We start from the raw sequence: 129,146 nt of genomic DNA on the forward strand, positions 1-129,146 counted from the left end.
GTGAAAGTAGTGTAGTGCCGAAGTGTAAAAAGTGCTCTGGTCATGAAGGGGGTTTCACCTAGCGGGGCTGAAGTGGTTAACTATAATCATCTTCAATACAATCCATTAATCTTCACTTACTAATGTCCGTATCAGGCAGGAGGGCAGGCGGTCACTGGCAGCGTAACTCACTACGTCACGTGTCTGCTCTGCCCACTTTATGAACGAAGCAGGTGGCTTAGGCGCGTGACGTAGTGAGTTACGCTGCCAGTGCCCGCCCGCCCGCCTGCCTGATACGGACGTTAGCAAGTGAAGATTAATGGGCCTCGCTGCCATTCAAAACTAGATGCCGACCCCCACCCCCTGTATTGGGGTAATTCACACTACACAGGGACACTGTTATGGGGGGGATCTCTGGATACACATAGCATAAGATGCTATATATGCCATCCACAGATCCCCCATAACATTGCCATCCACAGATGCCCACATAACAGTGCCATCCACAGATGCCCCCATAACAGTGCCATCCACAGATGCCCCCATGACAGTGTCATCCAAAGATGTCCCCATAACAGTGCCATCCACAGATGCCCCATAACAGTGCCATCCACAGATGCCCCCATAACAGTGTCATCCACATATCCCCCATAACAGTTTCAGCCACAGATCCCCCATAACGGTGTCATCCACATATCCCCCATAACTGTGTCATCCACATATCCCCCATAACTGTGCCATCCACATATCCCCCATAATAGTGCCATCCACATATCCCCCATAACAGTGCCATCCACAGATCCCCCATAACAGTGTCAGCCACAGATCCCCCATAACAGTGTCAGCTACATATCCTCCATAACGGTGTCATCCACATATCCTCCATAACGGTGTCATCCACATATCCCCCATAACTGTGTCATCCACATATCCCCCATAACTGTGTCATCCACATATCCCCCATAATAGTGCCATCCACATATCCCCCATAACAGTGTCATCCACATATCCTCCATAACGGTGTTATCCACATATCCCCCATAACGGTGCCATCCACATATCCCCCATAACAGTGTCATCCACATATCCCCATAACAGTGTCATCCACATATCCCCCATAACAGTGTCATCCACATATCCCCCATAACAGTGTCATCCACATATCCCCCATAACAGTGTCAGCCACATATCCCCCATAACAGTGTCAGCCACAGATCCCCCATAACAGTGTCAGCCACAGATCCCCCATAACAGTGTCAGCCACAGATCCCCCATAACAGTGTCAGCCACAGATCCCCCTAACAGTGTCAGCCACAGATCCCCCTAACAGTGTCAGCCACAGATCCCCCTAACAGTGTCAGCCACAGATCCCCATAACAGTGTCAGCCACAGATCCCCATAACAGTGTCAGCCACAGATCCCCCATAACAGTGTCAGCCACAGATCCCCCATAACAGTGTCAGCCACAGATCCCCCATAACAGTGTCAGCCACAGATCCCCCATAACAGTGTCAGCCACAGATCCCCCTAACAGTGTCAGCCACAGATCCCCCTAACAGTGTCAGCCACAGATCCCCCTAACAGTGTCAGCCACAGATCCCCATAACAGTGTCAGCCACAGATCCCCATAACAGTGTCAGCCACAGATCCCCCATAACAGTGTCAGCCACAGATCCCCCATAACCACTTTACAAATCGCTACCACTTTACAAATCAGTAGTCTGACCACACATGGAGCACTGTGTACAGTTCTGGGCTCCTGTGAACAAGGCAGACATAGCAGAGCTGGAGAAGGTCCAGAGGAGGGCATCTAAAGTAATAACTGGAATGGGGCAACTACAGTACCCTGAAATATTATCAAAATTAGGGTTATTCACTTTAGAAAAAAGACGACTGAGGGGAGATCTAATTAATATGTATAAATATATCAGGGGTCAGTACAGAGATCTATCCCATCAGCTATTTATCCCCAGGACTGTGACTGTGACGAGGGGACATCCTCTGCGTCTGGAGGAAAGAAGGTTTGTACACAAACATAGAAAAGGATTCTTTACGGTAAGAGCAGTGAGACTCTGGAACTCTCTGCCTGAGGAGGTGGTAATGGTGAGTACAATAACAGGAATTCAAGAGGTGCCTGGATGTATTTCTGGAGTGTAATAATATTACAGGCTATAGCTACTAGAGAGGGGTCGTTGATCCAGGGAGTTATTCTGATTGCCTGATTGGAGTCGGGAAGGAATTTTTTATTCCCCTAAAGTGGAGAAAATTGGCTTTTACCTCACAGGGTTTTTATTTTTATTTTTTTGCCTTCCTCTGGATCAACTTGTAGGATGACAGGCCGAACTGGATGGACAAATGTCTTTTTTCGGCCTTATGTACTATGTTACTATGTAACAGTGTCAGCCACAGATTCCCTGTAATAGTGTCATCCACAGACCACTATTAGTTCAAAACGCACCAAATGCACACCTTTTAGTTCAAAATATTTTTTTATTTTCCTCCTCAAAAACCTAGGTGCATCTTATGGGCCGGTGCGTCTTATAGGGTGAAAAATACGGTAATTAGTTTCCATCCATCAGGATTTACCACAGGTATTCATTCTGTGGGATACTCCTAAATCCTAAACGGCAAGTGAGCCCTGAGGACTGGAGTTGGGGAACCCTGCTATACATTATCAAGAGTGAATTCTGGAGCATAAATTGACATGCTGAAGACCTAAAATCTGCACTGCAGGAACATTTCCAATGTGGAGTTTTTCCATTACTGGTACTATACTACAGTGTGGAATTTCCACATGTACGGTAAATCTGCAACAGAAAATACTCAACTATCCCCTACAGGTAAACATATCCCTAATGCGATTCTCCAGTGTCTAAAAAGGAAATGTGTCACCAAAAATATTATCTGCCAGTTCAAATAGTAACACATCTACTTTTTTTTAAATCTTTTATTTTCTGATTGTAGATTTTTTTATATTTTTTATTTTCTGAACATTATTATGGGGACGGCCATCTTGCCTGAGATGTTCTTAAAAGCATTTACAAAGCATAAAAAAAATGCTTTACAGCAGCTCCATGGGCCATAGACACAATGGACAGGAGGGGACTCTATTGACTTCTATGGGAGAATTTTCTAGGCATGCTCTGTGCCTGTGCAGAGGTCATTGTACAAGGAAAGAATAGATAAGATTTAGCAATCACCTATTGTGAATGGAGGATCCTGTCTATGTATACACAGAGATGCAGGGGTGGATTGGCCATAGACCCTACAGGGAAATTTCCTGGGCGCCGATGCCCAGAGGGCCACTCAAGCCCTCTTGATGGCAGCAGGCCAGGTACATAATGATCTGATGGCCACAGGTGCTCTCCTGAACTCAATTGTATTACTGTCCTCATGATGGTGATAAAGTTGAATACTGTGGTGAGGGCGGCAGTATTTTGTGCTGTCCTGTGGTATTTGGTTCTGCTGGGGTAGTATTCTGCACTGCACTACAGTATTGCAGACGCCACCTAATTCTGTTGTCCCCGCCTACTTGTTTTGGCCCGTCTTCTGTCAGTTTGAACCCACCTACAACATGTGGCCACTTTTAGGTCTTTTTCCAGGGCCACTTTAAATTTCCAATTTGCCCTGCAGAGATGATATCATTACAGGCTGGATTAGAATCATTTAACTGCAGTAAAGTTTTCTATACAAACCAAGAAGTGGCCCCAATTATTAGACATATTGGCCAGTGCAAAAACTGCAATTGTTTTTGTTTTAGTTGAAATATAAAAGGTGACATGGAAAATGAAAAATTATTTTAAAAGATGTTAAAAATAAAGCATGCTTTGACCAGTAATGTTTCTTGGGGATTGCTCCACCTGTGATACTGTTCCCTCTGCAGTAGTAATGCCACCTACACCTCCCATCTTCATGTTAGCTAGGGGGAGCAAGGACTGTGAAACATTACAGAGCAAAGCATGCTGGGTTTGGTTAGAAAAACCCAGCAGGAAGCTGATAAAACATGAAGTTCTGCATCTAAACATCTTCTCCAAATAAAATGATGCAGAAAAAAGCATAAAGAAAGTACTGACATGAAAAACTGGTATTTGGGGCAAAAAGATACAATGTTTGGGGTATTTGGGGCAGTATAAAATTGTCATTATAAATCAGAGAACTTCTTTAAGGCTCTATTCATACAGAACTCCTGGCTTTTTACAGATTTATTATGTGTTAATTAAGTGGCTCATGAGCTACAAAATATTGGGTATCGTTTTACTACCGATTTAAAGGCATCTTCAACCCCAATATGCAATGTTTGGGGTATTTTGGGATATATAAAAATGTCATAATGAAATGGGAGAACCCATTTAAGGCTCTATTCATGCAGAATTCTTGGCCTTATTTATGTTTTTTTTTTAAGTGGCTTATGAGCTATGAAATATTGAGAACCTTTTTACTATGGATTTACAGAAGCTCCACCAGGAAAGTCATTGTTAAAGGGGTTATCCAAGAGACCTTCTGGAGTGGCTGACCCACGGTGGAGATTATACTTACCTGGTCCCCGCTACTGGGTTCAGTGTCTGTCGTTCATGGGCCGACTCTTCCTCTCCCTCTTGGGTTGAAATCAACACCCATTGATGGTAGGTCATGCAACAATCACAGCCTACAGTGATGATCTGCCCCCCTGGTGTGACATGATGCAAAGGGAGCAACTGCTGTGACCTGTGATTGGCTGCAGCGGTCGTGTGTCCGCAGGTCTATGGAAGTTGATTTCAGAGTGGCAGGGAGAGAAAGAGCTGACCCAGAAGCAACAGACACCTAACCCAGTGGCGGGAACAGGTAAGTGAGATCACTGCCATGGGTCGGCTACTCTGGGAAGTCTGTCTTAGGCCTCATGCACACAACCGTTTTTCGGGTCCGCACCTGAGACCCACTTTTTGCGGTTCAGGTGCGGATCCATTCACTTCAATGGGGCCGCAAAAGATGCGGACTTCACTCCGTGTGCTATCCGCATCCGTTGCTCCGTTCCGAGGCCCCACCAAAAAATATAGCATGTCCTATTCTTGTCTGTGTTTTGCGGACCGCAAAAAACTAAACGGTCGTGTGCATGAGGCCTTACTCTTGGCTAACCCCTTTAACAATGACTTTCCTGGTGAAGGCCTTCTTTAAATCTGTAGCTATAGGCTAGCTTTCACTTAGAGCAAAGCAACAAAAATACAACTGGTAAATCCACGCTTAAAGGGGTTCTGCACCCAGGGCGAGCCCAAGCCATTCTGTGCACCCTTGCTCCTCCTGCTCCCTCTGCCAGCCACTGCTTCTCATTCTTTATTGACAGGGCCAGGTTTCTACATAGTCATCTCACCTGGAAGCAAGCACGAGTTGTTTTGGCCGTTGTTTTTGCTTTTCGTAGTGCACTTAACTGCTAATTTGCATAAGGATTAGAAGTACTTTTTTAACCAGAATAAAGCAACAGATTGCAAACTCAAAGGCATCATTGCACTCAGCTGAGCTATCCTTACGTGGCATTGTGCCTGGAATAACAGTGGATTTCCTGGTTACAGACTCAAATTGAAACATGGGGGAAAAGCTCTTTCCCGTGGCCCCAACCCCCAGAAAGGCCAGTGCCCTTTTCTATAGTGTGAAAGTACGGCCATCATTGCTGGATTGCAGTGATGGCCGTAATCCCTGGATATGAGCAGTGTACAATGTGATGAAAAAATTAATCCAGCCAGCAAAGGAGGCAATATGGACAGTCACAATACATTAGGAAGTGCATTGTATTACATTTATCTACATGATAAATGCCATTTGCTGAAGTGAGAGAACCCCTTTAAGGCCTTGTTCAGATTTCCATATACATTTTGACATCCATGAAAAAATGAGTCTGTCTTTTATCCATGAAGATATCCGTGTTTGGTCTGTGTCCGTTTTTTGTCTAACTCAGGTCTTGAGAGTAAAGGTGGATTTACACTGTACAATTGTCAGGCAGATTACTGGGGATGAAAGTTCCAACGAGTGCTCGTTCCTGATAATCTGCCCATCTAAAAGTGCCGCAGGTCTTTCAATGAATAAGCAAAATGCTTATTCATTGGGTGACACAATCATTTATGCAGACACCTAAAATATAGTTTCTGGGCAGCAGATTGTGCTGTGTTAACAGAGACAATGTCGCTGTAGGATAGCAGTAGCCATCGCTCGTCCTCATACTGCATGTAAATGCCATAGGCGTGCGCAGCCTATTACATTAGGGTGTGCACCCTAAAGCACAAACACACACGACACGCGCGCGTGTGTATGTATGTATATATATATATATATATATATATATATTATATCCACAGATCCTCCACAACAGTGTGTCAATTTTTATTGTACTAGCCTACTACTTAAAAGACAAGCTTTCAAGAGTTTTCCTTTCTTCCTCGGTACGCTGGAGTATTCAGAAACAATCTATTCCTAAGGCTGGGTTCACATCTGCGTTATGCCATTCCGTTATAGGTTCCGTTTCAAACGGAATATAACGGAATGGCCAGATGGAATGCAAAACGGAAACCTTTAAGAGGCATTCCGTTTTGCTCTGTCCTAATAGAAGTTTATGAGAAAGCATAACCAATCCGTCTGGGTCCCGTTATGCTGTTATCCTGTCGACAGGACTTTTTTTTCCATCTTGCATAATGGGAACCAGATGGATCCGTTTTGAAGCACATAGACTTTTATTAGGACGGAGAGCAAATGGGATGCCTCCTGCAGAGTCTGCACTGTACGAGAGAGAGATAGCAGTGGCTGTGAAGGGAAAAGTTCCAGAGCACACAATGACAGCCCCAGAGCCTTTCTGCTGCCTGACCAACCGTAATGCTGCCACAGCGTCAGCCCAGCCTGCAGCACATCAGAGAGGCCTGGGGTCCACATTACAGCACCAATACATTTATTTATCAAAAAGCATCATACATAGCTAAAAGCAAAACAAAAAAAAATATGTTTACTGTCCCTTTAAGCAAAAGCCAGAATATAACAAAAGACAAAAAAAAACTTTTTACTTACAAAAGAAGCTATTCAGTCGTCTGCTGCGCCATCCTCTGCTTGCTTCCACAGATTCTTTCCCCTCCTTTCTATCTCTCCTCAGTTCGCAGGTGCAATGTTATGGGGGATTTGTGGATGACACACTGTTACGAGGGATCTGTGGATGACACACTGTTATGGGGGATCTGTGAATGACACACTGTTATGAGGGATCTGTGGATGACACACTGTTATGGGGTATCTGTGAATGACACACTGTTATGGGGGACCTGTGGATGACACACTGTTATGGGGGACCTGTGGATGACACACTGTTATGGGGGACCTGTGGATGACACACTGTTATGGGGGACCTGTGGATGACACACTGTTATGGGGGATCTGCGGATGACACACTGTTATGGGGGATCTGCGGATGACACACTGTTATGGGGGATCTGCGGATAACACACTGTTATGGGGACATCTGCGGATGATGCACTGTTATGGGCATCTGTGGATAACGCACTGTTATGGGCATCAGTGGATGAAACTATCATGTGGGATCTCTGGATGACACTTTTATTAGGGGCATCTGTGGATGACGCACTGTTGTGGGGGCATCTGTTGATGACGCACTGTTATGGGGGCATCTGTGGATGACGCACTGTTATGGGGCATCTGTGGATGACGCACTGTTAAGGGGATATCGGTGGATGGCACTGTCATCCACAGATCCCCCCATAACAGTGTCATCCACAGATCCCCCCCATAACAGTGTCATCCACAGATCCCCCATAACAGTGTGATATTCCACACAGATGCCCCCATAACAGTGTCATCCACAGACCACAGATATCCCCTTAACAGTCTATTAAGAAAATACTTGTGGAAGGCACTGTTATGGGGGGTATCTGTGTGGAATCTGAACCAGATGCAGGGGGGTCTGTTATGTGGGGCAGGGGGGATCTGTGGATGACACATATATATAGCAGCATCTTGTGCTATATATGTGTCATTATCCACAGATTCCCCGCCCCCCCCCCCCCCCCTCCCTGACAGTGACCCCCAACAGGGGGTGGAGGCAAGCAAAGTATTGTAAACTTAGTGTTGTAATAAACTACTTACTGGGAGACTCCAGCTAGTATTCCACAATCACTGGGCACGCCTATGGTAAATGCATTGCTTCCTTCCCGACAATTGTGTGCTCATGTAAATGCTGCATAATTGTGAATTATAAAACCTGAATTTGGAACCACACCCATTGATTAAGTCCCGATGTGTTCAGGGTGCATTCAGGGAAAACTCGCACCATTTCGCAAGCCATTGTAGTCAGTTTTGTCTGCGATTGGGTTCAGTGGTTGTTTTTTTTTCGCGCGGGTGAAATGCGCATTGATGCTTTTTTTCACGCGCGTGATAAAAAAACGAAATGTTTACAAACAACATCTCTTAGCAACCATCTGTGAAAAATGCATCACATCTGCACTTGCTTGCGGATGTGATGCGTTTTTCACGCAGACCTATTCACTTCTATAGGGCCTGCGTTGCATGAAAAACAAAGAATATAGAACATGCTGCAATTTTCACACAACGCACAAGTGATGCGTGAAAACCAACGCTCATGTGCACAGTCCCATTGAAATTAATAGGTCCGGATTCAGTGCGTTCGCATCACGCATTGCACCTGCGCGGAAATCACGCTTTTGTGAAAGGGGCCTAAGGGTGTATCACATGTGTTCATGAAGAAGATTAAAATCTCATTGAAAATAGGGTCCTTTTACACTAACCGACTTAGTAGGCAATTATCGGGAGCAAAATTAAACGTTTATGATAATTGTTTGAGTGCATTGGAGATGAGAGCTATATTTACATGCAGCGATCATCGCTTCTCTATAAGGAAGGGCAATTGCTACAGTTTCATCATTTCTGGGCAGCAGTTTATATGAAAAGTTGCGGCACAGAAACAATGATGTTTGGTGCTGGATGAAAGACATGATAACTCGATGAATGAGCAATCATCTTTAGCACAGGCCAAATATTAGTAATGAGCGTTTTCCAACTGGCCCAATGATAAGTCTGTGTAAAAGGACCATTAGGGCCAGTATCTTGCTGTTTGGTTATCCAAAACAGAATCCTATGGTACAGTTTAACATATGGATTAGTCTATCAGAGTAAAGTGTGTCATGCCTTATGATATTCGTTTCTGTTTATTGTAATATGATAGACTCAGGAATACATCTTCAGTTTTATTTTAATTATTAATTAGAGAACTTGTCATGAATGGAGTCCCTGATGTCGGCTTAGTGTCTCTGCCTCTGACTTTAGCTTACTGCTTCTAGTGTTGATTACCTCTGCTGATGACTTTGCATGGCCTACTGCCTCTGAGTGTGGCTTAACTTACTGCCTTTGAGCTTCGCCGTCCATCTTCTACCTCTGAACCTGGCTTGGCCTAAGGCCATTACCTATGAGCTTGATTTGACCTACTGTCTCTACCTCTCTAGGTACTTGATTTATGGTCCTTTTACACTGATCGGTAATAAGGCCAGTTATCAGGGATAAGACGTTGTAGACACACTCGTTCCTGATACTGTAATTGGCCTTTGTAAAAGGTGACAGCGATCACCCGATGAACGATCAAACACATTCATTGGGTGACCTTTTTCATTGGTGTGTCTTTTTCAGCCAGCACCTAAAATCATCATTTCTCTGTGTAAACAGAGATCTTCTGCCCAGAAACAATGATTTTCTATGGGGACAAGTAATCGCTGTAGCAATTGCTCATCCCCATAAAGTGGAAATGATTACTGAATGTCTGTTCACCACACTGACCCTGAGCCCTCTAGATTGTGTCATGGATTCACACGTACTCTGCCTACCCTGACCTTTGTGTGCTTCCTGTCTACATGTATTGTCAGATCCATCAATGCTTGGCACAGGTCTCTGAACCCAGTGGGTCAGCAACCAACCACACCAGACTATTCTAAGGGCTAAGAGTTAGAGGTTTCCCCTGCAGCAAAGGCCAGATACCTGTAAAAGGGTTAAAGGGTGAAAACCAGGGGGAAAACAGGATAGTACCCTCAGGACTAGCCAAAGTCAAACAAGTTGGTTGGCACAGTGCATTCATACGCACTGCCCGGAACACTGTGCATTGACCTACTGTTTCTACTTCTGAGCTTAACTTGGCATACTATCTTTACCTCTTAACTTTGTTGACCTGCTGACTCTGGGCCTGATTCATTACCCCAGCCTTTGGGCTCGGCATGGTCGCATATGAGCTTTTCCTTATATCATGATAGCACAGAAATGCCCCTCAGATCTCAATAATACAATTCTGGACAGCCCCTTTAATGAAAGCTGAAATGTTAGACTAGCTTCTAGTTGAATAGTGGTTTGTATTATTTATAAATCTGGATTTTATTAGAAGACGAAGACTCACATTATGCTATTCTTTCTTTACTGATTTGATAGCAACAAACAAAAGGTTAATCAACAGTTAATAAGATTTTTTTTATTTTAGTCATGTATGGTTCAGTAATTGGACAATAATGGTACAGTCCAGGTGAATATAATGTCCCCTCAGGTAAAACACCTCCTCTTTCTTTGATGCTCAGTCAAGGATAAGTACTAATAATTATTTTTCTCTGTTAACTTGATAAATGTATAATATATATATATATATATATATATATATATACACTAGTTCATAACCTATTCCCCCTTATTCCCTATTCATTTCCATTCCCTTAATGATTCCATATTCCTAGTTACTGCTTGGTGTCAGTAACTGTCCTGTTTTTTCCATCTCTGTCACAGTTTGCCCTGTGTCTCTGTTTTTTTTCCCGCCCTCAGCACTTTCACCTCACCTCAGACGCATCAGCCCTCTCTCTCTGCATCGCATCATTCTGCTCCTGTCAGCCGACATTTTCCTCAGCTGTGACTCAGCTAACTATCGCATCAGATTTATCTGTGGTGCACTGGCGCCACCTTCAGCTAGTAATAATTACTAACTGTCCTGCTACAGTATCCTTTATTAATCCTCTATTGGTTAACCTCTCTCCATGCCTCCATATCAATTTCATTAATCCCTATGGTAATAACAATTAATTGATAAATATTATTAGATAAATTAATAATAAATAATTTCATATACATATCTTTATTTTCCTATATATATACTTTTGTATATACTTCTCTCATGCATGGAGAACGAAGAAGTTACCATAATGTCTGAAACTAAACAAAAATTTTAACTTATTGATGAAAATCTACTGCAATCCATGGTAGACCAATCGGTCTCTAAATCCGTGCAGACTGCGGTTCGCTCAGCAATGTCTTCCATTCATGAAGTAATTGCAAAATCAGTTACATCAGCAATGAACCACTCTACCTCCATTGAATCACCTTTGGGTTGATCCACACCCTCAGATTTTTGATTTGCAGAAGACTCAACCTCGCATATTGCGGGAGGTTTAAAACAAGGCAAAGCTAGCCAAAAAAGACGACATTTAATTATCAGTCCTCCTGTAACCATACACCAAAGTATGGAGTCACAATTAGAGGATCAGGTTTATTTGGAAGCTTTATCAAAAAGCACTAGTCAAGAAGAGGTCTCTAAGTTACCTCACAACCCCTCGGCCCCAGTATACCAAAAGCGGGTGATTAAGGCCTCTCCTAACAGAAAACCAAACTCCTTCCCTATATCACCAAGTCAATCCTCCTCTATTGAAGCTGATATTTCAGATCCTGATGACAAATCCGAATATGAGGATATAGCTGAAGAAGGAAATGATATGTTATGTGATAAACCCTCTGAACATATTATTCTGGATAGGCGGGGAATCCATACTTTGATCCGGGTCAGATCAAACATCCACGATCAGGGGAGTGGATTCCTCATCCCCAAGTTTCTAAATGTGTTAGCCTATGGGTGAAAAAATCCCTAGACAAAAATGTGAGAAGTAAAATAAAATCTGAGTACCCCAGGCCTACCTTTCCCTATAAGTTAGCCACTACTCTGGATTTGGACCCAACATTGGTCAAATATCTGGCCATGTTGGGTAAGAACCCAAAAAAGGGCGTGGAACGTTCATTCAGATCAGTCCAAGACAAATTCCTAGACCTACTAGGACCCTTAACCAGAATTATGGATTTAATGAATGAGGCAACCATGTCTGGAGATCCCATAGACTTGCCTACTCTCAGAGGATGGGCACAACAAGCCCTATGTTTATTTGGCAATGCAAATGCCTCCTTATATATGGAACGAAAATTGGATCCACAACTCATTCACTTGGCATCGTCCGATTCTACCACATCATCTGATAATTACCTTATTGGGGAATCATATATCAAATAAATCAATAAATATGTAGGCTTGTTCTCATCCCTGGACAAAGCCCAGTCTTCTCTGAAAATAGTTTTTCAGGGACGTGGTTCTGGAGCGGCTGGGAAACGAAGAGGTCGGTTTCCCAGCCGACAACATCATCAAGAGAGACAATCATACAGAGGCCTTCCACCACCCAGACCAGACAATTTTTCACTGCCACAAACCTCATATCAAGCATCACCCTTCTTTCCTATCAGAGGACGCCCATGGAGGGCTAGAGGCCATAGAGGTTTTCCACGCTCAAGACCCTTTACAGGTAAAAGTTCTTCTAACCATATTTTTCTCACATTCCCCTAGGAGGGATGATAACACATTTTTTCCACATCTGGTCTATGATAACCTCAGATGCCCGGATCCTAAACACAATTCAAGGTTATAAAATAGAATTTATATGTCTACCTGTTCAAATACAGGAACCTCATCCGTTAGTCTTTGCCAATTCAGACCGCAATCTCATTCATCTAGAAATCAAAAAACTATGTTCCAAAGGCACAATCGATCAAGTCCCTATCAATGCAGGTTTCCTGAGCAATCTATTCTTAGTAAAAAAGAAAGACGGAGGTCACAGACCTGTCATAAATTTGAAAACCTTCAACAATTTTGTACTTTATCATCATTTCAAAATTGAGGGCATACATCTCTTGAGAGATCTATTGTTACAGAACGATTGGTTGGTCAAGATAGAACTCAAAGACGCCTATCTCATGGTGCCTATGCACCCTATATCTAAAGCATACCTACAATTTTTATGGGAAGGTCAAAAATGGCAATTACCAGTTTGCCATTCGGTCTATCTTCAGACCCTTGGTGCTTCACAAAATTACTGAAACCAATAATAGCTATTCTGAGCGCTCAAGTAATTTGCCTTATAATTTACATTGAAGATATCCTCATCACGGCCGATTTGTTTTTAATCAACTCCGAAGTCAATTCTCCCCCCTTCAAAGTAAGTAGAATTTTTAGGCTCCCTAGTCAACACTCAATCAACCATATTGAGTCTTCCTTCCAGGAAACTGAAAATAATTCAGAGGGAAATTCGCTCCGTCTTGAACAAACAATTAATATCCCTACGAGCCATCGCTCATATTGTGGGATTACTTTCTGCTTCCATTCAAGCAATATTTCCCGCACCTCTTCATTACAGGGCACTTCAACTCCACAAAACCCAACACTTGAGAGATAGCGTGGGTTCATTGCACGACAATTCGCTTACCTCGGACACCAAAGAAGAACTTCTATGGTGGCTTCATCATATTCAATCATGGAATGGAAAAACTATTTTCAGTTCCGTTCCAGATCTCATCATAGAATCGGATGCTAGTCATCTCGGTTGGGAAGCTCAGTGCGGTCCCCTTTCTGCAGGAGGGAAATGGTCAGAAGTTGAAACGCTTCTTCATATCAATTGATTAGAACTTTTGGCGGGTTCTTTTGCCCTCAAGAGTTTTGCCAAAGACAAGTCTCATTGCTGTATTCTATTGCGGATGGACAACATCCCAGCAGTACAATATGTCAATCGACTAGGAGGTACCAAATCAAAAATGTTAGCCAATATCGCAAAAGATTTCTGCCATTTTTGCCTCAATCAAGATATCATATTGAAGGCAAAATATCTCCCGGGATTGTCTAATTCCGTAGCGGACTAGAATTCTTGTTTCCTGATCGACAACAGCGATTGGAAATAAGATCCTCTAGTTTTCAATCATATGGACTCTCTCTGGGGCCCTCTCTATCTGGACTTATTCGCATCCAATCTGAGCCGTCAACTTCCTTGGTTCTCCAGTTGGCGTCACAATCCGGAATCTCTCGGCACGGATGCATTACTTCAAATTTGGCCAATGAAAACCCTTTATGTGCTTCCACCGTTTGCCTTAATTCCAAGAATTCTTCTCTTGACCAGATCACAGAAATCGACAATGGTCCTGATAACCCCACAATGGCCGACTCAATCTGTGTTCCCTCAAATTCTAGGGATGTCCATAGATTTTCCACGCATCCATCCAACTAACTCATCATTCGATTCTAGTGGATCCATCAGGGAATCCTCATTCCCTAGTCTTATCAGGCCTACTATCTCTAGTAGCTTGGTTCATGTCAGGTCAACACAACCTAATAGTGAACTTTCACAATCAGCTTGAGATATCCTCTCGGGCGCATGGGCTCCAACTACCAGATCAGCTTACAGATCAGCCTGAAAAATTGGTCTGCTTGGTGCATACAACGGGATTTGGATCCCATACATCAGTGATGGCTATTCTTGGCACTCCAGCTGTGGTAAAACTACAACTCCCAAGATGCCCCCCTTGCTTGGCTGCTCTCAGAACTCTATAGAAATAAATGGAGCATGCTGGGAGTCGTAGTTTCACCACAGCTGGAGTGCCAAGGCTAGCCATCACTGCCATACATGTATCTATAACCCAAGTTATTAATTTTCTCTCTGATTCCTTTGACGCAGGTAATGCTTATCGTACCATTAATGTGTATCGTTCAGCCATATCTTTTTACCATGCACCGATTCATACTTTACCATTAGGGAAACATCCCTTAGTTTGGAAACTTATTAAAGGTATTAAATATAGCAGACCCCCTTTACCTAAATACCAATCTACTTGGGACATCACAGCAATTTTAGATTTAATTAACTCATGGGGAGACAATGATCTTCTCCCATTAAAACTATTATCCTACAAGCTTACAATGCTTTTGTGTCTCATCTCTTTTAAAAGAGTCTTAGCTGTTCGAGCTTTAGATATTTCTCAAAGGCATTTTTCTCCTCAGGAAGTTACCTTTTCTATAGTTAAACGTACCAAAACCAACATTCGCACAGTTTTCTACCCAGCTTTTCCTCATCAAGGAAATTTTTGTGTTCGTTGTTTAAAATCTTACGAACAAAAAAACTGAATCTCTCAGGAGCCGTTCGACTTCTCAATTGCTTATTTATTTTTGCAGACCTCACTTACCTGTGTCTTCTCCGACATTAGCTAGATGGATTAGACCAGGCATGCTCAACCTGCGGCCCTCCAGCTGTTGAAAAACTACAATTCCCAGCATTCCCCGACAGTCTACAGCTATCAGCCTGCAGCAGGGCATAGTGGGAGTTGTAGTTTTGCAACAGCTGGAGTGCCACAGGTTGAGCATCCCTGGATTAGACAAATCATGTCACTAGCGGGTATCGATACCTCCGTTTTTGGAGCCCACTCGACTAGAAGTGCCATGTCCACTAAAGTTAGGCAGGCAGGAGGTTCCTTGGCAGACATATTGAAATCTGCTAATTGCTCATCAGAGTCTACTTTCAAAACCTTTTATTTTAGACCTGATCCACATGTTTCTATGTCTTTGTTTTAATTTAATGCCTTTATATGTGCATTTATATGTTTTCTATTAATGTATAAGCTTTAAGCAAGCATAATGTGAGTCTCCGTCTTGTAATAAAATCCATATTTTCCATCACCAAGGGTAGGAAAATCCCCCATTCTTTTACAGGTATGGGGAATTGGATCCTGGCATCTGTGGTGTTTGTTCCATTTATGATAGGGCCCTGTTCTTGAGGTAGGACCAAGTCCCAGTACTTACCCCTGGATGCAATACTTCTAGTGATGAATAGCTCTGTAACCAAGTATTTGATGGAACATGCAAAAATGTTGTTGGATTCATACACAAAAACAGTTACAGTAGGCTCCATAGGCTTCTGTGGGTGCCATAATACAGCCATGTGGACGAGCTCCAATTGATTTATCTGTATACATATAAAGTTAAGGGCTCTCAGTCTTATATTTCGAATTTTGTGTTTCATCAGCTATAAAGGATGCAATTTATTTAATTTTGTTTTTCAATTAAACTGGATAAGTAGAAAAGACACCATTGGCAAACTTCTTCACAAGAAGTAATTAAGTCATTTATATGGATTTATGTCTAATTGTATTCCAAGAATGATATTATCTACTAACCAGACGCACATTAATTAACATAAAATCCACATACATCTATATAGTACAAAAGTAGAAGGCAGCATATTATTTAAATAAGGAACAATGCAGCCAAGGATTATCGGTAAGAAGCTTATAATAAAGATAGTGTTTTCTTGCCATCCGCAATACTCTTCTTAACAGCCAGCAGAAATAAATGACATTGCGTTCAGAAAATCTTGAGACCCCTTCACTTGAGATTCTTTTACATTTTGTTGTTTTTCTGCACTAAATACTCCATAATAAGAGAGTGAAAAAGAATGCTTTTGCTAATTGAGTATTCAGACTCTTTGTTCTCTGTAGATCTTCCCAAGCTCTGTCAAGTTGGATGGAGACCATTGGTGCACAGCCATTTTCAGGACAGAGATATTAAGGCCCCTTTCACACTGGTGAGAATTCCTTGCGGGTGCAATGCGTGAGGTGAACGCATTGCACCCTCACTGAATCCGGACCCATTAACTTCAATGGGGCTGTTCAGATGAGCAGTGATTTTCAAAATCGCAGCATGTTCTATATTTAGCGTTTTTCATGCAACGCAGGCCCCATAGAAATGAATGGGTCTGCGTGAAAATCGCAAGCATCCGCAAGCAAGTGAGGATGTGGTGTGATTTTCACACATGGTTGCTAGGAGATGATGTAAGTAAATTGATAAAAGTTAATTTACTGTATTATTTTCCGTTATAACATGGTTATAAGGGAAAATAATAGCATTCTTAATACAGAATGCTTACTAAAATGTGGCTTTAGGGGTTAAAAAATGTAACTAAATTAACTCACCTCATCCTGTTGTTCATGCAGCCGGCATCTTCTTCTTTCTTCTTCTTTCAGGACCTGCCAAAAGACCTTTGATGACATTGCTATCTTCATTCGGCAGGACCTGCGCTGACGTCACCACGTGGTGAGCGCGATTATGTCATCAAAGGTCCTTTGGCAGGTCCTGAAAGAAGAAGAAAGAAGAAGATGTCGGCTGCGTGAACAACAGGATGAGGTGAGTTAATTGAGTTTAATTTTTTTAACCCCTAAAGCCACATTTTGTATTAAATGCTATTATTTTCTCTTATAACCTTGTTATAAGGGAAAATAATAAAATATTCAGAACACCTAACCCAAACCCGAACTTCAGTGAAGAAGTCCAGGTTCCGGTCTGGGTACCACAATCGGTTTTTTTATCACGCGCGTGCAAAACGCTTTGCACCCGCACGATAAAAACTGAACATCGGAATGCAATTGCGTACCTATTCGCACGATTTTCCCTGATCGCAGACGCAACGCATCCGGACACGCTCGTCTGCAAGGGGCCTAAGGGTACTTTCACACTAGCGTTATTCTTTTCCGACATTGAGTTCCGTCCTAGGGGCTAAATACCGGAAAAGAACTGATCAGTTTTATCCTAATGCATTCTGAATGGAGATAAATCCGTTCAGGATGTCTTCAGTTCAGTCTTTTCATGCTGCGGTTTTATCTCCGTTCAAAATTCCGGAACACTTGCCGGAATGCCCGATCCAGCATTTTTTCCCATTGACATACATTAATTTTGGATACAGCCCTGAGTGTTCCGGCAAAATGGATCCGGCATTGCAGTCTGCGCATGCTCAGACCGCAAAAAAAAAAATTATAAAAAAATGCCGGATCCGTTTTTTCCGGATGACACCGGAGAGACAGATCCAGCATTTCAATGCAAGTGTGAAAGTACCCTGACTTGGGTTTAAGTCAGGACTTTGGCTGGGCTACTCAAGGACATTCAAAGTTGTCCCTAGGCCACTCCTGTGTTGTCTTGGCTGTGCGCTTAGGGTCATTGTCTTGTTTCCCTTATGTCCTAACTGGCAGCCTAATAATGGGATATTTCTGCCCCTGGGTACTAGCAGGACAGATGGAATTTTTAATTTAAACAAATTAATTAATCACTAATTAATTAGAGACCCCTGAGCATATACAGTCAGAGCCATAAATATTGGGACATCGACACAATTCTAAAATCTTTGGCTCTATACACCATCACAATGGATTTGAAATAAAACGAACAAGATGTGATTTAACTGCAGACTGTCAGCTTTAACCCCTAAAGGACACGGCCATATTTCACCTTAAAGGGGTTGGCCACTCTCCATGTATTTTCTGCAACTGTGTGGGAGGCAGGGAAAAAGGATATTTCCTAATATATGTCTTTAAGTAGATATGCCTATTTTTTCAACAATCTGAAGCCACGCCCCCTGAGCCCCGCTCTGATGTGCAGCCAGTCCGTCCATGGCTGCACGCGACATGGAGAAGCTCCGTCCATGCCTACTGTGTAAATGAGCATGCGCTGCTTTCCCACATCGCATTGCAGCGCATGCCCAGTCTGCCCCTGCCATAGCATGCCCAGCTAGCCACAGAGTACACGGAGGAAAGGTTCTGATCTCCACAGTTCGTGACTGTGGAGATCAGAACCTTCTAAAATGTAGATATTAAGGACCAGGCCATTTTTTGCAAATCTGACCAGTGTCACTTTATGTGTGAATAACTTTAAAACGCTTTTACTTATCCAGGCCATTCTGAGAATGTTTTTTCATCACATATTGTACTTCATGACACTGGTAAAATGGAGTAAAAAAAATGTCATTTTTATTTATAAAAAAATAGCAAATTTAGCAATTTTGTTTGTAAAAAATAGCAAATTTCCAAGTTTCAATTTCTCTACTTCTATAATACATAGTAATACCTCCAAAAATAGTTATTACTTTACATTCCCCATATGTCTACTTCATGTTTGGATCATTTTGGGAATGCAATTTATTTTTTGGGGATGTTACAAGGCTTAGAAGTTTAAAAGCAAATCTTGAAATTTTTCTGAATTTTTCAAAAACCCAATTTTTAGGGACCAATCCAGGTCTGAAGTCACTTTGTGAGGCTTAGGCCTGATGCATTTTTTCACAGTCCGCAAAAACAGAGTCCGTAGGTCCCTGATCCGTGACCGTTTCTTCGTCCGTGGGTCTTCCTTGATTTTTGGTGTCCGCCTGGCCGTGAGGTGCCAAACGGATCCGTCCTGAATTACACTGCAAGTCAATGGGGACGGATCCGTTTGACGTTGACACAATATGGTGCAATTGCAAACGGATCCGTCCCTATTGACTTTCAATGTAAAGTCAGGAGTCCCTTTTATACCATCGGATCAGAGTTTTCTCCAATCCGATGGTATATTTTAACTTGAAGCGTCCCCATCACCATGGGAACGCCTCTATGTTAGAATATACCATCGGATTTGAGTTACATTGTGAAAACTCATATCCGACAGTATATTCTAACACAGAGGCGCTCCCATGGTGATGGGGACGCTTCTAGTTAGAATATACTACAAACTGTGTACATGACTGCCCCCTGCTGCCTGGCAGCACCCGATCTCTTACAGGGGGCAGTGATCAGCACAATTAAGCACCTGAAGGGGTTAATTGTGCGTATCATAGCCCCCTGTAAGAGATCAGGGCTGCCAGGCAGCAGGGGGCAGACCCCCCTCCCTCCCCAGTTTGAATATCATTGGTGGCCAGTGCGGCCCCCCCTCCCTCCCTCTATTGTATTAATAACATTGGTGGCCAGTGTGCGGCCTCCCCCGGCCCCCCTCCCTCTATTGTATTAATAACATTGGTGGCCAGTGTGCGGCCTCCCCCGGCCCCCCTCCCTCTATTGTATTAATAACATTGGTGGCCAGTGTGCGCCGCCCCCCTCTATTGTATTAATAACATTGGTGGCACAATGGCCCAGAGTTCCGATCGGAGTTCCAGTTTAATCGCTGGGGCTCCGATCGGTAACCATGACGCTACTGCAGTCTTGGTTGCCATGGTTACTTAGCAATAGTAGAAGCATCATAGTTACCTGCTGGCTGCTGTGCTGTCTGTGACCGGCCGGGAGCTCCTCCTACTGGTGACAGGTCTGTGCGGCGCATTGCTTAATGATCTGTCACTTACCAGTAGGAGGAGCTCCCGACCGGTCACAGACAGCGCAGCAGCCAGCAGGTAAGTATGATGCTTCTACTATTGCTAAGTAACCATGGCAACCAGGACTGCAGTAGCGTCCTGGTTGCCATGGTTACCGATCAGAGCCCCAGCGATTAAACTGGGACTCCGATCGGAACTCCGCTGCCACCAATGATCGGGGGGAGGGGGGGAGGCCGCACACTGGCCACCAACGTATTAATACAATAGAGGGAGGAAGGGGGGGCCGGTGGAGGGCGCACACTGTGCCACCAATGTTATTAATACATTCCGTTGTTCAGTTTTTATCGCGCGGGTGCAATGTGTTTTGCACGCGCATGATAAAAAGCTGAATGTGGTACCCAGACCAGAAGTTCAGATTTGGGTTCAAGGTTGTGTAGATTGTATTATTTCCCCTTATAACATGGTTATAATAGAAAATAATAGCATTCTGAATACAGAATGCATAGAACAATAGGGCTGGAGGGGTTAAAAAAAACCAAACAATAATTTAACTCACCTTAATCCACTTGTTTGCGCAGCCGGCATCTCTTCTATCATCTTCTTTGAGGAAAAGGACCTTTGATGGCGTCACTGCGCTCATCACATGGTCCATCACACGATCTTTTACCATGGTGATGGATCATGTGACGGACCATGTGATAAGCGCAGTGACGTCATCAAATGTCCTTTTCCTGTGCACAGCAAAGAAGAAGACAGAAGAGTTGTCGGCTGTGCGATCAAGTGGATTAAGGTGAGTTATATTATTTATTTATTTAACCCCTCCAGCCCTATTGTACGATTGCATTCTGTATTAAGAATGCTATTATTTTCCCCATATAACCATGTTATAAGGGAAAATAATAATGATCGGGTCCCCATCCCGATCGTCTCCTAGAAACCGTGTGTGAAAATCGCATTGCAACGCAGAATATAGAACATGCTGCGATTTTCACGCAACCCACAAGTGATGTGTGAAAATCACCGCTCATGTGCACAGCCCCATAGAAATTAATGGGTCCGGATTCAGTGCGGGTGCAATGCGTTCACGTCACGCATTGCACCCGCGTGGAAAACTTGCTCGTGTAAAAGGGGCCTAAGAGGTTTGATATGGTGTGGGCTCAGCATGCATGTGGAACCTGCATTCCCATAATTTAATGGAGGCCATTATAGCACCAGTGGAGGTAGTATTTAGTGTAGGTTCCTGTCCTAAAGAGATCACCTTGACGCTAGCGGGCAGGCACAAATAAATTTGTACAAAATGTATTTGCCAAGAATCTCACATTTATAATGTAGTATTAGCAGATTTTCTACAATAGTGCCAGTGAGTATGGCACTATTGTATTTACTTTATTATTTGTGTTTGCAGAGCGCTGTTGCACTGTTTCTTTGGCAAATTTTGTTTGGCTGTTAACCCTTGCTGTATTACAGAAAAAAAGTTTTATTAAAATGGAAAATCTGCCCCAAAAAAAAACTTTTTAAATGTAATCTCCATTTTCCTTTAATTCTTGTGGAACACCTAAAGGGTTAACAAATTTTGTAAAATCTGTTTTAAATAACTTGAGGGGTGTAGTTTGTAAAATGTGGACATTTATGGGTGGTTTCTATTATGTAAGTCCCACAAACTAAACAGTTCCTTAAAAAAGTGGGTTTTAGAAATTCTCTTAAAAATTTTAGGAATTGCTTCTAAAATTCTAAGACTTCTAATGTCTTAAAAAATAAAATGAGATTTACAAAATAATGGCAACATAATGCAGACATATGGGGAATGTTAGTGATGCCTATATTTATTACTTATCTGTTTTAAAAGCAGAGAAATTGAAAATTTAAACAAAAGCAAACAGTGGTAGGTATACCCCCACAAAAAATGTCAGTGTCTTAATAACTTGTCAAATGGCCTTAAGCATCAATTACAGCTTGACAACGATGGCTCATGCTGTTCAGAAGTCGACTTATTGTCTGCTGAGGCCTGACATCCCACTCTTCTTGAAGGGCGGCCCTCAGGTCATTGAAGTTCTGGGGTACAGAGAAACGAGCCTCTATATGGCTAGTCAGCTAATCCCATAGGTTTTCAAGGTATTCAGATCTGGAGAAAGTGGAGGCCACTCCATTTGAGGTACCCCAGTCTCCAGCAGCCGTTCCCTAATGATGCAACCTCGATGAGCAGGCTCAGTCATCCATGAAGATGAAATTAGATCTGTGTTGTTCATGCAGAGGCACAATGACTGGATTATTCATTTTATTTAAAGGGTTTCTGTCATGAGAAAACAACATTGCTTACCGGTAATTGTTTTTCTCGATACCCATGACGGCACCCCATGCGACCAGGGACCTCCCATCCGGGACAGGAAACCTGAGAAGATAAAAGGTTCACACCCCCACCAAGCACCAGTGATAGTAATAAACAGTACTCCGGAGGTGAATACACGTAAGAAAGAGAGAGAGAGAGAGATCCAATATGGTACATTATATCTCTTCAATACTCAAGAGAGAAACTCTCAGAAACCTATAGGCAGTAGCGGGCTACTCCGCATATAACCTAATAAAGGGTAACTAAGCCCATTAGCTCCTTTTTTTTTTTTTGTGTTTTTTTTTTTTTTTTTTTTTTGTTATAGGGAAGGGAAAATTTTGGGGGTGCCGTCATGGGTATCGAGAAAAACAATTACCAGTAAGCAATGTTGTTTTCCCCTCACCCATGACGGCACCCCATGCGAGATAGACTATTAATGAGAAACTAGGGGGGGACAACCGCCTGAAGCTTCCTACCAAAGGCGGAATCCGTGTGGAGTTGGAGCCTGTAATGCTTTAAAAAAGTATGTTGAGAGCTCCAAGTTGCTGCTCTACAGATCTGGGCCAGGGAGGAATCCGCCTTCTCGACCCAGGACGTAGCTACCGCTCGGGTGGAGTGGGCTCCGAACCCCGAAGGGGGCGAGAGACCCTGCGCTAAATAGGCTTCGGAAATGGCCCTTTTAACCCATCTAGCAATAACTGCCGTGGACACTTTCCGCCCCTTATTCCTACCCCAAAACTGAATAAGGAGGTTCTCTTCCAGCCTCCAAGCCGAGGTAGACTCTAAATAAGCAAGCAGACATCTTTTGACGTCCAGGCAATGATACTCCCTTTCTAAACTATTAGAGGGATTAGGGCAAAAGGATGGAAGGACAACATCCTGACTTCTATGGAAGTCCGAAACCACCTTTGGCTGGAAGGACGGGAGAGGCCTAATAATAACCTTGTCGTCCAAGACCTGGGTATAAGGAGGAAAGGCCGAGAAAGCTTGAATCTCAGATTCTCCTAGCTGAAGTAATGGCCAGTAAAAAGGACATCTTAAAGGAGAGCATATGGGTATGTCTGACAAGGGCTCAAAAGGCTTCTGTGACAGGGCCGTCAAGACCGTGTTTAGGTCCCAAGGAGGGGACAAAGGTCTTATCGAAGGGCGGATCCTGGAGGCTGCTGACAGAAACCTTTTAACCCAAGGGTGCAGGGCCAGCTGGGAATCGAAGAAGTAACTCAAGGCTGCCACATGTACTCTTAGGGTGGAAGCCCTAAGCCCCTTATTCAAGCCAGCTTGTAAAAAGTCTAGGACCCTAGAGACATTTGGAGGAGAGAAGGGGTCCGGATTGATCCCTAAAAAGGAGGAAAAGACTTCCCAGATCTTATTATATTTTCTGGCTGTGGTGGCTTTCCTACTTCCCAACATTGTGGATACTACAGATTGGGACAGACCCCGGCCTAACCAAATCTCCCTCTCAGCCTCCATGCTGCCAGATGCAAAATTTCTGGATTGGGATGCAGGATCGGGCCTTGATATAATAGATCCTCCCGAGGGGGCAGTATCCAAGGGGGGGGCTATTGCTAGGTCTAGGAGGCAGGAGTACCAGGACCTTTTCGGCCACACTGGGGCCACTAGGGTAATTGTTGCTTTCTCCCTCTGGACTTTTTTCAGGACCTGCGGGATTAGGGAAAAAAGGAGGGAAGGCGTAACCCTCCTCCTGAGACCAGTTCTGTGCCAATCCGTCTAAAGCTGTTGGATCGTCCAGACGATTTATGGAGAAGAACCTTTCCACTTTCCTGTTCTTCCTGGAGGCAAATAGGTTGACCGTGGGGAGGCCGAATTTCTGCGTTAACTGGGAGAAGACCTCTGGGTTTAGGCACCAGTCTCCCTGTTTTAGCTGGGTGCGACTCAGAAAATCGGCTACTATATTCTCTTTCCCTTTTATGTGGACTGCCGACAGGGATAGATGTTTCTGTTCCGCTAACTGAAAGATCTGGTGACAGAGTGTTGCGAGAGAAGGTACCCTTGTTCCGCCTTGATGGTTGATGTATGCCACTGTAGTCAAGTTGTCCGAGTATAGAATTATGTTATTGAAGGATATGTCCAGAGCTAACGCTTTTAGGGCCATTTCTACTGCTTTTAATTCTTTGAAGTTTGAGGTGGCTTTCCTGGTATTCAAATCCCACCTCCCTTGCCAACCTTTGTTCTCCGAGTGGGACCCCAACCCCACGGGCTGGCGTCCGTTGTTAATACCATCGGATCCTGAAAGGACCATGGTACTCCAGCTGAGAGATTCTCTGTCACCGTCCACCAAAGGAGAGACACTCTCGCCTCTGCGGATAAGTGGAAAGTCCGGTCCAACGACTGCTTGCGGCTGTCCCATTGGCGCAGGATGCACGATTGCAGCTTCCTTGTGTGGGCCTGCGCATATAGGACTGCTGGAAAGGTTGCTGTCAGGTGGCCAAGCACCGCCAATGCCCTCCTGAACGAGCAGAGGTAGGATCTGAAAAGATCCCAAACATGCTCCCTGATGGAGAATATCTTGGCGGACGGGAGGAAGGACTTTTCTACTCGGGAGTCTAACAGGATGCCTAAAAATACACAGTTCTGAGATGGTGTTAAGCAAGACTTTACCCAATTTATCTTCCAGCCCAAGCTCTTTAACAGGGTGTAGGAAACTTCGATGTTTTGAACCAGGCCTTCCTTGGTCTGGGAAATAAACAGGAAGTCGTCTAAATATGGCAGCAACGGAACCCCCGACAACCTTAGAAAGGAGGCAACTTCTGCAATCACTTTTGTGAAGATTCTGGGGGCCTGAGAAACCCCAAAAGGCAGGGCTCTGTATTGCAGGTGCAGACATTCCCCCTGAACCCAGACTGCTGTCCTCAAATATTTTTGGGAGGACACATGAATTGGCACGTGGTAGTACGCGTCCTCTAAGTCCAGAGTCGCCATCCAGCAATCCTTTGATAGGAGATCTATGGCCGACCTTATGGTCTCCATGCGAACTTTTTTGTAGCTGAGGAATCTGTTTAATTTCTTCAGGTTTAGGATTACCCGGAAGGAGCCATTGGGCTTTTTCACAAAAAAAAAAAAAAAAAAAAAAAAAAGAGGGGAGTAAAACCCCCTGCCCTTCTCTGCCTGCGGAACCGGGACAACCACCCCTTTTTGCAGAAGCAGCAGGACCTCTGACTCTAAGGCTTGTCTCTTGACTAGATCCTTGGGGTAATCTGTCAGAATGAACGAATCTCGGGGATGGGACAGGAGCTCCAGCCGGAACCCCTCTCCAATCCCTCCCAGGATCCAGCCGTTCTTGGTTATGTTTTTCCAGGCTGGGAGAAAGAGAGACAATCTTCCCCCTACCTGGGGTTCGGCGTCATTGCTTATCTTTGGGTCTTGGATCCTGGGATTTAAAAAGGAAACCTCCGGATTTCTTAGGAAATTTATCCTTTTCCCTTCTATCATACTGCCTACCCTTTTGCCTTTTACTTTGGTATCTATGAAAAAAGGGAGGGCGTTGAGGAGCTGGAAAACCCTTCTTTTTGTCCGAGGCTTTTTCAAGTATATCGTCGAGGGAAGATCCAAAGAGCCTGTCACCCTCACAGGGGATAGAGCATAACCTAGCCTTAGAACCCTGATCAGCTTTCCAGGACTTCAGCCAAATAGCTCTTCTAGCCGCATTGGACATAGCTGATGATCTGGCTGAGAACCTAACTATATCCGTGGAGGCGTCAGCTAAAAAATCGACGGCCTTAAAAAAGGTGGGAAGGGAGGCCAAAACCTCTTCTCTTGGCTTCTTCTCACTGAGATGCTGTTCTAACTGTTCCAGCCAGATATGCAGTGACCTAGAGACCCATGATGCTGCAACCGCTGGTCTCAAGCAGGTAGAGGATGATTCCCAGGCCTTTTTTAAGTAAAAGTCCGCTTTTTTATCCAGAGGATCAGACAGGCTACCTAGATCATCAAACGGTAGCGCAGACTTCTTAGCAATCTTCCCACCGGAGCGTCAACCGTAGGGGCCTTGTCCCAACAGGCTGCTACTTTCTCATCAAAAGGATATTTCCTTTTAACGGAGCTTGGGATAAAAAACTTCCTATCAGGATTCTTCCATTCTTTTTTAATTAATGCCTGAACGTTCTCGTGAATGGTGAAAACCCTCTGCTTTCTGGGACCTAACCCCTGAAAGGCAATATCTGCTGTCGACTTAGCCTGTTTCACCTCTTCTAACTGCATAGTTGCTCTGACTGCTTTAAGGAGGTTTTGGGTATCTTCGGGTGAGAAATAGGAACCCCCTGTTTCTTCCTCTGCTGACGAAGTAGTGTCATTAGAGAGTAACTGGCCTGCTTCTCTCTCTTCCACGTCAGACTGGTCTATATCCGAATCCCTAATATCCGGAGATTTTTCCGGAGACCACGGGTGATTTTTACTCAAGGATCTTAAGGAGGCTTTCACCTCAGATCTTATTAAAGATCGCATATTCCTAGAAAGGCTCTGGGATTCCTCCACCACCAATTTATCGATACATGGGGTGCATAACGGCTTAGAATAGGAGGAAGCTAGGGGGGCCTTACATCCTGCACACTGCTTATGCTTAGTCTTAGAGGCCGCTTTTTGGGGGGTCTTTGCCACCTACACAAATCAAGCAGATAACACCCCATTAGTAAGAAAAAGGTACATCTCACCAAAGATCCTTTTCTTTTAGCCCCCACTCCTCAGGACTAGTACCGGACTCGCGGGCCTTGAGGGTTCCAGGGGTTCGGCGCGTCCATCTGCAGGCTCTGACATCCTTGCTGGAACCAAGAGCTTCTTCAGCACCACACTGTGTGCCACATCAGCCGGCTGGGTTTCCCCCCCCTCTGCCCCATTTATATTTTAAGGACGCGCCAGGGCACACATCAGCGCTGAACCCGACTTCCGGGTCAAGCCCCGCCCCCGCGTCGGGCAACCCGGAAGTAAGGAGGGAAGCCGTCTGAACACGGCCACAGCGGCTCCCTCAGGCCAGCGCCGGGATGTGGGGGAAGAAGCCCAGACTTACAGGCAGCAGCCCCGGAGAGCATAACGCCACCTGGGGGAGGCCACCCACCGGATAAGAACCTGGGCCTCCCCCCGGCTGCAGGTGAGAACCGACGTGAAGCTTCCCAGGGACTTCCTATCCGGAGGACAGGAAACCTGGACTGGTGCTTGGTGGGGGTGTGAACCTTTTATCTTCTCAGGTTTCCTGTCCCGGATGGGAGGTCCCTGGTCGCATGGGGTGCCGTCATGGGTGAGGGGAAATAACGTTATGTAGCAGACTGACATTAGCGATGTGCTTATGTCAGCAGTAAATAACAGTATGCTTTATAGCTCCCTGCCGGCCGCCGTTCTCTTAAAATAAAGACTTTTATCATATGCTAATGAGCCTCTAGGACTAGGTGCTAGTGGGGCGTTGCTGCAGTGCCTAGAGGCTTTGTCTTCTTACCCTTTGGCATGCCCAGGTACAGTTGATTGATGTCCGAGTTCTCAGTGTCCCGTAAATCCCGCACCTGCACTGTCCTGTTTAGAATTCGGCACAGGCGCTGTGAGTGAAGGACGCGCTCCTGCTGCCGGCTTCCTTCCTTTGGCGCAATGAGGAAGCCGGCAGCAGGAGCGTGTCCGTCACTCACTGCGCCTGCGCCAATACTAAACGGGACAACACAGGCGTGGGATTTATGGGACACGGAGGAGAACTTGGACGTCAATCAACTGGACCTGAGCGTGCCAAAGGGTGAGAAGACGGAGCCTCTAGGCGCTGCAGCAACGCCCCACTAGCACCTAGAGGCTCGTTAGCATATTATAAAAAGTCTTTATTTTAAGACACCGGCGGCCAGCAGGGAGTTTTAAGTCATACTGTTGTGTTCTGCTAATGTCCGTTAGCTACATAATGATTTTTCTCATGACAGAAACCCTTTAAGTAGTATAGGCTTGTCACTGTGCCATTCACAAAGTGTAGTGCAGTTCTGTATTGACTAGACACACCACCCGAGGCTCATCTGGTGGCAAAAAGTGGCTGATGCATAGCGCTATCATTGACGTCTCCAACTCCATTGGCGGCCATCATTTCTGTTCAGCGTGAACTGACTTTCATCAGTGACTAGTACATGCTGCCTGGCCCATGCAAGATTATTATTCCTGTGGTCAGGTATCCTTGCAGGTCATCTAGCACACAGAGCGCTCTGAAGTAAAGTTTCAACCTCTCCCCCTTTACCCCTCTGGCCTGCCCTAGTTTCTTCTGATTACATCCTCCTCTTAGTGAGAAATCCAGCGCCATTCAACAGATTCACTGCGCCTTCATTCCCCATTATGGGCAGAGGCACAAGAGTGTTTAATGTGCATGTGCCAGCCCGTACATCTGCCCATAACGGGAAAAGAAGGGCGCAAGCGCGGCGAATCTATTGGACGGCGCTGGATTCCTCACTCAGAGGAGGATGTAATCAGAAGAACCTAGGGCGGGCCAGAGGGGTGAAAGGGGAGGGGTTTCGTATGAAAAGCGACAAGGGGCCTAGGCAACGGCCACATGAACGCCGGACCCTGTGCACCTTCAGAAGCTAATTAACTTTTTGAATAAGTGTTTTTCTGAGAAAATTGGCAATGGACAGCAATATGGAAGGTAGCATTCTAATATGGAGATCCTGATGTCAGTGTTCTATAATGGTGATTTTAGGTAAAAGACTCCCTTTAAGGTGCATCTTAGGTTAATCCTGACATTTCACCCTCAAGCCCAATATCGCTAACTTTCTGAGTATTATATATACACACACACAGTATATATATATATATATACTTGAGAAAGGTCCCAGTAAGAGGACTGAAACGTCGCTTGGGTGAATAAAGATCCACTATTTTCACCAACGGATGTGCTGCGGTGTTTTCCATTTTATACACTATACACCTTGGTAAGGTGTTTGTTCCACTGGCACCCAGTTTTTTTTTTCTACTTGGAGTGCTGCCCTGAATTATCGTTTTAATATATATATATATATATATATATATATATATATATATATATATATATATATATATATATATATATATATATATATATATATTGACGACCCCAATCCACAGGTCAAAAGCAGTGTTGAGCAAATCGAGCTTTGGATCAGAGATCTGAAGTTGATTAGTTCAAACACTTTGGTTTTAATGCTGTCTCCGCGTACAGCATTTAAATGTATTGCCTCCATGTAGGCAGAATTTGTTTTACCAAACCCGACTTCAGATTGCCAATGAGAGCATATAGCTGGTTGTATACTGCTATACCCAATTACAGTATACTCCAGCAGGCTGTTCTTCTGCCATGCCATCCACTGCCATGTCTCCCACTCCCCCAGTGCCATCAGAACAGCCCCTCCATGCCATGTCCCCCAGTGCCATCTGACCCTCCATTGTTTCCTCCTCCCCCAGTGCCTCTATGCTATGCACCATGTCCCCCACTGCCATTAGATCAGCCCCTCCATGTCCCCCTCAGCGGCATCAGCCCTTCTATGCCATCCATGTCCCGTCCCCCCACTTCCCCAGTGCCATCAGCCCCTCCATGCCATTGCCATCCATGTCCCAAAGCGCTATCAGCCCCTTCAAATCACAGATGCCCCCCTTCAAACCCCCCGCCAACTTTATACGTCCCTTTCCTGGCCGTGCAATGACATGGAGTCTGCAGGAAACGGACCGCATCTTCTTACCAGCATGCACCGGGAGGGACCTGACGTCACACACAGCGTCAGCCAGCGCGCTGACGATTTGTGCACGCAAGGCCCTGGCCAGTACAGAGTCAGGAGGCCACAGAGCGGTGAGAGGCTTCACTTCACTCACGCTCCGTGGTCATGTGACAAATGCATAGAGGATTTTTTTTTGCTTCGAGTACATCGATTAATCAAATTCAGCCCTACTCTGATCCAAAGCTCGATTCACTCAACACTAGTTAAATGGATAAAATGAATAAGAGATAACAGCACCCCTATGGGAACAGTGAAAAAAAAATTGTGGATTTATTTTGAAGTGTCCATAAAAATGCAACAATACAGCTCCCACCTGGAGATTTTTTCAAGCATATCAGGTTTGAAAAAAAGCTCCAGGTGGGAGCTAAAATGTCGCATGTTTTATGGACATGAGAATAAATTGATTAAATCAATGATTTTTTTTTCACTATTGCTGTTATCTCTTCTTAATTTTCTACACATACCACTGGAAAATGAAAAAAGAAAACCTACATAGTGACATAGTACATAAGGCCAAAAAAAGACATTTGTCCATCCAGTTCGGCCTGTCATCCTGCCAGTTGATTCAGAGGAAGGCAAAAAAAAACTGAGGTAGAAGCCAATTTTCCTCACTTTAGGGGAATAAAAAATTCCTTCCCGACTCCAATCAGGCAATCAGAATAACTCCCTGGATCAACGACCCCTCTCTAGTAGCTATAGCCTGTAATATTATTACACTCCAGAAATACGTCCAGGCCCCTCTTGAATTCCTTTATTGTACTCACCATCACCATCTCCTCAGGCAGAGAGTTCCATAGTCTCACTGCTCTTACCAGTAAAGAATCCTCTTCTATGTTTGTGTACAAACCTTCTTTCCCCCAGACGCAGAGGATGTCCCCTCGTCACATTCCTGGGGATAAATAGATGATGAGATCTCTGTACTGTCTTGGTGTTGGAATTTCAATGTTGAGGAGCGTATGTACATGCAGGACGTATAGAAGAACAAGACGCTTGTAACTTAGTGTAATACATTTATTTACAGAATAGCAAAAGAACATCACATTTAGTGCAAATGCAACTAATGATATTAAGATTTATATATTATTTTGTAAACGTCCCATAAGCCTTTGTAAAATAAAGCTTTCAAATTCAGCACTTTAAACGCTGGACAGGTTTGCAATGTATTATGGCTGAACGCACTGCAGGCTTTTTCATCACTGAAAGTGCCAATGTCCATGATACAACCAAATACAACTTGCATGTTCATCATCCATTATTTAGACTTAGAACATTGTTTTCATACCAAGATAAGTAGCCTTTCCAAAAAAAAGTATTTAATACAAAAACACAAGACTCCTTTAAAATATTTGTCTAGATTTCTAGTTTCTGGTCATCTGCTCATTACCACGTAGGCACTTCTTCTGGATCATTCCTTGAACAGAGCTTTTTAGTGGTAAGGCAATATAGATATATATTTATATATATATTGTTATGTGCGTTGTATACAATTAAAAGCAATTAAACTATCCCACACTAAGCTTCGGGGGACAGTCCCTCCACAGCACAAAAAGCCTGCGGGTCGTTGTTTATAAAGGTTTTTTTTTGTTTTTACACTGCTCCAATTATATACATCTTTTTCCATATACTCATTGTAGCTTATAAAAATGTTAATCATTCGGCAAGTGACACCAATCTATATACTATAAATCTATTATAACAGATGCACAAGACAGATATGAATCAATGGAAACATAGGAGTCAGCTGAGATTCCCAACCATACTTGCGAAAACCGGGGCGGGGGGGGGGGGGGGTAAATATATGGTGGACGGCGACAGTGATCAAAATGAAAAACAGTGTGTGAAATTGTGGGATATAACTATATAATTGATTGTAACGATTTTCAAGGATCACACGTCTGATTTGCCAACTTTTTGAAATCAGTATCTCACATCAGAATCGGGATCTCGCATCTTGAGATCGGAATCACACATTCCCACTATATGATTTTTGAAGACTGTCTGCAGCAAGGCTCAGGAAGCAGCTCACTATGTGACAAAACTTTTTGGATAACTTATTTGAATAGGAGCCACAGTTCACAGATTTATGAAAAAGTCCATAAGAAAAACTGTTCATGCCAACCAATGACCGAGCAGCTTTCACTTTTCAAAAGCACTGCAAGAAATGAAAGTTCTCACATGATTGCTTGCTATGGACAGTTTTTCTTTCAGACCATTTCCTAAGTCTCCTCCAATCTTAAAAAAAAAACTGCCAGACTTGTGTAACCAGGCCCCTAATCAAATCCCACTGAAGATTGTCACTGAAGAGGGAGTCAAAAAACTAGAGATCTTGTGCAAAATTCACAGCTTTCCCCTTTAACTGTGCAGTGAACAAAAATAGGACTGTGGTTATTACACTCAGTAGAGGGTGGCATTGTGTTATATACATCCCAATTGGCCTAAAGAGGTTCATAAAAAATATGATAAAATATGTCACACGATATGAAATACTCAGCAACAGTTTACATAGAACAATGCTGTAATACGAAGTCTCTGGGTATTTAAAAAAAAAAAAAAAAACACTAAAGTGCCGTCCATTATTGGAATTAATAACCCCCCTGGCCTGTAGGTGGCAGCCATTCAAATGTACCTATTGCCTATACACTGATGGAGGCACGTATATCGTGATCCGAGCCAAGCCATTCATTGGGAGGCTTGAAGCACTAATGTTTCCCTCCACCAAAATGGCGGCCTCCAATGTGTCTAAGATGGATACATTCAGAGCTGTTCTACCGCTAGAAGTATGATGTAAGACAGTACAAAGTCACATCAGAGATCAAAGCTTCAGCAAAACACAGCATCCCCCCCAAAAAAAAAAAAAAAAAAAAAAAAAAAGACAGCCTGCACACACCCAAAAAAGACAACAAGACATCTGGAGAGGACACCATTTATGTTGACTAGATTCATAGATCTTGGTCTAAGAGCGATTGTGAAATTTCTGGATCAAGTTACAGAACACTTTTTTTTCCTTTTTTTTTTTTTTTGCTCGAAGTTATGAACACAAAACTTAAAATACAAATAGAAATATAGAGATTTCTGGAAAAAAATAAAGCTTTCTTAGAATTTTTGTTTTTGTTTTTTTGTTTTGCAAAGCTCCATCAGACTTCAAGTCTTCATTGGAGTTGCACACAGAAAGGCAAAGCCATAGCTTAAAACAGCCCTCAGTTACTACCATCACAACAGCTAGCCACAAGCTAGCACAAAAAGGAAAAAAAAAATTAAGTTCTGAAATCAAAAACAAACCAACCCTCCCCCGTACGCATCCACCCACCCAACAACTCTCTTCTAACAACCTTGAAAATGCCACATGTTTCCGTGCATAACCCTCTCCATGGCCAGAAACACAAGACAGTTATGGCTTCATTATTTTTACAGGCCTACGGTAGGTATGTCGTTTTCTGGTTGTAGAAAATGAAAGCCTCCATCCTTAGGGAATTCCTTTCCTGTGGCCCTTCAAAGCAAGCAAATCGAAAAGAACGGAAAGAAAACATAACCATGTTCTTTAGTATGTGAATACAATTTGTACATGAATCCAGAAAGTAGCAGTAGTCCAATAGTGTTTGATGTTCAGTCTCCTCAGGGTAACGCCTCCAATACATAAAAAGGCTTTGGATCATGAACCCCATCTTGAAGGTGTAAAATCAAGACTTGATCCAACGTGGAATGTTCATACCGCATCTTCATTTCACTGCGGGAGAAGACAGGACCATTAGGCTAGTTTCACAATAGAGGCAAGGAACTCCAGCAGGCTGCTCCGGCGGGTGAACAGCCTGTCGGATAGGTGCTGCCGCTAGTGCACATGTGCCACTGGACTGCCGCTCCGGCCCCATTGACTCTAATGGGACGGGCCGGAGTTCCGGGGGCAGCACGGCAAACATGCCGAGAGGCGGCTGGAATAAAACTAAGACCTGTCGTAATTTTATTCCTGCTGCCTCTCAGCAGGTTTGCCGTACTGCCCCCGGAACTCCGGCCCGTCCCATTAGAGTCAATGGGGCCGGAGCGGCGGTCCAGGGGCACGCAAGCACTAGCGGCAGCACGGATCCGACAGGCTGTTCACCCGCCGGAACAGGCTGCTGGAGTTCCTTGCCGTATAGTGTGAAAGTACCCTTAGTATGAAGAGAATTATAAAGCATCCTGAAACGTATGCCAAAAATAACTAGAGCAGTGCTGAAGCCAATCTGTCAGTATTAACAGCATTTAAAAAATTTTCTTTACGGCAGCCACATGGGCCATAGACACAGTGGTCAGGAGGGGACCTCAGTGACTTCTATGGGAGGGTTCTCTAGGCCGCTCTGTGCCCTGTGCAGAGGTCATTGTACAAGGAAGAATAGAGAAGATCGGATAATCACCTATTGTGAATGGAGGATCCCGTCTTACCTATACACAGAGGTGGTATCATTACAGGCAGGATGAGTTAACTGCAGTAAAGTGATCTGCACGCACCAAGAAGTTGCACCTATTATTAGGCTTAGTGGCCAATGTGAAAACTGCAGGGTTTTATTTCGTTTAAATATAGGCATGGACATGGAAAATTTAAAATCTGCAAAACTTCTTTAAATATCTGTTAAAGGGGTTTTCTGAGATTTATATATTTTTTTACTGGTGACCTATCCTCAGGACAGGTCATCAGTATCTGATCGCTGGGATACCAAGCACGGCCGGTATAGTATATGCGGAGCTGTGCTAGGTAAGCGGTGAGAAGGCCCCGATGCCAACAGGAGCGTGTGTGCCCCCTCAAACAACTCGCTGGCGGGGGTCCTGGGTGTCGGGCCCCACCATCAGATACTGATGACCTAAGAATCTCAGAAAACCCTTTTAAAACATAGGCTACATTCACACCAGCGTTTTTGCTGGATCAGTCATGGATCAGCAAAAACGCTTCCGTTACTGATAATACAACCATCTGCATCCGTTATGAACATAACCAAGAAGGATCAGTCATGAACTCCATTGAAAGTCAATGGGGGACGTATCAGTTTTCTATTGTGTCAGAAAACGGATCCATCCCCATTGAATTACACTGTGTGTCAGGACGGACGCGCCACATCGCGGACAGAAAAACGTTGCTTGCAGCGTTATTCTGTCTGCAATGGGGACACAACCAAATGGAATGGAATGCATTCCATTCAGTTCAGTTTTGTCCTCATTCACAATGAATGGGGACAAAACGGAAGTGTTTTCCCCGCTATTGAGATCCTATGACGGATCTCAATAGTGGAAAGGGAAAGTGCAGATGTAAAAGTAGCCTTATTAGGTCATTTTCTGATGACACATCCCCCCTGCTCAGTGTAGGTCTGACTCTGTGCACCCTTGCAGAGCAGTTTAAAGAGCGCGCCTCGTTGTTTACCTCGCTCCGTCTACCTGCACTCAATCTCCTGGAAGTTGCATGTACATGAATCTCACTGCTATGAACTGTAACTCATGAGACATCACTACTTCAACTTCCAAAACACATAGGGGCAGATTTATCAAAAATGGCTTACTTGCCCATAGCACCAAACCAAAGGGGCTCTGAAAAATAAAAGGTGGAATCTGATTGGCTGCTATGGGCAACTAAGCCAGTTCCGATAAATCTCTATTTTCCTTTAAGATGACATCCACATCTGTGACCGAGGATCCATTAGGGGCCTTAACTGCATATCTTGACAAAAAAAAAAAGCTGAGCCATGCAACTTTGTGATAGTAAGTCTATCACAAACTTTATTCTACAAGCGGGTTTAGTGTAATTAAGGTGGGTTTGTGGGACCTGCAGAGTCCTGAAATACCCCTTTAACAGAGGTGTACTGGTTCAGAACCTTCTTCTCATGGCCAGAGTAAAGAAGTGGTTAGAAAGATCTTTTCCTGGGGGGGACCTTGTACTATATACTACAGAGAAGTCCCATAATCAAGCTTTTATACCTAACGGGTAGTTTCTTACAATGTATAAATCCAAACAGAGGACATAACTATCCCTTTAACTACCACAACAGTATGTAAATCTCCTCTTACCTGGCAAATTGTTAGAAAAGTATAGGCTTGCCTGAGGTCTTCTCCTGCACGTATGTAGTAAACCTTTTAAGAAATTTGGGGTACTCCCGTTTGGCCACTGCTCGGAGAACAGAGGCGGGAGCCCACCCTCCAGGATTCACTAAATAAAAAAATAATAAAAACATTTAAAAAAAAGTCCATGTACATTACTCATCAGTTACCGTGACAACAGAATATATACTCGAGCAAAAAAAATAAAAAATCTGGATCTCACCATTAGCGACATATGTAATTTTGCATTGAATGTTGTCTCTGCTGATTTCTTTGTTGCCCTCTGGTGGACTAAATAGTGTCTGACAGATCATGGCGATATTGATTTTGGCACGAACACACCGGTTAACCTAACACAAAAAAAACCATACAAGTTTAAATGTTGTGTATGAAATAATATATCTACACTTAAAAGGGGTATTCCCATCTCATATCGCTAGAAAATGCCACCACTGTCTGATTCACTTTGTGAACTGAAGTGAATGGAACTGGTGGCTGCGAAAGCAAGGTGGGCTCCCATTTCTATGAGGCCAATGGAAATAGCCGAGCCAAAGCTGGAATGGAGAGTGGCAGCGTATGCGCGGTGTACCCTCCACTTTGCCGGCTCAATTTACGAGATAATTGAGAGTCCCAAACACTTTTCAGTGGCTGCCTGAGTTTTCATTTAAACAGTCTAAAATAACAAAAGAAGCAAAACCCTTTTCTGCCCGTTTTTTCCAGCGCTGCGCTCTGATCCTCTTCGCTGCCATTTTCTTTCCTGGCTGCAGCTGTGATATCCGGTATACTGCTGAGGCCAGTGATGGCTGCACAGTGACCTGTGTACACTGAACATCACTGCTGCAACCGGGAAGATAACATCAGCGGACGAGAGAAATGGCACGCAGCGCTGGATGTTATCTTGCACCATTTACAGAGGCTCCCTGAGTTTTTATTTAATTTGGACAACCCCTTTAAAGGGGTTTGTCTGGTGACAGATTCCCTCTGTGTGTAATGTAAGTAATTACAGTTCTTCTGGAAAAACAGTCCATTGCTCATGAGTATTTCCGATTTCTTCAAAAACAGCTTCAGAGCGCCTTTATGACCATAAACCCTAAAGCTAGTGTGAACAGAGCCCAAATGCTATAGGCTTAGTATAAACTACATCCAGAGAAATAATATACTTACAGGAGCATTGTCATGGTCCACTGAAAAGTTGCACACAATCCAAGTGTCCGTTTCATTCTCGCTAGCAGCTGGTATCATACGGATTGCAGATAAATACAAGACGTCGCGCTGAGAAGCTGGCCACACTCTCTGTAACCAACCACAAAACAGTCAAACAAGGCAAACACCCCAAGTAACGAACAGAGGCTATGGCCCAAGCATCATTAGCCCGCTCATCGGACTGTGGGTTAAGCAGGCTCTTAAAGGGACAGTATACCTTCAGAGGATAGGCCATTAATAGCGTACCCTTGGTAACCCCTTTAAAGGGGGTTATCTGAGTTATGGGAGAAAAATTAAAACCTCAAAAAACTCATCAAGACTTACTTATACATATGGTTAAGCTTGATTTCTTCAGAGAGAAACCCATACTTACACTTTTCATGGTTCTGTTATTGCTGTGTTTACATACTGAAGGGGCGTATAGCGACTGAGCTCTCCCTCATGAATATTTGTGGGTGTGAACAATCTGACCTTCCCCTCACCCTGCTCTGCACATCCTAACTTTGCATTGAAAAAACACAGTCACATGATCATCTCCTAGCTCACAGACAGATCCTCCTGTCACATTTTTATTTTTAATTATGTGTATCTAAGCTATATGTGTATCTAAGCTATATCTATATTATATATATACAGCTTAGAGATAGATATAGATATAGATATCTATATCTATCTCTCTCTACTTGGATAGCTACAGCTACATGATGGACAATTATTTACTTCATGTCCTGGGGGTGGTATTAGGAGTGTAATGTGGACTTGTTGAGGGGGCCTGGGCTCTTAATAACAATCCCCAGATGCGGGAGGGGAACGGGTAAACTGGCCCAAGGAAGTGAGGGAAGGAGCCAGACACATACCCTGCTTCCAAAGCAATCTATCACCACGGCTCTGGTAAGGATCACGCATGCGTGATCGCTTACGATTGCCGAGGCTGTGTGAGGAGAGCGAGAGAGGGGCGGGCACCAAAGGCTCTGACGTCTCGATTACAGAGCCGGGCCACTCCCTCAAGCAGGGAGAAGCATGTAAACGAGACGTCAGCGCCTGAGCAAGGTTGATGACGTCGGGGGTCAGCAGTGAAACAGGGCAAAATCAATAAAGTAAGTGATTTAGAAAGTGTTTAATATAGTAATATAATAGCTCTTAACATTTATATAACTCGGATAACCCCTTTAAGGCTTTGTTCACATCACATTTAAATCCAGAGTGTTCCTGTGGGCCAGTATATATTTTATTTTAAAGCACTCTAGAAGGTGATGTACACTTTTTTTTTTTTTTACAAAGGGAGCTTATGGACTACATCCCATTGTGTGCTTATACAGTGGGATGCAGTGCTGCTTTCCTTCAGATGTATACTTCAGCATATCCTAGGCTCTAAACATTATGTGAACAGACCCTCACTTGCACAGAAATGGAAGGACATACCTTGTGCGTCTGGTATACAATGATTGAACTTGGAGATAGTTTTTCAACAACGTGGAAGTTTTCAATAGTTGCTGTTGAGACATAAGAAAAACACAAGTGAGCAAAAAAAAACATAAAAAAAAAAAACACAACAACCCGCAAACATAATACTCGCATAATTAGGCACTAGAAAAGGCTTACTCTCCCAGTCGTTGCGTACGTCAACATTCCAAAAGTGTTGGCACACCTCATGTCCCGTGACTCCTTTCACAGAATGAGTGGCCTTCAGGGGGTCAAGAACGATGCCGTTTTCTTCCACTTCCCTTCTATAAACCTGAAAAGATCATACATGTCATACACCAGCACATTGATGCAGTATAGGCATTTATCTTATGCCTGTCTCGTTATACTGAAGAGACAAGCAAAGGGCAAATTATTCCTTTACCTTCATTTCTCCTTCTTCTACTACAAGCTGCCAGTTGGCATCTCCACCCACATCTTGGAGTGAGTAGGTCATATGGTTCTCGACCATCTCATCCACCTACAATAAGAAACAGAAAGCACTGTGGTCAGATTTTAGAATATTGCTATGCTTCCAAAAGAAACTAACACTGTGCATTTAAAGGGGTTGTGCCATTAACTACTTTTCACTCAAAAGTGTATTTTCATCAATTAGTCTAGCTCCCATTCCTTCTTGATTAGTTATTTATTTGAATTGACCTCATTTGCAGCTTTCCCTTATCCCCCATGCTTGAATCCTACTTCCTGGTTTGCCTTGTGTCTGCTGTGCCATCCTGTGTCCTGACATCAGCAGATCATGTGACATTAAACACTCCCCTTATTCTTAATGACAAGGCTCCAATGCAGGACGTAACCTTCAGCAACTGAATATCAAAACCGATTTGCCACAGGGTGCAATGGCAGGTGAATAACTTTTCGTTCAATGGTGGTATTTGGGGAAAGTGATATAACAACGATATCGGTTGGGTGAGATACATTAATATTAGTGGTACAACCCCTTTAAGCTTTAGAAACATCATCTCTGCATAAGGCCTCATGCACACAACAATATCCATTTTGTGGTCCGCAATACAAGGATGAGGTCAGTGTGTCTTTTTTTTTTTGAAGACCCATGGGTCTGTGGTCTGCATTTTGACCTCCATGTGCGCTTTTTTATTTATTTATTTTCACAAAAACAAATGGGTCAAAAAATGAGTCAATGAGTCAAAAAATGGGTCAAAAAATGAGGATCGGACACAGATCCAAAATACATTGTGTGCATGATGCCTAAGAAAACAGAGTCCTAACACATTAAAGCTCTTGTTCAAACATTCATTTGGCTCATCCGTCCCAAACCCCAATACACAAGCATGTTTTGGCTCCGCCACGTGTGCATGTGTTCTCAAACGGGTGAGTGGAGTAAGCTTCTGTCTGACAACTCTGGCCATAGGTCTAGAAAACTGCATAGGATTTCAATGTTAGTAGACCCTGCATAGTATAGTGTATGGAAACTTAAAGGGGTTATTTAAAAAAAAAAAAAAAAAAAAAAAAAAAAAAAAAAAGAAAAAGAAGGACGCACATGCAACAAATGGCCCGCTTGTGCAAGCATACAGTACCTGGCTGCCAAATCTGTGCTCATCAGAAGCACGGACTGGGTCATTTGAACGGCAGGGGGACTATTACAGATAAAAATAAAATAGGTGATAAAAAGTGAGGTTGGGTCCAACAGAATATAACGAATACATTATATCAACTGTACAAATTGTCAAAATGGATGCACTAGGCGGACACGTATGATCCAATCGGCAACAGATCCCCTAATCTGTTACCGGTTCTAATTAATCAGTTTATTTTTTTTATTTCATTAAAATAGTGCAGCAGGCCACAATAGTTTACCCAATGTAAATCCAACAGAACCTAGATAAGTCACCTCTATGTGATCCGCAGGATACATGTATATACGCAGTCAGTACAGAAGATAACGGGCACTTTTACAGGACTTACCGCTCGAACAAATCTGTGATTTTCCACCGCAGTTAATGCATCACTGGTTGGTAAAGATGAAGATAAGTGAGATCTCGTCTTTTCTGACTGACACTAGAAGGGAAAAGCGTTATGATTGACATTTGCACTTGATAAACGACCGCATTTATGTTAGAACTTTTTGATCTTTGCGGTTGGCTCAAAAGCAAAAAAAAGAGCTATCTGGGTCTCAAGTATGGTGTAGTTTAGGGTACATTCATATGACCGTGTTTTGTAGTCCGCAAACCACAGATCCCAGCAGTGTGCACACCGCAGACCCACTGACTTCAATGGGTCCGTAGCCCTCATGTTGCGGCAAAGTATAGGACATGTCTCATCGTTTGAGGCGTGGCCACACAGATGCAGAAGCACACAGAAAAGCTTCCATGTGCCTCTGCATCCACGAGGCTGCTGTGGAAAAGATGGGACATAACCTATACTTTGCCGCAGCATGATGACTACAGACCCACTGAAGTCAATGTGTCTGCATCGTGATCTGCCGTGCACACTGCCTATATCAGTGTTTTGCACATCCACAGTTTTCGGACTGCAAAACACTTAGTCGTGTGACTGCCCCTCGTCTCTACTCCAGAACCTAATCCTTCTAGTCAATTTCAGGTAGCCACTTACATTAAAAAAAAAAAAAAAAAAAAAAACTATTTTCCCCCTAGAGAACATATAGTATAGTTTATGGGTTCTAATTAGAGATGAGTGAATTGCAGGTTATGAAATTCGCTCACGCTTCATTTGGTGGTAAAAGCAGAATTGCATTATGGACTCCGTTACCACAGACCATAATGCAATTCTCTGATTGAATGCCTTTAGAGGCATTCCGTTATAATAGAAGTCTATGGGCTGCAAAACGGATCCGTCCCGTTTCCGTTATGCAGGGGAGTCCTCTCCTGCGAAACGGGACGGATCCGTTTTGCAGCTCATAGACTTCTATTATAACGGAATGAATAACGGAATGCCTCTAAAAGGTATTCCGTCATAGAATTGCATTATGGTCCGTGGTAACTGAATCCATAACGCAATTTACCTTTTACCAGAAAAAAAATAATAATCTTACTCTTGGCCAATTTCCTGATCCCCTTCCCATACCACATGGCTTCTTAGGCGAGACACGCAGCATTAGAGGTACCTGTTCAATTTTGTCCTGTCGGTCCAAAGCAGCTTCAACTGCATCAAAGAATTCTTCTTCGTTAATCAAGCTGTTCGGTCCCTCCTGTCATGTATAAGAGATTATTATCTTCCGAGCACAAACTGTACATGTATTTTCCAGAAATCCCACCGATGCTATATGATTGTTTCACAACATATTTCACATGCATCATAACCTTGCAATTCAATTGATTGTTGTAAGGGTATATTCACATGCAGCAGCTTTCTCGCAGACTACTCTGAAAATCAATCCTATTCATCAGAATGTGTTTTTTTTTTTGATGGTAAGCAAAAATATTTTTGCAAGTCTTGACAGTCAAATGGTAAAGTTTCTGCAGCAAAACCGTCACATACGAATATAGGTGTACACACTACACAACTCATATTACAGATTTCTACAGCCCCTCCGTCTTGGGCTACGGCCACACAGAATGTTTTGGGTTTTGAGGTTTTGCTGGCAGGATTTTAAGATAAGCCAGAAGTGTATCCACCAGGAAGGAGAAGGGTAAGCCCTTACTTTATATCTCCAATTCCTTTCAAATCCACTTCTGGCTGTGGCACAAAATCCTGCAGGCAGGTCTGCCTTAAATCCTCGTCCAAAAATCTGTGTGGCCGTGCCTTTAGAGGAACTGCACCCACTGAAAGACCCCTCAAACAGAATGGCGCAAAGTTGACATGGGAGAGGAGATGCACCATGCGTGTCCAGGAGAGAGCAATAGTCTAAAGCTTTCCATCTCCTCCTATCCCAAGTCTTTACTTCAGTAAGTGGCAATTTAGTGAAATAAGGAAAATTTCTGCTAACAAAAATAATAAAATTAAATATATATATATGTGCCGAGAACTTGCTAAAGAAGTCTTTTAAGGAAAGAAGATGAAGGGACATGATCAAAATCTTTAAAGGGAACATTTCAGTAGGTTTAGGGGCCACTAGACCACCGGCGTGTCCGGTTTAGTGTTCCAAAGCTGCGTATAATAAATCACTGATGAGTTGGTAAAGAACATACAGATAGGCAGAGAGGAGTCCTGGACTAATTTCCAGCAGCTCCAAGTACATTTGCATTGCACTGATGAAGCTTCACTTCAAAACGTACTAACGTGCAGTACATGCCCAGTAAAGCAAGGGGTACCCTCCATGGTGCAACACACACGTGACCGGAGTTATAGGAGAGGAGTCCTGGACTCATTTATGGTAAATTTATATGTTCTTTAAGCAACGGTCAGTTTTGATATATGCAGGTTTGGAACAGCTGCAAAAAATACATGTTGGTGGCTTAGAGGATCCACAGGTGTCTTTGAAATATGTCAAATGTTTCAATAAAGGTGAGGACCAAAGTGGTTTCATAGGAAACTGAACATGAGAACAAGGGGGAACAATGAGAAATTAGCTGGGGGCAGCTCAGAAATATTTCCCTGAAAGTGTAGTAGATGTGGTTGGGAAATCTACAGTAAGTGACTGTAATCCTGTCTAAGAGAATACATTAATCCTAGGAGAAAATAAACAGGCAATATTATAAGGGCAGACTAGAGGGACCATGTGGTCGTCTTCTGCCACCAGTCACTATGATTAATACAAGCAGACTGGGGAAGAGGGCAGTAAACATACTTCATAGTCGGGTCCACCAAAGTGGGATTTTTTCTTTAACTCAGTCATCGCATTCTTATAGGCTTCTTCTACTCGTCTCCTCTTCTCGACCTCCTAAAATAAGCAGATTTAGAGTTGCATATTAACAATCTTGTTTTCTATTCAGCTTACAGGGCATCAGTCAGCAGATTTGTACCTATGAAACTGAAAACTGGCTGATCTGCTGCATGTGTTGGTCCTATGTTCATATGTGCCCGAATTTCCGATAAAAACGACATTTTAATATATGAAAATGAGCCTCCAGGAGCAATGGGGAAGTTGCCATTACACCTAGAGGCTCTGCTCTTTTTGCAACTGCCACACACTCTGCACTTTGATTGACAGGACCAGGCTGTGATAACATTAGAACGCCTGGCCCTGTCAAAGTACCAAGGGAACAGCAGTTGCACCTAGAGGCTCTGCTCTCTCTGCAACGGCAACGCACCCGTTGCTCCTAGAGGTTCATTTGCATATATCAAAACATAATTGTTCTCAGCAATGTGGGTACATAGGAATATGGGACCAACACAGATGCCTTCAGCTGCCAAAAGCACATGCAACAAGCCAGTCATTTTCCCAGGTAAAAATCTGCTGACAGATATCAGTTTCTATGATTAAGGTCCTATATGACAATATATTTGGTCCTATAGATTGGATGCGGAACCATTCTTTTCAATGTATCTGTTCTGCAGTCTTGCAAAAAAAAAAAAAAAAAAAAAAAGACAGAACATGTCCTATTCTTGTCCGTTTTGCAAAGAAGGATAGGACATAGAGAACGTGTAGAAAAACTAAAATGACCACCAAAGTAGGTGGCCATGAATGTGCGTTGTAATCCAGACACCGTGAGCATAGGAGTCCCAGGTTCCTCGCCTGCACCAGTCTTCATCCCCTATACTGGAGGGTACCGTGCCCATGTATAGGACAAATGAAGACCAAAAGAAAATAAAGTTGTTAAAATTAAGTGTACTTCCACTTAAAACCTCATGCCCATTAAATGATACAAATCTCTCGGTGCATCACAGCGTGCCGCAGCATCTCTTCACCCAACTAGGGCAGGAGATCATAAGTGGAGACATGTATCCTGGCATATTGCTGCTGCTAATAAATAGCAGGAGTACTGGAGGAGCACCGCAGAGGACGTAGCTGGAGTAAGGGGTGAATATATGATTTTTTTTTTACTCTTATTCACATATGTAAATTGACATCCATTACATACATTTCTGATACAATTCAAAATACCAATAATGAATGATTTTCCATTGTCATCAATAATTTCAAACAATCTATATAAACATTGCGAATAATAATTACCCACTTCACTGCTGGCTATTTCTTTGTCCCAGCTGAGTTTGTGTTGTACTTTTCTTAGGTACCCCACTACACCGGTTGAGCCTGCCTTAGTCGCGGGACTTTTTGAAGTTTATTGCGATGTTTGTATACCAGCACCATATACAGTAACATCTGATTTATTCGTGTTTTCCACATAGATAAGCTTGGTGTATTGGGGTTATAGCATCTCAGCGCGATACATTTACGTGCCATAAAGAGCGATTCCCTTAAGAATTTTATAATATAATGATCCCAGTTATTTTCACCCAGAATTCCCAACAGGCAAACCTCAGGAGTACAGGCCACCCAAACCGGCAACAGATCAGATAAGAAAGTTGTCACCTCCTTCCAGAATCTATCGGGCTGCATCTCCACATAAAGTGCCAAAAGTCCGCCTCCAGGTCCCCACACCGTGGACATGCTGTGGATGATGCCCTTCCCATTCTATATAATCTAGTCCGTGTAAGATATGTCTGATGAAGAATATATAATTGAATTATTTTGTTGTTAATTGCTGGTGATACTTGTAAATGTGATTCTAATAAATCTGTAGCTGATTCTTCTGCAAGTGTGGGTATCAATCTTTTACATTTTTCTATTACAGTAAGGGGTTGGCACTGACCTTTGATTGTACTAAATGTGAGTAAGTTACTGACACTAGTCTTCTGGGTCCTTGGGTTCTTACGACCCCTATGAGGGGAAACTTAGAGGTCGTATAGTTGCCAGTCGGGAATGTACTCTGATCCGGATCCAAGTTGTAAGTATGAGAAGAAATGTGTGCGGGGAATATTCATTTCTTAGAGAGTGCCTCGAAGGACATCAACACCCCTTGATCATATATATGTCCCAGAGTTCTGACTCCTGCCAACTGCCACCCGTCCGCCCCCATGACCACCTGCGGTAATGATTGGTTGGCCCATAGAGGGACGATTGAGACAACCTTTGTAAATTGTGATACTGATTTTGCCTCCTTCCATATTGTTTGAGCCAATTTGTGCAATGGAAGTAATGGTTTCTGGATCTACCATAATGTGTAACATGCCAGATGCCGCTTTAAAATGTATTCTGAAGTGGTGAGCTCCTTGTTCGTATACCAGGATTTAATAAGTCTTCGTTGACCTGCTAAATAGTATATATAATTATCTGGTAGTGCTGCCTCTCTCTGTTTTAGGCCGCTTTAGGGTGTCTAGACCAAGTTTGGCTCGAGATCTGCCCCAAATACAAACCCTAGACAAGGAGCCTATTTCTTTAAACACCGATTTGGGTACCTGCACCTCCAAGTGTTGTTGAAAGGCATAAAGGGCCTTCGGAAGTATAATCATTTTAAATGAGTTGAATACGCCCTGCCACCGAAATAGGCAGAGTCTTCCAACTTTAAAACTTGTTCCTTATATGGTTAGTAAGAGGGGAGATATTAAGTGGCATGGCCTGGGTGTGTCTTTTAGTAATATTTATCCCCAGATATTTAAAGGTGTCTATGCCTTTCTACGTGGGAGGGACCAGTCCAATCCGCCCTACCCAGTAGCATGTATATGGATTTATCCCAGTTTATTCTGAAGCATGAAAACTCTCCGAATTCATCTATCAAAGCCATCGCGTTGCGGAGATATGTGTCAGGGGAGGACAGATAAAACCATATCATCCGCGTATAATCCTATACGGACCTCTTTCTCCCAGACTCACCCCTGTTATGTTCATGCTACTTCTCACCCTGATTGCCAGGATATCGACTGCCAGAGCGAACAGAAGCGGTGACAAAGGGCAGCCTTGTCTTGTTCCTCTATGGAGGGTACATTTTTCTGACGACTCCCCATTTATCAGTAGTCTGCTTACCGGACTACTGTATAGCATACCAATCCATCTGAGGAACTTTGGGCCAAACCCAACCCAAATCCCCGCAAACAGCCAATCAGATAATACCATTCGATGGAATCGAATGCCTTGGCAGCATCCAGCGAAGCTAGGGCCCAATCCGCATTCGAGGAATAGCCTACCTGTGTAACCACCTGCACCCGTCTGATATTCTCCGTAGTGGCCGTAAAGCCAGTCTGATCCTGGTGAATCAAAGAAAGGATCACCCGATTAAGGCAAGTGGACAAGATTCTGGTTAAGATTTTGTAGTCCACGTTTAATAGGGCTATAGGCCTATAGGAACTGCATTCTAGGGGTTCTTTGTCGGGTTTTTGTAACAGTATTATGGTGGCTTCCATAACTGGAGTCTGGCAGACATCCCAGCTCCAATGCCAAGTAAAGGGTGGTTAGCAGTTGTGGAGCCAACATCTCTGCAAATTTAGCATATACTTCTTTGGGGAGCCCATCTGGTCCTGGAGACTTCCCATTATTAAGATCTGCTATGGCCTGTTTAACTTCTTCCAAGGAAATTGGCTGGTCTAACTGAGCACTTTGCAGTGTGGCGAGTGTAGGGAGGGTTGTACCTCCTAAGTAGGTGGCTATCTCTGATTCAGATACGGTTATGCTGGATCTATATAGATCCCGTAGAATTGTGTAAAAGTATTAGTTTCCTGCATACAGACTTTCTGTCCCGCTTAGTATCAGATTGTCAAAATTGTTGAAGAGGGCAAGGCATGCTTAATTAATTGGGCTAGTAGTTTGGCTGACTGATTTCCCAACTCAAACGCTGTCTGTTTCACGAAGAACAGTTTCCTATCCACTTTATCTTTAAGGATAGCCAAGTATTGTCTACCCGCCTGTAGCCAAGCAGTCCTGTTGGAATCGGTCGGGTGTCTAATATATTGCTGCTCCAGAGTGGTGCACTGCAATTCAAACTCCGACTCCGAGCATTTAGTATCTTTTTTAATATAGGAGATGCTTGAGTGTAGGGAACCGCGGAGGAATGCCTTCAAGGTATCCCACACTAGAATCAAGTTAGGTTAATCTCCATGTATTTCCAGAAACTCAGTCAGTTGAGAGACAGTCCCGTCTGCCGAACCCATAAGATTCAGCCAGAACGGCTACGAATCAGAGTACCCAATATCGGCGAGTGATCAGATATTCCCCATGGAAGATATATTATGTATCGCAGGTTTAGTATTACTAACCCGTTGCCCAATAAGTAGTCAATTCGAGTTAGGGAGTTGTGGCTCCTGCTATGACAGGAGTGTTCCCCGTCTCTGGGATGCTGAACTCTCCAGAGGTCTGCCCATCTAAATTCAGTCAAGAATCTACTAAGTTTCGAGGGACTCCCCACACTCCTTGGGTCTGCTACCCCTGAAAATTGATCCCAAGAGGGGTCCAGCATCATATTTAATTCTCCCATGCAAATGATCCTGGCATGTGGGTATGTAGCTGCAAAGGTTGCTGCTAGGTGTAGCACTTGCACAGAGCCAGGAGGATTATAAAAGCCTAATAACGTACAGTACACGTTGTCAATAAGAGTGAACAAAGACATATCTGCAGTCTGATTCTGTGATTAGGCCTTTTACCTCCCAGCACAGTTGTTTGTGTACCAAGAGAGACACTCCTCTGGATGAAGAGGTGTAGTGGGAATGTGCGGCCCATTGAACCCAAGGCTTCTTTAAGACAAAGGAGGTGCTGGCTGTAAGACGCGTCTCTTGGAGGCACAAGATTTGTGGGCTGTGATTCCTAATAAAAGCTAGAACCATGGATCTTTTTTGAGGTGTACCCAGTCCCCTAACATTCCATGATAAGATTTTTAGTTCAGCCATGGAATCCCGGTGTAAACAGACTCAGGAGTGAAGTATGATGCAGTTTGTTTGTATATTAGAACAGTATTGCAACACAAAAACTGTAGCTAACGGAGCTACCATAATAGTTTTCCAACCTAGTAAACCTATAGAACTTTCTTAACTTTGTGTGTTGGCAACTGTAGAAATATGTCTGGACCTGTGTCTTAATCCAGACTGAAGGCCAGTTGTACCGGGATGCGTCTGCCTTCGATGAAGGTTGGCAGAAGCATGCAGGCCGGGACCACAGTTATGATGTAGCCATTTTAGTACATGCATATCTATGTTAAAACCCCCTATATCGTCATCTAAATGGAATCTATGCATTAACAAGAAGCTGCAACTGGATAATTCTATCACATTTCAACTAAGCCAAACCAATCTAGTAGAATCCTCATGTGAATAGTCCCTGAAATCTGCCGGTCTGTTCAGCGACTTTGAGGCCTGCGTCTTAGGTTCAGCCATTCAGCGGCCTCTCCAAGGGAAGTGAAGACCACTCTGTCTCCGTCCACTACTCTGAGTATCACAGGATAGCCCATAGAGTAAGGGATGTTGGCCTCGCTCAGTAGTCTCTTGACATCCATAAAAGTGGTGCATCGTTTCTGCAGTTCCATGGAGAAATCCAGAAATATGTACACTCTAGTATTGTCGAATTTGATTTCTTGCCGCCTTCTAGCTAGAGCCAGAATCTTGTCCCTGTCTTTGCAGTTGAGGAATCTTGCCAGCATGGGGCAAGGTGGAGCCCCCGCCGGGGGTGGTCTTGCAGGGACTCTGTGGGCCCGTTCGGTTTGTGCTTTTTGTGGCCCCATTGTTGTATCAGGGTGTTGATCAAAATACAGTGCATGGGGTTAATTTAAGTGCTCTGCGTCGTACTATTTGGATCCTCTTGTAGTGAGACTGCAGCTGATATTCTAGTGTACAGTCCGAGATGCTACTTTATCTCTCTTATATGCCCCAGTGGGTTGCACATGTAGGCAAACTGCAAATATATAGTATGAATTAGTGCCTCCAGTGGCTGAGGTCTGGAGCTTATGGCCGAATTGTGCTGTGCAGGGAGGTTTTGTAGGAATCGCCGTTATAGGCTCTTGCAGCCAGCAGAGCTCCCTCCCCCCTCCTCCTCCCTTCTCTGCAGGGGAGCCGCCAAAATGGCCAACTGGCGGGAAATTGCCAGGGCTCTGCGAGTATGTTCGGGCTCTTCTTTACCCACCACATAGTTTGCCCTGACTCCCGTTTCTCCCCTGTACCTCGCAGTGCCTGTGGGCGCGTTGTCTGGCCGCCGCCCGTGCTTCTCTTGTTGCACACAAGTTCCTCCTTCTCCTCAACTCCCGGTGCGACTCCCTCTGCGTAAATGTGATGAGGGCACACTTCTTGTGGGCAGTGGGGTTTGGCCAGTGGTCTACTGTTCAGGTGGCCATAATGAGTCATGGCTGCTGTGACAACAGATTCCCTTTAAGGGCGTGGTCCTCTCAATGACGAAGGCAAAACACAGAGTAAAAAGGAATTGAGTCTGGTAAAGATCATGAGAGCTCTTCTCAAAGAGGAGATCTATATATCCAGAAGTGAGCAACAGCTAAAAACTACGGCAAGTAGTACTAGTGCTACCGCTAAATGTAAAAATCCCAACGGGTTCAGTAATCCGCACTGCGGGCAGCTGTCTGTGGATGTCCGGCAGTTCTAGCTTACTTGCAATTACTGCCATGTTAATATAGAACGTCTGTACATTTACCAATTAAGTTAATGGCCTCCCATTATTGTCTTCACAAAGATATAGCAAGAACCTTTTTACTGGATATGTGAACAAAAAAAATGCAAAGCCTCGTATATTAACGTGTTTTTCTGAAATTGTGGTTCCTTAAAAGCAAGAGACTCCATGATACAATGGATCCATACTGCAGTGTCATGTAAATACTAATTACACAAGTCAAAATATACAACTTTCCATTACTGTAAATTCAGTTTAACAACCTAATAATTAGATCCTGAAGACAGGACGTCAATAGGATTTCCAGAAAACCCCTTTAATGGGGTTGTCCAAGTGTTTTATACTGATGACCTATCCTCAGGATAGGTCATCAATATCTGATCAGAGAGGCACAACTCCCGACACCCCCACTGAAGACCGTGGTGCTCCGGTGTGCGCTGCAGCCTCTTCGTTGGCCAGTGACGGCACATTCTTTGGTCACATGGCCTAGGCATAGCTCAGTCCCATTCAAATGAATGGGGCAGAGCTGAAATACCAAGCACAGCCACTGTCCAATGGATGGAGCTGTGCCAGGTAAGCTGCGAGTAGGCCATGGTGCTCGTCAGAGCACTGCAGCCATTACTAACATCTGATTGGAGGAGGTGCCAGGAGTTGCACCTCACCAATCACATACTAATAACCTATCCTAACTTAAGGATCGGTCATCAGTATTAAACACTCGGACAACCCCTTTCGAATATTGATGACCTATTCATCAATATCAGATTAGAGGTGATCAGATTCCCAGCACCCACATGCTGATTGAAGGCGCCTGGTGCTTGAGCGAAGGCTGCAGTCTCTTCCTCAGCATTTGGTATCACGTTATGTTCTCAAGACCTTTCTGCAGCTGTCCAATTGAAATAAATGAGACCGGGCTGCAATGCCAAGCAGAAAACACCCTCCTCACTTAAAAGGGTTTTGCCAAATATGAAAGTTGCAACTGCTGGACATAGAGTACAGCGCTCAGCAGTTTATGGAAGTCCCATAGAGACTGAATGGAGCATCAGGGCACGTTTAGCCTGCTGATCCATCAGGATGGAAACATGGGATCCCAGTGGTCAGATCAGCACACCAGTTACTTGTGGATAGGGGATAACTTTAAAGGTCTGTTCACTTATGGGGTAACATTGTGGTCTTTTGCCACAAACTGCAGAAAACAAGCAAAGCCTTGTGCAAATCACAGCAAAAACTGCCATTTGACCATGATGAACAGACCCTACACTACATAATCCTGATGTCCAGACATCACAGCAATACAGATCACCATTACCTTATCAAGCCTCTTCTGCCAGCTGTCCTCTCTCTTTACCATCAGGTCAATGCAGTGTGACAGGGTGGCCAGGATTCCTGCCGTTGTTGCCTTGAAAGTAATTGCTTCCCCTTTAAAATCGATGCCGTTTATGCCTTTTGGGGCTACATGTGGAAACACTAAAATGGAAGGCAAACAGTTACATATCACTCGGGAAGATGAGCAAAGTCTGAAAATGATAAACGCTAGATGCGTATCAGGTGGAGCTTCACATATCTATTGGAGGATTCTGCTTCGAGAAATTGCTTCCTGTTCTGATAATTGACTATATGGGATGGGAGTAGTAGTAGTGGTGCTTTTAGTAACTGGAGGACACATTAACAGAGGAGGAGTAGATTACAAGTGACCACAACGTCACGTCTCCTGCTTCCAGTAGCCATTATTACATATACAAGTACGGAGAGGAGAAGCCGCAACTGTAAAAACAAGCAAAACGCTTACATTTCTCCTTGGTGCCATTGCTGCTGTGATTGTACTCTCCATCCGCGTGGTTTGGAAGGAAATCGTCGTCTTCGTCTTCAACAACTAAATCAGAAGAAACAAATTATGTTAAGGATCTGCAGGCCGTCAGGTCGATACTGGCACACAGGTGACGAAAACTGCTGGGGAACAGCAGGGAACACTGTATGCAAGACAATAGGAGAGAAAACACCAGCAAACAGGCATGTCATTCTGCTCCGCTTACTGACCGTCACAGGCAGCCCTTGTGCTCTACGAGACCAGCACTGCCAGGAGGATAGACAGCGCCGTCCCTCCCAGGCCGTGATGAAAGGAAATTTACCATATATATCGTACTAGAAGATGTAACGGACACCGTCTCATAGTCAGAGGATATCGTAGATCCCAACAGAAACCTCTGGATATGATCTGGTCTAAAGAGTCCGGCCTACAGGGTGTACAACCTGCGCTATGTGCCACACGTGCTGAAGACCCGGCACCCATGGCTCGTGGACATAACCAATATTACGTATCAGCCGTATTAAAGGGAAACTGTCCCTATGAAAATACAATGCAGTTATAGAGCAGGAGCTGCTGAGCAGACAGATACACGTTTTTCTGACTTTTCATCCCATTAAATTATGGATTTAGTTTGTTTAAATCCCTGCTCATTCGGGACCTTGTGGTCAGGGAGGCGGTCCCATCAGTGACTGACAGCTACCTCCATAACTGAATAAAGAGGACTGTCAATCACTGATAGGACCGGCTCCTTGACTTCAAAGCCCAGAATGAGCCAGGATTTAACAAACCAAACACAAGTTAAGAAATTTTCTTCCCTCCCAAAAACTATATATCAGTGCTGCCTGCATGTTATACGGCATTGTATTTTCATGGTGACAGTCTCCCTTTAAGTAATTTTACAGTAGTGTTATTGGATTACGTCATGTACTGTTTGCTCACTGTATTAAAGGCGTTATCCAAATCTACACTTTAACAGACCTCGGCGGAGTTCATACTTAATTGGTCCCCGCTGTGGGAATCTTGCTGCACCGCTCCATGGCACATCTGCAGGTCCTGTTTCTCTGGTAATCAACATCACCCAGGCAGTACATCACTGGGTCACATGCCGTACAGGTGACAGGTCACTGTCCAAAGAGGTCACGAGACTCTAAGGGGGCCATTGAGTGATTCACGTGACGCCAAGGTGGCCATTGAGCAATTCAGCCGGAATACAGTGACGCGGACCAGTTTATTATGAAACCCACCGTGTGTCCAGACACTCTGAAGAGGTCTATTAAAACAGCTTATAGAGAGGAAGATCTATGGCACACCAAAGGTTTCTTTTTCAAACGATGCTTTAATACATATTTGTGCAATTACATCATTTTGTGTTTAATTTCCATCCAGAACATGTAACAATATATGGGGCCATCAAAAGAAGTCCCAACGTTTCGGTCAATAATGACCTTTGTCAATGGCCCATGTCAGGAGAGGGCGCGGAATGCTGGATGCCTTATCCAGACAAACCAGCTCCTCGCATGGGCCATTGACAAAGGTCATTATTGACCGAAACGTTGGGACTTCTTTTGATGGCCCCATATATTGTTACATGTTCTGGATGGAAATTAAACACAAAATGATGTAATTGCACAAATATGTATTAAAGCATCATTTGAAAAAGAATCCTTTGGTGTGCCATAGATCTTCCTCTCTAACGGATTGACTCGTGTCCTCTATGAGCACCACCATTAGGGGGGTGTGCAGATCTCATTCTTTTGAAATGTTAAAACAGCTTAGTCTTGGATAACCCCTTTAAGCGTTGTAAGGTGGTATTTAGTAGTGTGGCCTCCAGCACTAGGTGGTGCTCAGATCTCTGTATAGGATTGTTACTTGGTGCTTCGAATTAGAATGGTATGATTATTCACACACAGCATGAATACATTATTATAGGCGGGGAGGGGGTCTTCAGCAACAGGAGATATCTTACAGGACATCCATCAACCTACAGCTAGCGCCGAGTGGAAAGCATCAATAACATCAAAAATTCATTAAGGGATAGTTCACGCTGGGTTTTCAGGTGATGATTCCGAAGTGAAAACGGTGTTGTAATCGGCATGGATGAGCATCTCAAATCTGCCTCCCTCTGCTTTCAGTGGGAAGCAGTGATTGGAGCTTCTTTTCTCAGCGTGCTGAAATAAGAAGCTTCCACCCTTATCTTGGCAAAGAAGACACCACGCTAGGTGGCCACACACTGATAAATAGGTCTCCCCAGTATTCAGACCTGTAGCAGAAACTTGAAGATCAGCCTCGCCTTTCACAGATTTTCTGTCTGCTGTAGAACAACCTTGCTGCTCGCCCTCTACATTTTCAAGGTGTGGACATACTGCGTGCACGAGCAGGCTGCTGCAACTTACATGGAACTACTGACCTGCTCACTTCACGAAAATGAACAGGCCACAACAATCAATAATGGCTGCCACATGTCAGTGTGTGACCAGGTGGAATTACAAGGAAATATTCAGAATTAGGCCTCTTTTACACTGCCAGCACCGCCTTCTGGCATAGAAGCCGGGAATCAGCAGGACAAAAACCCACGCAGCGGTATTTGTCTGGCCATCTATCAGCGTAGTTGCTGGATGGCGGCTCGATCACTTCCGGGCCCCACTATCTATAATTCAGCAATGCTGGATCCGGCAGACTGTTCCCGACCGAAACAGCCTGTCGTATCGGTAAACGGCAGTGTGCAACTGGCCTTAACCATACCTCTGTCCCGATCAAGCTCGTCTTTGCAGACCGCATCAGCACAGGCATCAAAGTATTTTTGAAGCGTGTCAACCTGTCGACACAAGATGTCACGGAAAGTCTCCATTTCGGCAAGTTTTTCTCGAAGGCTGTGTCCTTTCTATAGAAGTAGGAAAGCAAAGTGTTAACGGCAGCACATATAAAAAAGGTATGGATAGAAAGAGAAGATCTTAATGCTAATACTGTCACGATGAAAGGGAGTCATTAAAATTCATAAGCTGGAAGAGCGAACCTTAAATGACGAGGTCGAAGTAGCAGAATAACTGCTCGCTCCAGAAACCAGGGACACCATTGAGCCATGCCTTCGTAAGCTAGATTCAGATCCATAGCCAGATTCAGACTGAAAAACAAAAAACAAAGATGGTTTAATGGATGCACAGAACCTCCAGGTGCCAGAACAAGAGTGAAGCACAGCAATGGTGGACTGGACCTCAGAGATGAGGGTCTACTGAAGGGTTCCTTCAATAATGGTGGACTTGCACAAATTCTTCCAACCTTTGCAACAGACAGTACAGAAAATGTTCCCCAAACCAGGCCTCCCTGGAGATCCACTTAAACTACTGGGGTCATATACAGTGTTGAGCGAACTTGTGTTTTCAAGTTCGGCGCACAAGGTTTGGATTATCTTAGAATTCTGTTATGGATTCCGCCACCACGGGCCATAAGTTATGGCGGAATCCATAACGAAATTCTAACATAACCCGAACCTTGTACGCTGAACTTGAAAACAGTTCGCTCAACACTAGTCATATCAAACTGGTGTAAAATAGAACTGGCTTAGTTGCCCATTGCAAGAAATCAGATTCCACCTTTCATTTTTCACAGCTCCTTTGGAAAATGAAAGGTGGAATCTGATTGGTTGCCATGGACAACTAAGACTACTTTCACACTAGCGTTTTTGACAGGATCCTGCAGGGTTCAGCAAAAACACTTCCGCTACTGATAATACAACCATCTGCATCCATTATGAACGGATCCGGTTGTATTATATTTAACATAGCCAAGGAGGATCAGTCATGAGCTCCATTGAAAGTCAATGGGGACGGATCAGTTTTCTATTGCGTAAGAGAAAACTGATTCTTCCCCATTGAATTGCATTGTGGTCTATGACGGACCCGTCTTGCTCCACATCCCAGGACAGAAAGCAAACCGCAGCATGCTCTTCGGTATGAGAACGGAACAGAATGCATTTTGGAGCATTCTGTACAGTTACGTTTTGTCCCCATTGACAATGAATGGCGACAAAACAAGCGTTTTTTTCCGGTATCGAGACCCTATGACAGATCAAAATATCGGAAAATATTAAACACTAGTGTGAAAGTACTCTAAGCCAGTTCAACTTTACACCAGTTTGATAAATCTCCCCAATAGTCTTTCCCTTATTTCAGTTGGAAAATGCAAGAAATAACCCCAAATGCATGAGAATTAGTTTAACCCCTAATAATTTTAGATTTTGCCAACTTGGATCTGCATACTTTTGTAACTGCATGTATTTAAAGAGGACCTGTCACCGCTTCTGACATGTCTGTTTTAATTGCTACATGTATTCCCCGTATAATAACAACAATTCTGGAACATTTATTCTTATGGCTCTATGTTGTGCCATTCCTTTATTATTTGTACTAGAAGTTATAAATGAATTGCTAGCAGTCTGCAGTAAGGATACAGAGGGGTGGTAACCATTTTGGGGGGCGGGGGTGTACCTGCACGGACTCACTCTATCCAATCAGTGCTGCCATTTTCAGACTGTGCAGGGACACCCCCACCTGGTTAACTCCCCTCTGTACCCTTACTGCAGACTGCTAGTAATTCATTCATAACTTGTAGAAATAATAAATCAATGGCACAACATACAGACATAAGAATAGATGCTCCAGAATTGTTATTACATGGGGAATGCACGTAGCTATTAAAACAGCCATGTCAGAAGTAGAAAAAAATGATAGCTATTGAATTATTCAATAAAATGTATCTGTATAGCGCCACCCACTTGCTTATTTCTCCATCTATCTAAGCTGAGGTTGTCGCACATGCTCGGTTCCATCTTTCAATTGTCACCAGTCTTAACGAGTTAGAAGCTCTGACAGTTACAGGAGAAAGCTGCAGTAGAAGGGGCACGCCGCATAAGGAACATGCCCCCCACCCTCCTGATAAGAGACACTCCTCCTGAGCAGTCAGCCTGAAGACAACCACCTAGCCGAGAAATAAATAGCGAGATCTCTGGATCCATGTGTTCAAGCCTTTATTAGTCTGATTATCCCTTTATACATTATTCTTGGGATTACCCCTTTAAATAAAGCCCGATGTAACAATGTAAGCTCTTTATGGTTCACAGGGCCCATAGAAGAGAGGCACTGACATAAAAACCGCATAATGGCAACTAGACTGAAACCTGAGAGACGCAGGCCGTCATAAAATGGTAGAGGAGAGGACAGAGCCGTCATCTGCACGTCCCCACTCAGCACATATAGGACATGCGGCTGATGTCACTTCTATTATAGGAAGCTGAGGTAAGTACCGCAGAGGTCACCTCTTCTGTCTTCACCATTTGCTGACGGTCTCAGGTCTGCATTCTTTACAATCTTACAGCATCCGTGTGACACCTGAGGCTAAGCACTGAGGAGCCATTACCACCCAGTGACCAATAACCCGATATCTACAGAAAGATATTATATCCAGCCTGGGGACACGTGTGACAAAAAACTGACCCCACAGATAGGACTGGTTATATCATCAGTTACCCTGTCACTTCTATGGACATTGCCCGATGGAGCAGGCGATTGTCGGGAAGAAAGCGTTCCATCCTGGCAATCGCTTACCTGTTAGTGAAGGAGACCGCTGCAACTACATGACGGGATCTCCTCCACAGTATGGAGAGGAGCAGTCGCTCGTCCCCATACAGAATCTTTACTTGATGGCAGCAGAGCGTGCCACCTAATCAGCCACAAACAATGATTATGTACAGGGGACGGGATCACTGTACAATAATGTTACTTTACGTGACAGCACCAGCAATGAGCGTTTCGCTCATTCACCAATTTTCGGGCAGTGTAAAGGGGCCTTTAGCCAAAGGGAAGAGAGACTCCAGATTTTCAGCTGGCAGCACGTAGTTAGCTCTGTGGACTTGTTAAGGGTCCTGGGTTCAAATCCTTAAACATGGGCACGGAGTTCGTATGTTCTCCTCGTGTTTGCGTGCGTTTCCTCTGGGCATTTCCGATTCCTACCACACTCCAAAGACATGGAATCTAGATTGTGAGCTCCACTGGAGACAGTGAATGAGGATAGTGTCTGTAAAAGGCTGTGGAATATGTCAGCGCTATATAAGCAAATGGCATTTATCATGTAGAGAAAGTTACTACAAGGCACTTACTAATGTATTGCGATTCTCCATATTGCCTCCTTTGCTGGTTTGATTCATTTTTCCATTGCATTATACGCAGCTCGATTCCATGGTTGCGACCACCAGGGTGGTCGTACTTGCATACTATGGGAAAATGCGCCAGAGTATGCGCACTCTCAAGGTCCCGGCCATCAGAAATGCCAGAGCCTTTTCCTATATTGTGCAAGCACGTCCACTGCGGCTGGATTACAGGGTGGTCATAAACCCTGGATATGAGCAGTGTATAATGTGATGGAAAAATGAATCCAGTCAGCAAAGGGGGCAACATGGACAATCACAATACATTAGTAAGTGCCTTGTATGAACTAACTACACAACAGGAGACAACCTCTTAAATAATAATTATTATTATTATTCTGGTAAGATGCCTAATATTACCACAGAGAAGACCTTCAGTATAAAGAAAGGTGAAATTAGATTGATAATTAATTCCCCCGAAAATACTAGTGATCTTTTCTACAGTCTCTCTATAACCACCTTCCATGTATGATCTAGAACATGGATGTCAAACTCATGGCCCTCCAGATGTTGCAAAACTACAACTCCCATCATTCCCTGATAGCTGTAGTATGCCCAGGCATGATGGGAGTTGTAGTTTTGCAACAGCTGGAGGGCCACGAGTTTGACATCCATGATCTAGAAGATTAATTTTGTAACGCATGAACTAAAATTTGCCAATGTTACATGTAATAGTAATGACAAAGCTAAGAGACTAGAAAAGAACAAGAAACCACAGCAAGCAAAAGGGTGGCCATCAACCAGCACAACCAAAATTACACACACACACACACTACAAAAACATAACCTACAACACACACACAAAAAAGTAAAAAAAAGGATCCTATAAAATGAATAAAAGGAGGAGAGCAGCCGCCTAGCCGCAGCAGCACGCCATCTACACAGACTGTTAGTAAGCCGACCATTCTCTATGCCTTTTAGAAAAGCACTCTGATAAATGAGAGAATCGATAGAAAGCATCAGAGCAATGGCCGACCCAACTGCCCAGCACATTAACCCCATCAGAGCCAAGAGGATCCACCAAGACGTACGGGAGGTCAGAACTACTGGTGTGTGACAGAGCTGGAGTGCTGCCAGCAGTTACCTGGCCACTGCCTAATGTCAACACAGTCCTGCAATTCTGGTTACCGGCCTAACCCTGCCGCGCTGCGTCACCTTCTCCAGCTCCTTCGACCTCCACGCAGGTTCCATGTGATTGCTGCTTTTTCCCAATAGTGTCTCCAGACAGATGAGGAAGAGGAGAGGATGCGCTTAGGCCCCACCCAACCTCTTATGATGCCGGCCAAGGAAGGAGGTCTGGGCTTTACCAGCGTGCAGTCAGAGGACACCAGCGACACACGCAGGGTTTGCTTACTCGGCAAGCTGAAAGGGTTAATGGTGCTAATGACTGGGGAGGCTCATGGGAAAATCCACTCACACTTGAACTGCATTTTCTCCAGCGTCATCGCGTGGGACATCAACCCAATCGATATTTATTTACGCCATGGATGATGAGGAGTCTATACACCGCCACGGAATATGACAGCTCTACGTAACTAACGGGAAACGCATTTTAAGCTGTATGATTAGCATGGGAAGAAAAGGGATACTTAAAGGAGGACCTGTCCCGTCTCGTGACATGTCTGTTTGGTAACTACTCGCATTCCCCAAGGAATAACAATTCTGCAGCATCTATTCTTATGACTATATTGTGCCATTCCTCTATTATTCCTACTAGAGGTGATGAATGAATTGGCAGCAGTCAGCAATAAAAGGTCCAGATGGGCGTTTCCAGTTGAGGTGGTGTCCCAGCACAGTCTGACACTATCCAATCAGTGCTCCCACTGTCAGACACACCCCCTACTGGTAACAGATGACCTTTATTGCACTGCATTCCTCCCTTCTAGTGGGAATAATAAAGGAATGACTACATAAGAAAAGATGCTCTTGAATTGTTGCGGTCACAACCCCCCACGGCCCAATATTTATGCAATGGACAGTGTAAGCAGAGGCACCTGATATACCACAGAGGCTCAGGCTGGATGATACATTTGGGGCAGACACTTCTGACTAACTTTGTACCCATTATTGTTTGGCTTACTTCCAACAGAATAATGTGCAAAATGGCACATCTTCGTAAATAGGTCTAAAGTGAGATGTGCCAAACAACGGCAAAATGGGGCAAATTATGCCAGAATTCAGACAGATCAGCTATAGGTAATGAGGGCTGTAGTTTTGTTTTATGATGTTTTGGCTGTTCTGAATATGGCCATTTGTGGCTTCTCTAAACAACTCGAAAAACACTGGTAAATGCATGTAAAAAAAATAAAAAAATAAAATGACACTACAAGATGCCCGATACAAAAATGAGCGCTCCCTCACCCACTGGCCGGAGCAAACGGCTCCCTCACCCACTGGCCGGAGCAAACGGCTCCCTCACCCACTGGCCGGAGCAAACGGCTCCCTCACCCACTGGCCGGAGCAAACGGCTCCCTCACCCACTGGCCGGAGCAAACGGCTCCCTCACCCACTGGCCGGAGCAAATCCTGATCTTTTGGCTGTAGTATTAGACTGCCAGATGATCGCTAGTTAGCGACCGGTGGGCATAAAATCTGCCCGTCTAATATCCCCTTAAGAAATATCCGAAATCCCTGTTAACTTAGCAGTCCAGAAGGAGAGTATCTGAGCCAATCTAAACTGTTCTTCAATAGCGGTGCAAGTTTTTCCTTAATCTGGGCTGCGGTCACAAGTCTACCATCATGTAAGAGGTCGTGTAAGCCGGACATTTTACGAGTTATCCACCAGGAAGTGGATATGGGCTGTACACCTGGAGGGAAGCAAGGGAGTCGGGGAGGGGAATGAACAACTCAACTGCAATTTATGCTTAAAGCGAACTTGGATAGACTAGGTGGTTAGAAGGGATCTGGACTTAACATCTTTAGGAACGCGGTCCGTAGACAACACCAGCGCCGCACAGGAACTGGGGGCCATCAAGTTGAATCCATCCTGACCTACAGCGGGATCCCAGGCATCACTTTAAACAGTAGGAGTTGTAGTAATAAAGTTGGGTACCCAGACGCATCCCTATTGCCTGTTCAAAAATGTCACTGCTAGTTTAATACTGGGGCGTTTACCTGGATAGATAAAATGGGAGACGTTTCGGTGTAATTTGTGGAATTCCGTTATGGGGACCGGCAATGAACAGAATAGGTAGATCAGCCGTGGTAATACCATCATCCTAACCATTAGGATCCTACCAATCCAGGGTCCCATTTTTTTTTTAGGTCAGCTATGAAGGAGAGCAGGAGGAAAATTTGCCCATATAGGCCCTGCATTTGTGGTGTCAAAAAGAACCCTAAATAGGACATCGAGGAGGGGCAAGTCACAGTCAAAATACTGCTCCAGTAAGCGGACAGTAGCGGGACCGACATTGCCAAAATCAATGTAAATAAATCGGAGGCAATCTATTGCAATTTATTTATACATTTCCACACAAAAGAGATGGCTTGTGCTGCCGGCAAGCAATTGGCTGCGAGGGCAATCCAAGCCATTTTCTGTGTCAAGCTTGAAGCAAAAAGTCAGGTGTCGGTGAGTAATGATGATTTTTAGGAAACAAAACTAAGTATTCTACTGAGAAACCCCTTTAAATGAAGGATATGATTATTTTCTTTTTCAGGAAACAATTTCAGGCCACCATTTTGCAAAAGGGCTGCATGAAAAAAGTAACATCGCTTGTGTGGCTGCCTGTGCTTCTTCACATTACTGCACTGAGGCCTCCACTAACGGACTGATGGGTTATATATGGCTTCAGGTCAATCGCTATAGACAGAATAAGGACAGTTAGTGCAAGCAGCTTCTACGGGGAAGCATAAGACCAGCTAGGATCCACCATGGCAGGACAGAGCAATATAAAGTATTTGACGTTTCTGTGTAGATCCTCCTTCAAAATTGAGGTCATTAGGGGGATATTGAAAAATGTATGGCAACTTTGTGCAAAAAAAAAAAGTTAAGAATCTCACATGGGTGCCTTTTATGCAAAAAAATAAAATAAAAAAATTTGTGGAGTGGCCGGGCACTTGAATTCTATTTAAATCGATCCTGCAGCTATTGGGGGGTCAGCTTGAATATTTTATAGAATGTGTTTTCCGGGTGATCATCAATTTTAGATCGGCGGCTTACCAAATCACAGTGCCCTAAAATATCAAGTCGCAGCTGAATATGCACAGCGCCAGACACTGGATAGTGGCTGTGCTTGGCATTGCAGCTCAACCCTATTCACTTGAATGGGACAGAGCTGTGCTTAGACCATGTGACCAACGAACGAGAGGTCACAGGCCTACAAAACAGGCAGAAGCGCTCCCTGGAGCACAGCGGGTGCCAGGAGTCAGACCTCAGCTGATCTGATACTGATGACCTATCCTGAGGATTCGGCTAGTTTGACACCTGCGGCTGTTTTGGCAGTGTTCTCTGGATCCGGCATTGTTGGATACTACTACTGTCTGCCCACCAGTTCCCATTGCCTATAACGGGATCCGGCCATTACCTGGCACATAGGTCACAAATTGGCTGGGCAAAAACCGCTGCACGCAAAAGGTTTTCGTCCAGCCGATTCCAGGCATTTTATGTCGGAACAGCCTGCTGGAGAGGACAGCCGCAGGTGTGAAACTAGACTAAGCCATCCATGTCAAAATCTGGGACATCCCCTTCATCAAGTAGAGAATGGGACTGTGTATTAGAACAGGTCATTGGACAGACATTCCCCTCGACGTCTGTGACCAGACGCTTGAGCAGCTGCTTCTGCTTGTAATGTGAAGATTCAGTATTTGTGGCTGGACACCCTCGGCACAGTCAGCGACGCTCTGCATGCTACTGAAAGCAATATGCTGCAGCATCTGTGCTGTTCTTGGCAGTCAGTGCATAAAACCCACCCAGGAATAACAGATGTGGAGAAGCGGCCTTCTGGTCATTCGGGGGAGCGGCCCACCACACCACACATTCTCAGGTCAGTCTACACCCATAACCAGAACCTGCTGACATCGCTATGGAATATGTAAAGCCATATGACAAATACATTAGACCTTCAGCACAGAAAATACATATGGAATGCTGATTTATCCTCTGCAATGTATACAGTCTTTGTCCACCAGGATTACAGCTCAATGATTGCCCGAGGAAGAAAGGACTGGCATTTTTGAGTAATTGTGACTTACCACTCCTATGGAATAAAGTTTTTTTTTCCCTTACAATTCAAATGTATCCCCTGTCCACAGGAGAGGGAATAAGTATCTGATCTGTGGGGGTCCAACCACATGGACCCCCAGCAATCCTGAGAACGGGAGTCCCAGGTGCCCCAAATGAACAGAGGGTGGGGCGGCCGACTCGCATGCTGGATATATCGACATGGGACCCACATTCCTGCGATTAGTGGTGGCCCCAGGGACACTTATTTCTTGTCCAAAGGATAGGGGATAAGTCTGTATTATGGGAAAGCCTCATTAAGGCTACTTTCACACTAGCGTTAATACTTTCCGGTATTGAGATCCGTCATAGGGTCTCAATACCGGAAACAAACACTTCCGTTTTGTCCCCATTCATTATCAATAGGAAAAAAACTTAAACGAAACAGAACAGAATGCTCCAAAATGCATTCTGTTCCGTTTGGTTGCGTTCCCATACTGGAGCACGCTGCGGTTTTCTTTCAGTTCCGTTTGATTGCGCTCTCATAACGAAGAGCAAACCACAGCATGCTGCGGTTTGCTTTCTGTACTGGGATGCGGAGCAAAATGGATCCATCTTGACCCACAATGCAAGTCAATGGGGACGGATCAGTTTTCTCTGACAATCGAAAACGGATCCGTCCCCCATTGACTTTCAATGGAGTCCATGACAGATCAGTCTTGGCTATGGTAAAGATAATACAACCAGATCCGTTCATAACGGATGCAGGCGGTTGTATTATCAGTAACGGAAGCGTTTTTGCTGGACCCTGCCAGACCCAGTAAAAATGCTAGTGTGAAAGTAGCCTAATACATAGACTAATGTAGAAGGATAACTGAGGAGCCAATTGGCGTCTATAAAACAATCTGCATACCGCCATATTATAAACTCATATGGTATCCTAGGGGCCTATACACTGGTCCCTCAAGTTACACCTTGCTGGACCTGTGAAGGGGATTACTTGCTCCCCACTACTCCATTCTGGCTCTCAGTTGATCTCCGACTCCCTTCCGTGGTCTTGCATCCCCTGCTGGGTTACATGCTGCTTGGGGACAGGTCACTGCTGAGGACAATCATTGACGGCAGGGGCGCACATGACCCCTGTCCATGCCGGCAGTTTACATGCAGGGACCGGAAGACCGCAGAACACGGCCATGGACCCACAAAGACGGAACTGAGTGGAGGGGAGCAGATAAATAGGATTTTCTTCATAAGTTCGGCATGGTAAGAGTGGTAGTTAAAAAAAACACGACAGTCTTCGTGCTTTTATTTTTGGGGATGATGTTTTGGGACTGACAGTTTTCCATAAAGTTATGGTCTAAAGTTACAATGGTCGTCTCAGAAGCTATTCCTATTATAACTTAGGTGACCACGTGAACTGTACCTCCGTGTGCCTCAGATTTTAAATGGAAAGATCTCCGGTGATCAGCTACATTCTGTGGGGGAAGCACATTACACGGGTGCAGACAGAGGAGACGCCATACACAAGCCTCCTGACCAAACAGATTGCATCAAAATATTCAATTAATGACCAACAATAAGAACACAGCCGCCATCTACACCTTGTCAGCTGTGGTCTCCAGTGCAGCAGGCAGCCTCATTTTTATGGAAGAGCCTAGTACAGTGGTGGCGAACCTATGGCACGGGTGCCAGAGGCGGCACTCCGAGCCCTTTCTGTGGGCACCAGCCCCTGGAAAAACTCTACAGTGTACCAATATTCCTTAGACTTCTAATGGAATTCATCAGCGCAGGGCGCACTATGAACAGCAGGGCACTGAATGTAGGCAGGCTATTATAGATAAGTGATAAAGTATATGGAAGATATACTATACAGGACTGTAGTATTCTGGTTAAATTGCCGTGTTGGCACTTTGCAATAAATAAGTGGGTTTTGGGTTGCAGTTTGGGCACTCGTCTCTAAAAGGTTCAACATCACTGGCCTAGTAAATCAATTAAGAGCAGATTAATTATGTACGATTCCTAGAAACATAAAACGAGCAGCAGTACACACAGTGCAACACTAGAGGGCGCTGCTGACAAACCCAAAAGACATACAGTGCAGGTTACTAGCGGTCAAAGCCCAAAGGTAACACCTGACACCACGCAAACGTTAGCGACTTCCACCGATACAAGGAGCAGGCAGTATAATAAAACTTCACTCCCAGTACAAGTGCCCCTTCTTGTTTCCAACCGATGAAAACTGAAGACACAAACAAGTGATGGAGACGCAACAGCTTGTGGTTACTGCTGCCGCCAGGTAGATGATAACACACGCTGCGTACAACAATACGCCACGGATCCTGTAATCCGATATCAGAGCGGAACTGGAAAATGCTTCTATGAGCAACTGACAAGTCCGGAGATGCTGCCATAACCCATTCAAACAATGCTGCCAACCAGATCTGATGCCATGGTTACCCAGGGAACAATGCCACGTATATCTTGCCACTGAATAAATCCCCAAGGGTGAAAAGTCGAGAATACGTTTATCTTTACTGTAGTGGTCACTGGAAATGCTGATAAGACTACCACCGGCTTGGAGATCTAAATTGCCTAAGGTCTCAAGCACACGACCGTGTCCGTACTGCAGTCTACAAACCGCAAATCCGTAAAATACTAATACCTTCCACGGGGACTCCAATCACTTCCAATACTAGAAGTCACTAGTCTCGTCAGCAATACGGACAATTTGACAGGATGTATAATTTGCAGAAGGGACATATGGACGAGACAGCATTTTATTTTTATTGTGGGCCCTTGAAAATGGAGGGGCCCGTGTGCCATCAGTGGATGCAAAATACGGTTGTGTGCATGAGGCTTAAGTTGCAATCTCCACGAAAATACTACTAAAGGTGCAGCCCCAAGCACTGTACGTAATATTAGTTATCTCCCTGTGCCACGTATCCTGTAAGCCAAATCATTAGGATAGGCAACGGGCCGTGAGCCCTGGATGATCGGCAGAGCGATCGGTCATGATCACAGCTGACTGTAAAGGTGACCAGAGCGCTTGTTTGTTATTCATCACATCATGTATGTGGGTGTAACAAACTGGCATGTCAGCAACATATCCCCCCATATACATGTATAAGAAGAATAGGAGGTGGGGTGAAGAATCAAATGCACAAATGATCGTTCGTGATGGTCTATGAATGATGAGATCGAGAGAAAAGCAAAAGGTTTCACAGTAATTTGGGGCCTCATTTAAAAAGGTAGCCATAGAAGTGGGTGGAGGTTTTCTGTCATACAGAATCTGTCAGAAAAGCTGCGCTACGCTAAGTCTTCTACCCTAAAACGTTCCTTCTACGGGAGATTACCTCAAGATGACAGCACTGTACATCACAAGGCCTCATGTACTGTGCAGCAGACGGATACACGACCAGCGAAGTGTACAACATACATTATTGTATAGGAGGCGACTGCTGCCATCTGTAGTAGGGCAACACCGTGGCTCAGTGGTTAGCACTGGTGGCGTGAAGTGCTGGGTTTGTATGGGTTTCCTCCAGGTTCTCCGGATTCCTCATACATACTGATAGGGACCCTAGATTGTGAGCCCTATTGGGGACAGCCTGATGCTAATGTCTATAAAGCGTTGCGGAATATGTCAGCGCTATACAAGTGTGTAGAATAAATAAAAGTACAGTATACTATGTTACGTGCAGTACAGCACAATATCCAATTACAAATTCACTAGCAGTTCTTGAAAATGTTCTGCAACCATTTCTCTTCCTAATGCTACTGCTGTCATTCAAGTCAATGCGGAGAGGGAACCACTGCAAATGTGTGATCTCACAGCAGCGCACAGAGCAAACTGCGGATTTAACCCTTTTAAGATGAAGGGAAGCCTAAAAGCAAACCTCTATATTTGCTGGTATTACTTGGAGGAGCAGTGTCAGCAGATCTGTACCTATGACACTGGCTGACCCGTTACATGTGCGCTTGGCAGCTAAAGTCACCTGTGTTGGTCCCGTGTTCATATGTGGCGGCATTGCTGAAAAAAATGATGTTTTGATATATGCAAATGAGCCTCTAGGAGCAATGGGGGCGTTGCCGTTACACCTAGAGGCTCTGATCTCTAACTGTCGCACCCTCTCCACTTTGATTGACAGGGCCAAATGGGATGACATTTCCACTGCCTATGAATCAAAGTGCAAAGGGTGCGGCAATTGCAGAAAGATCAGAGCCTCTAGGTGTAATGGTAACGCCCCCTTTGCTCCTAGAGGCTCATTTGCATATATTAAAACATAATTTTTCTCAAAAATGACGACACATATGAACATGGGACCAACACAGATGCATTCAGCTACAAAAGCACACCTGTAAGGCTACTTTCACACTAGCGTTCGTCGGTCCGCTCGTGAGCTCCGTTTGAAGGAGCTCACGAGCGGACCCGAACGCCTCCGTCCAGCCCTGATGCAGTCTGAATGGAGCGGATCCGCTCAGACTGCATCAGTCTGGCGGCGTTCAGGCTCCTATTAGGCTACTTTCACACTTGCGTTCGGGGCTCTGCTTGTGAGTTCCGTTTGAAGGCTCTCACAAGCGGCCCCGAACGGATCCGTCCAGCCCTAATGCATTCTGTGTGGATGCGGATCCTCTCAGAATGCATCAGTCTGGCTCCGTCTGTCCTCCTCTCCGCTCAGCAGGCGGACACCTGAATGCTGCTTGCAGCGTTCAGCTGTCCGCCTGGCCGTGCGGAGGCGAGCGGATCCGTTCAGACTTACAATGTAAGTCAATGGGAACGGATCCGCTTGAAGATGACACACTATGGCTCAATCTTCAAGCGGATCCGTCCCCCATTGACTTTACATTGAAAGTCTGAACGGATCCGCTCAGGCTACTTTCACACTTAGAATTTTTTCTAAGTTATTAATGCAGACGGATCCGTACTGAACGGAGCCTCCGTCTGCATTAATATGATCGGATCCGTTCAGAACGGATCCGATCGAACGCTAGTGTGAAAGTAGCCTAACAGGTCAGCCAGTGGCATAGGTACAAATCTGCTGAGAGTTGCCCTTTAAATGGTCATTGATGTAACGCATGGAAATGCCATGATGGCTCTCAGCCCTGGCACGTAGAGGGCTGCATCTCGGTCAGAACCCCTCTATGATGTCCATGTGCTCTAATAGCGTTTATGGACAGGGGTTATTGTCATGAGCTAACCCCTTTTAATGGGCTGAATAATGTGTATTATAACACTTCTCAATTGACAGAGGAAAAAAAATTATTTAAAAAAGTTGACCTGTTAACACAAGTGTCCAAAAAACTGGTACTTTTCTGCCATGTTGTCCAAACTGCATTTTTTTCCCCTACAAAGTTACATCTGCCTGCAGCAGCCAAGATGGAGCATTCCCATGTAAACTTCCATCCTATTTGTTGTCACTTTTTTCCTTACACCTCGATTCCTGACTACACGCTCACGGTGCACGTTACACGCGGAAAACCCGCAGCACAAGACAATGATCATTTCAAATTGTAATCTACTTTGTGCGGAAATTTTCTGTGCAAAAATGGATCTGTGGTGGACTTTGAAATCTGCAGAATGTCAACTGTGCAGACTTTCAGTCCAGCTTTCGCCAGGGCAAAATCTGGAGCAAATCCACAAAGAAAAAAAAAGAAAAAAAAACAAAAAAAAAAAAAACGCAACAACAAATTCTGCATGTAACGCAAGCGGATTTTGGAGTGGTTTTGTGTGGAAACCCAAAGAAAATCTGCGTCACCTACACTGCTGTGTGCTTGTACCTCAACACGGAGGTGTCTATCCCATGTTCCTTGCACGTGCTGAAGACAGATGCGCGGCAGCGGCACAAACAGACGGCTCTAGTATCAGCTCCCAGGTGACTGCCGGAGACCAGCTGTTACACACCTGTTTCCCCGTGACTTGCATCATCGCTGCACATACATGGACAAAGCTCGCTTACTTTTTCTATAGCACTTTGTAAATGCTCTCTAACATCTCATGATTTTCATTAGCGGCTTATCTCAAAACATCTGCTGTGATCAGATAGCTCATCATCATCTGATGTGAAAAGTAAGATGTCACTTAGGGCCCATTTACACAGTCAGTATTTGATCAGTACTTGTAAGCCAAAACCAGCTGCTGAAGCTACAGAGAAAAGTATAGTGGAGAGATTTGGGCCTTTTCTGTGCTTCGGACCCTCTCCTGCTTTTGGGTTATAAATACTAATGAAGAATACGGACCAAAGGACAAAATACTGAGTGTGTGAAAGTGGCCTCAGGGTAGAGAACCAACATGCATAGCTTCAGGAGGACAATGGAGGAGACCTATCAAGGCCATACATGACTCATTAACATAGTAACATAATTTATAAGGCTGTCCATCCAGTTCAGCATGTTATCCAGCAAGTTGATCCAGTGGAAGCCAAAAATACCCCTGTGGAGGTAGAAGTCAATTTTCCTCCCTTTAAGGGAAAAAAAAAAAAAAATTCCTTCCCGACTCCAATCAGATAACTCCCTGGATCAACGACCCATCTCTAGTAACTATAACCTGTAGTATTATATTAAACATTACTTATGCTAGTACTACCAGAAAGCTATGCTGGTGTAGAGTTCGGATTCTGGGGCACGTCACTGGACACTAGATCAAGAGTGGCATTTTTAAACACTTGATCTAGTTTACGTACCACAGAAAATTTTCAAACATATTTCCATGCCTCTTAAAAAAATAAAAAAATTGTTGGTGAACCGGGTTTCTCAAGTATCCTGATAATACCCAGGGGGTGCCACATAAACTCCAGTGTTACCAATAAAATTATAGTGGATTACACTATTAGTATCTTGGCGAAAGGTTGCGCCTACTTTACCAGGGAGGAGGGCATAGGATAAAGCTCAAGATACCTATACCACAACCTCCCCCCGCCGAGATCGCTTCACAAGATGTAATGGTAGTTTCCTGGTCCCCTAAAGGATGACACCGGGGCTCCAATATAAGCAGGAAGTCTTTTATTAGTTCAGCTCGATGCGTTTCGGGAGTAAATCCCTTTTTCAAGAGCATATGCCAGGTACCACTTGGCCAGGAGCACAGAATCAGGGAGCAGGTCACCTCCTATAACGTCCCTAATCTGACCCTGACCCCTAGCTGTATGAGCCGACCCTGATGGTGGGAGGGCTCATAATCGGGAAACGTGACGTTCCTACTAGCAGGGTAAGACAACCTGTTCCTCCTGGATACGGAGGAACGGGAGTCTCACTGGCCAAGCTGCAAGGAAGGGGAGACATATACAGACATATAGATATGGCAGGTGAACAACACTAGTTCCAAACTAACCTGCCAAAGCCTTGCTGACTGGATCCCATGCACCAGGTATTGCTGTCCACACAAACACTAAGGAGACAGAACACAGGACATCTATAGCTGTAAATAAACATAGAAAGGAACACATCAACTAGACATCCTATATGGGTTTTTATGACCACAAGGGTGGCCCTCACTGGCAGATGGAATAGGATACCAGGAGGATGACTCCAGCAACATGCCTGGAGTACCCCTCAGACTTCTGATCTCCACAGAGGTTTTATAGCCCAAAGTGGCCACACCCAGACAGAAAAACACAGGAAAGGGAGTTAACCCTTCCAACACAAACCAAGGGAGTGAAACCACTTAAAGGGGAATACACACACAAGTATCACACTGCAGCTGTTACCGCCGGCAACGACATGCGTGGCAACCATGTCCTGGAAACAGCCAGAAGGCCGAGACACTGCCACCACGTGCACACCAAACGGATAAAAGGCACACCTATAAAGACAAGTTGCCGAGCCAAGCTGCCCAGCAACAGCTCAGGCTGCTATACTGCCAAATGTAACAATGTTGCCAGCGGCAACCACATGTGAGGCAACAGACAAGCAGCCCTCACCATGTGGTTGACAACACCACCAAACCGCAGGCAACCGCATGCGGATCAGGAGTCACGACCATAACCATGGTTGTGACACCTCCTCCCCAGTAAAGTAAGTGCAACCTTTCGCCAAGATACTAATAGTGTAATACACTATAATTTTATTGGTAACACTGGAGTTTGTGGCGCCCCCTGGGTATTATCAGGATACCTGAGAAACCCGGTTCACCAACAATTTTAAATTTTATTTTCACCTCAGTCCACCAGTGGGTACCAAATTCCTTCTCCCCCTTTTTTAGGGGGGTTTGGGGAGCTGCCTATTTTTCTCCAATATTTTTCTCCACTAATCTTTAGAAGTTTTTTCTGTCCTCCTTCCACACCATTCTCTGGCCATCCCTTGGCGCCTTTTTTGTACATCCGTGCAGAATACTCTGTCTCCTTTTTTTTCTCACATTGTCCCAACCTAGGGAGGTTGTCAAGCAATTGGCAAAGGGACTGCAGACGTGCACAAGAGGTGGTGTGTACTGGTGCCTGCATGCGCCGCACCCCTCCTTGTGCAGGCACCACCAATGAACCCAGAAGAAACCCAGGATCTTCCAGGAGGTCTCTCTCTTTTTGGGAGACTCCTATTTCTCAGAGAGTACATATTCTACGCCTAAGGGCGCACTCACACGACCGTATGCGTTTTTGCAGAACGGACATTTTTTTGTGGACCCATTGAAATGAATGGGTCCGCATCTGTTCCGCAAAATATGCGGATTGGCTGCGGAGCAAACATACAGTCGTGTGAAGGGGGCCTAACTTAGCGCTATAGCAGCCAAACTGTTCCTTCAAGAACGAAGCATGTCTGTAAGGTGGTCAACCCTAGAAGAAAGGCAGGTCCCTTCACTTTGCCAACACTACACTCATCATTGAAAAAGTAGGGTATGTTCACATGTAGCAGACATGCTGAGCATTTTGCCCCGCAAAATCACATGCAGAAAGTCTGTTTTTCAAGTCTCATCCACATGCTGCAAAAGAATAAAAAAAAAAAAAAAAAAAAAAAAAAAAAAAAAAAAAAGAAATAAATCACACCGTAAATTGACCAGGGGTGCAGATTATAAATCCACAGCATGCCAATTTATGCTGCAAATTTTCACCCTTTGCAACTCATGACGTCCATTTCATGGCAGAAATCCACAAGGAATCTGTAGATTTTGCGGTGGATTCCAAAGCAGAAAACCTGCAATAGTATTTAAATTCTCCCCATGTTGGCTGTACCCTTAGGCTACTTTAACATTAGTATATATAGTCTGTGAAATACGCTGACTGCATTATGAGAGAGCAGTTCATCAGATCCAAGACCTAGCAGGAACACACAGCATTATAAATCACTATAGTGCTGTTCGTTTGTGTCACAGGAGCCTCACGGACAAACATGCAGTGTGTTTCACAGTCTGAACAGGCTTGTGTGAAATTAGCCTTAGACAACTAGGATCAGGGGATGCTTCAAATATCAGTGGGTGCTCCTATCAAATCAGCCCTGTGTTTGGACACAAGTGGCAGACTGTCAAAATTTTTAATTAATTTTACTGTATGCTGTGCAGTCACCTGCTGACTATCCGTCACGTACGACTCATCTGGGAAATGACATGTTAGCAGGTCTGGTCATTAGCGCTCGGGTATTATAGCGTCTATCTTGGAGAAGGAAGTCAGTCAGGATAAGACGTTCAGGAGGAAAGCGGATTTAGAACTACAGTCAGATGGAAGGATGACGCACGAGCTGGAGACTGGTAATATATGTAGTACAGAAACTAACGCCTGGGGTTTCTCACTCTAATGCTTGCGTCTGACCCAGATAACGTGTGAATCAGCGTCTCCTCTACTGGCATCTACTGCGCCAAATGCTGTAGATATAGATGGCTTTGAACCTTCATAAGCAGGATGGTGGCTCAATAGTCGTAGAATTTTAGATGATAAAAGTAGGTTACATGTACGGCTGATTGGAGCACATACCCGTTCTAGAATGGTCCTTAGTATTGGGTCTCTGCACATGAGTGCGGGTGAACGCAGATAAGGTCCGAATGACTTTGTGCTTTTCTGCACCGTATCCGCACCAAAGTCCGTAATGTCTAACAAGTTTTTGGTGTGGAATTGATTCCGTACATTGAAAAGGGTGAAATGCGCAGCTAAAACCGCAAACATAATTGACACACTATTAAATTTGAAAACCGCAATGCAGGAAACAACCCACTAAGCGTACATGAGATTTGTGTATTCTCATGCTCGTTGCTGGTACTATACTGCGCTGTGGGTTTTCCACATGGGAATCCGCATATAAAAACCACCCTTATTGTGCATGTGACCTTAGGGTGCAGATTTCCGGATCTAGACTTCAGACAGATGCCACTGTATAAGCATATCGTGGCACGTGGCACCCACAGGCGGCATACATTGGGTCAGGTGATGGGCGCCTGTGTAACATATGCCAAAAGCTTCCCGATGCAAATGCTGAGTGAATGCAACACAGTCACTCTATCTTTAAGGGGTTGTCCACTTTTTTTTTTCTGCCCCACCCAGTGGGACCTGTGAAAGGTACCAGGCTGATCTGCTCCCCGGTTCCCTGGCGGTCTTCCGGTCCCTACATGTAAAGGCCTGGCACAGACAGGGCTACTTGGGCCGCTGCAGCCAGTGTCTGGAATCAGCAGCGACTTGTCCCAAAGCAGCACGTCACTGCTGGGTCACGTGCTGCATAGGGGGATGTCACTGAGGGTAGCCATTGGCTACAGCGGCACACGTGTCCCTGTCCAGGCTCAAAGTTTACATGTGGGGACCAGACGTAAAAACATGGACCCGGAACCAATTATAGGTGACAGTTAAGTACAGCCCCGTTCACAGGTCCCACTGGGTGTGTATATGGGTGGTATAATAAAAAATAAAAATAAAAATATAATAAATAATAATAATAATAATAATAATAATAATGTATACTGAGTGTATGTATCTTTATTTCCTTTTTTTTTTCTCTCAAAACACTGCTCAAACGGGCACTAGAGCTTCTCATTACGACACCGAAAGCTTGCCTGGTGTCATTTGCACAATTACGGCAGCATGTGTACATTGAGTAACCTCTGACTCAGGGGCACATGTTCAATGTGAGTCACAGGACGGCAAATCAGCAGAAATAGTGTCGTGGCCGGATTACAGGAAGCCGCTGCTCCTTCTCTACACCCTCTGCAGATTACATGCACCCTGCATTAGTCACACGCGGAATAAAGCCCAAGAACAATGAATGGAGGACGAGGAAAGATCTGACCAGTGACACAGGAATGTGGTTAACTCATCAGCAAGGGGAATCCTACAGCAAACATACGTCCCCCTCAGCATAGTATTGTGGTTGACTCAATTACACACCAGTGTGCGCTGGGATTACACCGAGTGTTTTGGGGTGAGCACCATTATAGATGGGGAGACCGTGCGCTGTCATATATATCAAACTCTCAGTCCTATTGTATCACTGACATAACATTGTCCTGTTGTCAAATGCACCGACAGCTGCTGGATAAGGACTACAAATGACCAAAACCTTAAAAGGGTTTCTGTCATCAGAAAAATCGTTATGTAGCTGGCTGACATTAGCGATGTGCTAATGACAGAAGAACATACCTATGACTTCTATCTCCCTGCCTGCCGCCGTTCGCGCTAAGTAAGGACTTTTATAAATATGCAAATTAGCCTCTAGGTGCTAGTGGGGCGTTGCTGCAGCGCCTAGAGGCTCCGTCCTCTCACCGTTTGGCACGCCCTTGTATAGGTGATTGACATCCTCGGTCTCCTCCGTACCGCGGAAATCCCGCGCCTTTGCCATCCATTTTAGTATTAGGCGCAGTTAGTGAAAGACTGCAGCAGGCGAGCGTCCTTCACTCACTGCGCCTGCGCCTAATACTAAAATGGACAGCGCGGGATTTGCGGGGCACGGAGGAGACCGAGGAGGTCAATCACCTTTACAAGGGCGTGTCAAACGGTGAGAGGAGCCTCTAGGCGCTGCAGCAACGCCCCACTAGCACCTAGAGGCTTATTTGCATATTATAAAAGTCATTATTCAGCGCGAACGGCGGCAGGCAGGGAGATATGTCATACAGTTATGTGCTGCTGTCATTAGCACATCGCTAATGTCAGCCAGCTACATAACGATTTTTCTGATGACAGAAACCCCTTAAAAGGGAACCTGTCAACAACTTTATGCTGACCTCACTGAGAGCAGCATTAAATAGTGACAGAAATGCTGATCTCAGCGGTCTGTCAGTCATGAGCTAAAGGTAAGTGGTTTCTGAGAACCAGCATCATAATCACTGCAGCCCGAGCCTGGAAAAGAGTCAGATCTACCTGAGAAGAGTCCTGGTTATTCCTAATCTCCTCCTCTCTCCCCATCTGCTGATGACTGGCAGTTCTCTCGTAGAGAGAAAGGGAGAAAACTAGGTAGAAGCCTGTCAGTCATCAGCAGGTGGGCAGGAGAGCAGGACTTCATGACTAACCAGGACTCTTCTCAGGTGGCCGGGACTCTTTTCCAGGCCCAGTCTGCAATGATTGTGATGTTGGTTCTCGGCAACCACTTACTTTAAACTCAGTAATGACAGACCGCTGAAATCCACCCACCTGTCTCTACTTTATTCTGCCGTTAGTGTGGACATCATAAAGTTGATGACAGGTTCCATTTAAGGTCCCTTTAGACAGGACAATTTAGCAGACGATTGTCGGTAAGCAGGCGTTCCCTGCTAGTCAGTGGAGGAGACCCCTGCATGCGAATGCAGCAATCTCCTCCTCAGTAGGGGGAGGAGGGATCACTAATGCCGTTGCTCGTCCCCATACAGAACTGTTCGCCAGCAGCAGAGCTCATTTAGATGGAACGACCTCCTGCCGGCAAACAATTTAGGTGACCGCACAAAATATGCGATTACCCAATGAACAAGCTTTCACTCGTTCACTGAATAATCAGCACCACCTTTACTCTGGCAGATAATCCCTAACGAGCATTCCTATGAACGCTTGTGAGCGATTATCTGGATGATTCTTGGCCACTGTAAAGGGCCTAGCAGGCGAACAGAGCGGCACATAGAAAAAATAATAAGTGCTGTAACATGACTTCAGTATGCCCTACACAGCCAGCTATTTATATGAGAACGTCCAGACCGGTGAAAGGTCCTCTAAGACAGATGCACACCAAGATAGCCATATAAGAGATGCTGTATCTCAAAGGACAGCCATGGCATCACAAACTGGTTCTGCAGTAGCCCCTTCTGCAACCACCTACTTGAAACAGGACTAGACTGATTCGGTCCATTTCCTCATTTGCCACTGACCACTCCTCATTGCCAGGAGTAAGATCTGCCTTGGTAGAAATTGGGCCTACTGCCATCATGTATAGAGCAGAGAAACAGAGGACCAACCCCAGGTGTCATAAGCAACCATTTCCGTCTGGTATTCATAGGGGTAACAATGACCAGACTTCAGTCTATCTAGGACATTGTGGAACCAGTCCTACTGGCTTTTTGGAATCAGAAGTCATGATGTTCAAACAAGGTAATGTCCACCCACACACTGCCTGTCCTACACAACATGCTCTTCGGGGTATTCAACAGATCCCCTGGCCAGCTCGATCTCCACATCTCCCCCCCCCCCCCCCCATCAAGAATGTCTGGGACTTCAGGGGGCAATGGATCTCCCATGTACAACAGCCTACAACCACCTTGGTTGAACTACAGGTCCAAGTTGATAGGGCTTAGGCTACTTTCACACTAGCGTTCGTCGGTCCGCTCGTGAGCTCCGTTTGAAGGGGCTCACGAGCGGACCCGAACGCAGCCGTCCAGCCCTGATGCAGTCTGAATGGAGCGGATCCGCTCAGACTGCATCAGTCTGGCGGCGTTCAGCCTCCGCTCCGCTGCAAGCAGCGTTCAGCTGTCCGCCTGTCCATGCGGAGGCGTGCGGATCCGTCCAGACTTACAATGTAAAGTCAATGGGGACGGATCCGTTTGAAGATGCCACAATATGGCTCAATCTTCAGGCGGATCCGTCCCCCATTGACTTTACATTGAAAGTCTGGACGGATCCGTACGAGGCTATTTTCACACTTAGCTGTTATATGCTAAAATAATGCAGACGGATCCGTTCTGAACGGAGCCTCCGTCTGCATTATTATGATCGGATCCGTTCAGAACGGATCCGATCGAACGCTAGTGTGAAAGTAGCCTTAGAAGGACACATCACAGGAGGATATTCAGCATCTGTATGACAATTACCCCACTAGAGTGGCAGCCTGTATCAGAGCAACAGGAGATGCCACCCAGTATTAATGTGACCCATATAGCCTACTGCAGAACCCAAAATAAAAGGGGAAACAGATGCTCCAGGATTGTTATTACATGGGGAGCGCACATAGTTACTAAAACAGACATGTCAGGAGAGGTGACGGGTCCTCTTTAACTCATTAAACACAGATTGTTTATTTAGTGCACATTGATAATAGCCATGCTGTTGTGCTGGTTAGGCTACTTTCACACTAGCGTTCGATCGGATCCGTTCTGAACGGATCCGCTCATATTAATGCAGACGGAGGCTCCGTTCAGAACGGATCCGTCTGCATTATATTGGCAAAAAATGGCTAAGTGTGAAATTAGCCTGAGCGGATCCGTCCAGACTTCTACATTGAAAGTCAATGGGGGACGGATCTGTTTGAAGATGCCACAATATGGCTCAATCTTCAAACGGATCCGTCCCCATTGACTTACATTGTAAGTCTGGACGGATCCGCACGCCTCCGCACGGCCAGGCGGACACCCGAACACTGCAAGCAGCGTTCAGGTGTCCGCCTGCTGAGCGGAGCCTGAACGCCGCCAGACTGATGCATTCTGAGCGGATCCGCATCCATTCAGACTGCATCAGGGCTGGACGGAAGCGTTCGGGTCCGCTCGTGAGCCCCTTCAAACGGAGCTCACGAGCGGACAGCCGAACGCTAGTGTGAAACTAGCCTTACCCTGTGGCAATTATATAATCAAACTGTCTAACGAGGTAACAGAATGACTCTGCATGGTTCTCAACACATTAACTGCACCGCGTGGTTGGTCCCTTATAACCCTGTGCATGGTTTACAGTACACGTAGTCGGCGCCATGTTCTCGTAGCCTTATAACCCTGTGCATGGTTCTCAGTACACGTCGTCTGTGCCATGTTCTCATAGCCTCATAACCCTGTGCATGGTTTACAGTACACGTCGTGTGCGCCATGTTCTCGTAGCCTGATAACCCTGTGCATGGTTTACAGTACATGTCGTGTGCGCCATGTTCTCGTAGCCTTATAACCCTGTGCATGGTTCTTAGTACACGTTGTCTGCGCTGCGTGGTCGGACACTTATAGGAGGTTTCCATCTTATTTGTTTGCATGTAAACGTTCTGCTGATGTGTTCTGGCCGTTACAACTGGGCTCATACTGTTGAAACTCACTAAACCTGTAAATAGCTATCCTCAGCAGAACTGGCTGGTGGGGATTTAGTGTCTGTAGCGGATTATACAGATTAGAGAGATTAGCAGAATTTAAAATCGATAAGACTACTCCTGTAAATGATCACAACCCTGAAACAACAAGGGTACAAAATAATAAAAGCACATTATTTAACAGTAAAGCAAATTGCCTTACAAAAGCCATTCACATCAATTTTACAACTTTCACACTGTTGGTGTCATACCAGTCAGGGCACTGTGGCATACCAACTCATTCCAGACAATCATTTTTTGATTTCTGAACAGAATAACTATAGGTCCAGTCGCCATCACGTTAGTGAAGCACACTTAGCATGTCGGACTCCATCAGACTGGACACACCAATAATAAAAAAAGAAAAAAGAAGAAAAAAAAAGAAATAAAGAAAAAAGGGTCCTATGCTTATCTATATAATGATATTCCAGAATTAAAGGAAAATGAACAGTATTCATTTTTTTCTTATTACAATGGAAGCCTATGGGTGACATATCCCACAATATGCCTACACAGTGGGATATGTCACGACTAAGGCCTCATGCACAAGTCCGGGTTCATATATTGGTCCACAAAAATGGTTACCTTCCCGATGCATCTGTATTTTTCTCACTCCTACCAATAGAAAGGAATATTCTTATCTGCAAATACAGAGAAGAATAGGACCTGCTCTATAAGTTGAAAAACGACCACACGGATCCGCCAAAAATACTGATGTGTGCATGGCCCTACAGAGATGAACGGGTCAGTGTGCCATCTACAAAAATTGAAAGCAATACAGCAGCAGCAATATAACACAGCTGCACAATACAAAGGTCAGCGCGCACACAGACATGCACTTTGTCCATCAAGATTCTGAGTTGGATGTAAATCTGCCTGTGGTTAGATGGTGGACAAGCTGCAGCCTGCCCGGTGTACTCTGCCCTCCTCATATAATGCAGCTTATACTGACACGGCAGGAAACCCAAGAACATAATGGCTGGGCTCAGTGCACTGCTCTTCCTGGTACAAGGACGTGCGGTGTATGCCTTGTAATGAACGGTAACACGACACTTTGTAGTTATCGCCCGCGACTCTGTGCCATCACAGAGTTGAGGCGTATTGATTGCTGACATTTTAGAAAGCATTTGTTCCATTACACAAATCTCCGTTGTGTGCGACGCAGGAGGACGCTGCAGATTGCAGATCGATAATTCCTGTGTGTTTGTTTGGAGAAAAAGACCAAGTAAGGACATGGCGGGACACAGAGAAGGACTTCCTGTAAGCGATAGGACAAGCCACAGGGACGGCACAGAGCCTCGTGCATCACTTTGGATGTGCAGGTCGGCCCGTGCTATGCGACTACACACACCATGCAGCGTACAGCTTGAGGTCTCATGCACACAGGCATACTACAGCCCTGTACAAGCTGTATACAGCCTCAGATTATAGCAACCATAAGGCCTCGTGCACATGACCATACCGACAAATCACAGATCCTCAAACGTGCCGTCCGCAATTTATTTGTGGTCCTCATTTTACGGACATATACTATATTTTTGCAAAATGGACAAACAGATGAAGAATGCACACAGAACATCTGCGTTCTTTCCACATGCCCGTTCTGCAAAAAAAAAAAAATAGAACATGTCCTATACCATGGACCGATTGAAGTCAATGGGTACACACAAAAAAATTTAATTAAAAAAAATGATGCAACACAGACATCAACCGCATTTTGAAGACCGCAGAATACATACAGGTGTGTGAATGAGGCCTAGGGAGTGTTTTTTTTCTGTTGGATTCACAAAGAAAGACCAATCAAATTTCGGGGCACTCCCCATCAGATGCCATATGGGAGCATTTTCTAGACAATCCATAACTGCATTATGTCCTCCTTTTCTATAAGGGGATATGTGGATATATTTGGTTTCCATTAAGAGTTTTCCCATTAACCACCCCCCTATGAGAACAGAGTAGGGGTGCATATGTGATCCACGCTCCATTCACTTCTATGGAACTGCCCGAGAGGGGGCTGAGCATTGCGTTTTGGCACTCCCATAAAAGTGAGGAGTGTGGTGGTCACACATGCTCAGGGCTGCTCACTCCATTCCCATAGAGGACTCCGGGACCTCCGTTTACAAGATTAAGGTGGAGGGAGGTATGTCCCAGTGGTCAGACCCCCTTATCCTATAGGAGACTAAATGTTATTGGGAAAGCCTCTTTAAGTTCTACCAATTCTATGTTGATGGGGAAAGAAGGAGTGTGTGGGGGAAAAATTTGGAAAATTGAAAAATAAGCCATTTTCTAAAATGCCGATTCTCAAGAGCCAGCTAGCATACTGCCACGTGATGCAGCCACGAAGTGGTTGAGAAGTTGCTGTGGTGAAGCTAGAACCGTGTGGCCCTGAAAGTCGCACTTATATTCAAGTCATTCATTACAAACCTATTGGTTTTTCCCTGTGTATTGGTAAAGGGGGTTGTCCAAGAATGGCCAGTCTTGTGTCGGTGATGTGGAGGTATATGGCATGTCACTGCTGCAGTCAACCGCTGGGAACAGTGATTGGCTGCAGTGGTCACACGTGGTATCCTGGCATGTCACCACTGCTGCTTATAAACAATGGCAGGAGAAGCGGACCAGCGCCACAGAGAATATTCATTTTTATGGATCTTGGATAACCCTTTAATAGCTAGACAAATGAGCAACTGAAAATTTGCACACCACATCTCTCCATGTACACAGAAAGACAAAGTATGGGAGATGAATGATCGCAGTAACACCTGTGTAAAGGCCTTTCCAACAAGTGCCAATCAGAGTTTTATTGTCAACCTGCAAAATCAGTCTGTGCTAGAAAGGACCTAAGGCCTCGATCACATCTTGCCTGCCGGATCTCTCAGGATCCTCTACTTCACCATTGGATCCCCATTGATTGCCATAAGGTCCGGTGGTGATCCAGCAGCTTGCCAGCACAAATGCCATGTTTAGGCCGGACAAAAACCCATTGCACACAACGTTTTTTTTGTCCGTATATGTGAACATATCCTTCGTAACACTTCAAACAAACTCGTGTCCTAAATCCGCAAAGCAGGGTTACCCTTAGGACCCAGAATTTGCATCCTCGACACGACTGTGTCCTTGTCTCTGTAGGCAACAAGTATGCTTTCTGGGATAGTTAACCGACAGGGCCGAACCCTTCTAAATGTGGTCGCATTCTCCGGAAGAAGCAACTTCTTTTCTTACAACACGAGTTTCTTCTCATCTATCTAATCCCCACCAGACTATCCTGCTCATCCAGTTTGCAGAGCCTTGGGCACACAGCCAAGACTGCTCTTTTTAGACACAGGTTTACACGATGCTCATGAATAAAAATCTGACTGAAGACAAAGTCCACAAGGATCCCATGTTGTCTTCAGAGGAGAAGAAAATCAGGGATTGTCATGTCAAACATCTTGCATCTACTGTAACTACGTGACCATTCACGGCAGTCGCAGCATTCGCAGGAGACCACGGCCGCTCCTTTCATGCCTGACAACCGCCGTCATTAGCAAACACAAAATCCTATTCATCTTCTGTAGAGTTAATATGCCGTCACGTACAATAGTGGACAAAAACATGTGTCGCTCCTCTGTTCTGTAGTCAACAGGTCAAGCCTTTCAGGGCCCCATGCTTGCTTTCATAGCAATTCTACACAGAAAACAGACAACACAATAGGCCCCATGTGAAGGAGCTGCCACCAAGATTTCCGCTATGACGTAAAACACAGGGGAGCGTGCAGGTCCTGTAGACAATACCAGGGATTCCACTTTTATGTTATAAACTGTTATTAAGAGGGGGTTGGGGGCTTGAAAACATTAAAAGGGGCTTTTCCACCACAACATTTGTGGCATATTGCTGGGATATGCCACAAATGTCAAACAGGAGCAGGCCAAGACCTATCTCCAAAACTAGACTGAAGGTGAGCACATGTGAGGAGCGAGCGGTGAGAAAGCAGCACAAGCATGGGGTCACCTCTCCATTCACAGCTGGGGGACCACCGGAAATAGCCGAGTGGAGCTTGTCCTGCTTTCTCATCACTCACGAACATGGGACCTCTTAAGATAGCCAGGTTCCGTACATGCGCAATTTGTGCTCTCCTTCACCTTGGGGGTCCTATTTGAGATTTGAGGTAGATCCCAAAGATAAGCTACAAGTGTTGAGTTGGGTAAACCCCTTTAAGTTGACCATATTTACCATTAATCCCTCTGATCACTGGCCATTAATGGGGCTGTATTATAATACAAAGTGTGCAAGTAATCCCAGCAGGCGTATATCATTCAACACTGTGTGTTCTTTATTACAGCCAATAAATCATAGTTTTCCAGGACGTGTTTCGGCCCGTTCAGCCTCGACAATAGCAGGCTGTGACGGGCACAAGCCTCCCTAGTATTGCAGATGACGCTAGGGAGGCTCGCCCCCGTCACGGCCAGAACATGTGTCCAGTGAGCAGCCACTTGTGTCTGTTACCAGCTTTACCCTGCTTGTCATGAGCAGCTTCTTTAGCTAGCCAAAATGGGTTTAAAAGGACGGTCCACGTCCCGACTTTAATTCTAAAATATGAGAATGATTTAGATAATAACAATCAAGCTCGGCTTAGAAGAACAGTTTTTAAATTTCCATCTTGGCACAGACACTGGCTGTGCCCAAGAGCGCAAAAGACAACCTCCTGTCCTCACCTGTAAGCTAGAAATGAAAACTGGTTCTCTATACTGACCGGCCTACCTTTCATGTTGGCCAACTACAGGTGATTCTGGCAATCATTAAAAAGTAGATAAGAACATTTGTAATAAGTAGTAATGTATAAAGTCTACTTTGGCACATCAGGAGGTCTCTAAAATTTAATGTGTAATATACACTTAAGAGGGGTATTACCATCACATACAATGGGAGCATACAATGGGGTCCTCCTCCTGCACCTACAACGAGAACGGAGCAGGTAGAGCTGTGGCTGGAAGACCATGGATTTCCTGGGGTCCGTCCACCACCAAGCGCTGCTCCCATAGAAGCGAATGGGAGCGCACCGTGCACGCGTGGCCCCTGCTCCCATTCATTTCTATGGGGCAGACAGAAACAGCTGAGCTCGGCTATTTTCAGAGGCCCCATAGAAATGAATGGAGGGCGGCTGCGCATGCGCCCTCCATTTATTTCCCTGCTCAGTTCTCATTGTAGGTGCAGGTTCCAGAGGTGGGACCCGCACCAATCAGACAATAGGGACATATCCTAGCGATAGGCCCCCATTGTCTGAGATGGCAAAACCCCTTTAAAGGAAATCTGTCACCCCGATTTTGGACTTTTACTTACAATAATACATTAGTACCGCAGATAAGGAGTCGAGATTTTAATTTGCCTACTGCCCCATGTTCCCCCCACTGTCAAATCTGTACTGAAATACAGTCAGGACTGCTGTGCAGTTCTAACATAATGGAGAGGACTCATGTGCGCATGCACAGCAGTCCTGACAATGTATTTCAGTGCAGCTCTGAGTGCTGACAGCAGGGGAATGGGGGGGCAGTAGGAAAATAAAAATAATGATCTGGACTAGTCCAAACTCTGAGGTGACCGATTCTCTGTAATGTATTAGATTTACCTTGTGCAGCTCAATGGAGTCTATCCAGCGCTGTCTGTGGTCCGGATCCTGGGCGCGCAGGTACCACACACTGTCATTAACACTGATATCAAATCGGCACTCGTCAAATTCATGGGGCTGGAAAACAAAATGTGAAGACAAAGCTGTAAATAAGGCAGAATTCACCTTCATCAGCAACTGATCTGTTAATAATGGAAGGGTCTGTATCACAGTTAAGGCCTCTTTACACAGGCCGACTGACCCGACAACTAATCAGCAACCAACCATTCAATCCCAATAATTCCCTGATGGAGAGTGGAGGTGAGAGGTTCATTTACATGCAGTAAATCGCCTATGCCGCTGCAGCAGCCACTCGTCCCCATACAGATTAATTATTCCTGGGCGGCAAACCCCTTTTGGATGATTTTGGTGCCCCTTCAATGACTCCACCTGATCACAAGAATGAGGTTCCTATATATGAATGAATAGAACGGCAGGCCAAGTATGCACCAAGCCACTCCATTATCTGTGGGACTGCCGGAAACAGCCAAGTGCTAGTACTCTGCCATCTCCAAAGGAGTGGCACCATGCATGCTTGACCTACCACTCCATTCATTTCAGGGTATGGGGCCCCCCCATTACTGTGATAGGAGTGGGTCCTACCAATCAGATCCCCACCAATCCAATAGTGTTTCCACTATCGTGTAGATAGGGGATAACTTCTTAGAACTAGAATATCCCTTTAAAAGTATTCCACCTGTAAAAAAATAAAAAACACTACATTTTTTATTCCCCAATGTACTTCCTTTTAACCGCACCTTAAGGGGCTTCTCCTGTAATAATTTAAAATTGCCCCCGGCAACATATCCTAAAATGTGAACAGAACCAGTTTCCTTCACTTGCAGAGCTGCCTGGAGGTGCGGGCGTGGGGCCTCACTACACACTACGCTCTGGCGCTTGCATATACTATACATTGGCGAGCTCTCCTGTCAGGCTGCTCAGCCATGATGGCATATCATAGGCAGGATCATATCACTACCATCGACTGTACAGCAGAGCAATGAGTAGTGAGGCTCCGGACCCTCACCTCCCTAGGAAACTCTGTAAGTGAAGGTAACGAGACATGCTCACTTTCTAGGACAGGTTGCTGGCGGCCATTTTAAATCATTCCCGTAGAACCCCTTTAACTGCGGGGTGTTTATATGCCCTAATCATGTATGCCAGCAGATATCTGATCATTTACTCAGACAGGGCTTCCACTGAAGCCAGCTGTACTTTATTCCAATAGCGCAGGGGACCCTGCTGCCGTCGGCTGAGACATGTAAATTACATACAAGATATCACCACAACCAGCATTAATCAGGTTTATATGTGGGATTGTAAGGCAGCAAAATTACACATTACAGCTCAAAACATTTCCCACAATGTAGTAACAACCCTGGCTAGCCGCTCGTACCGAAGAACATAGTGCTATGTCTGTTACACTGGTGAAGAGGACGGGGCACCTGCTGGACTATACGGGGGAGGCATGTCCCGCTTTCTGGCAGCTGTCACTGCATCCATAGGAAGCAGAGACAGTTGCTATAATGAAGCAGAGAGCTGTCGTCGGCATCGGCTCCCTGCTTCATCATTCCTCCCCCCTGCCGGCTCTCGACAACTCTGGTCTGCGGGGGCGGGGCCGGCTGGCAGTTAGCCTCGGCTCCGCCTCCTTCACAGACTAGCGCAGCCAATGTCCTGCTGCTGCTAGGAACAAGGTCAGTATGTGGTCTGGTGTTTATGTTTTTACATTCTGTGGGGGTCACATAACTGGGCATATTACTGGGGGCACAGCCAGGCATAATCCTGTGAAGGAGGTACAACGTGGGCATATGTATAGTTATGTTTTGGGCAGCGTTAGAGGCTTGGCCTAGGACTGAAAAAATGTATCGCAAAGCGCGGCGCACAATGTGTCCCTCTTTCTTCGTTTACAGAGTTGGGAGGTATGTAATACCCAACATGCCCCTTCCTGTCTGATGGAGAGAGTCCCACCGATCACACATTAATGGCCTGTCCTACGGGTACGGACACATGGAACAGCTGCATTTCCACATAATATATGTGTTGCGGATTTTTGCGTGGATTTTCTCCAGATCTAACTCTATCCATTGCAAAGGGTCTGCGAATCTGCGACTGACTGACATGCCGTGGATGTCAAAATCCGCATAGCGGGTCGATTTCCGGAAGGAAAATTTCTGCACCGTGTAGATGAAATTTTAAACATCTTATCTACTTAGCTGGTGCTGTATTATGCTGCCACATGAAAATATGCGCATAATGAGCACCGTGTGCATGCACCCTAAGGCTAAATGGACACGATCAGGATTGCATGCAAATTTTCCACGCGGATTTGCGTGCGGAAAATCCGAAACCGTAGGTCATGTACACTGAATTCTGTGAGAATTTGAAATGCTCAATGCACTCGATGTGGATTTTTTCCACGTGGATTTTGACCTGCTGTGCGGATTTTAAAATTCGCAGCATGTGAATTTATTTTATTTTATTTTTCCTGACCTGAATCCGCACAGATTTGCCTGCGAACACCTGCAGATTTCAGTGTGGATTCTCCGCACATGAATCCTGAATGTGTGCATGCACCCTAAGGATACCCTTTAAAACAATTCTTATAGACTGCTAGGGTCTATTCATACACTGCAGTCAACAAAATTCCTGGCAAAATGCTGCGGTTTGATTCGGGTCTGCAAAAATCCCACAACATTCGCAACGATAGACCACAATTTGCTTGCACCGTGTAAATTAACTCTTAACAAAACCACATTTGAAGACGACCAAGAAAATTGATCAGTAAAGGAGTGTGGCAGTAAAGATACCTATAGAGCGGTTTATTCTGCTGTTACCTAAAAGTTCAATCAGCGCTATGCAGAAGGGCCCGGCTGACAGGTCTACACGAATGCCAGGGCTGCGCTGTTGACAAAGCTGACATGGAGCCTTTCTTTGAAGTCCTAACCAGGGCATGGTGTCAAGCTTTTAGAGGCCTGACATCGGTAGTTGCGGCGTTCTATGCAGAGGAACGCCACAACATTAAAACTGCTGTCAGTTAGCAATGCAGGAGAATTTCTACAGATAGATACCTGTACGACGCACACTTTTACGCTAACAGGGGTGCACTACCATAGCACCTTCACTGGGGGTGGAAATAGCCGAGGTCATAAGAAAAAAAAAAAATAATTTAAGGAAAATGATAGGAAATAGCAAACAGCTGATGTATTACACGGTGACACCTCTCCTCTCTGGCACTAATAACATTTTCCTGTTGCCAGCGATCTGCGAGTACATTTTCTTTCATTATCCATGGCTCCGCTCGACAGGACCGCAGATCAATACTGAAGAATACGCTCTAGTGCTCGGGGCAGAGGAACAGAACCTGCTCTAATCTTGGCTTCTTAGTAACTACTGCATTCGCCATGTAATACTTCTGGAGCATCTATACTTATGACACTATGTGGTGTCAATCCTCTATTATTCCTACTAGAAGTTAGCCTACTTTCACACTGGCGTTTCTGGGTCAGCTTGCGAGATCCGTTTCAGGGCTCCCACAAGTGGCCCAAAACGGATCAGTTTTGCCCTAATGCATTCTGAATGGATAAGGATCCGCTCACAATGCATCAGTTTGCCTTCGATCAGCCTCCATTCTGCTCTGGAGGCGGACACCAAAACGCTGCTGGCAGCGTTTTGATGTCCGCCTGACGATGCGGAGCCAAACGGATCCGTCCTGACTTACAATGTAAGTCAATGGGGACGGATCCGTTTTCACTGACACAATATGGTGCAATTGAAAACGGATCCGCCTCCCGTTGACTTTCAATGTAAGTCAAAATGGATCCGTTTGCATTATCATGGCAATGCAAACGGATTCATTCTGAACGGATACAATCGTTTGCATTATAGGTGCGGATCCGTCTGTGCAGATACCAGACGGATCCGCACCTAATGCAGGTGTGAAAGTAGCCTTACCAGTTGGGGGGTGCACTAATTAGCTAACATTGGACTGTGCAGGGACCCTCCCCCCCCAATCTGGACCCCGATTGCAAACTGCTAGCATTTCATTCAGAACTTCTAGCAGGAATAATAAAGGTATGGCACATCAGTTATAAGAAATTGTTAGTACATAGGGGATGCAAGCAGTTACTAAAACTGACATGTCGGGAGATGTGACAGCTCCTCTTTAAACCAAGTGCTCTTCTTAAGGAATCAGTGAGAGAAGAAGGAAGGACTTTCTACTGTCAGCAGCTCCTCACATGACTGGTTAACAGCTTTTATTCTTCTGGGATCTCTCAGCAATGTGGCTTCTATCTGGACACGCTATAGGAGGCCCTTCTCTACAAGACCTCCATCTTCATGCAAAAAGACGAGCCGAGACATCCAGCAAACATCAGCCATGTGTCACCTATTCAAAAACCTGTTTAATATTTAGCCATGCCACGTACACGCCGTGCATGGAATTTTCCAGGCTGCCATGTCAGCAACAAGGTCCTGACAGATGAAGAACTTACCCGCTGTAGACAGGTATACAGTACAGGAGCATAAATATCCCAAAACTAAGAACACGTGAGGAGATCCATTCCCTCGGTTCCTAAGGGTGTCCACCCTCAAGCACTGCGGCTGCCAGGGGCATGGAGGGGATCTGGTAGTGTACGGGAGAGACTAACAGGATAGTATAAGGGTATATAGATGTACGGTACCAGCCCCGGCCACCACAGAGTACAAGTTACAGTGAACCACCATGACCAGACGGATTCTGGGACAAAGTCTGGTCCAATGCTAACGGATGGATGGCAGGGTGGTCGTATCTAGAGAGGAGCTCTAAAATGTGTGTTATAATACTGTACAGAGATTAGTCTCCGTTCAGTATTAGAATGTATGGGCTCCGATGAGCCAAAGTACGGTAAGTTATTCACCAAATCGCGTGCGACTTCGTTGAATAACTTCGGTAATTAATTATTAAAGCTAAAAACCCACTTCAAAACTTAGAACAGTACTCTGCTTCGGTTCTGAGTGGAACCAAATGAAAAGCTTGGTTCCAAGGTTTTTCACTGTAATAATCAATTACCGACGTTATTCAACGAAGTCACACGTGACTTCACCTTACTTTGGCTCATCTGAGCCCATACATTCTAACGGAGACCAATCTCTGTACAGTATAACATTTTTTAGCGCTCATCTCCAGTTACGACCACCCTGCAATCTCCGTACAGTATTATAACAAATTTTTTAGCAAAAAGACTTCGGATGTGACATCCGAAGTCGCTTTGCTCATCTCTACACGTAACCATGGAAACGAGCAGTGTATAATTTGATAGAAAAATGAATCTAGCCAGCGAAGGAAGCAATATGGATAGTCACAATACATTAGTAAGTGCCTTGTATTAACTTCCTCTACATGACAAATGCCACTTGCTGAAGCGAGACAACCCTTTTGAGCCCTCAAGAGATGCAGACGTCAAAAAGCTCATCAACGAGGTGCTTGTCTTAACGCAGACAACCCCTTTAAGCAGAAGTTCATAGTTGTGGGCCTTCATGTCGTAGGTTTGACCGCAGAGACCGGAATATAAATTTAGTATTATAGTTTTGGAATAAAGCTATTAGACAGAAAATTCTTGAGTATCTCTCTTAGGCCAGGGGATCTGACACTGGGCATTAAAACCTGCTTCACGCTCTAAAATGGCTAACATTTCCTGAAGAAATGACATAAAGGGAAGGAGACGACCATGGAGAATGCACCAATGTCATGCATGGCCTAATTTATGCAGCGACTAAGCTGAGGAGAAGAGATTAGAAGAAACTGGATGCAGGAACATTCGGCGTTTGATAAAATCGTCTCAATGGTTTGTCAGGCGGCCATTCTGTGCCTTACTGCCTCCAGACGCCTGTGGCTCTCCTCCCGTCCATGGATGAGACACCGCGGATCTTAGGAAGGAATGAGTGCCCTCATCAACATCAATAAAATCTACACACAGGTAGAAGACTACAGGGGCAGATTTATTCAAACTGGTGTAAAGGAAAACTGGCTGTGTTGCCCATGGCAACCAATCAGATTCCATCTTTCATTTTTCAGAGCTCCTTTGGAAAATGAAAGGTGGAATCTGAGTCCATTTTCCTGTACACCAGTTTTGATAAATCGCCCCCTATGTGTCTGGTATATTACGGCATAGTGTACCTTACAGTCAAACGTTCCTCCATTACACCCACGTGGGCTCAGAATAACTAGTGAAATATCTTCAGGTTGCATTTTACCTCAGCCAAGAAAACGTCATGAGGAGCCAACTTAATGTGCTGCAGAATACAAAGCCACCAAAATCTTATTTTTCAAGCAAAACACCAGCAACTATTAACAAAAATGTAAAAACTAGCACCCTTGAGGTCTATTAGGTCAGTGTCAGTTGTGTGGGATTTTTTTTAAACGGGGGAGGGGATTTTATGAAACGGGGGGGGGAGGGAGGTTGTCCGTTGAACATTGAAATGGAAGGGGGGGGGGGGGGGGGCGGCGACATCTCATCTACTACACTTAGACTTGCTGACTGTCTCCACCACATGACAATCATGCAACTGAACCTTTCTATAAATGACTCATTTACAAGCACAGATGTACACACGGTTCTCCGCAGCTCCACCATGGGCCTCATGCATCAACAGAAATTAATGTATGGCCCCCAATTAGGGCAAATGGTGGGTTTCCTCTTCCGTTGGTCTCCCAATGTTGTCAGATCCTTGGCATAGAAAAATAAAAGCGGCATGACCCTTCTGCAGAGGTTTCCATGCAGATTAGACAGGGGCACCTCCCGTGTACAGCCATCAGTGACTGACAGGTATCTCTGTATACACACTTACACAGAGAATACTATCAGAGATAACCGTCACTGACAGCTGTACACAGGAGGTGTTATTAGTTATTGATAGTATTCCCTGTGTAAGTGTGTATACAGAGATACCTGACAGTCACTGATAGCTGTATACAGGGGAGGTATCAGTGATTGATAGTATTCCCTGTGTAAGTGTGTATACAGAGATACCTGTACACAGGGGAGGTATCAGTGATTGATAGTATTCCCTGTGTAGACATGGTCAGTGCCCAGTGCGGTACATGGCGTACAGGTTGACAGCTGGTCCAGAACATGCAGGAAGCCATACAATATTAACACAAGTGCTCCATTGTAGCATCACCCAAACCCCAAAGACAATGCAGAGCCAAAACACTGAACTATTCTAGAAATGCGAAGAATTTCACAAGTGAATGAGAAGCCGTACATGTCTTATCTGCATTATGCAAGAGGAAATCCAGTTGTGATTAAAGTCAGCTGCTCCTCATGTGACACGCGCTTCACAATCCAAATAATTCTTTTCGCATGGCCTTCTAAACAGCCGAGTGTTCTCCTGCAAGAGGACAGTCCCCCGGGCGAGCGCTCCGCCCTACCCCAATCTGCTAATAAACAGAGCAGCCCAAGTGGCCGGACACATTAGATAAACGGCCAAATGTTGATTTTGGTGGGCCAGGTTAACCATCTAGTCGGTCAGGGGGTGTTCACGCTCCTCTGGAAACAGATGTTGAGGGAATGAAGGGTGGGGCAGTTGGATTTCAACATGTCCTTTGTTTTCAAGGAAGATATGTTGCAGCCAAAAGAGTATTACAGCGGATTATAGCCATATTGAGAACCCATATGTAGCTGAGCATGCATGTGTGTGGAGGAACAGAAGTCAGCTGAACTAGTGTTTGTCCGACAGCCATCTACAGTGCAAGAGTCCAGTCTAGTGTTGAGCGAACTTGTGTTTTAAGTTCGGCATCTAAAGTTTGTGTTATCGAAGTATCCCGTTATGGATTCTAAATGCAGTTATGGTGCATGGTAGCGGAATACTTCGATAACCCGAACTTTAGATGGCGAACTTAAAACACAAGTTCGCTCAACACTAGTCCAGTAACACGAATGTATCTGTTTTTCAGTCTGCAAAACATGGATAGCGCCCGTGTCCCAAGTTTTGCAATACCGCACATTCCGCCCTATGTTACAAATGACTATTCTGGCCCGCAAAAAGGACAAGGATAAAGCATGTTCTATTATTTTTGCAAGGCGCGGAACAGAAATACAGATGTGGACACCACACAGTGTGCTGTCCACATCTTTTGCCGCCCCATTAGGATAAATGGGTCCGCATCTGATCCGCAAAAATTGAGTAAGGGACCAATGTGAAGGTGGCCTAAGAGCTTACACAGAATGAAACCTCACTGTATAGTGTCACTGTACTAGGGTATCAAACAAATATCAGGTTCTGTTTGAGCCTAGAAAAATTTATAGAGGTGTCTAAAGGCCCCTTTACAGAGGCTGACCGAGCAGGCAAAGATCAGAAACAAGCTGTTAGTTCCCGATAATTGCCTGCTCACCACAGGAGGAGAGAGCTGCACTCGCATTCAGCAATCACCTCCACCGAATGGGGACGAGTAATCGCTCATCCCCATAGAGATTCATCGTTTCTGGGCAGCAGAGCTCCATTTACACAGAAGCAGCTGTTGCCCAGAAATGATGATTTAGGGGACTTTATAAATAACAGTTTGCTCATTCTTGTGGCGATTCACAGGCTAGGTGTAACGGCAACGCCCCCATTGCATCCAGAGACTCATTTGCATATATTAAAACGTCATTTTTCTCTGCAATGCGGGCACATATGAACATGGGACCAACACAGATGTCTTCAGCTGCCAAGCGCACATGTAACAGGTCAGCCAGTTTCTTAGGTACAAATCTACTGAGAGATGCCCTTTCAAAAGTTATCTGTCAAAACAATCAGACTTAGGGTACTATCACACTTGCGGCAGAGTGATCCGGCAAGCAGTTCCGTCGCCGGAACTGCCTGCCGGATCAGGCAAAATGTATGATAACTGATGGCATTATATAGCAATGCCTGATCAGTCGAAAAAATGCATTTAAATGCCGAATCCGTCTTTCCGGTGTCATCCGGCAAAACGGATCCGGCATTTATTTTTTTTCCCCTTTTTTTCAGTCTGCGCATGCGCAGACCGGAAGGACCAATCCGGCATTCCAGTATTCTGAATGCCGGATCCGGCACTAATACATTCCTATGGGGAAAAATGCCGGACAGGCAAGTCTTCAGTTTTTTTCGCTGGTTTTCTCTTTTGCCTGATCAGTCAAAACGACCAAACTGAAGACATCCTGAAGCAAACTGAACGGATTACTCTCCATTCAGAATGCATGGTGATATACTTGATCAGTTCTTTTCCGGTATAGAGCCCCTGTGACGGAAAAGAAAAACACGTGTGAAAGTACCCTTACCTGCAGTAATACAAGTGTAGTACTGGAGATCCAGGTAACTATATTTTCCCCACTGTCCCCCTTGCCCTCGCTGTAGACCCAGCTGCGGTGGCCATGCTTGCACACTATAGGAAAAAGTGTTGGTCTATGCACAGTCTCATGGTCCCAGTCACAAGAGAGGCCAATGCTTTTTCCTATAGTGCGCAAGCACGACCACTGTTGCTGGATTACAGGGTGGACGTAACCCCTGGATACAAGCAACGTATGAGGTGATGAAAAAAATAAATCCAGCCCGCAAAGGTGGCAAGATGGACAATCACAAGACATCAGAAAGTGCCTGGTATTAAAGGGGTTTTCCCAAGTGTTTTTAACTGACGACCTATCCTATGGTTGTGGTGATGGTGGGGTGGCGGAGCCCCGCCAATCAGCTGAAGGGAAGGCACCGGAGTTCCTGTGAGTGCCACGGCCTTCTCTCACTTTTCCTAGGCCAGTGACATCACGTTCATCTGCCACGTGGCCTCATAGAAGTGAATGAGGCTGAGCGCAATACCAAGGGCAGCTGCTACACTTCGTATGGTGCTGCGCTTCATGAGCGTCACGCTCAAAGGGGTCCGGGGTGTTGGTTCTCCACCGATCAGATACTGATGACTTATCGTGATCACGAGGATAGGTCAAAAAGTAAAATACTCCCGGAAAACCCCTTTAACTTTGTCTGCATGATAAATGCCATTTGCTGAAGTCAATCAATCCCTTAAATAGCCTCAATGAGTGTAGATTTGTGAATGGAAATTTGGGTGCACATAACGTCCCTGCATTAGTGTGAACAGCACCGTTGCACAGGCAGGAAGAGTTGCCTGAGGGCGGAGGAGCTGAGCCGCTGCAGGCGGGTCGTCTGCCCCCACAGAGACATCACTGGATGTCAGCAGTCAGACAGGGCGTTGAGGAGATAGCAGCCATTTCTTATGAAAGCAGGGAATACAATGGTGAATGAAAAGCCCAGACCTTGAGAATGGTGCCGAGGCGGCTCAAGGGGGAGGACATTATTTGCTTTACTGAAATGGTCTTGAAAAAGAACAAAGAGACAAAGACAAAAGTCTAGAACAAACAGACTGCGTTATTAACTCCTTTTATAAAGGCAGAGATTTACTTTCCTTCCATTTAATATATCAATGAAACAGACCTGGAAAAAAAGGTTATTCCAGGTTCTTACCATGTCCCCATGACCCCTATGGAAAGAGAAGAAATGGCGTCTGGGACTTCCATACTGATCCCTTTACTACAGTAACCTATGCGCCATTTACTGAAGGAGTGGGAGCTCTGCCTGACCGACTCCACACCCTGGAGTCACTGGCGGCAGACACCTCGGGCAGCAGCTTATCTCCCTTGAGAAGAAAGGACAGGGCCTCCTACAGTTCATGGCTGATCCTCAGAAGATCTACACACAGAGACTGGAAGTAACGCTTACCGTGATGACCGCCTTGCTGAGGCAGATGGAGCCCCTGCATCCATACTCCGTCTCATCCTCCGACTTGTAGTAGCTCAGGGTGTTATTTTTCAGGATCACCCATCGATCCTGCCAGCCGTGTATGTAGTTGGTCCACTAGAAAAATAAAGTGACAAAAATGTTAAATATTTCAGTCAGGACCAAGACCCCAAAAGAGATAGATAGATAATATATCACACACATATGACCCATGGATGAAATTCGTTGGCTATTCCTCTGTAGGTTCCCATGTTACAAAAAAATATATACTTTTTCATGGGATGGCGTGACAATGTATTGAACTGGTATGATGACAATATTGGAAACTCCTAGGCATGTTAAAGATCTATTTCGATGCTCCATTCCTCTCCATTGCCGGTTCCTCCGGTTGTATCTGCTGCCCCTGTGCATACCCGTGTAGAAAGGGTCTCAGACTAATGCTTCTTGACCAACGTCAAGATGGCAGCGGAGGCTATAAGATGCTGTTCACCACCCTATAGAAGGAAAAAGGTCACAAAGAATATAACTAGTTTGCTCTGACATCAGGCACTCAATATGGCCCAGTAAAGGGGAAAAACATGTAAGGTTTCCTTCACATATAAGTGAATCACTGATGCGTGCTGTCCGTGTCCTCCACTGATTTTAATGGACCAGTGGAAAACGACGGAGAATTGGACTAATCAGGTCCGTGGTGCCCGTTGAAGCCTATGGGTCTGTGAAAACCAGTGACACAACACAGATGGCCCTCATGTTCTGTCAGTGATAACACACAGAGGGAGGGTAGAATAATAAAAATTGATACACGGACAAAGCACGGATCCTTCACGGATGAACCACTGACCATCTGGTCATAGATGTCATCACAGACACGCACATGTGAAAGAGGCCCAAGTCCCAGTGAATCCACATTCAAAAATGGTGGTTTCTCCTGAGGATTACCCTCCAATGAAGACATGTTGACACCGCTGGTGACACGTAGACAGGTTTCTACAAACAATCCACTTCCTGACAGGTCAGGGAGGGACACTAGAGGAGAATTACCCAAGAGATCCAGCCATACTTTTATGCAATGCTGTTCAGCAAGTTATTATCATGTACAAACCACCACGTGAGGACTAGGACGCGGTACACAGGAAGGGTGCAAATGTGCAGATAGGGACCAGACAAGCAATTCCTGGACCAAGTCTACTGATATCTTCCAAAAGTGAGGGTGCAGAGAGGAAAGAGTCAGAAAGAGGTATGACCACCATTACTGCTGCCCCGAAACATCTAGAGATAACTCACAATATGAGCTGTGGACGGCCTTTAGTGGGACATGTTTAATCTCAACATGTTCGATCGCCAGAGGTGTCTCACAGCGGCTTATTCCCTCCTAGGCATTCCATGACCATGTGGGCAGGAAGGGCATGGAATAATAGTTACAATAGCTTACATGGGCAGAAGGGAATTAAAGGCGTTTACCTAGATTTGGATACTGAATAGATATCCCTCAAGACAGGTCATCATCATTGGATTGGTGGGTCCAATTCCTGGCACCCCTCTAAAGGTCAGCAGTTGAAGAGGCTGTGTTGGTCTGCCTCTTTCTAGGCCAGTGACGTCACGTTCATCAATCACAGGGACCAGACGAAGCTCAGTCCCATTCAAGTTAATGGGGCTCAGCTGCTATACAATAGATGTCGCTGAGCTTAGTAAACTGAGAGGAGGCTGCGGCACGGGTGTCAGACCCCCACTGATTTAATACTGAAGACATATCCTGACGATAGGTTATCAAAATCTCGGAAAACAACTCTAACAGGCTTTTCTTGTTTCTGAATTAACTTGGCATTAGCGGTCAGCCAGGACGTGCAGGGGATGCCAGTCTATGAGTTATTCGTTGATAGTTGGCTCCTGGGCCTCAACACACTGGGCACGTGGAGCAGAAAGGAGGCATCTCCTTCCACAGAGCCACTATATGACCAACGTACGCCCAGACATGCGGTTCTATGGCTGACAAGCATACATGTCTGCACTGCTGAGCATGCCTGTTACTTCACTCAGGTGAGGGAGAGAAATATACAGGAAAGGTGCCCATATACCAGTTCCCCTTCGGCAAAAGGACCAGGTACTGATACTCAAGGCTCACAACCTTCCTCTCCCCACTCTGCTATCCCCCAGCAGTCCCATAGGGAATGAACAGAGTGAGGCTACTTTCACACTAGCGTTCGATCGGATCCGATCATAATAATGCAGACGGAGGCTCCGTTCAGAACGGATCCGTCTGCATTATTTTGGCATATAAAAGCTAAGTGTGAAAATAGCCTCGGACGGATCCGTCTGCATTATATTGGCATATAAAAGCTAAGTGTGAAAATAGCCTCGGACGGATCCGTCCAGACTTTCAATGTAAAGTCAATGGTGGACGGATCCGCTTGAAGATTGAGCCATATTGTGGCATCTTCAAACGGATCCGTCCCCATTGACTTACATTGTAAGTCTGGACGGATCCGCACGCCTCCGCACGGCCAGGCGGACACCCGAACGCTGCAAGCAGCGTTCAGCTGTCAGCCTGTCCGTGCGGAGGCGAGCGGAGCGGAGGCTGAACGCCGCCAGACTGATGCAGTCTGAGCGGATCCGCATCCATTCAGACTGCATCAGGGCTGGACGGAAGCGTTCGGGTCCGCTCGCGAGCCCCTTCAAACGGAGCTCACGAGCGGACAGCCGAACGCTAGTGTGAAAGTAGCCTGACAGGGCGCACGCAACCTGCCCGTCCATCAGGGCGGGGGACTCCTGTTCCCAGGTTTGTTAGAGGTCCCAGCAGACAGTGCCCCACTGATTAGTAAGCTATCCCCCATTTAGCACATAGGGGATAACTTCATCTAACCCGAATACACCATTAAAAGAGGTTTCCCACTCCTTTAAAAGCAATGGCCGATCCTCAGAATAGGCAATCACTATCTGATTTGGGTGGGGTCGGGGGCGGACAACCGCAGCTCAGCCAATCAGCTGTTCTGCAGTAGCACTGGCACTGAACAGCTCCGCCCCTCGTGCGGAAATGATAGCGATGATCTTGCCGTGTAATACTGTCGCCAATCACCCGATGAACAAGCAGGATCGGGGCTGTTTAATCATCCTAAGAGGATACCATAGGATCAGGCAAGTTGTAATCCAACCCTTCAGACGCCTGACATCAGAGAACAATAGCCAGGCTACTTCCAGACATAGCTGAAGAAATAGCATCAAATACACTGAAGGGGTTAAATACGCTGGGAAAAATCTACTTCCGTGCAGAATCTGCATTTAGAGCTGTATGCGGATTTCCACTAGATGTTACGCTCTGCACTCCAAAGTAGGAAATCCAAATGAAAATCCACACAAAGAACTGCTGCTTCAAAAATCCACACCGCAGGTCAATGTCCGCACCGTACAGGTGAGACGGTACCCCAGAGATGACCCGTCAGCCCTCCTGACACCAGATGTCCATTTATACATTTCCAGGAGGAATAATTAAGGACTGGCATAAGGCAGGCTGCAGATTTTTTATTTTGAGTGGGATAAAAGTATTTATTGGACAGGTGAGGAGAGGTGACAGGTTCTCTTTCCGATATAAGACCCCCCCACCGCCACTTCTGGCTGCCAGATGTCTTCCTACAACCACGTCCACCGGCTGAGTAGGTTTCTAGGGAGAAGGAAATGGGTAATGATTTCATGGAAACAGGACTGGGCGGATTATAAGGCAACCTGTCTGAAAATCATTTCCGCGGGCTGTCCCCATGGACGAACAAGATATGCAGACAAAACTCATGAACGTGGCCTCCTGCGCGCACACACGAAAAGCTCAAGAAACTTCAAAGATGTCCTTAGGACGGTACTTATCAGAAAGGTGCCCCGTCATGAGGACCGCGACTGCTGTAGAAATAAGCTTAAAGGGCATCTGTCAGCAGGTTTGTACCTATGACACTGGCTGAACCGTTACATGTGCGCTCGGCAACTGAAGGAATCCGTGTTGGTCCTATGTTCATAGGTGCCCGCATTGCTCAGAGAAACAATGTTTTAATATATGCAAAATGAGCCTCTAGGAGCAACGGGGGCGTTGCCATTACACCTAGAGGCTCTGCTTTCTCTGCAACTGCCGCGCCCCCTGCACTTTAATTGACAGGACTACATGGGATAACATCATCACACCTGGTCCTGGCAGAGAGCAGAGCCTCTAGGTGTAATGGGAACGCCCCTGTTGCTCCTAGAGGCTCATTTGCATATATTATAATTTTTCTCAGCAATGTTGACACATATGAAGACGGGACCAACACAGATGCCTTCTGCTGCCAAGCGCACATGTAACAGGTCAGCCGGTTCCATAGGTACAAATCTGCTGATAGATGCCCTTTTAAGGCCTCCACAATATGGATACAGTCTGTAAGTCAATGGGTCTGTGGTCTGGATTCTGCAAAAATGTTCTACCATTTTGCAGAACGGACAGACGGATGCAGAAAGCACATGGAGGACCCGCCTCCGTACGCCCCTTCTGCAAACAGATAAAAGGCTACTTTCACACTTGCGCTTGATCGGATCCGTTCTGAACGGATCCGATCATATTAATGCAGACGGAGGCTCCGTTCAGTACGGATCCGTCTGCATTAATAACTCCGAAAAATTTCGCAAGTGCGCAAGTAGCCTGAGCGGATCCGTTCAGACTTTCAATGTAAAGTCAATGGGGGACGGATCCGCTTGAAGATTGAGCCATATGGTGACATCTTCAAGCGGATCCGTTCCCATTGACTTACATTGTAAGTCTAAACGGATCCGCTCGCCTCCGCACAGCCAGGCGGACACCCGAACGCTGCAAGCAGCGTTCAGCTGTCCGCCTGGCCGTGCGGAGGCGAGCGGAGCGGAGGCTGAACGCCGCCAGACTGATGCAGTCTGAGCGGATCCGCGTCCATTCAGACTGCATCAGGGCTGGACGGAGGCGTTTGGGTCCGCTCGTGAGCTCCTTCAAACGGAGCTCACGAACGGACCCATGAACGCTAGTGTGAAAGTAGCCTTAAACATGTCCTTCACTTGGTCGCAAAATGTAGACCACGGATGCACTGAAGTAAATTGGTCTGCAGAAAAAAAGTGGAGGCAACACGGACGGCATCCACAATTTGAGGACCGCAAAATACATACGGTCGTGTGCACAAGGCCTTAGGGCGGTGATGGCTAACCTCCGGCATTCCAGCTGTGGTGAAACTACAACTCCCAGCATGCTCCATTCATTTCTATGGATTTCTGAAAACAGACAAGCAAGTGCACATCTAGGGAGTAGTAGTTTTACCGTAGCTGGAGTGCCGGAGGTTAGCCACGGGAGCGCACAGCATCATAGGTTACTACTATGATGTGCGCATCGGTCCGCCCGCGAGGCTATTGTCCCGCACTCATAATATCGATAGAGTGCGGGACAATGGGCGCACAGCATCATAGTAGTAACCTATGATGCTGTGCACTCCCTTGCGCACAATGTATGCCGCTCCGGACATATATGGTCCCCGAGCGAGCCATATGTCTCAGAGGGCATACGGTCGTGTGCATGAGCCCTTAGGGGACCTTAAAGTAGAAAACCTGAACTATGCTATAGCTGCGAGGACCTCAACATTTACGCTGCGATGGCCTGAGTGACCGGGTAAAAGGCATTAGCTGACAGCAGCAAGGAAGGAAGTGACCACATCCTGGTGGTCCTCACGTCAGACGCTCCGCTGGATATCACTCCCTGTAATCCAACTCTCACACCACCCCAAGCCAAAAGGAGAATTAACACCGTCAATTATTTAATTTCCACCCCGCTGTGCAAAGGTCACAGAAACAGCCTGGCATAATCCGGGCACTGCCTCCATTCACAAACATTGTCTGTGCCCCTCACAGCGCCAGCTGCAGAACCAAACACGAGGCTCTTGATATTCACCGTCCCCGGCCTGCACATAACCTCAGAGCTGCGATCCTCCTTACATTACAGACACACCCAAGGGGACTTGAGAAATTCCAAACACTTCTATTAGGACATCTGATTATTTCCAAATGTAGGAGGAGGAGGAGGGCGGCACCACAACATCCTCTTACTATCACAGGGCAGGGCGCGCGGGGAGAGGAGCTGCAGACATCTGCTGCTCCGTTCACGGCTCAAACCCGACTCCACTGGAGACTGCGGAAAATGAGGCAGGACGCGCGGCTTTGCCGTGGTTCTCACCCTCTGTATTATACTGGGTGAAACCTGTAGCATTAGGCCTCATTCACACTACCGTATTTTAGGTCCGCGTCCGATCTGCACTCATTTTTATGGAGACGCAAAATAGGCAGACGGCACACGGATCTAATTTGTGTCGCAAATTACAGGAGATGTCCTATTCCTGTCCGTTCAGCAGACAAGAATAGCCATTTTGACAACGTGTCCCGTAAAAAGTGCGAGCCGACTACAAAACAGATAAGGTCGTGTGAATGTATCTGAGAGCTGTATATCTGATGCACGGATCTTCCAGCTGCGTAATACAGCAGATGAGAATTTCAAAATAAATATAAAAAAAAAAAAAAAAAAAAAACGCATGTACACGGTGTAAAACATTTTTCACGGAATTCGACCTGCAAGTGCGGATTTTGAAATCTGCGGCATGTCAATAGTCTGCGCGGATTGTCAGGTGAGATCTGGCGCAAACACACTTCAAAATCCGCCAGTAACACATGCAATTCCGTGCAGAAGCGCAGCAAGAACGGCACAAAAATCTGCATAAACTACACCACTGTGTGCATGAGTCCATGTCTATCTATTGGTCCACAAACCACAGATCGGCAGAACACGGGCATCTTCCGTAGGCAGCAACATTTTTCTCATTCCCATCAAAGGAACGGACTCATCATCTGCAATGTTCTGCAGTTTACCTGCGGACACACCCTTGAATGACAGCACAACTTCCCATTGGAAACAACAGAACGTGGATGTGCAGAGATTTTGACATTAAGTACACACTAAAATCCATGTGAAATTTAAAGAGTCGCATCTGTTTTAGTGAATACTTGTATTCCCAATAAAACGACAACTCTGAAGCAAATTTTGTATAATTCTGTACCATGCCGTCCCTCTATTATTCCTCCAAGAAACTTATGAATAAATGGCCAACTGGGTGTTACTATTCCCTACACAGTCCAACACTGACTGGACTGTGTGAGACATTACACTGACACGCCCCCAGCTGGTAACACCCAGCTGGCAATTCTTTCATAAAGTCGTAGCAGGAATAACAGAGGAACATTAGAACACCAAAGGTCTATGTTTTATTAGCCATAGAAAATGACCTCAATATCTGATCTGAATGCATGGTGTCGCGACACTATTACCCTCCTCTGCACAGAACTCCGACCACTGTACATTAAAGGGGCGCTCTGACACTAGCTAAAAGCTTGCTACCATTTTTTCAAATGTAAAATAAATGAAGTCACTAATCTACTTTTATGTTAAGAACTGCACAGAAGTGGAGCTTCTTCTATAAGCTGTGACCTTACTACACAGAAGAGAATGCCGCCCCCCCCCCCCCCCTCTGACATCAGACCACCTGTACAGTTCAAAGAATTAAAGATTATTAGTAAGTTTTTTTCTGGCATCTAACAACCCCTTGAAGGGGGGGGGGGGGTGTCACAAAAAGTGTCAAAATCACCCTGTGGATTTCATTACCAAATGATCCGTGGATTCCACGCGTGGCAATGAATTGAATCCGCACTGAAAATCTGCATCACTGCTGCAACCGACAGTGTAAGCTGTGGATCTGTACCCCGGCAGCACTCCTAGCATCCAAGGGAGATTTTTATAGTTGTGTTTGAATGGAATTAATTGAAATCCCCATTCACTATCCTTTTATGCCACTTTCAGGTAGAATTTCAGGGCGGATTCCTCTACTGACATTCCGGAATAAATACTCAATGCGAGAACCCGGCCTAAGGGGTTTCCTGGACATAGCTGATGCAGCACACTTCAGCTTTTAAAGGGGTTGATACTTAAAATCCTTGGACAAACAAAATAGCCTAAACCTCAGCCCTTTCTGCAGCACCGTCTGCGATTGGCGATGTGCCGGACAAGAGTATGAAATGTCACTGCTGCAGCCAATCACTGCCCTCAGCAGTACATGGTGCAGGAGAAAGAGGAGAGTATGCTTTTTTTTTTTTTTTTTGCGGGATTTTAATAATCTCGGACAACCCCTTTAACTTAACGGTAGACGGTGAGTAACCTCTTTAAGCCGGCAAGACATTACTGGATGTACGAGTATCGACTGAACCTGCCGGATTTGCAACAGTTCTGACCAACCATCCAATGTGTACGGTGGTCTCCTGAAGGCGGATGGCAGTGGAGATAAGGATCAGGCAGGTTTGATTCCAACATGCGCGATCCTCTTGTTTTTGGGGAGATGAGAAGCGTCTGGCAGAAGCTACTTGGGCTCAATGCAAGTCATGCGGAGAGAGCACCGTGGGCCATAGGAGAGTTGGTCAGGCGACTGGAGAGAGAAAACAAGAGCTGCTTCACTCCCCAGTCATGCACAGGCCACGGATCCACAAGAAGCAACCGCGAATATATATCGTATACACCCACCATAGTGTCACATGTCATCGATGTGCCGTGGAGTTTTAAAGGGACACGACTGATCCTGCCCCCTCCCCTCCCTCCCCATAAACTAGTAAGTGCAAATTCCAATACACGTACACAGATGGAAACCGGAATAAGGCAAACACAAAAGAATGTCAATCAATAGTAAGCCACGAATCATTGGAGAATGTGTTAAGTGGCCGACACCGGAGGATGGGCGGGGGACCCTTACTAAGAGCCACATCGACGTGCAACATCAGCGCTACTTCTCCGTTTGGTTGCTAGGGATGCACTGCCTAACAACCAGAGTACTGTCAGTGACATCACCATGGCTGCCCCTAGCAACCAAGAGAAACCGGGCAAGACATCAACACAGGACTACATCCCAGCTTTCTGAAATTTTCTAACCTGTAGCTCTTACAAAAACTACAACTCCCAACATGTCCTAAACATAAACAGTAATCATGGTATGACCCACCCTATAAGAATGTATTAAGAATCTCACCCTATAAGTCAATGGGGTGCAGCGGCCACCCCCAGCGTGTCCTGACAGCCACAGGCATGATGGGGGCTGTAGTTCTGGAGCAGCCTGAGACAGACGGGCACTTACCACTAGAAGCTATAGGTAAGTAGAGGGAGACTGGGAGGAAGTAGAGGAAAGTGGGGGTCAGCCAGTGTCACCAAATCCCTCTACATGGGTGGGAGAGGTAAGTACTGCCACCCTGATGGGACCTACCCCAGGAGGATGGAGGGGTCGATGGATGACACTGATGGTATTTAAAGGGACAGTTCACTGAGACCAGGGATCCGCCTTGTTAAAGGTCATGCGATCAAGATCGAACCGACAAGAGAGGAAATCCCAGCACAGCCACAGTCATCCAGGAGCAGAGCACCCACCTTGGAGAGGACCCCACACAGCTCCACCGGCGGCCCGGACTCGGTCTCCAGGTCTTCCTCGGATCCTGAGGAGTTCCAGCTCTGATTATCCGACATGAGCGGCCGCTCAAACCTTCGTACTTCCCTGGTGACGACGCTGCACGGAGCTTCCTGTCAGCCGCTCCGGGGCGAGCCTTCTCTGGACAGATCCGGACGTAAATAAACATGCGACAGATTCGAGCAGCAAACTACAGACATCCAAGCGCCGCCATATTCTCCAGCTGACGTCACGCCTCTGTGGAAAGGCGTGGCCGGGGAACACACAGGTTCCGACTCAACCCCGCCCCTTTTTTTTTTTTCTAAACTTCGCTCCAACCAAACGCGGCTCGTGTGACAGCCTAACCAGACCGTCTGCAAGAGCCCGCCCCCGCAGTGTGACGTCAGAGAAGCCGCGTTCTAGGAAGAACGGTGAAGCCCGACCATGTTGGCTGTGTGACGTCATCGCTACGACGCTGGTCTTGCTGCTTTTATTTAGGATTTGAATAAGCTAGACTTTATAGGTTATAATAAAGTGTACATGCTGACATGAGGTGTTTAGTCCTTTCATCGTGCTGCTGTAGGGTGTGTTCACATTTAGGCGCTTCTAGCAGTTTTTAAAGCGGATTTTAAAGTTATTACGCTTTCTATTGATTTCAATGGGAACGCTCACACAGAATCAGCGTCAACAGTGAAAATGATTTATTTTTTCCGTAATGTGGAATTTCAATCAACGACTGTGAACTACAGCGCGGAATTTCCATTTAATTCAATGAGAACATTTTGGTGCGGAAATCTGCCATGGAAATATGATGGCCTTAGGACTTGTGCGCAAACATGCGTGAGTTCTGTCAGCGAAAAACGGCCCCATAATAGAAATGCCTATTCTTGTCCGCAAAATGGACAAGAAAAGGACATGGTTTATTTTTTTTTGCGGGGCCACGGAACAGAGCAACGGATGTGGACAACACATGGAGTGCGGAGTGGTCCCATTGAAAAATAACACATAGCATCTCCTTGCAACCATTTTGAAACTGGACTATCCATCAGTGTGCTTCAGTTTTTTTTCACTGACCTGAATGGGCAAGTCCTGTATGAAAAACACACGTGTATAGACTCATTGGGGGTCATTTATCAAGAGCCAATTCAATTTTTCACTGACTTGTGCTGTCTGCATTTTCCACGGACAGCGCACGTACCCATTGATTTAAATGTGTCTGTTTACATTTCAACACTCTTTTCCGTAGGTCAGTAAAAAAAAATCACAATGACCAGGGGTGGATTGGTCATAGACCTTACAGAGAAGTTTCCCGGTGAGCTGATGCCCAGGGGGCCACTTGAGCCCTCCTCATGGCCGGCCAGTGGACGTTTTTGGGGGTGTATTTTGTGATGGACGGTATTTTGGCTCTGCTGGGGTGGTATAATGTGCCACAGTATGCTATTGCTGGCCCTGTCTACTTGTGTTGGCCCTGCCTACTTGTGTTGGCCCTGCCTTCATTCAATTTGGACCCAACTACAAAACGGGGCCACTTTTAGTATTTTTTCCAGGGCCACTTTAAGTTCCCAGAAGAGGACATGCTCTACTTTGATCCGTGATGTGGACTAAGCACACCCATTGAAGTTTATGGGTCCGTGAAAATCACTGACACACGTCCATGTTGTGTCCGTGTTGCGTCAGTTTTTTACTGAAGACAATAGAAGATTCTTTGGAAATTAATTTTCAGCTGAGCAACATCAGTGAATTACGGATGACACACGGACCAACCATGGATCCTTCACGGACAGCTTCATGGATGAAACACGTACGCTTTTTTTCACGGACGTGACACTGACACGGAAATGTGAACGAGGCTTTATGCTGGTCTTTGATATTCCGTGCACTGCTGGGGCTTAAAGGGGTTATCTTCAATTTCTTTTTTTCTTTTTAAACGGTCCTCCCCTTCATGTCATTATAGGGGTTGTCCAAGTTCAGAGCTGAACCCGGACATACCCTTATTTTCACCCCGACGGCCCCCCTGAGGCTAGCATCGGAGCATCTCAAGGTCCGATGCGCTCCCTTGCCCTGCCCTAGATCGCGAAGGGCACGGGGTCTTTTGTTTTCAATAACACACTGCCGGGGCGGAAACTTCCACCCGGCAGTGTGTTCAGTGACGTCACCTGCTCTGATGGGCGGGCCCGTTTTACTGGCTAGGATAGTGCTAAATCCTGCCCATCAGTGCCAGTGACGTCACCGGGCTTCCTGGCAGCCCCATGGAGAGCCCGGGACGTCACCGGACCTCCAAAAAATGCCTTTGCCTTGCGTGATTTAGCGCAGGGCAAAGGAGAGCATCGGAGCATGAACTGCTCCGATGCTCATGTCAGGGGGGCTGCCGGGAGGAAAATGGAAGTATGTCTGGGTTCAGCTCTGAACCCGGACAACCCCTTTAAGTCGTAATGTCGGCCCAGTGCTGCGCTCCTTGTGTAATTAGGTTGCGGGCACTTCCTGGATCATGTGCTATACTTTCGGCATGTGATCCTAGCTCAGATAGAACCCGCGATATATGCTGGTTGCGCTTGCGCAGTCAAGCAGCCTAGAGCACTTACTGCTCACAGTGCCTGAGACTGCCTGACTGCACAGGCGTAACTCAAGGGTTGTAACAGCTAGGGCTAGGATGGTGTGGCGAATGTACGGTACGTGATCCAAACACTGTCCGTAATCTAATTACACCGCCGGCCCAGTAGGAATATTTTCAACATTATCACTATAAGGGCTCATGCACACAAACGTATTTTCTTTCCGTGTCCATTGCGGGTTTTTTGCGGACTTTATGCGGAACCATTCATTTCAATCAGTCCACAAAAAAAAACCTGAAGTTACTCCGTGTGCATTGCGTTTCCGTATGTCCGTATTTCCGTTCCTCAAAAAAATACAACATGTCCTATGATTGTCTGCATTACGGACAAGGATAGGACTGTTCTATTAGGGGCCGGCTGTTCAGTTACGCAAAATACAGAATGTACACGGACGTCATCCGTATTTTTTGCGGACTGCAAAATACATACTGTCATGTGCATGAGGCCTTAAAGGGTTTCTACCACTTAGGTGTCACATATTTAGCTGTCAGACACTAGCGATCCGCGCTGGGCGGCGGCAGTTTCTGAAGGTAGACGGAGCCTCTAGGTGCTAATGACGCCCCCATAGCACCTAGAGGCTCATTAGCATATTAATAAAAGTAGTTTTTTTAGCCAAACCACCGCCCCAAAAGCAATTATATTAGGATGGTTGGCCAGAGCAGACACTAGCGCAGGGGTGCACAACCTGCGGCCCGGGGGCCACATGCGGCCCTCGATACCATTCTGTGCGGCCCCCAACCATCTGGTAACAGACATGTATGCCTATGTCTTGTGGCTGCTCACATGCATTTTTCATGTATTTCTCCCATTAGATGGGAGTCCTAGAAGTGTAACTAGACATTAATGGTATATAATGTGTGTTCAATATGCCATAAGTACAATATTTCAGTTGTTAATACACCTTTACATTTTAATTGCGGCCCTCGTAATTGGTTCAGTCTGGCAATGTGGCCCCCAACCAGGAAACGTTGTGCACCCCTGCACTAGCGGATCGCTAGTGTCTGACAGCTAAATATGTGACACCTAAGTGGTAGAAACCCTTTAAAGTGATTAAAGGGGTATTTTGGTTAGAGAAAGTTAACCCCTATCCACTGGATAGGAGATAACTATTAAACTGATGAGGTTCCTACCACTGGGACCCCACAAATAGCGAAAACAGGGGCTGGTCAGAAATTCTCGCCGTCGCCCCGTAAATTTCTATGAAAGCGCCGAAGATAGCTGAGTCCTGCACTCAGTGCTCCCATAGAAATGAATGGAGCCGCGGCATGCATTTCCGACCAGCCGCTCCATCCATTTCAGTTCAGCTCCACAGGGCTAGCCATTCTAGTGATCAGTGGGGTCCCAGCTGTAGGACCCCCACTAATCTAATAGTTACCCTCTTTCCTGTGGATAGGGGATTACATTTTGTAACTGGAATACTCCTTTAATTACATGAAAGGGGGCCCTTTAAAAAAATGTTTTAACTTGCGGATAACCCCATAGGGCCGGCGCTTACATATAGTCCTTAGGGGCCCCCCGCGCCGGCCCGCAACTAACTATATTTTTGTCGTGGCAAGTGGGGGCAGCAGCGGCAGGACAGTCACACAGGGAGATGAGCGCTTCCATTGTGGAAGCGCTCGTCTCCTTAGTCATCTGTATCACCATCCTCAGGACAGCGATACAGATGGCAGTGCTGTGGGGCAGGGGAGGGAGAGGTGTGTCCCTTCCTCTGAGAGGCTGCCTATCAGAGGCCAGTGCAGGTGGCACGATGACATCATCGTGCCGCCTGAGCCGTACAGTGCGGGACACAGGCCGGAAGAGGCCTGCATCGCATCGCTGACATGGAGGTAAGTATAAGTGTTTTTTTTATTTTTTATATATGTGTACAATACTGGTGGCTACTGGCACATGTTGATGGGGGGGCTCTGGCTACTGGCACATGTTGATGGGGGGGGGGCTCTGGCTACTGGCACATGTTGATGGGGGGGCTCAGGCTACTGGCACATGATCGGGAGGGGCTCTGGCTACTGGCACATGATGGGGGGCCTCTGACTACTGGCACATGATAGGGGGGCCTATGGCTGCTGGCACATGATAGGGGGGCCTATGGCTGCTGGCACATGATGGGGGGGCTCTGGCTACTGGCACATGATATGGGGGGGCCTCTGGCTACTGGCACATGAAGGGGGGTCCTCTGTCTACTGGCACATGGGGCTCTGGCTACTGGCACATGATCGGGGGGGCTCTGGCTACTAGCACATGGGGCTCTGGCTACTGGCACATGATCAGGGGGGCTCTGGCTACTGGCACATGATATTGGGGGGGCTCTGGCTACTGGCACATGATATAGGGGGGGCTCTGGCTACTGGCACGTGATAGGGGGCACTATGGGGACATTAGCTCAACTGGGGGCATTACAAGGGGGTATTTTTTGCACTGTCACATTATAAGAATAATTATTTCTACTGGGGGGGCATTATGGTGGGCTTTATTACTCCTTATTTATTACTATGGACAACGGTCAATGGGTCAGTGAAAAAACACGGATGCACACAAGATTGGCATCCGTGTCCGTGATCCATGGCCGTAGGTTACTTTCATACAGACGGATCCAAAGATCCGTCTGCATAAAAGCTTTTTCAGAGCTGAGTTTTCATTTCGTGAAAACTCAGATCCGACAGTATATTCTAACACAGAGGCGTTCCCATAGTGATGGGGATGCTTCTAGTTAGAATATACTACGAACTGTGTACATGACTGCCCCCTGCTGCCTGGCAGCACCCGATCTCTTACAGCGGGCTGTGATCCGTACAATTAACCCCTCAGGTGCCGCACCTGAAGGGGTTAATTGTGTGTATCATAGCCCCCTGTAAGAGATCCGGGGCTGCCAGGCAGCAGGGGGCAGACCCCCCTCCCTCCCCAGTTTCAATTTCATTGGTGGCCAGTGTGCGCCCCCTCCGCCCCCCCCTCCCTCCCTCTATTGTATTTATAACATTGGTGGCCAGTGTGCGCCCCCCCCCCTCCCTCCCTCTATCGTATTTATAACATTGGTGGCCAGTGTGCGGCCCCCCTCCCTCCCTCTATTGTATTTATAACATTGGTGGCCAGTGTGCGGCCTCCCCTCTCCCCCCCCCCCATCATTGGTGGCAGAGGAGTTCTGATCGGAGTCCCAGTTTAATCGCTGGGGCTCCGATCGGTAACCATGGCAACCAGGACGCTACTGCAGTCCTGGTTGCCATGGTTAATTAGCAATATTAGAAGCATCATACTTACCTGCTGGCTGCTGTGCTGTCTGTGACCGGCCGGGAGCTCCTCCTACTGGTAAGTGACAGATCATTAAGCAATGCGCCGCACAGACCTGTCACTTACCAGTAGGAGGAGCTCCCGGCCGGTCACAGACAGCGCAGCAGCCAGCAGGTAAGTATGATGCTTCTAATATTGCTGCTTTTTTTAATGTCCGTGGATCCTCCAAAAATCAAGGAAGACCCACGGACGAAAAAACTGAACCCCGTTTTGCGGACCGTGAAAAAATACTGTTGTGTGCCTGAGGCCTAAATTAGGTGCAGCCTCCATCATTGTCTGCTCTTAGATTGAAATCTACTTCATCTCCTAGCTGGATTGCAGGGTGGTCGTAACCCCTGGAGATGAGCAGTGTAAAATGTGATGGAAAAATGAATCCAGCCAGCAAAGGAGACAATATGGACAATCAGAATACATTAGTAACTGCCTTGTATTAACTTTCTCTACATGATAAATGCCACTTGCTGAAGTGAAACAACCCCTTTAAAGACAATATTAAATGCCCCTCATTGTATGTTGAGTCCAGTTTCACCTTACAGACCATTGTATGTAGAAAATATTGTATCCTGAGGGATCACTGTACTCACATTTTAATCTTTCTGACCCCGACATCCTATAGAAAAAATGCAATCACAGGAGCCTGCATGACAGTTACCAAGTAATGACTTTCACTTCCGGACCATCAGAAACCAAATGCTTAAGTCAGATAAGACGCCGCCAGATACTATAACGAATGTGTGAATGCTACATCCATACAATTTATTTCCCTTAAAGGGGGTTTCCCACAATTTACCATAAGATAGGTGATAAATGTCTGATTGGGGGAGGGGCACTGCTCATATCGCTGTGCTGTTTCTGTCAGGCGCATAAACACTGAATGGAGCACATACTTGATCATGTAAGGGCAAACAGGGGTCCGCAATATACGGGCACTGGGTGTGTGCGCTCCACGTGGCAGATGCGGACTCATTGACTTGAATGGGTCTGCGATCCGCAAGATATGGCAAAAGATAGGAAATATCTTATCTTTTGCGGATCGGAGGCCCACGGAAGCGCTTCGTAGTGTTTCCGTGGGCCTCTGCACCGCAAAAGAGAAGACATTTCCTATCTTTTGCCATATTTCGCGGTTCGCAGACCCATTCAAGTCAATGGGTCCGCACCGCAGCATGGAGTGCACTGCTATTTGCAGTCCGCAGCACCAGCATGAGCCCTTTCTGGGGTTTTGCAGTAAGGAGGAATAGGGTGCTCAGGACCCCTGTTTACTGATTGGTGGAGGTCTTGTGGATAGGTGATAAATGTCAATAACAAGTTATCAAGTATCCGCGGTCCGCAATACGGAAACGGAACCCATACGTTCGTGTGCATGAGGTCAAAGGGGTTGTCCAGCTTATAATGTCAGGATTGTCCAGCACACCGCCGATCCAGGTGTAGCTGTGTTAACAGACGTCCGTGCTGGAACTACTCTGCAGTGTTAACCTTTTAGTGGAGGGAGCTCATTACTGCCATGCTGCTCCCTTTTATTACTACAATGATGAGCTCTGTGCACTGCAGGGTTGACAGAGCCGTGTGGTCCCGACAACTTTCTCACTTAAAGGGAACCTGTCACCAGGATTTTGTGTATAGAGCTGAGGACATGGGTTGCTAGATGGCCGCTAGCACATCCGCAATATCCAGTCCCCATAGCTCTGTGTGCTTTTATTGTGTCAAAAAAACGATTTGATACATATGCAAATTAACCTGAGATGAGTCCTGTCCCTGACTCATCTCACGTACAGGACTCATCTCAGGTTAATTTGCATATGTATCAAATCGTTTTTTTTACACAATAAAAGCACACAGAGCTTTGGGGACTGGGTATTGCGGATGTGCTAGCGGCCATCTAGCAACCCATGTCCTCAGCTCTATGCACAAAATCCCGGTGACAGGTTCCCTTTAAAGGCAATGTGTCATCAGAAAGTGACCGATTGTTTAAATCACAGTTTTATGTGAAACATATATTTAGAATAGAATTTTGGGTACATTTTTTTCTTAAATAAACTACTGTTCAGTGGCTCAAAACTCCACTCAGAAAGGGAATGGGTGCTCAAAACCAAGAGACTCACCTAAATATTAATTTTAAATAAATATACAGCCAAAGGGGCAGGAACACACAAGATACCGCAGCCAGCACGCAGCCAAAAGCATCCATCCTGCACGGAACACTGCAGCCAGTATGCAAAAGGCATGCAGCCAGCCTGCACGGCAATCCACGTCACGGTGAACCGCACCGCGACAGACATGTTCTATCCTTTTTAGCGGGGCCGCGGAACGGAACTACGGATGCGGCCGTCTGAATGGGCCCTAAGTGTAATATTTCCCTGCCTCCCTTACAGTAGTAATAAGTAAACATAGAGTGGCCAATCCCTTTAAGAGCAGCCACATGGACCCTAGATACAATGGACAGGAGGGGACGTCATTGACTTCTATGTGCAGCGGTCAGGAAGGAGTACATATAAACTGTGTTATCATATACTGTGAATGGTGGATCCTGTGTTATCTATATAGAGAGATGTTACTTGTCATTGTAATTCTACCTGTGATGATAACAAGATAGCTACTAAAAAGTTACCTGTACAGAACAGGAAATCATGAATTATCATTAGGCCCAGTGGCTAGTGTGAATATGGCAGGATTATATCATTAAATATCATGACATGGAAAAATAAGAAAAACATTTGCAGATATAATGGTTGGCGCTCTCCACCTGGGACTGCATGAATCAGTCAAATGACCATATAGTAGTTCCTGTGTTTTCTGGAGGAAGAAGGCCCTTTCTCTGCCATGTCTCGCCCTTGATCTGTGCCATGTCTCGTCCTTGTCCTGTGCCATGTCTCGTCCTTGTCCTGTGCCATGTCTCGTCCTTGTCCTGTGCCATGTCTCGTCCTTGTCCTGTGCCATGTCTCGTTCCCACCCACTGATCTGGTTCAGTACATTGAGGTCTTCTGTTTATTGATTGTCACGTGTCTTGTTTCCCTTGTATTGGTCATGTGCTCGGTGGTCCTTGCCTGTTTGCCTCTGTCATCCCTGCCCGAGCACAACATGGAGGATCTTTAGAACAAGCTGGTTCATGTCTGAAGATCAATGAAGACCATCTGCGCCTGCGCTGTTCCCCGGCTCCTGTAAGAACAGCACAAGCGCAGTGTCCTACTGTCAGGAGTGTGCTTCTAGTCTGGTGCAGCTGGACTTCATTCCTCTTCAGGCATAGACCAGCTTGTTGTATAGCTCCTCCATGACACACACAGCCATGGATGACAGAGGCTGGTCGGGGGAGCCGGCCAGAGGGGGCGTGGCTTCACATAATAGGAAAACCTGACTGATCTGTTGAGGAACATATATTAGTTAGGCCTCATGCACACGACCGGGTTTTTTTGCGGTCCGCAAAAACAGTTTTCGTAGTTCCGTGATCCGTGTCCGTTTTTCCTTCCGTGGGTCTTCCTTGATTTTTGGAGGATCCACGGACATGAAGGAAAAATTCGTTTTGGTGTCCGCCTGGCCGTACAGAGCCAGACGGATCCGTCCTGACTTACAATGCAAGTCAATGGGGACGGAGCCGTTTGACGTTGACACAATATGGTGCAATTGCAAACAGATCCGTCCCCCCATTGACTTTCAATGTAAAGTCAGGAGTCCCTATTTTACCATCGGATCGGAGTTTTTTCCAATCCGATGGTATATTTTAACTTGAAGCGTCTCCATCACCATGGGAACGCCTCTATGTTACAATATACCATCGGATTTGAGTTACATCGTGAAAACTCATATCCGACAGTATATTCTAACACCGAGGTGTTCCCATGGTGATGGGGACACTTCAAGTTAGAATATACTACGAACTGTGTACATGACTGCCCCCTGCTGCCTGGCAGCCCCTGATCTCTTACAGGGGGCCGTGATCCGCACAATTAACCCCTCAGGTGCCGCACCTGAAGGGGTTAATTGTGCGTATCATAGCCCCCTGTAAGAGATCAGGGGCTGCCAGGCAGCAGGGGGCAGACCCCCCTCCCTCCCCAGTTTGAATATCATTGGTGGCCAGTGTGCGGCCCCCCCTCCCTCCATTGTATTAATATCATTGATGGCACAGTGTGCGGCTCCCTCCCTCTATTGTATTATCATTGGTGGCACAGTGTGCGGCCTCCCCCCGGCCCCCCCTCCCTCTATTGTATTATCATTGGTGGCCAGTGTGCGGCCCCCCTCCCCCCCACCCCGATCATTGGTGGCAGTGGAGAGTTCCGATCGGAGTCCCAGTTTAAATGCTGGGGCTCCGATCAGTAAACATGGCAACCAGGACGCTACTGCAGTCCTGGTTGCCATTGTTACTTAGCAATATTAGAAGCATCATACTTACCTGCTGCGCTGTCTGTCTGTGACCGGACGGGAGCTCCTCCTACTGGTAAGTGACAGGTCTGTGCGGCGCATTGCTTAATGAATTGTCACTTACCAGTAGGAGGAGCTCCCGGCCGGTCACAGACAGCGCAGCAGGTAAGCTTGATGCTTCTACTATTGCTAAGTAACCATGGCAACCGGGACTGCAGTAGTGTACTGGTTACCGATCGGAGCTCCAGCGATTAAACTGGGACTCCGATCGGAACTCTCCGCTGCCACCAATGATGGGGGGGGGGGGGAGGCCGCACACTGGCTCCAATGATAATACAATAGAGGAAGGGAGGGGGGGTGCACACTGTGCCACCAATGAAATTAATACAATAGAGGGAGGGAGGGGGGGCCGCACTGGGGACGCTTCTAGTTAAAATATACTAAGAACTGTGTACATGACTGCCCCCTGCTGCCTGGCAGCCCCTGATCTCTTGCAGGGGGCTATGATACGCACAATTAACCCCTTCAGGTGTGGCACCTGAGGGGTTAATTGTGCTGATCACAGCCCCCTGTAAGAGATTGGGTGCTGCCAGGCAGCAGGGGGCAGTCATGTACACAGTTCTTAGTATATTCTAACTTGAAGTGTCCCCATCACCATGGGAACACCTCGGTGTTAGAATATACTGTCGGATATGAGTTTTCACGATGTAACTCAAATCCGATGGTATATTGTAACATAGTATGGCACCTGAGGGGTTAATTGTGCTGATCACAGCCCCCTGTAAGAGATCGGGTGCTGCCAGGCAGCAGGGGGCAGTCATGTACACAGTTCTTAGTATATTTTAACTAGAAGCGTCCCCATCACTATGGGAACGCCTCTGTGTTAGAATATACTGTCACGGCTGAGTATGGGGAAAACCCTCAGCCGTGCGATGCCGGAAGATGGTGGCTGCTTGACCAGGACAACAGGATTAGGGAGCAGGTCACCTCCTATCGCGTCCCAAACCTGACCCTAACTCCTAGCTGCATGGGCCGACCTTTAAGGTAGGAGGACCCATGCTCAGGAACCTCGGAGCCCTAACTCGCCCTCCGACCGGTCCCTGGACTAGGAGTCAGGGTAAGACAACCTGTTCCTTCAGGATACGGAGGAACAGGAGTCTCACTGGCCAAGCTGCAAGGAAGGGAGAACAAATACAACCTATGGCAATGGCAGGTACTTGCCACAAACATAACACTCACCTGCCACAGACACAAAGCCTGGGTGCCCATGTGGAAGTACTGCTGTCCACAAACAACAGGACTCCGCACACAACACACATCACACGGGAACCCAGGACCATAGGCGCAAATAAACAAGCATAAAACCAAACACATCTTCTAGACAGCAAACGACATTATATTTGCTATGACCAGAAGGATGGCCCCCAAAAACAAATTAAAATAAAAAAAATCACCCAAAATTCTAGAAAAACCTGTTTAATATGTAAATGTATTTAAATAATAGGTCATTTTGATGACACATTGTAATACTGCAAAGCAGTTTGTGCTTTTCCCCTTCCCAGTATCTCACTCAGCCTCCATACTCTTCGGACATTAGTGTCCAGATGAGTTCTTTACTGGTAGAGTCTTGCCTTTATTTGTTTTACTTTTGTATATTTTTTTTTTTTTTTTACATTGATACCGGATCTGTAACATATGTCCTATAAAGATTCGAGATGGATTTTTCTGCGACTGTCGCGTCGCAGTCGCAGCATGTCGCATGTTGCAGTGCGACACTATAGACTGCCATTATAAAAATTGTCGCGCGACATTAGTGCAACAAAATGTTGCGCGACAAATGTTGCGCCCTATTTGTCGCGCGACAAATGTCGTCGTGTAGACCTAGCCTTAAAGGGGTTGTCCACCAAATTACCTTCTTCTGTCTCTCCCATTCCAAGGCTTCCTTGGTCTCTGCCTCTGGAGTTGAAGGGGATTGGTAGAGAGCACTGCTTTTTTTACCGACCAGACGGCAAGCAACCCCTTTAACTATGGCATTGCTACTGTGTCACCTTTCATCCTATTATCCTGATCTGAAATTGAATAAAAATCAGAATGCAAAAGACAAATAATAAAATAAAATAAGCTAATATCATGCGGCCAATGTTCTAAAAATAAAGGTTTGATTGATTTACTATTTCTGTAGAGACGTCTGCTGTTTCTAAAAAACACGTCTAAAAATAAATAAAGAGTTGATCACAAAGGACTCTCTATCTGGAAAGAACACTTGAATTTATAATAGAGGGGACACAAACATCACAGCTCTACCATGGTGGTAATTACAGGGGTTTCACCCAAGCCCTAGGACTTTAAAGGGTTTCTGTCATGAGAAATAACGCTATGTAGCGGACTGACATTAGCGATGTGCTTATGTCAGCAGTATATAGCAGTGTGCTTTATATCTCCCTGTCGGCCGCCGGTCTCTGAAAATAAAGACTTTTATAATATGCTAATGAGCCTCTAGGTGCTAGTGGGGCGTTGCCTCCGTCTACGCACACTTTGGCACACCCAGGTCCAGTTGATTTACAACAGCTGGAGAGCCTCAGGATGGCCATGCCTGACTAGAGGCTCATAAGCATATTTAAAAGTCTTTATTTTAAGAGAATGGCGGCCGGCAAGGAGATATAAGTCATACTGTTATGTTCTGCTAATGTCAGTCAGCTACATAACTATTTTTCTCATTTCACAGTTTTCAATGGACGGGTAAGATCTTTGGAAAAATCACATCAAATCCTCAATAAAAACTGCAAATAACACATAGATTTGGTCATCAATATCCGATTGGCAGAGTCTGACACCCGGGACCAATTTGAATGAGAGCTGCAATAACCCGGCACAGCCACTACTCTCTCAATGATGCTATGCTTCTGACTCTGTTCAAAGTGTGGAGGCTGCAGGAAACAGCTGATCATGGGGGTTCCAGGTGTAGGACCCCCACCAGCCAGATATTGGTGACGTATACTGAAAAGGGATGAGCGAATAGACTTCGGATGAAACATCCGAAGTAAATTTGCATAGAACTTTGTTTCAATACTGTACGGGTTCGGTTTCAAGTGGTACCTCTGCTCCCTCTGCAGCTGCCGTGGTCTCTCCACTCTGATTGTGTCACGCCTTGCCCTGTGAATGTGCGGAGGTCTGTCAGACTGGCTGCACTTGTGTGACTTCTCTGTTTGTTTTGGTTTGGGTTTGAGCTGGATCCTCCTTCCCTCAGGTGTACTGGGTTTGATTGTTAGTGAGGCTATTTATCCCTCCAGTGGCCTGTGCGGGTTATAGTTCTTTCCTGTGAGCTCTGGATGTGTGATGGATCGTCTGCTCCAGCTCTGCTCTAGATAAGTCCTCTCCGTTATTTCCCATTGTGTCTTTTATTTAGGCCTCTAGGGAGACGCTTGCTTCCTCCGGGTTCGAAGAAGCAGGTTGCCTCTTCGTTTTTCCAGGGTGTATAGGTTTAGGCACGAGGGCATGTGCATAGCTACCACTAGGCCTCTTTCAGACGGGCGTTGCGGGAAAATGTGGGGGTGCGTTGCGGGAACACACACGATTTTCCCGCAAGAGTGCAAAACATTGTAATGCGTTTTGCACTCGCGTGAGAAAAATCGCGCATGTTTAGTACCCAAACCCGAACTTCTTCACAGAAGTTCGGGCTTGGGATCGGTGTTCTGTAGATTGTATTATTTTCCCTTATAACATGTTATTGTCATGGTCTTACCTCCTTGCTGTTCCCTTCGTTTGACATGTGCTGGCGGCCATCTTGGTTTCTGGGTTTTCTTGTAGCCTCCCACCCTGCGGCTCCTCCTTCCCACTGGGAGGAGCTGGATGCCTAGCTCATATATATAGGAGGTCGGTGGCTTCAGTTCCTTGCTTGGTCCTCCTGTGTTCACATGCTTCCAAGACTGCTGCTGCTTCTGGTTCCTGATCCTGGCCTCGTCTGACTACCCCGTTGGTTCCTGATCCCGGCTTCGTCTGACTACCCCGTTGGTTCCTGATCCTGGCTTCGTCTGACTACCCTTCTGGTTCCTGACCTCTGTCTCCGCAAGACCCTGCTTCGGTTTAGCCATCCGTTTGGACTTTGCTTACGGCTTGCTCTTCAATAAAACCTTCTTATTTTCCACTTATCTCTTGTTGTACGTCTGGTTCATGGTTCCATGACATTAGGACCAAGCCATGAATTCTGACGGTACAGGGCCATCCTTGCTACCTTCGCTGGTTGCCAGACTTGATCAGCAGGATCACCTGTTGGGTCGGTTCGCTGTGGCGTTGCAAACCCTGCTTGAACGCACGGCTCATTTAGCTTCCGTTGCCGATGGGTCGGTTGTCGCTCCTGGGCCCGCTCCTACTGCCGCTCCGGTTGTTGCGCCAGAGTCTACCCTGACACCTGTTGCTGCGCCTGTGGTGTTTCGGGGTATGACCGGTTCTGCCCCCCTTCCACAGCGCTTTGGGGGAGAGCCAACTCAGTGCCGAGGTTTCCTTAACCAGGTGGGCATTTACTTCGAGTTGCTGCCACATGCCTTTCCTACTGAGAGATCAAAGGTGGGCTTCTTGATCTCGCTGCTCTCGGACAAGGCCTTGGCCTGGGCCAGCCCTTTATGGGAGAACAACAATCCGGTGGTTGCCGAGTTTTCCGGTTTTGTTGCTTCTCTTCGGAAGGTATTCGATGTGCCGGCTCATGCTGCCTCTGCTGCGAAGCTCCTTATGTCCATCAGACAGGGTTCACGATCCGTAGCTGAATACGCCATTGAGTTTCGTACCCTGGCAGCAGAGGTAGGCTGGAATAATGAGGCTCTGGTCGCTGCTTTCTCTCATGGTCTCTCGGATGCCTTGAAGGATGAGGTTGCAGCTAAGGACCTACCAGTGGAGCTCGAGTCTCTTATTTCTTTCCTGATTTTGATTGACACCAGACTCAGGGAGAGACCTTCCTTTAAGGAGAGCCTGCGGAGGCCTTCTAACAGATTGGCGCCTACGTTTGCTGTCCCACCCGTGCCTCCCTCTCCTCCCACGCCTCCTGGGGATGACTTGTCTGGGGGTGAACCCATGCAGCTGGGGTTTGCTCGCCTGTCCGAGGGGGAGAGGGTACTCCGGAGACGCGAGGGCCGATGCATGTACTGTGGTCTCGGTGGGCATTTTCGGTTGGCATGCCCAAACCGTCCGGGAAACGCTCGCACCTGAGATCCTGTCGGGGGCAGATCTTGGGTGGAGTCTCCTCGTCCCCGGTTTCCCGTGTTGACAAACCACTGATTACTGTTGTCCTCTCCTGGGTCGGGGGCTCGGTGACGACCCAGGCGTTGGTGGACTCTGGTGCTGGTGGTTTGTTCATTGATAGTGTGTTCGCTGCCGCCAATTCCATTCCTCTGCAGCCTCGAGGTTCCCCACTGGCTCTTGAGGCGATAGACGGCAGACCCCTTCTGCCGCCACACGTGACTCATGAGACCCTTCCAGTGGGGATGGCCATTGGTGCCGTTCACAGAGAGTCGGTCTGTCTCCAGGTTATTTCGTCTCCACACTACTCGGTGGTCTTGGGGTACCCCTGGCTCCAGAAGCATAATCCGACTTTCAATTGGAAATCGGCCGAGATCCTCTCGTGGTCACCGCAGTGTGGGGCTAGTTGCATCCATGGGCCTGTCAAGTTGCTGAGTACTTCCTCGGACTCTCTGCTGCCTCCTGAATACGAGGAGTACCGGGATGTATTCGATAAGGTGTGTGCGGTTGCCCTACCTCCGCACCGCCCATACGATTGTGCCATAGAGTTACAATCTGGTGCCGTTCCTCCTCGTGGCAAAGTCTATCCACTGTCGGTAGCGGAGAATGAGGCCATGGAGGAGTACGTGAGGGAGGCGCTTTCACGCGGACACATTCGCAAATCCTCGTCCCCGGCAGGGGCTGGATTTTTCTTTGTGAAAAAGAAGGGCGGTGAATTGAGGCCTTGCATCGATTACAGGGGTCTCAATCGCATCACGATAAAGAACGCTTACCCGATACCCTTGATTTCCGAGCTGTTCGATCGCCTCAAAGGGGCCACGGTCTTTACCAAACTCGACCTGAGGGCGGCATATAACCTGGTAAGGATCAAGGCGGGCGATGAGTGGAAGACCGCGTTTAACACCAGGACCGGTCATTATGAATCCTTGGTTATGCCCTTTGGGTTGTGCAATGCGCCCGCAGTCTTCCAGGAATTCATCAACGATGTTTTCCGTGACCTGTTGCAGCAGTGTGTGGTGGTCTATTTGGATGACATCTTGGTATATTCTGAATCCATGGAGGCCCACGTTCTGGATGTCAGACGAGTGTTGCAACGGTTACGAGAGAACAAGCTGTTCGGTAAGCTTGAGAAATGCGAATTTCACCGATCCCAGGTAACCTTCTTAGGTTACATCATTTCCGCTGAGGGGTTCTCCATGGATCCTGAGAAGGTTTCGGCTGTCTTACAGTGGCCCCAGCCCAGTGGTCTTCGTGCCCTGCAGCGCTTTTTGGGCTTCGCCAATTATTATCGGAAGTTCATCAGGGACTTTTCCATGCTAGCCAAGCCTCTCACGGATCTGACCAGGAGGGGCAGCAATCCCCAGGTCTGGCCGCCCGAGGCCATCCGAGCTTTTGAGGCTCTAAAGTCCGCCTTTGTGTCGGCTCCGATTCTGTCGCATCCCAACCCTGGGTTGCCGTTTGTCCTTGAGGTGGACGCGTCTGAGACGGGAGTAGGCGCCCTCCTGTCTCAGCGTAGAACACCGGAGGGTCCTCTGCTTCCTTGTGGGTTTTACTCCGGGAAACTGTCTTCCGCGGAGTGCAACTATCAGATTGGTGACAGGGAGTTATTGGCCATCGTGCAGGCCCTTAAAGAATGGAGGCACTTGCTCGAGGGCTAGGTGGTTCGGGTTCTCATCCTGACGGACCACAAGAATCTGACCTACCTCTCTGAGGCCAAGAGATTGACACCACGTCAGGCCAGATGGGCTCTGTTCTTGTCACATTTTAATTACGTGGTCTCCTACCTACCCGGTTCCAAGAACATCAGAGCGGATGCCTTATCACGGCAGTACTCCGAGCTGTCCGGGGAGGAGTCGATTCCGACTTCGGTCATACCTCCGAATCAGATCCTGGCCGCCATTCGCACCAGCCTGACCTCTCCCCTGGGTGAGCAGATTTTGGCGGCTCAATCTGGTGCTCCCTCTGGGAGACCCAACGGCAGGTGTTTTGTGCCTGAGGAGTTGCGCACTCGGTTGTTGCGAACCTACCATAACTCCAAGGCCGCGGGGCATCCTGGAAAGAATCAGCTGTCCTGGGCTGTTTCACGTCTGTTCTGGTGGCCTTCCCTACGTTCCGACATCGCCGCATATGTAGCGGCATGCTCCGTTTGTGCCCAGAGTAAGTCCCCTCGGCACCTTCCGTTGGGCCTTTTGCAACCCATAGCCACCGGGGAGCGTCCATGGTCACACCTGGGGATGGATTTCATTGTGGACCTCCCTGCATCCCGAGGCCATACGGTCATTCTCATGATAGTGGATCGGTTTTCCAAAATGTGCCACTGTGTTCCTCTCAAGAAGTTACCCTCTGCACAAGAGTTGGCCTCGATTTTTGCCAGGGAGGTCTTCCGGTTGCACGGTTTGCCCAAGGAGATTGTGTCGGATCGGGGGAGTCAGTTTGTGTCCAGGTTCTGGCGCGCCTTTTGCTCCCAGTTGGGGATTCATCTCTCTTTCTCCTCGGCCTACCACCCTCAGTCCAATGGGGCCGCAGAACGATCCAATCAGGCCTTGGAGCAATTCCTTCGTTGCTATGTCTCCGATCACCAAGACAATTGGGTTGACCTCCTGCCTTGGGCTGAGTTTGCCAGGAACACGGCAGTGAACTCTTCCTCTGGGACGTCTCCCTTCATGGCCAATTATGGGTTCCAACCTGCCGTGTTACCGGAGGTATTCTCTCCCCAGGATATTCCGGCTGTGGAGGATCACCTTTCCGTCCTACGTGCTTCTTGGGTACAGATCCAGAGGTCCCTTGAGGTCTCTGCGCAGCGCCAGAAACTCCAGGCTGATCGCAGACGAGCGCCCGCTCCTTCCTACCAGGTCGGAGACCGCGTATGGTTGTCCACCCGCAACCTCAACCTTCGAGTGCCCACTCCCAAGCTGGCGCCTCGCTTTGTTGGTCCCTTCCGAGTGCTTCGCAGGGTAAACCCGGTAGCCTATGCCCTTGCGCTTCCTCCTGGCATGCGGATCTCCAACGTGTTTCATGTCTCCCTGTTGAAGCCACTGGTGTGTAATCGTTTCACTTCCTCGATTCCTCGGCCTCGTCCGGTCCAAGTGGGCAATCGTGAAGAGTATGAGGTGAGCAATATCCTGGACTCACGCCTGGTCCGCGGCCGGGTGCAGTTTTTGGTCCATTGGCGTGGTTATGGTCCAGAGGAGCGTTCCTGGGTTCCCTCCGCAGATGTCCATGCTCCTGTCTTGCTCCGAGCCTTCCACGCACGCTTCCCTCAGAAACCGTTCCTTACTCCGCGGAGGAGGGGCCCTTGAGGGGGAGGTACTGTCATGGTCTTACCTCCTTGCTGTTCCCTTCGTTTGACATGTGCTGGCGGCCATCTTGGTTTCTGGGTTTTCTTGTAGCCTCCCACCCTGCGGCTCCTCCTTCCCACTGGGAGGAGCTGGATGCCTAGCTCATATATATAGGAGGTCGGTGGCTTCAGTTCCTTGCTTGGTCCTCCTGTGTTCACATGCTTCCAAGACTGCTGCTGCTTCTGGTTCCTGATCCTGGCCTCGTCTGACTACCCCGTTGGTTCCTGATCCCGGCTTCGTCTGACTACCCCGTTGGTTCCTGATCCTGGCTTCGTCTGACTACCCTTCTGGTTCCTGACCTCTGTCTCCGCAAGACCCTGCTTCGGTTTAGCCATCCGTTTGGACTTTGCTTACGGCTTGCTCTTCAATAAAACCTTCTTATTTTCCACTTATCTCTTGTTGTACGTCTGGTTCATGGTTCCATGACAGTTATAAGGGAAAATAATAGCATTCTGAATACAGAATGCATAGTAAAATAGCGCTGGAGGGGTTAAAAAAATAAAATAAATTTAACTCACCTTAGTCCACTTGCTCGTGTAGCCAGCATCTCCTTCTGTCTTCATCTTAGCTCTGTGTAGCAACAGGACCTGTGGTGACGTCACAGTCATCACATGATCCATCACCATGGTAAAAGATCATGTGATGGATCATGTGATGACTGTGACATCACCAAAGGTCCTTGTTGCTACACAGAGCTAAGATGAAGACAGAAGGAGATGCCGGCTACTCGAGCAAGTGGACTAAGGTGAGTTAAATTATTTTTTATTTTTTTTAACCCCTCCAGCGCTATTTTACTATGCATTCTGTATTCAGAATGCTATTATTTTCCCTTATAACCATGTTATAAGGGAGAATAATAATGATCGGGTCTCCATCCCAATCGTCTACTAGCAACCGCACTTGCTTGCGGATGCTTGCGATTTTCACGCAACCCCATTCATTTCTATGGGGCCTGCGTTACGTGAAAAACGCACAAAATAGAGCATGCTGCGATTTTCACGCAACGCATAAGGCCCCTTTCACATGAGTGAGTTTTCCGCGCGGGTGCAATGCGTGAAGTGAATGCATAGCACCCGCACTGAATCCTGACCCATTCATTTCAATGGGGCTGTGTACATGAGCATTGTTTTTCACGCATCAGTTCTGCGTTGCGTGAAAATCGCAGCATATCTATATTCTGCGTTTTTCACGCAGCCCTGGCTCCATAGAAGTGAATGGGTTCTGCGTTGCGTGAAAAACACATTGCATCCGCAAGCAAGTGCGGGTGCGATGCATTTTTCACTGATGGTTGCTAAGAGATGTTGTTTATAAACCTTCAGTTTTTTTATCACGCGTGTGAAAAACGCATCAAAACGCATTGCACCCGCGCGGAAAAAACTGAACAGCTGAACGCAATCGCAGACAAAACTGACTGAACTTGCTTGCAAAATAGTGGGAGTTTCACTGAACGCACCCTGAACGCATCCGGACCTAATCCGTCACGCTCGTGTGAAAGAGGCCTAAGTGATGCGTGAAAATCACCGCTCATGTGAACAGCCCCATAGAAATGAATGGGTCGGGATTCAGTGCGGGTACAATGCGTTCAACTCACGCATCGCATCCGCGCGGAATACTCACCCGTGTGAAAGGGGCCATAGGGATCGCTAGGAGGTGACCCTTTTCTCGCTAGCTTTTGGGCTTAGGCCTCTTTCACACTTGCGTTGTCCGGATCCGTTGTGTACTCCATTTGCCGGAATTACACGCCGGATCCGGAAAAACGCAAGTGAACTGAAAGCATTTGAAGACGGATCCGTCTTCAAAATGCGTTCAGTGTTACTATGGCAACCAGGACGCTATTAAAGTCCTGGTTGCCATAGTAGTAGTGGGGAGCGGGGGAGAATGACATCAGAGCGCCCCATGCGCATGGATGACGTTTCCATGCGATCACGTGATCCATGCGCGTGGGGCGCCCTGACGTCACTCTGGAGCGCCCCGGGAGCCGCACGGACAGTAAGTATACTGCTCCCCCGCTCCCCACTACACTTTACCATGGCTGCCAGGACTTTAGCGTCCTGGCAGCCATGGTAACCATTCAGAAAAAGCTAAATGTCGGATCCGGCAATGCGCCGAAACAACGTTTAGCTTAAGGCCGGATCCGGATTAATGCCTTTCAATGGGCATTAATTCCGGATCCGGCCTTGCGGCAAGTGTTCAGGATTTTTGGCCAGAGCAAAAAGCGCAGCATGCTGCAGTATTTTCTCCGGCCCCAAAACGTTCCGGTCCGGAACTAAAGACATCCTGATGCATCCTGAACGGATTTCTCTCCATTCAGAATGCATTAGGATAAAAAATTATCAGGATTCTTCCGGCATAGAGCCCCGACGACGGAACTCTATGCCGGAAGAAAAGAACATTTGTTCTGTTTGTTTTCCTGTGTTTGGTTCTTTCCCCGCTTTACCTACCTATCGTGACAGATTGTCACGGCCAGACAGTGAAAAATGTCTTCATGACTGGCCCTAACTACTCCTAAAGTCAATCAAAGTGCAGAGGGCGCAGCAGTTGCAGAGAGGGCAGAGCCTGTAGGTGTAATGGCAACACCCCCGCTGCTCCTAGAGGCTCATTTGCATATCTAAAAACATCATTTTCCGCAATCCGGGAGCTTATGAACATGGGACCAACACAGATGCATTCAATCTGCTGACAAATGCCCTTTAAAATATCTCAGATTTCATGATAAAATGTCACAAGGCCTGGTATATGGGCAGTCGGTAACAGTTGCATAGCTTCAAATCTGCTGACAGATGTCCTCTAACAAGTCGATGGGAAAACTGCTGGTGAGTTTTGGTTGTGGATTTAGCAGCTGAAAATGCCCGTTTTCCACCGCTGAATCAGTGCAGATTTTAGCCAATGTATTTACCCTAAAAGTGGCCTTAAGGGCTCGTTCACATGACCGTGCTGTTTTTTGCAGTCCGCAAATTGCGGATCCACAAAACACGGAATGGAACACGAGGCCTATTATAGAAATGCCTATTCTTGTCCGCAAAACTGACTTTTTTGCAGGGCCACGGAACGGAGCAACGGATGCGGACAGACTACCGGGTGCTGTCCGCATCTTTTGCGGACCCATTGAAATGAATGGTTCCATATACAGACCGTATGCGGAACGCAGAAAACGGCCCGTATATGGAACGCTAAATACGTTCGTGTGAACGAGCCCTAAGCCTCAGTCACACGTCAGTGTTTGGTCAGTGATTTCCATCAGTGATTGTTAGATAAAACCAGGATTGGAGTCTCCACAGACATAACGTATTAGGGCTTATTCACACGACCGTGCGAAAACGGAAGGGACGGGCCATTATAGAAATGCCTATTCTTGTCCGCAAAACGGACAAGAATAGGACATGATTTATAATTTTTGCGGGGCCACGGAACAGAGCAACGGATACAGAAGCACATTAAAGTGAATGGGTCCGCACCCGAGCCGCAAAAAATTTACCTTGGATGCGGAACCAAACCACATTCGTGTCTGTTCTGTGTTTAGAGCCACACCTGGTTTGGGCTCAAATTCACTGATGGAAATTACTGACCAAACACTGACGCCTCTTCACATTTCAGTATATGTGTTTTATCCGTGAAGCTGTCCGTAAAGGATCTGTGGTTGGCCCGTGTGTCCTTTTTTGCCATCCGTGTGTCATCCATCATTCAATGACATTACTCAGCTGAAAATAAATTTCCAAAATATCAGTCTTCAGTGAAAAACGGACGCAACACGGATGTGTGTCAGTGATTTTCACTGACCCATAGACTTCAATGGGCGTGCTTGGTCCACATCATGGATCAAAGTAGTGCATGTCCCCGTGATTTTTTTACTGACCCACGGTCAGTAAAAAAATACTGAAATGTAAACGGACACATTTAAGGCTACTTTCACACTAGCGTTCGGGTGTCCGCTTGTGAGCTCCGTTTGAAGGGGCTCACAAGCGGCCCCGAACGCATCCGTCCAGCACTAATGCTTTCTATGTGGACTCAGATCCGCTCAGAATGCATCAGTCTGGCAGCGTTCGGGTGTCCGCCTGCCCGTGCGGAGGCGTGCGGATCCATCCAGACTTACAATGTAAGTCAATGGGGACGGATCCGATGACACAATATGGCTCAATCTTCAAACGGATCCGTCCCCCATTGACTTTCAATGTAAAAGTCTGGACGGATCCGTCTGAGGCTGCTTTGACACTTAGAAATTTTTTTAACAATATAATGCAGACGGATCCGTTCTGAACGGCGCCACCGTCTGCATTATATGAGCGGATCCGTCTCAGACGGATCCGCTCTGAACGCAAGTGTGAAAGTAGCCTAAATCAATGGGTACATGTGCTATACACAAAAAATGCGAACAGCACATGTCGGTGAAAAACTGAAATGTGAACGAGGCCTGACTGTGTGAATGAGGCATTAGGGTGTGTTCACACATAGTGTAATTAGTGAAATAGTGCAGATTTGATTGCGACAAATCCCCAAAATCTGCCCCATAGAGTGTATAGCTAAAGCTGCCCCTTTTTTCATACAGGGGTGTCTGGTCCCATGTGCCTGGCGGTGACTGTGTCTGCATAATCACAATGTTAACTGATTGGCAGGTATGTGTCATAGGGGCACATTTACTAAGACCGGCTTTTTACGCCATTCTTAGTTTCCCTTTCTGTGCTGCCCTTACATACGTTTAATTTATGACGAGACGCAAATGTAAGTAAATTTGCTGGGGCTGACGCCTGACCCACCAAGCTGGCAGACACTGCATAAAACCAGCTGTACGACACAATATTTTTGCATGGCAAGACAGAAAAGGGACTTTTGACATCTAAAAGTGTTGCAAGTCCCTTAGTAAATGTGCCCCATAGACTTCACGCTGCCTATGTGGCCAGGTCCAGGACCAAGAGACAAAGGACCAGATTTACTAATGTATTGGCGCATCTCGGGTTTAGTGGAAAAGGAGGGTAGAGCCGAATATGTACCATTTAGAGCCTAAATTCTTGTGTAAAAATCTGCCTCAAAGTAAGCCAACCAATAGTATGTATAGAGTAATGGTGGCGAACCTATGGCATGGGAAGGGGCACTCAGAGCCCTCTGCTATTTACATTTTTGCCTCAGGCAACATGAAGGCTATGTGTTCCTCTGCCCCTAGGCCTAGGTGGCCCAAGCTAAACTCTTGCAACAGGGCTCATGAGCCTTTAGTTACGCCCCTGATGGTTCGGGTGGCCAGACGTCCGGTTTTAGGCCGGACAGTCCGGTTTTCAGGCTCCCTGTCCTCCGTCCGGCGCAGGGCCTGGACGGACACGGGGATGTCCAGCCTTGCAGTAGCTCACACTCAGACAGCAGCACTGCGCTGTCTGAGCGTGAGCTGCAGCAACTGACTGAGGCTCGTCTCACCCCCAGTCAGTAGAGCCGCTCCCTGTGGCTGACTGAGGGAAAGAGAAGCACCCTGG

The 129,146-nt window shown here is 46.0% G+C and overlaps 1 protein-coding gene across 2 annotated transcripts; it reads right to left on the reverse strand.

Annotated features, from left to right (window-relative positions):
- Nucleotides 1-31,254: 31,254 nt before the first annotated feature.
- Nucleotides 31,255-105,147, reverse strand: CERT1 (ceramide transporter 1). 2 transcript variants are annotated; one of them, XM_044276083.1, is made up of 18 exons: nt 104,864-105,147; nt 95,374-95,508; nt 84,613-84,729; nt 55,275-55,382; nt 55,004-55,142; nt 52,244-52,327; nt 51,764-51,921; nt 43,702-43,794; nt 42,079-42,162; nt 40,920-41,012; nt 40,532-40,591; nt 39,361-39,456; nt 39,117-39,249; nt 38,937-39,007; nt 37,476-37,604; nt 36,535-36,661; nt 36,282-36,420; nt 31,255-33,981 (listed from the first exon to the last, which is right to left on the reverse strand). In XM_044276083.1, the coding sequence occupies exons 1-17, from the start codon at nt 104,957-104,959 to the stop codon at nt 36,293-36,295; spliced, it is 1,851 nt and encodes a 616-aa protein (XP_044132018.1). In that variant the 5' UTR covers nt 104,960-105,147; the 3' UTR covers nt 31,255-33,981; nt 36,282-36,292. The 2 variants fall into 2 exon arrangements, with proteins under 2 accessions (XP_044132018.1, XP_044132019.1); XM_044276084.1 differs by lacking the exon at nt 40,532-40,591.
- Between the last annotated feature and the right edge of the window lie 23,999 nt (nt 105,148-129,146).

The sequence above is a fragment of the Bufo gargarizans genome, chromosome 1, assembly GCF_014858855.1.
Source record: "Bufo gargarizans isolate SCDJY-AF-19 chromosome 1, ASM1485885v1, whole genome shotgun sequence".
NCBI lineage: Eukaryota > Metazoa > Chordata > Amphibia > Anura > Bufonidae > Bufo > Bufo gargarizans.

Bases quoted from the DNA above. Each gene is read 5' to 3' on its own strand.
- CERT1 (XM_044276083.1), bottom strand. From the start codon at position 104,959: ATGTCGGATAATCAGAGCTGGAACTCCTCAGGATCCGAGGAAGACCTG. The intron at 51,922-52,243 runs GTAAGCGTTTTG...CTTCCATTTTAG, and splicing joins CAATGGCACCAAGGAGAAAT to TGTTTCCACATGTAGCCCCA. The intron at 36,662-37,475 runs GTAAGTATATTA...TTTTTGTGTTAG, and splicing joins TGGACCATGACAATGCTCCT to GTTAACCGGTGTGTTCGTGC.